This window comes from Diplotaxodon limnothrissa, linkage group LG7 (genome assembly GCF_057381915.1).
Source record: "Diplotaxodon limnothrissa isolate DT_005_m linkage group LG7, D_limnothrissa_male_GT1.1, whole genome shotgun sequence".
Classification (NCBI taxonomy): Eukaryota; Metazoa; Chordata; class Actinopteri; order Cichliformes; family Cichlidae; genus Diplotaxodon; species Diplotaxodon limnothrissa.
The window spans coordinates 46,149,767-46,275,551 of record NC_140602.1 but is presented as its reverse complement, the minus strand read 5'-3'; the positions used below and the strand labels follow the sequence as shown (position 1 = coordinate 46,275,551).

Below are 125,785 nucleotides of genomic sequence, written 5' to 3'. Positions count from 1 at the left end.
TTAACACTTAAGACATGAAAGCTAGAAAGTTAAGATCACAGGAATGCTCATTGCATTGCTTCTTGTTCTTTGCTAGCTTCAACAAAAATATTGTAGTTTTGGAACAACTTTAAATATCCTCTGAAGTATACATGTAATGTGACAAGATAATGACTTTAATGTGCACAATTTTTGTTTAACTTTATTCTTTTTTTTCTTGTGTGGGTGTGCTAGTTTAGTCTTTAATTCAGTGTTACTTGCTATAACCCCAAATCAAACAACAATCTCTTTATACTCTGGTGAACAGCAGAAAAAAAACAATTTGATTTTTAATGCATTATGGCACCAATTCAAAGCAACAGGGGTCTTAAGGTGATTTATATTACAAGCAAAAGACCTTTCAGTATTAGAGAGATGACCCCCAACAATTAGACAACCTTATTTGAGCAAGCTCCAGGTAACACTGGGAAAGAATTCCCTTTAACAGAAGAGAACATAAAGAGACAAGGACAAAGCACAGACTATGGAAGAAAGAGGAACATTTTTAATGACATGCAGATGTGGTCTATAATTCACAGGAGAAGAGGTACTCGTTGCATCATGGGGGGTAGCCAAGCCTATAACTGTTTCTTTAAAATGCCTTGTTCACTCATCAGAGACACTTACGGTGAAACACTCCTGACATTTTCCTCGCCACATTACAAAAAAGACGTGGTAATAAAAACATTTAAAATCCCTCCTTCCTGTATGTTGCAGTGAGCAGTGAAAAAGTGACACTGAGCCATGATGTGCAATTCCAAGGCCCTGAAAGTGAGACAGCTAAATAATATTAAACTCCTACTTTAATCCCTTACACATGTACATTTCCTACTATGTTATATCACTGTAAAAGGCTTATATTGTTTGACACAATCTCTAGATACTTCAAACAAGCACACTTGCATAGACACATAAAAATGCACAGGTACATTTACCTCCCCTCTATAATGCAATCACCTCATGCAGTCATGTCATTAGACTTACAGCATGTTCATTGTGGCAGCCACTGGGCACTATGATTAGATTTAGGCTGGGTGAGTAGTCAAGCATTGATTGTCATTTCTATCTGAATATGTCATATACCTCATGTCCTTAAGGGTAACAAGACACAAGGCTATTATACTGATAAATGCTCTAATTTTAAATGTGTACCTCAGGGAGCAAAATGTATAACATAAAGCAGAAACACAGTCTGGCACACACTGTTATTCCACTTCCTACAACATCTATATTTGCATTTCAAGATCTAGATTAACTGGTTTCAAATAAACTTACAGTTCTGCTGGTGTTGAATTACTGCAATAACGATGGCTCCATTCAGCGCAGTAAACTGTGTTAATCCCAGCTTTTTAAATGTAGCTATTGGCAGCATTTTAGGAGAAGAATGCACCACTCAAGTGCTACCTTTCAACGTTTCCGATCCAGCAGTCATAGCGAACTAAAATCTTCTTACACTGACAAATACAACTGGTATTAAAAAAAACAAAAACAAAACAAAAAGTAAATTCCTCCTCACTAACAGTTAAAAAAATATGAGCCATCAGTCCAGACAGTCCCAGTGAAAATGCAAAATAACTCAGCTGTGAGAGTCCAGACGCTTTTCTGTCCAAGCTCCTGAGACAACTCAGCTGTAGTTGTCTCAACCTTTGTTGTAGTAGTAGTAGCAATAGTAGTAAAATTAGTTTGCTAATGCTTCAGGTACATTAATCTGATTATTTGCATTGGAAATGTATTCCTGTGCATTTTAAATTCGCCTTCTTTGATGTGTTGTAGATTGTCATGAGCTTATGTTGAAAACAGGCTTTTATCTCTGAACTGATGAGTCCTGACTTTTTTAAAGGTTACAGTTTGTGATATTCTCCCATATTTTACAGTGTATCTGTTGTCTCTCAGTCATTACCTGACAGTGTTAAGTAAAGGGTATTTTCTGTTTACCTTAAAGTTACCGAACAGTTTCAGATGTATAAAAGATGCATTCAGATGCATTCATTAGAAAATCCCCTACACCATAAAGTAGTTTCGTCTTATTCAAATAGCCTACAATAGCTTTACAAACTAACAACAATAATGACAGCACAATGACTTTGTAATAATAAGCTCATTATACACTCACAGATACATTACAGTTGTCTTCATGTTACTTTAGCAAGGCTGAATGTGTTCTGGGTTTGTGATAGTCTAGCTGAAGAAAATAGTGTGTGTGTGTGTGTGTGTGTGTGTGTGTGTGTGTGTGTGTGTGTGTGTGTGTGTGTGTGTGTGTGAGAGAGAGAGAGGGAGACACGGAGAGAGAATGTGAGATGCTGTATTTGCTCCAGTACAACATGTTGGTAAGTACAAAATAGTGCCTACCATAGGGTTGTTTCACCTGTGACTTTTAAATGATGCCCAGATGATACCAAGGAGCATAAAGTGTGTCAGGAAAGTATCCCCCACACTATTACACCACCAACAGCAGCTTGAACTATTAATTCAAAGCAGGATGGATTCATGCTTTCATGTTGTCCACGTCAAATTCTGCCCCTTCCATCTAAATGTTACGGCAGAAATTGAGACCATGCAACATTTTACCGGTCTTCTACTGACAGGAGTGGCACCCCGTGTGGTCTTCTCCTTCAAGGTTTGATGCATTGTGATTTCAGCGCTGGTCTTTTGCATATGCCGTGGTTGTAACAAGTGGATGTTTGAGTTATTATTGCCTTCCTACCAGCTTGAATCAGTCTTTTCTTTGACTTGTAATGTCAAAAGGCATTTTCATCCAGAGAACTGCCACATAGGAATACCACAGGATAGTTTCTCTTTTTCAGACTATTCTCTGTAAACCCTAGTGATAGCTGCAGGTTGTTAGTTTCTAAACCACCACCATATAGATGACCCGTGAATAACAATCTAGGTGTATAATATATAGCTTTTGGACAGAGGACACCTACTTGCAGTTCTCCTCCTGAACACCTAATCTAATAAAGGGTTGATTAAGCACTGCTAACTGGATAAGCTGCAGAAAAAACCCGTCTGGAATCATGGTGTGTAGCTCTCTTGATCGATCAGATGTGCTTGTGTAAAGACCGAAAACTTACATTTGTTCTGGGCCAACACACGGGACGCTCTTCCCCTTTAAATCTTTCCGCTAAACGGGAACGTGCTTCCTTTGACTGGTTTGGGATCGCGACAGCGGCCGCCCTCTCTCGCGCACGATTGGCCGAGCCGTGGGAATATTCAAATGAAGCTTTGATTGATTGGCCCGGAGCCGGTTTCAACAGTGCAGAGGACTCATTTTCATTCCGACATCACTCTCCGTGGTTCACACGGCTCGGTTAGGCTTGCTGACATGATACGCAAGCGATGGCAAGGAAAACCTAATCGGTGAAATTATCTCCCACACCAGCGGCGAATATGTCGAGGAAGTGCAGTTAACGGAGCCAGCTTTATCAATGGATATTCCTCCCGGGGTTTCAGGCGCTCATCGCGAATTCTGTGGCGAGATTGCTTTTGCAGAGGAAATACGCCTTCCGAGCAGGAGAACAACCAATCAGCCGTGGCGAACCAAAGATAAACAAGCCTTATGATAAGACAAAACTCTGTAAGACATCGATCACGTTTCCCCTTTTTCCTCTATAATAATGTTTCATCTCCTCTGTGGGGACTCCTGTAAAATGTTTGTTTTTTAGTTTTTTTCAGTAATTTAGTTTGCCATGCATTTGTGCCAGTCAGACTGCCTCTACTCTAATCATGTCTCTGTGTGTGTGTGTGTGTGTGTGTGTGTGTGTGTGTGTGTGTGTAGTATTTAACAATAACGGAGTGAGAAAGGAAATAAGGTTCGTACGGGCGCTTCAGCGTGTAATGCCAGCATTGATTTTAGGTTGACAGCGCTGAATTGGTGAAAGATGCCCAGTGCGCACTAATAGGATAGGAGCGTCTCGCCCTTACTGTATATCATTATAGCTGTGTATCATATCTATTGGCCAGTGTGCATTCATCAGAGCGGAGGTCGCTCATTTGTTTTCGTCTTAAACAATAATATATAGTATTTACTAGCTCCAACATGTATTTAACGAGTAATTGTAGAAAATATAGGAGGCACGTGATTTTTATTTTATTTCAAGACACAAAACATTTTTAAATTTTTAGTCTTTTTTTCCTATAGAGGCGTTATGGTGTAAGTAAATATCAGTCGGCACATCCATGAATGGGATGAAGGCTTTGAAAGGCGCTTTATATGTCAGCATCTCAGTGGATATGGGAAGTGCTTTGAAGTATATTATCGGTCATTCATGGCTGCCTCAGAAGGTTTCCATTTCTATTGTCTAGAAGCCGGAGGTGGGATCATCGCACCTCACTGCACCGGTGGCAGCCGAGGTTGAAGGTTAGCCGCAGCGGAGTTCCTAAAGATTATTGGCCAGGTGTGAAATTCTACCCTGCATGCTTTTCCTGCTTGGGCCAGATCCTTTATTACCCAGAGAGATGGGATGTCACAGCTTAGCACCAGAGGCAGAGAAGAAAAGCCAGCAATTTGGTGTTTTATTATCATCTTCTTTTTCTTCTGGCTGTTTCCAGAGCAAAAGAGAAATATATGCCAACTCCCCTGGGTTTAGTTTAATAGGCTTTTCTGGGTCGTTTTTCTTCCTTATGGCTTTCCTATAAACATATTTAAATTATGACTTTCTGGCCTTTGATTTATTATAATGTCAGAGTGTATTGAAAATATTGCCGCCTGCTCATTTCCATCGCTTTTCTTTTCTCTCTGAAAGCTTCAGTTTGAAAATCTTACTTTCAGCTAACTAGCTGTAATTACGTGTTCACATGGTGTTTGCGTGTTTGAAGTATGTGTTGACCGAGTCCGAACTTGCTCGAGAGGCTTTTAATTTGCATTGTATCAGGAGCAGTCAGTGTGCAGGTAACCCCCATGGGGGTTTCCCTCTGATCTCACATCTCACACCCCAGCAGTAATTCCAGCTCTGTGAGGGAAAAGGGATTTGTCATTTGGCTGCCTGCTTCCCTTTGCTTTCTCAGGAGCGAAGCTGAGCTCTGATTTATTGTGAAATTTCCTCAGGCTGGCTCAATCTCCAGGCCTACCGAATTACTGAATGGAAGGAGCTGCTCGCTAGGAGAATGACCTTTTCTTGAAAGATTATTACTCAGGCAAGTGCAAGGACTAATTAAGGTCATGTCCTTTTTTTCTGCTATGTCATCCATTGACTGACTTTTCAGGGTACAGCGAATTTTCTGTGGTGTATCAGTCCATGGATGTGGAATGATAACATGAAGCAGATGACTTGGAAAATATATGGATGGGTGACAAACAAAACCTGATCCCTTCTCCTCTACAGTAAAGGGATCCAGTGGCCCCGTTGTGATGTGGATGGGATTTTTGTCCTCTTCTTTGTGTTTCCAGTAAAAAGTAGCCACACCCTACAATGCCCTGTCTTTATTGTCTTTTCTACTCAAAATAAGCCCATGCTTTACAAATTGAACACTGTGTTGTATCCAGTAAGACTTAAAGTAATGGCTGGGGTGATAAACGCATAAGAAAAGTGCTTACTGAAGCCATAAATGAAGTGAAAATTGGGGCGATTTTTTTGTAGGCTGCGCATTAATTGCTGTCTACTATCAGAAGAGTCGCCCCCTGCTGGTTATTAGAAGGAGTTCAGATTTAACCAATTTCCAGACTGGCTTCTGATCCAGAAACTATTTTACAGCCTTACCAGTCGCCTGACTTCAAAGCACTGAAATACCTGTGGGACGTTATGGACTGTAAGTACTTTGCACAACCATCAGACTTGGAAGAATAGGAAGAATCAATGCCAAAGTGCACCGAGGCTGTTTGGTGGCACATGCTGGTCCGGCACTTTACTCGGTGCTATTTCATTTTTTTTCATTTGGTTTGTCATCTGTCTTCTGTGCACTCAACTTGTCCATTTCACTGGGATAATGTCAGTGGTTTTGTTGCTTAGCAATTTCTCCTGTGCACCCTTTGTAATCAGCTCTTTATCTGCTAGGAGATGTCAGGTGTAATTATGAGCAGCCTGTCATCTTTTGAAATTTGTCTAATTGGTCTTTTAATTCTAACAGGATGAAGGCTTAGTGAGACGTGGGCTGTGGGTTGAAGGTTAAGGACTGGGCCTCCTGAGGTTAGGGAGGAGGGAACCAGCCCTCCTAAGGTTGTTATTGTTTTGTCTACATACTGCTACTTGGTAATTATTTTTGATTAATGTAAAGCCAAATTTGAACTGATGCGTCATCATTTAGTCTGAAAAGAAAGGCTAAAGAAAGGCGGTGAGATGATGTCTTTATAAGCTGAACCAAAGATCAAAGACTCTTTTCTCATAGAGCATTTTAATGTTTCTGTGATGCTCATTAGGTTCATCTCCCGCATAAGAACCATACAGGCAGCATTTTCTCCACAGTTTTTAATGAGTTGTTTGTTTGCCCCGAAATTTTAATGGCTTGAAGGAATCAGTGACCCTTTACAATTTAGCAGTAAACTAAGAAGCCAGGAGACAGGACTTGGGAGAAGATTGTTTGTCTAACATAAACTCATTTTTATCTTTTTTGTTATGGAATTGGAAGACTAAAAACAATCCTGCCTGTCCACGGTTTGGCAAACAGATGTCATGTTAAAATAATAGTCTTCATCTACTGACAAAATAGCTTATCTCTCCACAAAACCTACAGCTCACTCTCATTCACGATCTGTTATCTTTGAAGTCAGGGTTTTCTAAAGGCCAGGCTGCATACCCATAGCTCTTTGACAGTGTGTCTCAAGTGTGCATACTGGGATAAAGATAAGATAAAGCTCTGTTTAGCCTCTAATGCTGCTTTGGCATTGGCCAGTCTTTACCCAGTGTGCAGTGTGTTTCTTTTACCTTGGCACTGTGTGCACATAGACCATTTTGGGTCAGCCCAAGGCTTCCTGCTCAAAAAAAAAAGGCTGTTTAAAAAGGTTTAGATTCGTGGCTGAATTTGTGCTTCACATCTTTATGTATAAAATGTCAGAATTACTGTTTTCCAAATAGTTAATTTAGTATTTAGACTTCTTTTTTTTCTTTTTACCTTTTTTCCCTAATACTAGCATTTCATGCTTGCACAAATGAAAGCTGAGCATAAAAGCAAAATTCTACATGTGTATAGGTTGTGTCGTGTAGATTAAATGCAGACAGAAATGACCTATATTAACAGAAAAGTAAATGATTAATTGTTTGAGAAAAACGGTGACCCTCACAGATCGTCTGTTTCTATATCAAAGTCCTTCAAGAACCTCGAGCCTACCGTGGACTAGGTCTGGTCATTTGTTGACCAGCAGTTTCACTGGTCCCAGGACATAAATACAAACTACACATAAAAATCACCCAGTGAAATCTGAAAAACAAAGCTTGAAAAGTTTGATTGCTTTTCCCTGAAATGTAGTTTTAAAAAGTTGAATTAACTGTTTGTTTTTTTTACCCTGTAAATTATACTTCTACCACCATCTTTGCTGTTGCAGAACTCTTCCATAGATTTCAATTCAGGATTCTGCAATTTGGCCGTGGGCCAGTGTTAGCTATTTAATATTAGCTGGTCAATCTATTGGTATTGTCATGCCTGTTATATAAAATATTTTAAAAGTAAAGAAGAGACATATCAGTATTTGGTATCTATCTTAAAAATCTTGTATCAGTCAGACACATCTCTGGAAGTTAGAAATGTCAACTTGTGCTCAAAAAATGTTGTCGCTATTAGATAAAGGGAGGGTTAAAATTTGGTCATTTGAATTGTATGATTGTGGGATTTGCAAAAAAAAAGTCTGTGTTTAGAAGGAAAAAGTGATTTACATAAGAAAGTAGAGGGCACACAGCAACCTCCAGGACTGGAAAAATAACTGCAGATACGTGAATGGGTAAAGGCTGTAAACATCTTTATAGCTCACATTTTAATATTAATCATATTTTCCCAGTGACTTATTGACCTGGCTAATAATGCTGCATAAGTTACATCCAACCGAATGCTCATCTGCCGCAATATTATACATGATAAATTGCATAAAGTTTGTGCTTGCATAAATAAGTTGTAGGAAATGCGTTCTTACACTGTTGTAAAGCCTTTTACAGGAACTAATCTTGGTGCTAATGAGGCTCATTGTTATCAGCCGCAGGCCCAAAGTGTTCTTGCTACTAAAGCAGAGTGACTTCGGGTTGTTTGGCTATCCCGCGCATGAACCTTTGTTTCCTTTCTCCTTTATTTATTTATTTTTTGCTTTCTCTACACTAAATGTGAAAAGAGAAGTATGGCTCTCTTTTGTATGCTATTCTGATACCAATTATGTAAACTATTATAGAATTTAACCAGGCCAGCTCTTATCGGTTAATCCAGAAGTAATAGATTCTATTAAAAATGTATGAAGGGATTGGGGACGGATGATCTGTGTGTGTGTGTGTGTGTGTGTGTGTGTGTGTGTGCGTGTGTGTGCGTGTGTGTGTGTGTGTGTGCGTGTGTGTGTGTGTGTGTGCGTGTGTGCGTGAATTCAGCAGCTGCAGCAACACTGCTGTCTAATTCTGTCTCTATGTGAGGTTTGTCTGGTCTCCATTACTTAGACAGGTTCCTGCAGTGCCTCTGAAAGCCATACATAATATACAATTAATTATACAATAAGTGGATTGTTATTCATGGACCTTGTCATTTTTATTCAAAGTGAGACACTGCTTTTTCTCTTTTGTAATAACTAATTGCTCTTTGTTAGTCATTTATTGATTCTCATTTAACCTTCTTTTCTGGGTTTTTGTTCTCTCTCTTTGCCTTTTGCTTGCCTGCAGTTTCTGAGTAGAAGGAAAGGTATTAGCATAGCACCCGTGCTAATCCACTGGCAGAGTGAAAAGGGTGCTCGTCTTTTTCATTATCATCTAATTATTTACAGAAGATCCTGAGAACTGCTAACGGTAGCTGAGATGGTTCGGTTAGGGAGGTGTGAGTGTAAATGTGGCAGCGTGAGTGTGTGCGTGGAGCCAGCGTGCATGGTGTATTTGTGCATTTGACATTAGTTGAGAAGGAGGCTCTTTGTGCAATTTGCCTCTATCTCAGCTCTGACCCTTAATGCTGTGCAAAGTCATAAAAGACTCCAGAAGGTCAGGCAGATGCTCTTGTCTGAGCCTGTGTATAATTTAGGGCTTTTTCCTCCGTTGATGGATGTTCTTGTGCAGCTGCTTTATACATCCAAACAGGTAAAGCAAGAACACAAGCCTTTTTATGTGTTTTATAATGCAGTAGCATTGTCTAGGTTATCATGCATACGAAACCTTATTATCTCAGGGAATGAATTTATAATCGGTGAATTGTCAGGATATAAATGGTGCTGCTTTGGTGTAGTCATCTCAAGAATAACAAGATGCCTGAATAATTCAGTTTGAATCATCTGCAAACTGTCTGTTAAATTAAACAACCATACTGAAGTTCACCTCACCTCATCATCTCCCAAAATGCCTTGTGCTGACAGACGTCACATTATAATATGAAGCATTTTACAGTATGACAGGGACAAAGGGGAAAGGCTTGAAAAACAACTTTGTCCGCCAACATATCCTTATCAGAGCACCATGGGGGACAATTAGATGGGCTGCAAAAACAAGGCCTTTATCTCCCTGTCAGGTCCTCAGTGGGCCACACGACATTGCTTATCACTTGCATGGATGTCGCCTGAGAGTCAGAAGACCTAAACGCTCGAGTAGCTTATATCTGAATGCATAAATACTGTAGATTATGGAGCAGACAGTCGCACATATTGCTTAATTCACACCTCATTTCTTTATATTTTTCTAGGAAAATGGGAAATACGTGCAGGAAAAAACAGCTTAAAAGTCAATATAATAGTATGTATGTAATAGTACGACCTCCTTTATTCTTCACACAGCCTGAACTCTCTTAGGCAAGCTTTCTTGTCATTTCTTTGAGGAATAGTTCTCCAGGCTTCTTGAAGCACATTCATATCTCTTGTTGGCTGTTGGCTGCCTTTTGTTGCGTTCAGTGTAAAGATGATTTCACACTGCTTTTTTCTATGCAGTGGCAGTGTTTGAGATCATTGTCATTGCTTAAAAATGAAGCTGCTGCCAATCAGATGCTTTCTAAATGGTACTGCATGTTGGAATTATATTTGAAAGTAATTTTCTTTGTTCATAATTCCATCAGTTTTGACACGAGCTCTGGCCGTGAGTGGCTGAATTGCAGCCTGAACCATGATAGAGCCTCCACCTTGTTTTGCAGAGGGCTGTAGATTTCTTCTGGCATCCCCAGTGTCAGTTTGAACTAAAAATTAAAAATTTGGACAGATCAGTCTATAAGATCTGATGTCACTGATTTTCACTCCACGCTTTGTGTAATTTGGCATACTTCAGCTGTTTCTCCCTGTTTCCCTTTAAGAATGGCTTCTTGACAGCCATCCTTCCACTGAGAACGTTTCTGATGAGGCTTTGGTGAACAGTAGCTGGATCAACTGTCGGGTCAGATGTATCTCTCAGGTCCTGTGTCAGGTCTTTGCAGGATCTTTTACCTATTTCTTAATGACTTTCAGATGCTGTTCATCTGCTGTAGATATGCAAAAATACTATTTATTTTATGTGTTATCATTTTTGTAGATTCAACTAACAGGCTGCTAATAAGAAAGCACCTAACAAAAGAGTTTAAAATTGGTTCTTTGCTAAGTTGCCTGTGAAGTGTAAAAACAACACTGGTTCATCCTTTGAGTTAAGTGCCTTTTTTTGTGCTCGAATAATTCAAAGGTCATTCTGAAGTGGCTTAATGAACAAGAAAGCAATGTTACTCTGCAGATGGTCAGAAGCAAAGACTAAAAAGCAGACAGTGTCCAAAGAACAAGTCCTAAAGACTTCTTAAATAAAAAATACCAGACTCGCTCATTGGAAGCAAAATACAAAGGAAGGATATATCATAAGAAAGTGCAAAGCATAAAAAAGATTCATCGAGCAAAACTGTGTCTGTATAAAAAGGATGAAATTGCTTGAGGGCTTGAGATAATATCATGCATTCTGACATTACTTTCATTTCTCTTCTATTTCGTGGATAATCAGACTATTTTTAAGATTTAAGTTTGTGCTCTCAGTGACTTTTTTTGTCAAGTCCTTGCTGCCCTCTCTTTGAAATATAGCGCCCTGCTTGATGCATTTTCTTCCAGCTGCAAATTATGGGAGTAATGGAAGGTATTCCAAATTCATGTCTCATTTTCTGCTTGTGAAGGGATTTCTCCAGACGTGCATTTTCTCTCTTGTGTTCCTTCTGCCTTTTCAGTATTTCCCTCTTGACAAATGTGTAGTAATGGAGGGGTTGTTGTGAAATTGCTATTATTTTCAAAATGGAATCCAGGCATACCGAGGCTTTTAGCTCTTCAGATGTGTGTGTTCAGATGAGGCAGGTTGCGCTGAGCAGTTTGAAGTGAGCTTGTCACCGAGGGACAGATGTTGGGTGGAGGAAGGGAGTGGGGGAATCTTTTTTTCTTTTTGGCACCTGAGTAACACAAGATCCACTCCGTCTTCTTCCTTTTGAGGCGAAGGTAATCATGTTTCTGCAGCCCATTGCTGAACATGCTGTTATGTGGTTGACTTGCTTTAGCTGCCCTCCAGACCCTGAGGCAGAAATCAAAACAAAAATCCAGAAGAACCTTAAAAGTAAAAAAAAAAAAGGGCAATCTGAAAGCTACATGCTGCAGGCTCGTAAGTAGCCATTTTGGGGACTACTGCACATCTAAGAAAAATACAGTGTTTCAATTTGTAATCACCAGATTGATTAACTAGTATACCAATAGTTCTGCGGCATTTTGAACTGACAGCAGTTGTCTGTCTTCGAGATGGGCTACCTGATACAAATACAGCACGATAGCCTGAGGTTTCTTTTTTCTTAGTTTTGCAACGCTGGCATTCAGAGTTGCTGACTCTTTCAGATAATCAAACAGAATGTCAAATGCGATTATCGCTGAAATATTTCCTCAAAGCGCAGCTCGCTCTTTTTAGAGTGATTGCTTCAATCAGCACAGCTGTGGCTGTGGCTTTGGCGAGTCTTGTTTAGACACAGGCTCTCATTTCCTCTGACAGTACTTAACACTGCAAACAGCGCAGCCTATTTTAGGGAGCGAGCTGCTTTTGGCTTTTTCTGCTGATCAATACGGTCATAAATTTATAGAACAAGAAACCAAGGTCTCAGAGCCGGTTAGAAATTGAAACACGCGGCCCGAGGCTACAGGAGGGGTTGTAAATGATCTGTGATCACAACAGGCAGAAAGCAAGGTTGATAACGGGAAGGAGCCATCATAACAACTAAGCAGAGGAAGGAGATGGAGTCATCATTAAATTATATTACTTTCTTAAATTTACAGTCTCTGCATTTCATCGAGGGGCAGCTGAATTTTAATATGGTAAAAGGATCTGAGTGGTTGCAGAAATTTAGATCTGCGCTTTACAAAGAACACGTCTATTGGATTTTAATGTCCACGAGGAAGCTTTGCAGTTTGCTTCCATCAGCAGTGCCTGATGCTTTTAATTTGAAGTTAAAAAAATCACTGTGGATAATCGAAGGAATAATTAGCCCATCTATTTGATAGATGGGATGCCACAAAACTACACACAACTGTTCATCTTCCCTAGAGAAGGAAACCCAGTGATTACATTTAGCTCCGCAGGCACAAATAAGGCAGCCACCTGCTTTAAAAAATACATATATCTATTTTGAAGATTAGCTTGAATTTTGGAACAGATAGCTGTTGGTGGTCAGAGGCTAAATCTTTATGTTGAGCAGGTGTGATTTTTCAGTAACTACGGATATTTCTCAACATCTTCTGGGTGAATGTGATTTTAACCCTCTAGAGCAGTGGTTCTCAAACTTTTTCTGGTATGCCTTGCTTCAGATGTTGAAAAAAAGGGTCACATGCCGCACTTTTTATCAATCAGCAAAGAATCCAAGTAGAATTTTAGTTAAATAAAGATGTTTTGTTATTTGTCTTTACAATTTACCCCTGGACTTCAAGGCTCTGGCAGCAGTGGCTCTGTGCTCCACAGTTTGAGAACCAGTGCTCTAAAGCAGGGACGTCAAACTTATTTTACATCGCGGGCCACATAGAGCTACTTTGATCTTCTGTTGGCCCGACCGGTGAAACTCCCTCGTCTGCCGGTGTACAGAAATGTAACTAGACATTTAATCCCTGAGATATTTTAATATAAGAAAAATTAGTGCAATTTCAACAGCGCGTGTCAGTTCTTCTGCATGCTGGTGGAGTAAATGAAAGATATCTGTCAGCACAACTCTTTAGTCTTAAATTGTATGTAATAAATGTGTAAAATTACAGAAATCTAATACTTATGAATGACCATTGGGAAGGTTTGTATTAGTAGGAAAAGCTGTAAAACTTATGAAAATATAGTTAAAAGTTAAAAATTGATGCCACCCTTCACATTTTCCAGAGTCATCCAATTGGCTGATTCAGTCTCCTGTAAAGTCTAAAGGGACTGTGAAGTTAACAGTGGTTATTCAAAGAAATATTGATGGTAGATGGTTATTTTAATGACATTCCTTCTGATCTTGACTGTACTTTGATGCCTTAATTAGCAGATGTTAGTATACCTGCTAAACATCCCCACATTAACATTTTCATTGTGGACAGAGGCGAGTTAGCGTTTAGTTAACTGTACAGTCTCTAAAACTTACTGATATGTCTGTGTGGTTTTGTCTATCAGGTGTTAAGTGTTAACCAAAGTGTAAAATCATGTGATTTCTTTTTGTTGTTGTCTTGTTCTAGCAGGTTTACCCAGGCTGTGCGCAGCCCTAGTGAACTATCATGCTGGCCTGTATCCAGAGACGGCAAAACTTCTCGTCGCAGCATTTGGCCTGCACACCCAAAAGCCTCGATGTTCCGCCGCCGCCATTGCTGCTGCCGGTACCACCGCTGCAGTCATGCACCCACAAAGGTGAGTCCTATCGAACACATTTAAGACATTTTGTCATAAAGTATCTGTTTTTCACGACACACTGGGAGTAAAAAAAAAAAAAAAAGTCACGTTCTACTTGACCTTGTTGGCTCAAAGTGCTCGTAAAGATCACACGTGGTTGTTTTCAGCAGCGCTCGCTGAGATTCCAGGTACTGTGGAGCATTTTGAATTAAAGTAATGGGCTACTTGATGATAATGTCTGCTAATTGTAAAAGCTTGTAATCAGCGTGCTCATGCAGTGCAAATGCATGCAGGTCAGAGTGGACAAAGTGAAATTACAGAGTGACTCAAATCGCCCATACAGGGTTACTAATGATGCTCACACTGTGCAGAAGGTGCTTCGTGTGTGGGTGTTGTTTGACCTTCATTTTGAATGATTGCATGGCATGTGCTGTAAGGTTGAGTGTTGAATCTATGGGAGTGGAATTTATGATTAGATTTCTTTCAATTAACTGATTGAATGAGATGATTATTATTTTCTTTATGTAGTTTACTCTGCTTTCATGCTCTTTGTGTAGTTGTCCAACTCGCTTCCACTGGTTCATCCTACCTGCAAAGCCTACTTCTGCTCTGTTGTCTGTTTCTCATCACCCACCCACTTTCTTAGATACACCTGTTCAACTGCAAATATCAAATCAGGTAATCGCATCGCAGCAACGTGGTCAAGATGACCTGCTGAAGTTCAAACCGAGCATCAGAATAGGTAGAAAGGTGATTTAAGTGACTTTTAATATATAGTTGTTGGTCTGATGTATTTCAGAAACTGCTGATCTGCTGGGATTTTCCCACACAGCCATCTCTGGGGTTTACAGAGGATGGTCCAGAAGAGGAAATTAAATGGTGTGCTGCAGTTTTCTGGGTGAAAATATATTTTGTTGATCTTAGAGGTTAGAAGAGAACAGCCAGGCTGCTTCGAGCTGACAGGAGGGTAACCATAAATAAAATAGCCAAGGTTTACAGAAGAGCATCTCTGAATGCACAACACATGAAAGTTTGAAGCAGATGGGCTACAGCAGCTAAACACCACTTCATGGTGTTGATGAGTCTTGATTTTGCTGTGACATTCAGATGGTAAGGTCAGAGTCTAATGTAAATAACATGAAAGGATGGATGGCTTGTATCAGTGGTTCGGGCTGCTGGTGGTGCTGTAATGTTGTAGGCGGTAATTTCTTGGCACACTGATTGGAGTGAAGTTGCCCCCCCTCCCTGTTTGACACCACTTTTGTTTGATTTAAGGTGGGGGGGGGACTTCACTCTGATTACCAACTGAGCATTGTTTAAGCATCACACCGTAGCTGAATATCGTTGCTGACCGTCAAACCCTTTATAACACAGTTTGCCCATTTTCTGATGGTTGCTTCCAGCAGGATAACCCATCAAATCATCTCAGACTGGTTTCTTGAACTGACACTAAGCTGACAGTCCTCAAATGGTCTCCGCAGTCACCAGATCCGAATCCAGTAGAGCACATTTGCATGTGGCTGAATGGGAGATTTGCGCCATGGACGTGCAGCCAGACACTTCTGCAGAAACTGTGTGATGCTGTCATGTCAATATGGACCAAAATCTCTGGGAATGTTTCCAGCACCTTCTTAAACCCATGCCTTGAAGAGTTAAGGCATTTCTGGGTCCAACACAGTACTAGCAAGTGTACCTAATTAAATGGCCAGTGAGTGTTTCCCAGTTGTTTCTTAGCTTATCTGACTGATTATGTTCCCGGTTTTCTTTGTTTGCATGATCTTGTGCACTCTCGTGCGTCTCGTTCTCATTTATTTCTGATAATTAGATTTCCTCAGGTTGACCTTCTATAGAGTCATGCTGTGAGTCTAATGAGGTCACCAAACTCCAGGCAGTTAAAAGTACCATAAAAAGTGAAACGAGACTAACAGCATGGGGGGGGGGGGCATTTCAATTAAGTGCATTGTATACAGTTACAATACAAGCTCCAATCAGCCAAAATAAGTGAAATCTGTGGTGTCGCAGACTGCGCAGTTAATTATTATGTCTTCCTTATTTACTTGTAGCCAAGCAGTGTGTATCCAACCATATTCAAATTTGAAATGCTAAAAATTCATTCCCTCTTAAGCTCCATCTACTCATCCCTCATTTCCCCAGGTGAAATACCCCTTTGTCTTTTCTGTTATTAAATATTAATTGGGAATCAGTGGAGCGCTTGTCTGCTAAATGTTGGAACAGAAGAGCCTGGTTTGCCTCAGGCAGAAACAGGGATGCATTTTCTCATCCTGTTTACCTGCAGGGCCTCCACCCACCCCCCTCTACCCCCCTTCAGTTTTATGCACTGCACTGTGCGTGGTGCAGCACCCTCCAGCTGTAGCCTGACATTTCAAGCGCAGCCACAGGGAATAAACTACTGATGGGAGCTCAGTCTGTGTGGTCTGGGCTTCTTCCTTAAATGAGTCGTTGGATCAAGTTAAAAGGGGGCAGTATTAAGCCACTGCTGTGCTTTTGAAAGCCATTTTCATTTTTAGCCATCGATAAATGGAAGGTGTGGGGCCATTAGAGCTCCCGGCCACGCAAACCAACACGAAAGATTTCTGAGAAACGACTGTTAGGAATTATGTGATGAGAGTAATTGAGAGCTGTGATGTTCGCTGTTATCTCAGCTTGAAAGCCGGGGCTGGAAATGCTTTTTTTCCCACGCTGCCGGCCTGCACTCGGCCCGCCTTTGAGAGGGGGAAACTTTGCCCAAGCGGCATAGAAACAAATGAGGAATGACACTGGTGCAAGGAAGTATTTGGCCAGAGCCTCCTCGAGCACACATAACCAAGTGTTAAACCCTGAGGTTACTCTGTTCTTTGAGTACCTAGCCTTCATCCAGGGAGCACTGACGTGGAAAGAGCGAGGCTCGTGAAAATGAGGCGAATGAGTGTCTGAGTGTTTTTATTTTTGTGTTTACCAAAGAAGCCTGTGAATAGAGAGGTTAGTGTGAGTGAGATTTAAGAGCATACGGTGTCAGCGTTTTCCTGTGCCTCGCTGCGATGTGAAGCGCAGAGAATTAGCACTCAAATCTGAAGCTCTGTTGGGCATGGCGAGTGGCTTTAAACACTACAATAAAAGCTTTAGCCGCTACCGCTGTGAAGAAGAAGAAGCAAATCACAGGCAGCGTTTTCTCTTTCGCCATTGCAGTTGGAGTTAAAACGTCTCTGCACTGTTGTTAGTTTTTGAGACAGTGAATCAACTCTAACTACAGTAGAGGTGAGCCAGCTTTGAGTCCCCAAAGATTATCTGTAGGGAAAATGAATGGGATGTCTTTTCTTGAACTGGGGGCACCTGAAATAACTCTGCCGGTGACTTTAGAACAGCTTTAAAACTTTATTGTGAATCTTTTTAATGCCCTCTTTATTAATCATTCCAACTTTAAACTGAGTTCAGTCAGTGTGTGTAAAGCTGAGCCGTTATGCATTTCCTTATGTATGCTTTGATTATTCACAGTTTCAAAAAATAAAGTACACATAATCACTATGAACCTAAAGCTAAGACTTCAGGCTGCTCTAAATGCTTAATTTCAAATGTTTTTTTTTTCTATTCTTGTGTTGACTTGATGTCGACTCTGTACATATGTCTTTATATGCTCATCTCAAGCACAGCAAGAGCCTGAGATTGAAAAGTATAGGGTTCTATTTGCAAAAGCCAATAAGTAGGAAATGGGCTTTTAGAGAGGGGATCCTTAAAGAGATACAGTAGTGTGCAAAAGTCTTTAGCCTGTGAAGGTTCTCAGTCATCCAGGTCATCGTAGTCAAAGGAGCTTGCAAAGAAAAGCGTCTGGACTTCTTTAAGTTACTTGAAGACGTTTCACCTCTCATCCGAGAAGCTTCTTCAGTTCTAAGGTCAAATAGTGGAAAGTCCCAGATATAAACCTAGTGGGAGTTTCCCCCCACAGAGGGACAAAAGGACCTCCTGAGGATCCTCTAATCCTCTAAATGAGAATCGGCTAAAAGTCTTTAGCCGATTCTCATTTCTTTATATTTTCCTGAAGTGGCGTTCAGCAATAGTTCTCCAGGCTTTCTGAAGGTCTTTTAAAATTTTTACTTTAGACATTGGCTGCTTTCTCAGTTGTTTTGAGTCCAGTATTTGTATCTGATCATTTTCAGTTTTTATATGCTGTTAAGCCACTTAACAGTTACCTATGAATCATTTAAGCATAAAAAGGAGCCTAAATCAAAGGAAAAACCAGTGTTGCGTGTACAAAAAAACCCCAGCTTGGCAAAGAACCAGTTTTAAATTGTATCTTAAGGCACTTTGCTACTAAAAGCATGTCAGGATAGGGGGAAAAAAGCAGTGTAGGATCATCTTGACAGAGAACAGAACAAAAGGAAACTAACATCCAAAGATAAGCTTTGATTGTCCTTCAACTGAGCCCGGAGAACTATTCCCGAAGACGGCTTAAAGAAATGACAAGAAAGCCGAATAAGAGAGTTCAGGCTGTGCCGAAGAATAAAGGTGGTCATTCCGAGTATTACTGACCGTCAAGCATGTTTGAATGTATTTCAATAAACTGTTGCACTTATTTCACATTTCCCTTGAAAAATTACACTTTTATGAAATATAAAGACATGAGGGATGAATCACGACTTCTGTACAGTACTATATTGCTGATATTATTACTGCTTATACACAGAAGATGAATGGAGCTACAAGACAAATGAGTTTTCTTGAACTTTGAATCACGCAGCTACTCTGAGTCACAATAAAAGCATGGCGTAGGTCTGCTTTATAATAAAATTGGAAGCTGGGAATTAACTGAAATAATCAATCACACCAGGATATAATTGGGTTCTAATCATGTAAATAATGTAAAATAAAATACCAAAAAGATAAATAAAAGCCATAAAGTTATCTTCCGTTTGCTCTAACAGGCAGATAGTCGATTGCAGAGGCTCGTCTTAAACAGATGAATGAAGGCAGGAGCAATTAATTACATGGTTCTAATGACTGGACTTACTGGGCCAAGTGAGTGCACGGAGGAGGTTGTCATGGTAACAGAGGGATGGCTTTTAAAAGCGTTCTTGAATTTCTGAGCTTCGTCCCTAGTTATTAAGGTATTTTAAATATCAGGATTATTGGTGTGGTAAACAAGTATTTATGCCTGCTGAGAAGTGCTGTTCTGTAATTAACTGCCAGTTCTCAGTGCCATGTTCCTGCTGAGGATTTGACACTCGTAAACATGTTATCACACAAAAGTGTTCAAGATAAGTCTTTAGCCTAACATCAAAGGCCTGTGGGGGTTTTTTTGTTTAGTTTTTTTGGTCTGGCAGTTCTGCCAACATGTATGGATAATAACAATGAAATGGAATTTTTTTATTTATTTTAGTTTTATCTCATTTGGGAATCGTATCTAGCAACCATTGTAATTGTTTCCTTATGTTCTCCCTCTGGGCATGAAATGGTTGGAAGCCGTGGTTTTGGAAACTCAATGAGCCTGTCCAACTCCTGTTTCAGCCCTGCCTCTGGGGCTTGTTTTGCCCATAAATTAGTGATTAACTCAAAGTGCTCCAAAACAATGAGGTCCCTGCTCTAATCTGGGGGAAATGGCTTCAAGTGTGACCACAGGAAAAAGATTAGCCCGTTTTAAAGTGGCAGAAAGCGTCGAGTGGGATTGCGTGTGGGTGGAAAAAGGTTATGAAAGACCCATACGTATGTATACATCGACATAACACTGTATGATTAAAAATGGTTTATCCCTCCAGATTATTTTTATGCTAATATTAATGAAATCTCTGTCCTGAAGCTACACACACACACACACACACCCGCACAATCAGGCGTAGTGGTGATTGAGCGTTTATGATTGCCCCTCACCCTGAGCTCTTTCTTTCCAAGCATGTCCCCTGCGTGGAAGCAGGAAATCAGGATTAGTTGTTTCCTGTGAAAGTGTGCCAGTTTCAGTGGGTGCCATAACAGCACCCATTGAAACTGGCGTGTTAAATGTGCCGAACCCCTTTCAACCAAAAGAAAACGCCAAATCCCGACCGGAGGAGCCACTAAATGTATCATCATGGTTTTTAGCAGCACCGCACATCACAGTCCAGCGTGCCTCACATAAACAAGCTCGATTCAATCAGTCCCGTCTAAAAAGCAAGCGGTGGAAATGCTAAAAGGTCAAAGCTTGTTTAAGCACTGCGTGATGGCTTTGGTCAAGACTGCTTGCAGAAAAGTGGCTGATGGTATTTTCTGAGCTGCTTCTACTTCTGCTGCTGCTCGCTGTCAGGGCTGAGGAGAGAAACAGCGTGCTGTCTGCAGGTTCAGGGTGATTAAGTGCTTAAGGTCAGACTGCTAATTATCTCTCTGCCATGTCTTACCTCACAGCACATAGCTGCCATTTCCTTGTTGTCATGCGAACAGCCTCGTATTTGTTTTCACTTCTTCACTTCTGTCTTTATTTTATACCACTGTGCCTTTTCACAGTAAAGCAATGTACACTTTGGAGAAAAAAGGTAAAAAGATGGTTTTAAAAATCTGGTTTCAAGTTAAATAGACAAGCGATCCCCCCCCCCGGCCTCATTTTGAATCCTCTTTTGCTCATAATCCTTCACAGCTGAGCAGTGGTTGTCACCCTCACTGAGCGCCCACTTCAAGGGAAAACTGTTTTCTTCTCAGATGCTTCTGCTTCATATCCTTTTCAGTGCTATCTGATCTCTTCCTATCTTAAAAGCCTTGTGACCTATGAGATTGACGTCTTGAGAAATTAACCCCACCCCTCCGCACTGGATCCACTCAAATAAGCTGTGAACGACAATGTACGCTTTACTTTCAAGCTGTTTATCGACATGATCTGGACTCATGGCATTATCTGTTGGAGTTTTAGAGCGTTAGACGCCCTTTAATCTGTGAAAAGTGCATGTAGCTGTCCACTGAACTCACAGCAAGAGAGCGGTCATTATGTGTGTCACTCTCACTTAATCCAAGCTGAGAATTTCCAGTACTGAGCCTGTCTGAAGGAGACTGTCCCCTGCTGTGTGCTAAATGTGATAAAGGGCAGTGGCACACAGTGTACCGACTTGACCCTAGCGACACTCAGAGTTCATGTGGGAAAATGGCTCCAGTCTTCCTACAGTACACGCCTGTATAATATTGCTTATAGCGTAAAAACTGACAATGAATGTGCTAAAAATATAAGCCTGCATTAATACAAACTTACTGTAAGATCAGCGTGCATGATCCCATAATTGCAGCAGGGAAAGATTAGAGTAGATGAACTCATTGTTGGGTTAAAAGTGTGCAGCAGTTTTATCTCACGCATTCTTATCTGCAGAATGAAAATAATGAGGTTTTCCTGCCTCGTATGCTCATGTGCTGCAGTTGAAATGCTCTGAATACAATCCCTGTGGCTTAACACTGGATGCAAATGAATCGGAATTAAAAGCTGGCTTCGTTTTTATTGTATTTTATTTACTTTTTGTTTGCTTGTTTTCAAACTAAAGGAGGAAAGGAGCACGTACTGCGAGGTACACAGTCTGCTTTGCCTTGTAACTTTTCACAGTAAAGTTCAAACCTAATCTCGGAGTGTGCAAATGACCTTTTCCTATCTGCGGATCGCAGTGGAGGCAGCGCTTTCTGCAGGCCGACGGTTTTCACTCTAATAATATGCATATGTTGAGTATTTGGATAAGGTGGCAGCCGGCACAGTAGGCTATTGTCTAATTGGCAACTGGAGAGAAAACGTCAGCTTTCACACTGCAACTGATGAACTGCACTTTTTAATTTGGTTGGGGTGTGCTCGCAGGAAAGCTTATGTGTTTTGCAAGGAAAGAGTTACTGCGTTACTTTCATTACAGCTAACACACACTTTGGGGGAAGCCAACCCGCGTGGCGCTCACTTCACTGCCATCAAACGCTGCCGACTGGAGGTAAAGCCTTCAAGATTGAAACAAGTACCTGTGGTTGCAATTTCGAGCAAATGTAATGCCGCTCATGCTGTTTTTGATCACACTTGTAACTTCACATTATCCAGCGGTTGGGGGTTTTTTTGTTTCGTTTTTTGAAGTCTAAACTGATCCTTTTTTATGCCTGTGTCACACAGTAGTGGTCCTCAGATGATAAATATGTGAATGCAGAGTGCCTATTTGCAAATGAGGCTTTCCATAGTGGCAACATTAAGGCAGCCGCAGTGGGAAGTGCAGCTGTGTTGTGTCTCCATAGCTCTGACAGGGCTGTAATCTCTGGACTAACAAAATCAGACACCCCGTGAAGACGTGTTAGCATTCAGAGTGTTTGAAGTGTTTGTGGAACAGCAAGCCAATCACAGCATGCTGGGGCTTAGCACTGACATTTTACTCAACCAGAAACGGCTAAAATGTCTGTCTTTGATTTGTTTTGCTAAATCATCCATCTTTGCTTAACTGAGCGCCGTTATCAAAGGCAGGGAACAAAAAAAAGAGGGGGGGGGGGATTTTTGTGCTGTGGTGATGCAAGCGGTTATTACGCTTTTAAATGTGTCATCGCATCTAATCATCTAAAGCTCCTTTCAGGTGGACGTGATCCTCTTCTTCTTATGCTTTGTAGTCATGAATATTTATCTTATTTTTTTTATACATTTGCCAGAAATTGTTATTGCAGCTGCTTTTTCCTCGATACCCCCCCCCCGGTGGGTAGTATTATGGGAAACCAGAGAAGAGATAGCTCCCATCTTGATGTTGTATACAATACAAACACCTCTCCAACATCCCAGCTGTCATTGTTTTCTATAGCAGCGCTGCACCGCGATACATAATAAGCAGTGTTTTTGCTTTTGTTTTATTTCTCCCCAGAATTCATTCATGCTCCTGGCACTGTGGTGCCTGCTCCTTCTGCTCCGCTGGGAGATTGTTGGATGGATTGAACACTCCACCTTGCCTCTTTCCTCCATTTTAAACACCCAATTTATTTCTTTCATGAGATGGATCTTGTAGATTGACTCATTTTCACAGTCGGGAGGCTCACTGTAGGCCTGAAATGAAATGAACTCCCAAATCAATTTCAAATGGGAACGACGAGCGAGCGCTCCCCTGCATAGCTGGAATTGGATTTGTTATTGAAAATGAAATGAAGTGTTTTGTTTTTTTGGTTTTTTTTTTGTTGAGGGTTTTTTTGGGGGGCTTTTTCCCTTTTCACTCTTTATTGCAGATTACAGCTTTGTTCTTTTGCCTGCTGTGATTTCCTCCGACTTACGCTGCGATCTGGGTTAATTTCAGCAGCTTTTCTTTTTATGTCAGAAATTCCATAAAAGTGTCACTCCGAAAGGTGGTGGTAATTTCTACACGGTGATTTATTGTTTTTAAATGGGGTGCCTTTTCCCCACCTTAGTCACTAGGAGTTAAGCAGCCATGAAATTGCCTGAATAATAGTGTTTAAATCCAATCTTAGTTTGTCCCGTCTGCTTTCTCGCACACAATTCAATCATCTGTGCCCTCGACGATTTTTTTCTTTGTCCATCTGCGTCAAGTTTTCCTTCACAGTTTAGGCTGCAGGCTTTTGCATAGATTAGGTCCAAGTTTACGAAGGCATAAAGTGGAACGGCATTGCACAGGCAGGACGTGGTGATACTTGAGTAATTATGTTGGCAAATTGCTTAGGTACTCCTTATTAGATGAGGCTTCTGCTTCTGCTAAGGTGTGCTCCAATAACCAAGATTCCTTTTGATCACATTTTTAAAAAGCAAAAATTAAAAAAAGGTATGCTTATTTGTCAGAGTTTCCTGTATCAGGATCATCCTGCATTTAGTGCTAGCTGCTGTTTTTATAGATTTTGTACTACTTTGAAATTAGACCCTTTGCTTTTTCCTGTTTCTTCTTTTCCCAGAATGAACTAATTGTGAGTTGAACTGAGCCTAAGTTTAAAAAAAATCCTGGAGGTGTGTAATAAAACCGGTTTGAGATTTTAAGAGGGAAAAAGAAGAAAAAAGAAAGACACAAGGGGCTCATTTGCTGAGCTAATCACCGTTTCTGTCTTCTGCTTTCTTCTCAGGGGAGCCGTCCTCCATGATTTCTCGGTACCCCTCTCCTGCAGAGTTGGATGCTTTTGCGCAGAAAACTGCCAACAGCCCACTGTCCATCAAAATCTTCCCGTCGGATGTGCGGGTGCCGCAACACAAACAGCTCAGCAAAACAGTAAACGGCTTGGACACCACTGGTCAACGCTACAGCCCCTATTCGCATCCGTACTCGGGAGGCTACCAAGGCTTGTTGGCCATTGTCAAAGCCTCTGTGGTGGTCAAAGGTGTGGTGAAAACCTCAGAGGGCAGAAGGACTAAACATGTAAACAGCCAGGCTTCTGTGGCACCATATAATAATCCTTTGAATAATGTCTACACCGTCAGAAACGGGCATAAAGCCTATCGCGTAAACTCATGCAAGCCGCCCGATGCACCGATCGAGACACTTTGTTCTAGCGTTGGAATAGCCTCTGGAGATCAGAGCCTGCCCCCCCAGTCTGAGCTGGCAGAGGTTCAAAGCTTGATGAGGCAGATGAGCAGAGTTCCTCACAGCCAGGCGCCGCAGCTGGGGGGAGAGGCCCGAGCCAGCCCCTCGCTGCAGGCCGTGGCTGCGGTGGCGCATTCAGACTCAGACTTTGTCCTGGGAGTGCCTCCCCAGAGCAGTCTGGCTTTCGCGGGAGCGGTGCTACCGACACAGAGCGCAGACAGAGCCAAAGCTGGATACTTGGACAAAGGAGACTACACTGTGTGGCAGCACAAAGCTCAAATGCAACAGCAGCAGCCCTATCAGCAGGGAGCAGTGAGGATGTACGGTGTGAGTAGCAGTGCTCAGGGCCACAGAGCAGCAGAAGCTGGGGTTGGCCTTTCTCCTGAAACTTGCCTCCCTTTGGCCCGCTCCTCACAGCTGCCGTATAGGCCGCATCCTGGCAGAGTGGGCGTCGGGCAGGAGCGAGTCAGCGCCAGCGTACAGGGGGAGGTGTCTGTCGGACAGTACTTCGCTCCTCTGTGGGACAGCGTCATGGCTACCCCTAACAGTGACTGTTATCCCTATCAGGTGCTGACAACGGGTACATGTGCAGCCAGGCCTAGAGATGTGGGTCTCTCCCATCCCCATCCCCATCTTCACAACCACCACAACCCACAACATCACCAGGCACAGCTTCACCCTCCTCTTCCTCTTCCCCCTCCCCCTCCTCATACCCAGGCCTACAGCACAGACCAAAACCTCTGTTGTGGGCTGTCTAGTTCTAGCCTGTGCCACGCTGCAGTGCTTAGCAGCAGCCTGCAGTCTCTGGAGTGCCTCATCAGTGAGATCCACCCTCCCTGCATCAAAGAGCGCATGCTGGGCCGTGGGTACGAAGCCATGGGGATGCCTCCGCTCATGGAGCACCAACAGCAAGCCCACATCCAGCTCCCAGTCTACAGATAAGATGGCAGGACAGGGAAGCGACACATCTTTTATAGACCGCAGAGGTGTCTGTGAGCGAGAGACATGCCTTTTTGTTTGTGCATGTACTTTATTTGTAGAAGGCTTTGTCTCACAAGCCTGGAAAAGAAAAAAGGGTAAAATGATAATCATGACTTTAAAATACAGGTTTATTCTATGGACTTTCCACGTTGTATTTTTATATCTTTAAATGGCCATTGGACATGATTACTGTCGTTCACGTGATGCCGAGCACTTATTTGCATTTTTACATCACAAAATCATCGGTAACCTTCTGAAAACTTTTACTTGAATCCGGTTAATGATCTCTGGTAAGCCTTTTTGTGAATATACTGTATTTGTTTTATGGGGTTTTTTCTTATTAGTTATTTGAGAGCAAGAATTCTCCTCAAAAATCACTTTTAACCAATCTTCTTGGTTGTCTGTTGATTTCTTGTGGATTTGTGTTTTGGTTTCCTTCTCCTGGCTTTCCTTTATCGGACATACGCACTGCCCCAGCTTTCTCAGTACGATGCAACTCTCCTAGATGCTGCATGGGGAAATACTTTCACCATTCAAATGTGAATATATATACATCTAACCAACATACTTTTTTGTTACAGTCACAGAGAAACTTGTGTAATTTAAACACCTATACTGATTTAACCTAGTCACGCTCAGCTCGGCTTTTAAGGACTGTTGCATGTCCAAATCAACACTGTGGCATTCAGGCCAAGCAAGATATGCCCTTGGTTGTATTTTTTTAAACTGTTTTTGAATTTCAGAAGCTTGTGTGAACATTTTTCCTTGAATGACATAAAGTCCCGACACTGTTCTCACGACGCCGTGTGTATAACGGAAGTGCTACGTAGAAGAGCAGGCCGCCTGAATCATTTACAGTGTCTTCTTTGTAGGGCTATATTATCTGCGATGGTTTGAGATGTGTGACTGAGTAGTTCTTTGTGTGTCTGCACTGGTTCTGTAATCCAATTTATTTATGTCCCCACCCCCCTCTCCCTTGATTTATATGGCAAACTGTCTCTCTTATAAAGTGCAATTATTATATATGAATATGTGAGCGCTCTCCATGAATTATGTTGATGAAATAACTACATTTTGCAATGTACGACCCTAATCCCTCACCCTTTTTTGCTTCTTCTTAATAAGGATTGTCAAGTAAATTAAATTTTCTAAACCCAGCGAGTACTGTCTTATTACCTATTAATAGCCATTATCTGGCAAACTTGCAGTCTTTATTATATTCACGAATGATAAAGCAGTTGTAGGAAGACAAGATTTTTTTTCTGGCTTTATTGCAAAGGGATTTAAAGCTTAAGCACAAGGCGAGTCGCTCTCTTCTTATTTTATTTTATTTATTTTTTTACCTCGTTCCATTAAGATCCATCTTTTCACCCAAAGATTTCAGTTTTATTATATGATGTAAGTCAATCCTTAGCTGGAAAAGATTGGACTGGCTCCTTTATAAATGATGCAAGCCGAAAGCGCTAATTTTGTTATCACTGAATGATGTTAGTCCAGATGGATGGCTCATGCTTGAGGCAGAAGCCAATGAATACTTCAAAATACGTAAGTGAAAATGTGCAGGCCTGTTCCTGCAGATATTACATTTTGATATGAAAAATACATGCTTCCTTGAAGACATATTCACGTGAATATTGTTGTTCACATTATTGAGAAATAGGCTGGCCGTTCCCCCAGCTATTGGATTGCTAATGTCCGATGATGTGCCTGCCTGCGCTCCTTATTTTGGTTCATTTGTCCTCCTAAATTGGACGCTTCTAGCTGCGATCCAGACACGAAATGCACAGCCACTTTAAGCAGGCCATTATAAAACAAATAACCTAGATGGTGTGAATAATGACATTAGGCGCCCTGTTAGGAATAAAACTGCAGTATTCAAATGATGACCTCATTGCGCATAACAAATATGTCAGCGGTAAAAGGTCAGTGGCTTTGTCATTGAATCGCTGTCATAAATTATTTCCGGTCTTTAGTCTGTTGTGTCCTGTCTTTACTTGGAGCTTTTCCATCCTATCAGGCAGTGCTGCTGATAAACCGACAGGATTACAGACGTGCTTCTCTCGCTCGGAGACGATTAACTCAGGCTGGGCTCCTCTGGGAGAGGAACCAGAGCCACTCTGGCCTCTGGGAAACACTTCAGATAAGTTAGACTAAGGAGAGGAAGAGGATGGTTGATTTGGAGGATTAGGATGCACGAGGAAGTGAATCCTCTCTGATTTACTTCTGTATAAAAATAAATAAATAAATAAACTGACTAAAAGTCAACTTTAAAGCCACTAAGAGCTCTTTCACAAAGCCGTTTTCCCAAACTACGGCTTTATTTATTACATGCAGCATTTAACCATTTTTTAATCAGTTTTGCTTGCTGTAGTTGTACACAGCCACGCTCAAGAAGGAGATGGGGGAAAGCAAGCAGATATCGCCACCTAGTGTAAGATTCTTGAACTGAATTTAATTTTGAGTCAGTTTTAAGAAATATGATCACAGATGATTCTTCTAAAACAAACACCATATAAAGTATTCAGTTAGAAAACACGCCTCTGATGAATAAATGAGTCAACACATGAACATGACTTGGCTGTATGACATAATGAAAAACAGCTTCAGACAAAAAAAAAAAAAAAGTTTTAAAGCAGTTGACACGTAATTAGAACTACAGGTTCACACAACAGGTAACACAACAATGCAAACAAAGCTTACACATGTCACACCCTACTGCTGAACAATAACAGCACAAACTCCAAGCCCTTAGAGGGATTTAAAAAGAAAAAAAATCTTCTACTAGCTTTTCTTTACAGTTGAACTTATAGATGAGAATATATATATTTAATATTCTATTATATTTAATATTTTCAAAACATTCGTTCAGTGACACCAAGGCACTCTGAAATCCCTAAATTTAAAAACCTAATAATATGGGATGGTAAAACATAATTTCCCAGGCTCATGGATGGAGGTGGAGAACATTTGAATGTAAGACATGGACGGGAACTAAAGTTAAAGGTGAAGAAGTCTGTTAAAGGAGTAACCCACCCAAAAATTAAAATAAAAAGCTGCAGTAGTAAGTTGAAATAAAATAACAACAACAAACAAAAAAAAGACTTTAAACTGCATTTTATTAAGGCATCATCTTGAGAGCAAATTCACAGTGCTAGTAATGATTACTGCATCATCAAAGTAATAAATACCACCCAAGAAGGGACACACAAAAAAAACAAAAAAAAAACCAAAAAAACCCCAGTCCTAATAAAAACAACTGGACGTCTGCGAAACCTGAGAGTGATGCAGGATACTCCTGCGCGTCCGGTCCAGCCATGTGCCGGGACATCAAACGGTGTAGTCCAGCTCGGCATTTAGATTTGTGTACATCTCGTAGATGGCATCTATAGTGGCTGTGTAATTAACCAGGAACTGACGCATGTTTGCCAGACAGTCCTCCTCTTTCACTTCCTCTCCTTTCGACAGAGCCTTCAGAAAGTTTGATCTGTAGGGAGCTGCAAGTAACGCAGCCTATGAAACAAAAACGAAAAAAGATGGAGAAGCTGGTTTTACTGAAAGGTTAAATGGATTTTAATGAAAACTATGAAGATGGGTGTATGTATGCAACATTATATAGCATGTAATGAAAGTGCTTTGCTGTGGATTGTCTTTTGATGTAATCTATTAACCCAGGACCAAAAGCCTTATCAGCTCAGGAGACAATATTGATAAGATTATGTTGGCACAAATGCCATTATTGAGCCTGCTTATGAGTCTCATTGTTTATCCTTTATTGATCCCTAATCAATTTTCTGTGTAGAAGAATAGACCCATGCACCCATTTTATCTGAATCTCCACACAATGTCAGAACAGCATGGAGGGGGGGGCTGCAAGTAAGGTGACCACAGTGTAACAACAACTTGTGGGGCAAAGAGTGTTTGTGTGGGACACATTACACACATTTTGACATTGCCAAACTAAATAAACACTCAAAGGTTTGTAGGTTACGGGTTTGGCAACAGCTGTATTTTATTTGAATGCCACTTTCTTAACTACCTTGCAAAGTACATGCAATAAAAAGCCAAAGGAGGTTAGAGGAAGTGGAAAGTTGATCTAATATTTGTATACTTCTGTGTTCCCTGTACTTCTACTGTATCACCTATACCAGGGGTGTCAAACATAAGGCATGGAGGTCAGAAATTACCTAAAGTTGTTTTTTTTGTTTTTTTAAATTGCAGTGCAAAGTCCAATTCACCACCTGTCAGTGCTTTTTTTAAAATTATGCATTTATTTCTTTCAGTGTACGCCCCAAAAGCTTTGCAGACGGATTTTTCAATTCTTTATCATTTAAAAAACTGAGGCATTTTGTTAAAACATACGTACGATCCCACCCAGTTTAGAGACCGCTTGTGAACAAGGGCACATTGGACGGCTTTGGAAATGTAAATGAGGGCGTGGATTTTAAACTTTAACTCAGTTTGACAGATTTTCCTAATGATAAAGACCTCTACCATGGCCATTCATGTTATGCAAAAGTAATTAAGTAATAGATACAATGAAATGACAGAAGGTTACACTATCTACTATGGAAATGTATGATTTTACTGTGGGTCTACAATAAAAACAAAACAAGGTAATTTTCTGTCGATTCTCAGGTTTATAATTACAGAGCAGTCTGGGCAATGAGCTAACTGAACTTTTTCTGTAATTCTACACATTTATTTATTAAAATTTGAGCCCAGGGTGTCATGCTGACAGACGTCTGTCATGTACTACAGCAGCAATTCTCCATCACGTAGAAAAATTGAGACTTCCTATTGAAATTGTTCTTCTTTTCCCTCATATCAAAACATCTCATGGATTAAGCATGTAAATCACAAAGGGCTGTATGTGGCCCACAATGTAGACTGAATTTGACATCCCTTCTTATACCAATAAGTTAAAAATGTTACATGAGACTTCAGCCATATTCTCATAGTTGCTAACATCCTCTGTTAGACGTAGTTTCCCCAACTGCATTTCCTTTTTTTTGTGGTAGGTTCCATCACCTCCACAGCTTAACTGCAATTTTTCCCTCTTGATGTCGTGCTGGCGACAAGATTTGGGACACTTGCAAAATGTGGGACTACAACATAGGGATGGGCTCAAGAGACAAAAATGCTGTGCAGCCTCATAAAGGTGAGGCACCTAAGGTTACAACGCTTCAAAGTGAAACGCAGTTGTAATGAATCTGAAAGCATTTTTATGCAGTGTAGAGAAAAACACGCCAGCATGAGGCGATTGCAGTGGACTGCACAATCTGAAACCAGTTCTCGATTCTTATCAGTCTGGGTGCGGTTGGGGTGGTCTGTGTTGTGTCACAACAAGAAACAATGAATTTCTTCCACATGTTACTCACATTAAAAATCTTTTGAACAATCCAGCCGTGGTATCGCTTCAGTGCCTGCTCATAGGCTTTTGTGATATTAACCCGAATGAGGTTGGGGTTGTTCTCATCTCTGTCCCCGTCTGCCAAACTCTGGAGCAGAATCTGGATGAAACGGAGACCCCTGCAGGAGAAACGGAGTACATAAAGGCTTTCATTTCACTAGACGAAAGTTGAACAGACAGTATGACACAACTTTGAGTTCAGGAGGTCCTTACCTCTTCAGCCACATCAGAGCTAACGTTGCTCCAATTTTAGGCCACTCTGCTCCATGAGCCTCTCGCTCTGCCACCACAATGTCCTCCAGGGTGGTGTACTTTGCGGGATTAGTGACATATACCGCTCTAATTTTCTGAAAATGCACATTTGAGTTCAGTTTGCATGTCGGAGCTGAACCTCTCTAATTTAAATCGCTTACAGTAACACAAATAGATATGCCCGCCTGCATCTTACCGTTATATTGCCGTTAATGTCTGATTTGATGATTGAAAACACTTTTGATCCTAAGCAGTCTGGAAAAGAAACGAGACATTTGAGAGCAGGGCCAATAAAATATGAATGAGTTGACATGTCCCCGGCTCAGAGGAGGGGATGAATGCCAATCAGCTGTTTACAAAGAGAGAGCTAAAAAAAAAAAAAAAAAAAAAATGCCGTGAATGCACAGTTTCAGTTAAGTCACAATGAGGGCAATGTGTGCTCTGTTCACAGAGTCAACAAAGAGTTTCTCTATAGGCCAAACGGCCGCAGCTGGTTGACATGGTCCCCGTGACCCGACACCTCAATTTCTGAAGTGAAATAACCACGTCCCGACGTGAAAACCAAGCTCAGGTGGTCAGACGACGTAAAATAAAAAAAAAAATAATAATAATTCAGCCAAGTACGAAGGCTGACACCGTAGCGACGCGAGGGAACTCGCAAAGTCACCTTACGTGTTTTTGTATGACTTCAGATGGAGTTGCACTCACCAAAAAACGCAGGGATATGAGAGACGGTGTCCAGGAATGTCTTCGTGTCGATCGCCTTGTCAGGGGGCAGTTCACAGAACTGATTTTCCATTAAAAGCGACATGATCCTTCCTTATGAGCTTGGCGAGCTTGGAGAAGAGCAACGGCAGCGAGCAGCTCTCGGCTGAGAAAAACCCGGAACTATGTTCTTATGATGGGTGGGGAAGCGCAACCGGCCACTTTCGCTCTTCACCAACAGGTGGGAAATAATTCACGAGCCTGGTGAAAACACGCGGTATGTCCACAACACACACACAAATAAGACGAGGAGAAAAGATGAGGTATGAATGACTTTATTATACCTAAGGCAGGGATTGATTTGAACCACAGATAGGGCAGGCTCCAAGTTACAGGGAGTTAAATGACGGTTTTGACTCCAGGGTGGAAGTAACTGAATACGTGCATTATAACATTATAAAGTCAGTAGTTTATGTGCTTTTAAAAAAATGGCAGTCTAAAAAGTATTTATATGCTACTTAAATTGCTTTGCGTTACATTTTGTTCACAGAGGTACTATGGCTGGTTTTTAGGAGATGAATGGCAGTGGTATTTATTTTCTAAAAGACAGCCTTCGTAGGTTTGCTGTAACCACCTTTACATAATGCTCTACTACCAGACCAGGTAAGATCAGACCATGCTATTCAGTAAAACCTAGCCTTCCTTTAAGACAAAGGTGTAAAACATAGGGTACAGAGGCCAGACCAGCCCACCAAAGGGTCCAATTGAGTCCAGGAAGGCAAAAAAATTCAAACTTTTAACAGTATTTTTTATACGTTTTAAAGCTTTATTTCTAACACTGATATCATTCGTGGCCTGCCAAGCTACACTAAGTAATACGAAAACTTTTTTTTTTTAAATATTTAGTATCCCATTAAATAACAGTTTAATGGAATAACATTCCCCACTTTTACAGTCCTTACTAAAACTGGCACATTTTCTGGAAATGAGTCTGGATAATGAGCCGTCAGTGCTTCTTTAATTATGCATTTATTTCTTAAAGTGTAAGACCAGAGAACAGTTTTGCTGATGGGTTTCAGTTCTTTATAATGTAGAAAAACGGACACGTACTGTTAAAACAAAAAAAACAAAACAAAAAACCAGTATGCAGACTTAGACAAATAGTTTAATATTCTGTCAAAAACACACCTAAGAAGACTTAAGCAACTAACCAGAAGTGAACAGTATACTCATGTGCACTGAAGACGTTTTAAGGATACTTCTAAATGTCTTTTTAATCCTCACCCAGCCACCTAAGAAAGCAGTTTTAGATAGAAATGAACGTGCATGTTCATACTGCTGTGGTTACAGTTAAACAGGCGCTTTAGATTTTCTTTAACGCATTCTAACAGGTAGTCCTCTTTAAGGAAATTGAGCAGTGATAAATTAATCTGCTTTTTTCTTTATCTAGCACCAATTACATTACACTTTAAATTGCACAGTAAGGACCCTGCAATAAGAGCACAACCCTGCCGTCCACTTGTCGTGCAGCGTATTCCAGTTTTCCTTCCACCCCTGGTTCAAACACATCTGGCTCACAGTGAGTGTCACATTAGACCCGTGTTCTACAACAACTATTCTAGAACTGAGGGTACAATTACATTATCATTGGCTCTAAGCCGTAGGCGGTACATACTCGACCACATGAAGCGTCTAAAATACTGGAGTTAAAACACCACACTAAAATAAACAGACCACACGTTTCCTATAACTAACTGCCGGCTGAGACGTCCCAGACCTCAGAACAAAAACGTTAGCCTGCGCCGAGCATCGTGTTAAACCAAAGCTTATGAAAATAAACATTGATATTTTCTTAGAGGTATGACATACAGTTTATAAATAGAATAGCATTTGGATTATTCTGATAAAGAATTACATGGATACATACATCTCACATATTTGCATAACGCTAGTAAAATTGATTCAAAATGGATTTCACACAGGCCACTGAGGCCAACGCTCACACACGCTCACGCACGCACGCTCACACACGCTCACACACACGCACACACACGCACACACACACACACACACACACACACACACACAGAACATCTTAAGTATGGCTGTAACATTATAACTCAAAAAAGAAAAAGAAAAAACCCCAAAAAACTATTGATACTTTACTTATAAACATTGTTTCAACCCGCAGATGGACTGAAACTGCTGGAGTTGCTGGATGGGGTGAAAGTCTGGACACTCACACGGTGCTCGATACACTGAAGCTGCTTTTATAATCACAGTTGGCTTACTGAACAAACAATTGAACTTTAAGCAAGCAACACCACAATGATTCAAGAACAATGAACACTGTAACTGCCTCTTAAAGAAAAACAAACATTGTGATTGGAGTAGCTCATCTGTTCTGATCATTGCTGCTAGGTAAGACATGATCGTCTATGAGTACCAGAAAGCGGACCTCAGTGAGCACAGCTAATGACTGATGGTGTCCTCTAGAAGGAAACGGATAATGCAAAACTGTTTGTTCTAATTGCTTTTATATACACAGGCAACACTGCACTTCTGGAAACTGAATAGATTCAATCTGTGAGGTAAAGAACAAGTATTTCCCCCCCCCCCTGTATATATACACACTTTTTATTACCATGGTATAAAAACAAAATAAATAAAGCTTTTGATTGAGCTATGATTTTGCATGTTATATTTTTTTCTCCACCTCTAGGAATGTACACAAAAGCTTACACTGATTAATATGGGGGGGAAGGGAAACCATTGATTAACATCATTTATATGCTGTATGTTTGGCGCATTGGGAGTGTCTTTGGAGTTTAATTAGTTGTTGTTTTCTTTGGTTGTCACAGTAACAAGTTGTTTGGCAGCTTTGGCTATGTCATAGGCGCACTGAATGACCTGCTGAGTGACCAGCTGGATGTCTGACGGGCTGAGGTTGTGTTCTGCAGCCTTCTGGCACTCTCTGTGGAGCCGGCTAGCGCTTGAAGTCAGCAGACACAGAGACCCTCGCACTGTCTCTGAGGACGGCCTCTGAAGGGAGGAGGGAAGGAGATTTGATAAGGCGAGGACATGAAAGCGTTCGTAATCACTTTATGTGCTAGGCAGGCACTGGATTTCTATGAGACTACAACAAGGTAAATATTGAGATGGTAAAACAAGATCCAATACAAGCTATGTAACAAGCAGGTGCCACCTATCTGGACAAATAATTTTAAGCTGCTTTCACACATCCAGCCAAGCTATGAGAACAAAATGTCAGATCTGGTTCGATCAGACATTAAGCACTCTTTACTCTGTTGGGTCTCTATTACAAAGTCCGTCTGATGTGAGAATATAGCGAGTTTCACTCAAGCAACACCCTCAAAGAGTATTTGGCTTAATAAAGATTATATCCTGTTGCGTGCTACGTGTGATAAAGTGCCGCTTCTGACAATGTCCCAACCTTATTCTCCTGACATTTTCAGGAGTTCATGTGTGGAAACAACTGCCTTCAGCTGTTGTCAGACAAAGCAAATTGTTCCATTGGACACTGAGCTGCTCATCTTACCTTGGGAAACAGGGCAGCCATCTCTGTCACAGCCATGCAGATTTTTTCAGAGCAAGGCAGAAAGCTGCAGTAGGAGGAGACAAGAAGGATGAATGGGTGAAATTTTTTTCCACAAACCTTTCTCAAAACGATCAAAAAGAGCAACGGGGTGTAATAGTGTTTGGCTATTTAGGATTTCATTCAACTGTTTTCAAAGTTGTACAGTAAATAAATAAAGAATAAGCGATCATTTAAAAACAATACTTGGCACCTTTCTGTTCTATGAAAGCAGTGAATGGCATTTCTGGGCAGGGCCACACCACGAAGGACATTTATTTAACACTATTTTAAAATCTGCTGCCTTGATCAGCAGCACGTCTTAAAAATGTGAACAGACCGAAACAGTCGATGTATGTAATTTATCTTTTAAAGCCATTTGAATGAAACGCATTTTTCAATAATCGAATCAAATTTTTTTATGTCACTCAAATGTGTACACACATATACAGTCTGATTGTTGTGCACCCACATGACTAACGTAGGCAGTGCTAACATGCTAGCACCAGCAGCCTGTCCTTGTTTGTTTACACACTGCTTCAGTTGAGAGGTTGTATGCCAGTTTAGTCGAGCAGAATCGTGCTGGTTCACACGGCTGTTGTGCGTTATACTTTCCACCGTTCTTATTTACAACTTCCCATCCCAGAGAGACAATGGCTCTAGTTCATTAATAAAATATGAACTATTATTTTAGTACCAGCTAGTGTTTCTAGAAGCGACACGGAAGTTCAGCAGCATTTAACCATGTAGCTGCTCATATCCCTGGAGCTAGATGGGAAACATTGTTAATCTCAAGATATTTACACAAAAGAAAAAGGGGGACAATGTAAGCAATAACCTACAAAAAGGAAAACGGGTAGCAGTGTGGAACAGTTTAAAAAAAAAAAAAAAAAAACCTACAGTAAAAATAATAAAGAAATTATTAATAAACAAGTAACTACTGTGGACTTGGCAAACCACAGGGGAAAATAAGATCATGTGCTGTTTGTTTCCTGTTAGGTGCATTGACAGACCTAAGACCCACACTCCTTAGACTCACACAGAGGGATCCTAAACAGGGCTGGAAATCAGAGTGCTGCTTGGTTATCACCAATATGTGAGTAACTGTATTCACTCTGCAACTCAGGTGAAAATAAGGAGACTTTTAGTTCCTTAGGATGCAAGCTGGCATCATCCAGGCCAAGGCCCTATACACAACTTTTAAAAAAACCACTGACCTAAAAGCACCTGGGCAAAGTCAGCTCTTAAACATATCAGGCAGAATGACAGAAATACAAGCACGGAATCTGAGCCAGACGGTGGAAAAACTGAGGTTCACAGTGCATCGGGTGAAAAGATTTTATTTTGAATAGCTAGAAATTTCAGATGTTTTTGAAATATAACTTGGCTCATTTTGTATAAATATCACATTACATGTTATTCATATAACTGCTCAATACCTTTCATGTTTGGTCTCCTGGGCAGCTCTCAGAAGCTCCTGGATGTTCTTAGTGATCTGCTCCGTCTTACAGATGACGTCCTCTGTGCAAGGCAGGGTGGCATCCTCCTCGCCCTCCTCCTGCTGGTGGGCTGCTTCAGAGGCAGCAAGAGGGCTGCTACAAATAAAAACAGAGAACTGACAACTGATCTTCTTACAAGAGTGTTACTTAAAGAACCCACCAAACAATGAATTATACAACAAAGGTGGATCTTTTGAAGAGGATAATGAAATCAAGATGAAAACAAAAAGTATCACACAGAGAGTTGACCTCAAAAGTACCTGTTGGGTGGAGTTTGGATAAAAGAAAAACTCTACTTTGAAAGAAACAGCTTTTTACAGAAACTGGTTGACTTCAGGCTAAAGTCAGGGTCAGGCTTCTAAAAGCTAAAGGACGATAAATTACAGAGGACAATATTCTAAATAACTGATCTGTAGTGAAGCCAGTAGGTGGGTGCAGTGTTTCCCGACAGACTTCGCTTGAACGGTGAAGCTTTTGACTGGTACTACACATCCTGCAATTTAATGCCATTTTTTCATAATTGGTGGGAATAATGCAGTGGCTTTATTAGTGGAAAATCCCCTTGCTCTTATTTTGAAAGTTCAGTTGCTCCTAATCTCCCATTTTCCATTGGGCAGGCTGACCGGGTCGCTGTTGTGGCGGTCCTCAGCTGCCTCTCAAGAGACTAGAACATTTCTTAACAAGTAGTATACCCTTACTTAATTAGATTCACTCCTATTTTTTCTTTAAAATAAGGTTAATCTTATCTAAATTCATAAATGTTAGAATTTGGTTTATATGTCAAAATATTTTTGGGAACTGTATATTATTTCATTGAACCGTGCAGGCAGGCTGAATGGCTCAAAGCCGTTTTTTTTCCTAAACACCTGTCAAAACTAATCCACATCTGGCTTCCCGTTCTCCATTCCTGTGACCTTTAACTTTGTAAGCTTTGGCTCCATCAATACTGTCATGTCTCGAGACAAGAAACAGGGGGAAAGGCTTATACTTTTTTTTTTCCATAACTTGTTCCTTTTGCTTTGAACATCCATCCATCCATTCGCTTCCGCTTTTCCTTTTCAGGGTCGCGGGGGGCGCTGGAGCCTATCCCAGCTTTCATAGGGCGAGAGGCAGGGTACACCCTGGACAGGTCGCCAGTCTGTCGCAGGGCCAACACACAGGGACAGACAACCAGTCGCACTCACATTCATTCGCACATTCACACCTAGTGGCAATTTGGATTATCCAATTAACCTATCCCCACAAGCTGCATGTCTTTGGACGGTGGGAGGAAGCCGGAGTACCCGGAGGGAACCCACGCAAACACGGGGAGAACATGCAAACTCCACACAGAAAGACCCCGGCCTGATGTTGGAATTGAACTCAGGACCTTCTTGCTGTGCGGCAACAGTGCTAACCACTGTGCCACCGTGCTTGCTTTGAACAGTTGGTATATTAAAAAAAATGTGATGCGTGCACTTCTTTCAGGAGAGAGTAAGCAAATCTTGCAAAGGGGCTTCTTTGATGTTTTATACAGGGAGTGCAGAATTATTAGGCAAATGAGTATTTTGTCCACATCATCCTCTTCATGCATGTTGTCTTACTCCAAGCTATATAGGCTTGAAAGCCTACTACCAATTAAGCATATTAGGTGATGTGCATCTCTGTAATGAGAAGGGGTGTGGTCTAATGACATCAACACCCTATATCAGGTGTGCATAATTATTAGGCAACGTTCTTTCCTTTGGCAAAATGGGTCAAAAGAAGGACTTGACAGGCTCAGAAAAGTCAAAAATAGTGAGATATCTTGCAGAGGGATGCAGCAGTCTCAAAATTGCAAAGCTTCTGAAGCGTGATCATCGAACAATCAAGCGTTTCATTCAAAATAGTCAACAGGGTCGCAAGAAGAGTGTGGAAAAACCAAGGCGCAAAATAACTGCCCATGAACTGAGAAAAGTCAAGCGTGCAGCTGCCAAGATGCCACTTGCCACCAGTTTGGCCATATTTCAGAGCTGCAACATCACTGGAGTGCCCAAAAGCACAAGGTGTGCAATACTCAGAGACATGGCCAAGGTAAGAAAGGCTGAAAGACGACCACCACTGAACAAGACACACAAGCTGAAACGTCAAGACTGGGCCAAGAAATATCTCAAGACTGGTTTTTCTAAGGTTTTATGGACTGATGAAATGAGAGTGAGTCTTGATGGGCCAGTTGGATGGGCCCGTGGCTGGATTGGTAAAGGGCAGAGAGCTCCAGTCCGACTCAGACGCCAGCAAGGTGGAGGTGGAGTACTGGTTTGGGCTGGTATCATCAAAGATGAGCTTGTGGGGCCTTTTCGGGTTGAGGATGGAGACAAGCTCAACTCCCAGTCCTACTGCCAGTTTCTGGAAGACACCTTCTTCAAGCAGTGGTACAGGAAGAAGTCTGCATCCTTCAAGAAAAACATGATTTTCATGCAGGACAATGCTCCATCACACGCGTCCAAGTACTCCACAGTGTGGCTGGCAAGAAAGGGTATAAAAGAAGAAAAACTAATGACATGGCCTCCTTGTTCACCTGATCTGAACCCCATTGAGAACCTGTGGTCCATCATCAAATGTGAGATTTACAAGGAGGGAAAACAGTACACCTCTCTGAACAGTGTCTGGGAGGCTGTGGTTGCTGCTGCACGCAATGTTGACGGTGAACAGATCAAAACACTGACAGAATCCATGGATGGCAGGCTTTTGAGTGTCCTTGCAAAGAAAGGTGGCTATATTGGTCGCTGATTTGTTTTTGTTTTGTTTTTGAATGTCAGAAATGTATATTTGTGAATGTGGAGATGTTATATTGGTTTCACTGGTAAAAATAAATAATTGAAATGGGTATATATTTGTTTTTTGTTAAGTTGCCTAATAATTATGCACAGTAATAGTCACCTGCACACACAGATATCCCCCTAAAATAGCTCAAACTAAAAACAAACTAAAATCTACTTCCAAAAACATTTAGCTTTGATATTAATGAGTTTTTTGGGTTCATTGAGAACATGGTTGTTGTTCAATAATAAAATTAGTCCTCAAAAATACAACTTGCCTAATAATTCTGCACTCCCTGTATTTGTGATCAAAGTGGCCTTCATTTTAAACCTATACAGAGAAAATGGTGTTTTAGTCTTTAAAATCAACAGTTAACAGAAGAAGATCTTACCCACTCTCCTCCATTTCAGAGTGATTGGGTGTAGTGTCATAGTCATTCTCCAGCACTGTACTCTGTCCTTCCAGACTACAGCCCTGTAGGAATGTCAGAGGACAACAGTCAATCAAACACAGTATATACTGTATGTGATTAGTTAGATAAGTTATCACAGCAGCAAATGTGGCCGCACAGAAATTAGAAACATGCAATTCTAAAATCAAACCTGTGATCTCATTATTATTAAGACATCTCACTGTGAAGAGAAAAAAAGGCAGAAACGATACAATCAGTTCATGTGGCGGAGCACAGCTGCACTGCCCAGGATGCGATTAGTAGACGCGAAGATGTCAACTGTCCTCTGTTTTATCAGAAAGTTATCCCTAAAAAGCACAATGTGGTGATCCGTTATACATCTTTCACATATACTGGATTCAGCTGTCGGATTATTCAAGCAGCCATCTCTGATGCAACACGTCAGCACTTTTGACAATGAGAAGCTGGGGTGCTCAGAAACTGAACTGTAGCAGAGGCACTGCAGTGCATGCATGCAGGCAGGAGATGCTGAGAAAAGGCAGTTTATAGACACAGGTCAGGAGAGAAGACTGTGGGGTCAAAGAGGACAGTTTTCACCGTCCCCTGGGGCTGCCTCTGAGCCGCGGGAATTTTCAGTACTTAACCCTTCGAGATCTCTCATCCCACGACCAGGAGAGGGAAGAGGGGAAGGTAGGAAGGGAGGAAGCAGCCGTCCCCAAAGGACCCCTACCAATCTAGAAAGGGGTCAAACCAAGTTGAGCATACTCTATTGAGATGCAATGAATGAATGAATGAATGAATGAATATAAAAAAAAAACAACAACACCAGCCCCAAGCCAGGCATCACCACTTTGGTAAATTAAGAATGAAAACAGTGGTACTCCTGTGCTTACATTGGTAGGGAAGGGTTGTAAAATGACTCCATCGTCATGCCGAGCTGTGTCAACTCGGTGGGGGTACTGCCTTGGAGTAGAGCCCGTCTCATACATGGACCTGGCGCGGCCTCCGCGAGGTTGCTGTCGACCAAAGAGGCCCTGGGGTTGTTGCTGTCCGCTGGGGGTTTGCCATCGCAGTGTTGTGTTTTCAGTCTGCAGGGAATTCAGCTGTAGAGAACAAAAACATCTTTCAATTTGACTCTTAACTGTGAGCTGATCTCCACACAAAAGCCGGGCGCGGCACCAATAATAGAGTAGATTACAGCTAGGCCTCCAGGTGGGAAGCTATTCGGATAAGGTTCAACTTATCTTCATCTCTGTTTTGTTCTTGTTTCTGCTCAAGGTCCTTCAAACAACAAAAGGCTTGCTTCCTTGACAAATGAAATGCTGACAATGTATGTTGAAAAAACAAACAAACAAGAAAAAAAAAACAAAAAAACACCACAGATCTTGAAGTGCAACACCCCCTGATAAAGTGCCACAGAGGGGGTTGCCCTTATTTACACAAACAGTGCTTACACTCTGAAAAAACAACAGCTTCAAGAAACAAAAAGTAGGTATTACTATGCAAAAGTAAGCACATCAAGTCAATATTTAAAACTATGAGACATACCCAAGGTAAAGTTGAGAGGCATCAATAAAATAAACCTGGGATTCTGATGAAGCACAAGGGGTACAGACCGCACAAAAACTGGGTTGTCTACAATTTTGTCCTTTGCTTTAGTTTATGTTTCTGAGTGCAACAATGACTGATGTAACATATAACACAAATTACATTAGAAAATGCAGTTATAGAGAAACAGTTTTTCCCTATTATCATCAGTATTGTAAGAACTTGAATGTATATATTTTCTCTAACAACAACAACAAAAAAAAAAAAAGCCTTTGTTGACTGATTTTGTTGCACTTCAGTCTCTACATCCACAGGCTTTTTGTTCGGCTCTGCTACTTTTCTACCAGAGAGAAGGGAAGGGAATAGTAAACACGATTATTTCCCAAAAACACGTAGAACTGTAAAAATGTGCATGTTTGAATACCACCGGGGAAAAGAGGGACTTTCAAAATACCAAGATATGAGGAAGTGAGTGATGTGGCATGCCTGAAATAAATAGTATAAATAGGAACCCAACTTGCTGACATTTGTGTAATGGAAAAAGCTAACTCCAGTTATTTTTCTGCATTTAGGTGGTTCCTAAATAATCATTGCAGATTTATGCTATGGAGCAAAATGTCCTCTGTGGGTTGCCTTTTAAGATCTGACATAGGATTTGAGTTTACATCACAAACATCTATAACATAAAATACTGCTTTGCAATTTGAAATCTGCTATCCTTGTCACAGGAATCTTAATGCATCCAGACACATTGTAGCCATTTTCTCTGTTCACAAAAAAACAACAGCATGACTTCCTTAAATGATTTTCAGTTACATCTAACTGCTTATTAACACAAAATATCTAATCAGCCAGCCTAACAGGAAGTCAACATTAACTCAAAGAACCACTTATTATAACCAGCGTGTGCAGAAGAAGAACAACAGGTGGAATCTTGAAGCAGATGGGCTACAGCAGCAGAAGACCACACCATACATAACTCCTGTGAGCTTAGAGCAGGTAACTTGCACAGGCTCACCTAAACTGGACAAGAGAAAATTGACCTGTGACGAGTCTCAATTTCTGCTGTGACATTTGGATGATAGGGTCAGAATTTGGTATGAACGATTCGAAGAACAACTGTTCAGGCAGGTGGTGGTGGTGAAATGTTGTGGGAGCTATTTTCTCTGCACACTTCGGACCCTTTAGTACCAAATGACCATCATTTAAACACCATAGCTACCTGAGTATCGTTGTTAACCATGTCCATGACTTTATGACCACGGTGTACCCATGTTCTGATGGCTGCTATGATAACATGCCAAGTCACAAAGCTCAAATTTACAAAATTTACAGTTACCTCAGTCTTGAAGACAAAATAAAAAACAAAACAAAAAAACCCAGCATTTCTTTTGTTTTTCATTTTGAATAATGTATGATTCTATCTATACATACACACACACACACACAAACCATTTAAGACTGTGTAGAGTTAAGAAAGCATTTTAGGGTAAAGACAGTGATACATCTCATCTATAAACCCTGAGTTGGGTTATACTAACATTACATGTTAAACACAATTTCAGGATGTTATGTTTAAATAGCAACATTATTATGCAATTTATAACCAGAACAAGAAACACCAGAGACAATGTGATACATAAAGTGACCTCGACTTTTGCGTCTTAACTAACCTTGCTCTGCATCAAACGTAGCTCTTCACTAAGGTGACAGTTGACTTTCAGAAGCTGTTGTATTTTGGCTTCTGATGCAGTGAGGGCGCTCTTCACCTCCATAAATTCTTGCACTGTGATTGGTCCATCAGACAGATCAGAAGACTCTGAGCTCTGCAGTGAAACATGCATACGGACATAAGATGGGATTCATTTGATCTGTATTACAAGTAAAGCCTACAGTAAGCAATGGAATAACAGGCTTCAAGAGACATTAACCTTGGTCCTTCCATCATTGCAGCTGTCTCCACATGTTGCCTCTTGGACCGGATCTTCATCTGATGCCACACTGTCGTAATCTGGCTGGTCATTATCTTGGCCCTCACTGTTGTGGTGACCGTCTATTCCCTGAAGGATCAGCTCCACATTATCTGAAAGCAGAGCCAAAGATCAAAGGACTAGGGATCAAACAGCAGTGCTGGCTACGGGCAGCTGTTTCAATCCCTTTTTATTGATTGAATCCAACACCCAGCATTCTTTATAGTGACCTCCTACAATTTTTCTTGGTTGTCTGTGAGTTGCAGCATGCAGGACATTATTAAGCCCCTTTTCACACATGGTTGAAACTTTAATTGTTGCCTGTGTACCGTAGCGTTGTCTATATTTCGCTCCACATTGAACTACAAAGAAAACACTTTCTGCATCTTATTATAGGCCAACAAATTTAGGTTCCCCCCCACTGCTTGCGGTTTTTGAAAATGTTCTTCTGTTCATATGCTAAGCAGGACATTTACAAACTTAATATAGCCCAAAAAACAAAAGCAGATTAGCAGGGGAATTTAACATGTGCTACAAGTGGAAAATAATCATGTCCTACCTTTGGGACTTTCACAGGAATTACCCCACTGCCGTCGCTTAGCATCTGTTAGAATATCGATGACCAGTGTGGCAAATTCGTGAGCACTAAACCTTGCCAATTTCTGACGACCCTGAGAAAGCAAATAGATTAAAACCAAACCAATTACCAAATCTACTAGTCACACACAAAGAAGTGAAGTTATAACATGAGGACATAAGGTGACAGCACTTGCCTGGTTTCTGGTAGATGAGTACTCAGGATTGACAGGCAGAAAAGGCACAACTGTGGTGTCTGTTACCAGCGTGCTGTGGTTCTGAGTGGCCAGCCACACTGAAAAAAGCAAGACGCACATAATGTTTAAATAAAATGTAAAAGAGGTTTATAGACGGTGTGATTTTTAAAAAATTATTTTTTTTAAAACAGTTCTTGTAATTCAACCTGCATCCGTTTCTCTTCTGTCGACTTCATCATAAACATCCATGGCCAGCTCTTCAAACTGATGGTTGCTTAGCTACGGCAAAGTAAGCAGAATTAGCACTTCTGTTTCCTAAAGAATAAACAGCAGATGAAGAAGAGGCTACACTGTAAATGTCACGGGAAACAAATCCCATGTAAAAACGTCTTACCGACTGCAGCTTCTTCTTTGCAGCTTTTGCAAACTCTGACAAATCCAGGCTGCTTTAAATGGAGAAATTAACAAAGTTTATTTATCCTGCAGGAAACGGCTCCACACTCACAAGAACAGTGGCTCGTGGCAAAAATGAGAAACTTACTTATTTCTTATCCATCCAATGCAGCACAAGAAAATAAGATGGTTAACGTATATCAACGGAAACTCACATTAACTCATTACCAGATCAAGTTTTTCAAATTAAAAGCTTTAACATTTACCTGTCTGCCATCTGAGGAATGATGAAGTGTTGCCCATTTCTGTGATCTGTAGCACAACAATGAAGAGATAACGTTTCAAATATTTTCACAATCAAAAGTTCTTGGGGGTTTTTTTGGCAGGGACTGACCCACTAGTGTGGTGAGGATAGCACAAAGTTGGAAGTGGTGATTTATAAAGTTGGTGATATGTATGTAATCTGTTTTATTTTTTAAATCATATATGATTTAATCTTATTGTCATTTGTTTTATCTTTCCAATTTTGTATCGAGTACTTAAATATTAAGTACTGTGTTTGCACAAAATATTTTAAATATAGGACTCCAGAAAACACTTTTTTTTCAGTTATTTTTTAACAGTTTGTGTTGTTGAACTCATTTTTTTGCATAAAAATGATTGAAAGCCATTTTAAAGCTATTGAATACATTCCTCTAATGCAAAGCTGCAGCTGTGGTTGACTGATTTACTGCATTTACCTGGTCTTCGTCCACAAAGGTAAAATGTTAGCCGGTCAGTGAGTTCATACTGGATCTCCACTAGTCTCTCTGCCAGCTCCTGATGCCCAGCTTGTCTGCAGAGGTACGGAACAAAAAGGTCAAGTTTCAGAAATATGCTAAAGAACTACAGCTAAAAATATCTCAGGTACCTTACAATGCCAGCATCATATTTTAAATAATGTACTCCCATACTATTCCACTATTTGGAGTGATTTTCAAAATAATTTTGTTTCACAACAAAAAAATATTTATTACAGCACTACAACATTCAATTTGATGAAAACCATCACAAATAACAGGTTCTGCTTGTTGGTTTCTCATCTATGCGTTATCTTGTCTTCTTACACTATGTAAACGTAACTGTTATGCTAATCAGTCATCAGTGTAATAGTAGAGTCATTGATAAATCTCCTTCAACTAAAACCTGTAAGCTCTTTGACAGCCATCAGATTGTCTGCCAGTTAGTCTGCACTGAACTATTAAGGCAGTGTTACTGTAGTAATCATTGATCAGGGAATAACAACAACATGTTGTAATCTGTTAAACTAATGTAAAAATGCCTCACACCACACTATTATGTTGGAGTTAGTGTGAGTATTTCTGAGTGAAGATGAGTCTTAAAAAGTGAGATTTTCTCAATATGTGCTGACTGCATTCCATTTTAATGCACCCTGACACTTTTAATCTTGCTGAGGACCATTTGTAAATAGAAGTCTAAAACCTTGCACTGCAAATGACTAAAGTCCCCTTTAAGTCCCAACTTAAATGACCCTGTCTTTTATGGAAGCCTCTTTCTGCCACTTTTTTTTTTGCCGTCTGAAAGTCAAAATTACAGGTTATTATTTGATAGCTTCAAGTTAATAAATAATAATAAATTTTATTTTTTATTCCTATTTATCCCCTTTGTATATTTTATTTATATTTGTCTCTGTATGTATGTGTATATATATATATATATATATATATAAATAAAACAATTCTGTAACTGTAACTTCGGTCGTTGCTGTGCTTTTTTTGGAAATCGAATTTCCCAGAGGAACCCACCCGAGGGATTAATAAAGTTCTATCTTATCTCTTAAATCCTAAATATTTTTTTCCCCAGTGGTGGAAACAAGCTTCCATAGTCTTATCTGTTGTCTTCGCTTTCAGTTTACACATCAATAATTATATTTAAAAATCAAATGTAGATTTTGGTTAGATTCCAGTTTGATCTGGCTGAGGAAATGATAACAGAGTGGATGAGACTGAAGACAAATATCAAGGTCCACACGGACAAGTTTTTTTTTTTTTTTACTTGAGCTCAATTGAAACTTACTATAAACTAACCAAGCTGAGTCATCAGCTCCCTGCACAACTGAATTCCTCCTTTCTCTTCTGCCTTGCTCGTTTCATTGAATTAGTCAAACTCGGACATAAAGCCACTTTTTGTCTAGCATTGTAAAAGGCATGTTAAATATTTTAGCCAGTTCAGCGGGTGACAATATTTCCCCCTCCCCTCCATTTCCAGCTTAGCTGTTTTTGTCCTTTTCTGCTGTGTATTGCTGGCTACTTCCTGTCACTTGCTGTTTTTAGTATCCGGCTAACATTTCCACAAGATACAACATGTAAAGCAAGAGCACAGCTATTTTTTTTTTCCTGTGTATTTTTACATCTGCATCTTGTGCATCATTTCCTGTATCACAGCCACTAATGAGCTGGACTGCATCTCTTAAGGTGATGCTTGCAGCTGCACTACCATTGCACATAGGAATTCCAACTTTACAGCGTCAAATACTGTTTCGCAGCTTGCTGCGTTTTCTATACAAGACATATGCCTGAAGTCATTTTCCCAACATACAGAAAATGAACAAGGCTCCTGAATTCGCTTGACTACAACATATGATCCACTTAAATGCGTGAAAGCAGAATGCCACTTAAAAGTGAAACTTCTAAATTTATCTTGTGGTATTAACATCATCAAGTGTCAATATAACATTTCGACTGCTCTCACCTAAAAAAAAACAAACAAAACAAAACCCCAAACCTTTTATCAGAACATTTGAAGGTGTTAAAATAAAAATACAGGCTATACATTACCTTGCATAATCAATGGGGGTCTTCCCACTCGAGTCCAGCGCTCCAGGATCAGCTCCATAAACTGCCAATAGCTCCGCTTGTAATATTTGACCTGCTTTTGCTGCTATGTGTAGTGGGGTGTTTCCCTTCTCCTAAAATTTGAAGGGGAAAAAAAACAGTGGTTAATCATTAGTATTATCACGCCCACTTCCAAATCAACTTTCTGCTTATTCCCCCAAACTTACTGGATGAAAGAAGTTAGCCTGAGCTCCTAAAGATAAGAGTCTAAGGCAGGTCTCCAGGTTCCCAGTACGGACACTGGAATGAAGTTGCTGAAAGACATTTAACAAGAACCTTGTTTAAAATCCGTTACAGCTGATTATGAAGACACTGTGTCGGCTTTAGGCCTTCTTATAACTTTGGTGACAGGTTATTTCTTTTTAATGCAGTACTCTGTTGAGATATACATATACACATAACGACCAGCCGCATTGCCATACAAGGTGCCTCCACGACAGCACAACAGTCCCTGCACACTATAAAAAATTTCAGGAACAGCCCAAGGACAGCAGCAACCCAAGACATTTAACGAACGCCATTCTACAAAGAAAGTTCAACACAGCCAGACTTTTTTTGGCTGAGCGTCTGAAAAACCATTCAAACCCCAGTTGAAGATAACGGCTATCACAGTGGTGGTTACCAGCTTCCTCTTTTAAGCAGAGTGTCTGCTTCAGGTTCTGTTCACGGTCACATAAAAAGTGGCTTTTAAAGGTCATATAAAAAGGGTAATTAAAAGTCTATAAAGGACATAAAAACTGCAAAAGTAAAATGCAACACTATTGCAAATTAATGCAGGAAAAAAAGTATTAATCTAGCAATTTAGTACAGAGTGATAATATAAACATTTTAATTCAATTTAATGTTTTGTTTTTTTATTGCCGAGTACGCTCTGTGCTTTAATCTGGATACATTTTAACAAGAAATCTTACCATCCCACAGCCTAGTAAAGGCGACATGGACAAGTGAAATTTATTTTATCAACTGAACAGGTGTTCTTGGTGTGTGTTCTGTGTTCTAGTTGCTGAATTCCCGCAGATTACAATCAAGTAGAACAACATTAAAACATTTTCTGCATCAACAAATCAATACATGCACATTCCCAGGACAATGTGACGCACAGTCAGAGTTAGCACTTCATTCAGTAAGTTATGGCTTAACAAGCTGCACATATAAAAAGTATGCCACCAGCACAGAATCTACATAAGACTTAAAACATACTGTAAATAAAAGAATCACTGAAAATGTGGCACTTTCAGATGATTTTAAATTAAGACTCAGAACATACCTTGTTCCCGACCAGGTTAGGTGTTCAGCATAAGTTACCATGGTTAATAATCCAGGTAAAAAACATGGACACAGAAAACTCTGATTTTAATCACATAGTCCCCTAAGCCATTAATGTTGCTTTATAGTCCACTCATTTGCCTTCTGCCTGCCATTCCCCAGAACCTAATCCAATCAATCATCCACAGGATGCACTAGAATAGGTTTGACCTACACAGACCCCACCCGACAATCCCTCACAATCCACAGGAGGACAACTTCCTCCACAGGATACCCCCATGTCCATGCCCTGTTTGGTGACATTGGGGAGGGGCTACGTAATATTAGTAGCCCAGGTTAAGTTTGAGGAAACTCATCACTGGATTTTGCAGGAACTGGTCAGATATCAACATTAAAATCAAACACTTGCTGTATTACAATAAAGTCTCAAAGATCCTCTTTTTTTTGAACGTCTAATAGTGTTACAAGAGGAACGTTTAAATGAAACAACAGAGTAAATTGTCACCTTGCTGAGGTCTTTTGCAGTCACACTGTCATCCTCCCGACAAGGCATCCGATGTACATACGCCAGCATCTGATATTTTGCCTTGATGAACTCTGTCTTATTAGGACTGGAAACAACAATAGACTCTCACAATCTCAAAATGAAAACTTGTGCTCACTTGTGGACATTAATTACATCACTGTTTATCTTTGTTTATGATTAAGACAAACACTGACGAGAAGCGAACACTTAAACTGGACATTAAACAATGGACTGCAGATTTGTATGTGCAGCATTACATTAATGGCAGAGAAACGTATCGGTCATGTAAACCACCATACCGCCACAACGCTAGATTCGTCTGGCTTTCACGTAAGCCAAGAATCTTAGGGGTGCAATTTAGGTCACATCCAAACTCTGTCGTTGCTCGTTTTAATACAAAATATTTACGCAAATAGAAAAGAATAGTTATAGTAAAAATACCCTAAATTTATTAATCCCAAAAACAACGTCCAGCAATCAGAATAAATCCATATGGTGTGAATGAAGTTGAACAGAATTTAAAGCAGTTGAATTGTCTGTAATTAACCACTAAGCAGCATTGGTCCCAGCAGAATTCCCCCACAGTTCCAGTGGTTTTAAAACACCTGGAACTAAACATTTCAAACTACACCTTAAGGAACTAAATTTAGCCTGTTTCCAGTTTAAACTGCTGAGCACCCAAGATCCTTAAAATGTTTCTCGGGGAAAGTGCTTGTGGTGGAAACCTTATAAGATAGCGTCCATCTCAGAAATTGCATTTGGGAAGAAGTTATGAAAGTGCTTGCTCCAAGTGTGCGGGTCAGACACAGCACTGCTGTGATTACATGTGGCTGACTGTTTATCTTTACTCCCCAAGCTACACAGCAGACTGACATGGTGTTTATAACAGGCTTTAGTACATCAAATCTCTTTGCTTCGCAGATTTTGTTTTTGTTGTACTATGACTTCTAAAGGATGGGAAAAACTCCTCACAAAAAGCATTACCTTTAAAGGAGGTACTCTTCTAAAATTCAGTTTCTTGCATGATCATGTAGCTGATCAGCTAGACCGCACTGCAGATATATTTATTTTCAAACGTGCTTGTCAGCTGATCAAGCAAGTTCTCCAAGTAAGTTAAGACTGACTATCTGTGAGTGACGTTCATGGTAGAGCGGGCTGATTAGGCATGTTTACTGACCTTAGCAAAGAAAATCAATTTTGTCAATACAATTTAATATCAAAGTGCAATCAAGTGTACCAAAAACCAGCAATGACATATTTTTAAAAATAAAACTTACTGCACTCTGTCCTGTGGGTTGGCTTTGCGTTTCCCACTCACTGAAGAGGAAGGATCCAGAAGACTGTGCTCCCATATGGAATTAGCTCCATTGCCATACAGTGTTTGAACCATCTGAAACAAGAAAGCACATTAACATTTTTAGAACAGGCAGAAAATACTTTGGGGATTCCTAGTCATACATGGTCCTCTTATATATTTACATATTGCATTATGGAGAACAGACTGTACTCATTTGCATCTTTGCGTTTGATTTATGGAGATCGTGTCCCCGCTTCCCCACCTGCAGCTGTGAGTGTGGCCACGGAGAATGAGTCAGATGTCGGACTTGAGAGCTGTGTCTCCCAAGACCTCGATGGATGCTGCAGCACTCATCGCAGATCAGCACACCCCTGTTAACAGAGGCCCAGCGAGGTTCTACGATACAGATACAGTGCTTTTTATCCCATGAGTCTAATATTTGATGAACAACGTAACAGACAGCCTTAACCCAGAGCAGTAACTCCCTCTAACCAGACGAAGATATTCGCTGACTTGCAGTAAGACATGACTGCTTTAGGTAAGGTGTATCCCACCCTCAAATCTTTGACATAATCAAGAAACGTTTTCACAAGCATTAACACCCACTGTGCGGCATTACTGATTATCAGCAAGTTAGCGCTGTCTTCTGAGCAGTCTTATTTAAGAAATTAAATAATACTGCCTTTAACGCACCACTAACCTTACTGTAACCCGACAACCAATACAGTCAAGCAACTAGTTCAGAATAAGACAGGTTAATGTGATTACACAGGCACGCCTTCAAAAAAAGGGGGAAAAAAGAGGAAGAAAAAAAACACCTAACGTTTCCACAAGAAAAAATACAACCGCTACAATTAGTAATTCAGCTAATTGCTAATTGTTAGTACAGTCGCAGTAACTAGCCAGGCTAACAAGACGCTCCGATAACTTATAGTGGGGGCTAGCTGGTTAGCTGGATAGCTAACGTTACAGCTAGCTTGTCTGGCATCGTACCCGGAGCACTGCAATCAGCGCAGACCTCTCTGCTTCGCACTCGCTTTGACATCCCTTAGACGAAATCCTTCGAGTCCAGGAGAAACAAATATCTGGAAGTTACGTTGCAACACAGCTACACAGAGATATGACAGGATAGTTCGCCCGGCTGATTGTATTTTACACTTTTAGCGACTGTAGCCGTCAGCCCTCCCCTCCTACTGTTGAACAAAGCCGTGACCCATTCCAACACTCACACAGCCTCCTCCGCGCCTCATAGGCTGCTTCCTTCCTTGTTTCCTTCAGTGGCTTCTAAAGGCCCTACAGAGTACAGAAAGCACCACCATCAGGAGACTAACGCGATAAAGGAAAATTGTCACACTGGACACAATAAAAGCCACCCTGGCCTGCCACTGAAATTAACAAAAGTGGAAATTCACTGTTCGGTATGAATAAAATAAATACAATGTACAGTGCAGATTTGTTTAATTGATTAATTGTATTTATTTATTTACTTGCATTCTTGTCACGTATACATCTTTCAGATCATCAAGACACAAAATCCACTTTTGGTGGTGGTGGTTTTATTTAAGAGGAAAAAAAATATCCAAATATAGGTGGACTTTTTTCTTCTTCTTTTTTTTTTTAAAGAAACCAATCAGGCACCCAGGTCTGATTACTGCCAGACCTGCTGAATCAAGAACTCAATTAATTAGAAACTGTCTGGCAAAGTAGGCTAAAAGATCTCAAAAGTAACAAATTGAGATGCTTTGGCATAACACCAAACAGGCCATTTATCCTAGAAAAATCTTCAGTGTGGCTCCATTAAAGCAATTCTGCAAAGAAGAGTGAGACACAATTCCTCCTCAGTGATGTGAAAGTCTAATTACCTTTGCACATGTTTGACTGCTAGTTATTAGGTTTGGTGGCAACTGCTTTTACACATAGGGTCGGGTTGTTTTGAAAACCCTTTTCCCTTAATAAATGAAATAAGCATTTGAAAATTGGATTTTATACTGTATTTATTGAGAGAACTTTATGTCACTTTTAATTGTTTGTTTACTTCTGGCATCTCCTTTTAGATTAAACTTTTTTTTTACTCCAGTACATAGATCTGGCACCCTCAAAGCCACTACATTTTGCATATCATCAAAAAAGATTATAGAATAAAATGCATTCATTCTCTAAAACTTCAAACTAAAACATCTGTTGCAGAGGATTACATTAGAGCACAGTAAACAGAAGAGAAATGGCTTTCCTCTGCTCAGAGCCCACAGCCCACTTTATTTCAAATAGCCACAATAGGCACATCTCAACATCATTTTGAGGAAGTATAGGGCTTGGTTGAATGCTAAAGAAATCACTATTGAGAGTTCTTCACCTCTTCACCTCACTGTGCAATACCGTTTGTGCAATACTTTTGTTAATAGTCAATGGTACAATAGACCTCAATACTTGAAATGTGCAATTCACTTGTATTTTTATTTTATTCCTATTTATTCTATTTATCCCCTTCGTATATTTTATTTATATATGTCTCTGTATTTATATATATATGTGTGTGTGTGTGTGTGTGTGTGTGTGTATATATATATATATAATATTCTGTAACTGTAACTTCTGTCGGTGCTGTGCTTTTGGAAACCGAATTTCCCAGAGGAACCCACCCGAGGGATTAACAAAGTTTTATCTTATCTTATCTCTTATCTTATCTTCTTCAACCTGACACAAGGAATGGACATCAGACCAGCTAGAATCTGTGCTTTGTCCTGATGAGTCCAAATGTGACATTGTATGTATACTGTGCTGTTCTGTTCTTGTGCTGCCTAAGATGTTTCCAAATCAGAAGCAGTACATGGCTGCTTGGTTTGTGTTTTTTTTTGTTGTTTTTTTTGCCTGTCCCATTTGGTTCTTTAGCCGTCAGAATTGCGCACAATGTGCTTTGAAGTAGCAGCCAAGAAAGGTGTAATTTACGATCTACGAACAGTGAACACCCGTGTGCACACCTGTGTGGATCAGCGCACTTGTATTCAAATGGTTTCCCCATGTAATGGTCTGCAAGAGGATGTAGAGAGCCATAGCCCTGTCCCCCAGGGCATGAAGCAGGCATGGAGGAGATCCAGGCCCCAGACATCCAGAGGCTCCAGAGTGCGAGAGCCCAAGGAGGACCACCGGAGGGGCATCCGTGCCACCCTCATGGGAAGGGCTGAGGATCCCCAGACGAGGGGTCACCCAGTAGCCACCGAGCAGAAGCTAGAGGGGGCTGCACCGGCGTGCCCGCCGGCTCTGCCGGCAGCCAGCTGTGCCAGAGTGAGCCGAGCCGCAGGCCCAGAGGCCGGAGGCCCAAGGGCCCCCCGCGCCCCGGAAGAGGCCTGACCGAGCAACAGGCACCAGGCCCCGCCAATTAGCCACCGGGAGTGAGCTGGTACATACCTGAGTGCCCAGCCCCGGACACCAAGAACCACCAATGCACCGACCCCTGAGGGCATCAGTCACCGGCAGGGAGTGTGGTGAGGGGAGATAGGCCTCCACACTTTGGAGGGCCTGGGAGTTCCCAGAGAGGTGGAGTCTAAGACCCGACCTGACATATAGACACAGACAAACAGGCACACGCAGACACAAACATGCATTCCCACCCTCATGCACACATATACAAACACTCAGCACTCACCCAACGTAAGGATTGACATAAATGGACATGTACACATAATCACACTCCCCAAACATACTCTATACCCCGGGTCCAGGTACCCTCGCCCCCAGAGGGGGAAACGGCACTCAGACCCAAGAGATGTTACCCTTTCCCCGGGGTGGAGGCAAGCACACCGTCCCAGGCTCCGCAGCAGCAGGGAGGCCAATCGGACAGCCAACATCTCCTCCTAGCCCCCCCGCCCCGATGGCTAGTAGAGAACGGGGGTGTGTGAAGACCCCATACCTCCCTCCTCCCGCTCATGTGTAGTGTTGCTGCGTGTTGCTCTAAAGTGCATTTAAAACAAGGGAGAGCATGGTGCTGCTGCCAGAGAGCAGCAGGTGTTAGCACGGCCCCTCCCAAGAACCCTCAATGTCTACATGGATTTAAAATTGAGAGGTGGGCACCGGCGCCAGAGGTAGGTTTGAATACACAGACCGTGCCCACCCTCAAGGCCCTATATATATGTGTGTGTTATGAGAGTGTAAGTAATGTGGATGTCTAAGTTGTGAGATAAAATTGAGGCACAGGTGGCCAGAAGGGGACGGGGGGGGGGGGGGGGGGGGGACACGACGGGGAGGGACGGGGGGGGGGGGGGGGGGGGGGGATGTCTCCCCTGCACCCTGGTGACACACCTGCACCCCAAGGCCCTACCTGTGTGGGTGGGTGTGGTGGAGCGGGAAGAAGGAGGTAGCTGGGGATGGGGGTGCCTACTGGGGTCAGCTCCCCCACTGACCCCAGTAGGCACCCCCGTCCTCTGGTACCCACCAAGGCAAGGGAGCCCAGGCCCATCCAGACCAGGGCCTATGGCAGCATGCTTGGTTTGTGTTTAGTGAGATCATGGTGTTGGTGGTGTGAACAATCACATGACTTAAGCCCCTTTGAGATAGGATGAGCTAGACTACAGAGTGAAAAAAAAAAGAAGTCAGCTGGAACTCAACATATGTGAGAACTCCCAAAACTGCTGGGAAAACTCCACCTGACAGGCCAGTGGACGAATGCCAACAGTGTGCACAGCTGTTATCAAAGCAAAAGGTACAAGCACCAAGATCCAAAAGTGGCCATCCACAAGCAGCATACTTGGCCTTTTCATCTATCTATCTATCTATCTATCTATCTATCTATCTATCTATCTATCTATCTATCTATCCATCCATACATACATACATACATACATACATACATACATACATACATAACTCTGGTGCTCAACCCAAAAATGCATTTACCTTTACAGTTATGGCACCATTTAAGCGGACAAAGTCAGGCTTTCCATCCAAGAAATAAAAAAAACAAACAAACACAAATTTCCTTAATTTCCGTACTTTTTGTGCCATATATGTATTCTGTATTTACATTTCTGTATGTCTATATTATTCTCTAGAAAATGTTAACAACTCTGGGAGGTGTGATTTGTACTGCAAACCTAGGCAGTACAAATCACAAATCAAACGTCATCAAGAAATGATATGTAAGAACAAATAACGTTTAGCAAGTAAATATAATTAACACTGGAAACATGGTATTGCATATCATGGGATGGCACATTCTTATTGATCATTTCCTTGATCATTATGTACAATGCAAGGGGAAAGAAAAGATTGAAAAGATACATTTCCCCACAACCCATTCATTACCTGAATGAATAATAATCGGCCAATGAACATTCTAGGAAAAGTTTCTTATTGTATTTTTTTACAGATACATTTTTGACTGTGAGTGCACCTTGCATTTTTTTCCCTCGGGGGGGGGGGGGGGGGGGGGGGGGGGGGGCGAGAGGAGACTGTCGTTGTGTACATTAAACGCACAGGGTACTGTGACTTTAAAGGGGTGGTGGTTCACGGTGAGGTAGCAGATAGGTTTGATGTAGTCGTTAAGAACACCTCGTACATCCCGGACTGACTCTCCCTGTAAAGCAGCCTTGCCTAAATCACCGTCAAGACCGTCCAGAAAGCTGTGCGTGTCAGCCGCTGCACCCTGTCAGGAGCGATGGGAGGTACCGACGCCGCTATTTCCCTCTTTCGTGAGCGCATCACCATCAATTTCCAAAACAGCATCTGATCAGCATAACTCATTATGTTTTCTCCCGTGGCAGAGGCCGAGACGCGCCAGAAACTGCTGCGCAATGTGAAGAAGGAGGTTGGTGCATTTTATTTCATTTGCGCGCATCACATTTTATGTTTACGGGCGCTATATGCTCAGTGTGTGTGTGTGTGTGTGTGTGTGTGTGTGTGTGTGTGTGTGTGGTTATCGTTCATCAGGGCTGACTCCACCGTAGGCCTGTTTATGATAAAACTGACGGTTTATTTTACATAATGTGATTAGACGCAATTAGGCTGCCGGTGGGGCTGTGCAGGATACCGGTCTGCTGGTGGACTGGCGTAAGATGGTGATGACGACGGTGGTGATGGTAATGATGACGATAATACTGATGATGTTGATGGTTTTATATTGTGGAAGAAACCCACCACAATCAGGAAGCCACGCACAGATTGTTTAAGCCTGTTTTCTGGCATATTCTTTTCAACCCACCGCCCTGTTAGTCAGAATTTAAAGGTGTGACCCAACCATCTGCTTAATTTGGCGTTTTTAATAGGTGCTTTTGCAGTAGCTTCTCTTGCTGCCATAATATAGGTTATGACAGCATAAATATGTTTAAATGTATTTGCAAATCAGTCAGAGAAAGCGGCACAATGCACCACCCTTATAAACTGGACAGTGACTCCACGATTCCTCATGCAGGCAAAGAAATATGAAGCTTTTACTCAAGCAGGGTACTTCTAGACCCACTCTGTGTGTGTTCTCCCCCTCACCTGTGACTCATTGCCTCTCAAAAACCTAAGGCACTGATACAGGATCCTGCAGTAAGGAGTGGCTTAGCTGTGATATATAAATCTAAGAAAAACAAAAGCAAAACTGCATTTTAATGTTTCACTTTGCTTTATATAGATGGGTAATTAATACAAAGCGTGCCTTTCATGTTGTTTACTCATGTGAAGGAGAAGGACAGGACAGTCGTGAGGTCTGGTTGCAGCAGCAATAAATAACCCCTGAATTGTGAACATTCAGCAGAATTCCAGCACAATCATATTTAAGCATGGAAGTGATTTTCATCTAATTTCATGGGAGAATGTGTCTAGGGCACTGAGCATCAGTTTAAATTTAGTGCATTTTATTGCTTAATGATACGTTTCTTAGCAGCAGACGTGACTACTTTGTGGATCACGACCAAACAATAAACATTCAGAGAAAATGCCGCGCTCAAAAAGTGTAGTCATGATCATGCTCATCTCAGTTTCTTTCTTCTTTTTTTTTAACCTGATCATAATTGCAGCTATGACAACAAGCTTGTTCAAAAATATGACATTTATTAAAGTGAAATGGAGAGCAACATTGATTTTTTTTTTCAAGGACAGTATATAAGTGTTATTTGAACTGAAAACACAGTTTTACAGTAATGTCTGTGGCTTTGTCGAGCTTGACCGAATAACCCCAGATGATGTCACTGAAGCTTTTCTCTCATTTTGCTTGTAGATCACTGTTTATGACACAAACATAGCTTTAAGGTGTGGGTGTTTACTTTATACAGTGCTATTACTAGGTTGATTATTGGAAACATATAATACAGGGAAGTTGGAAATTGACTCATACAATGGGGTAAAAATGTAAATTTTTTTATCTGCTGCTTTGATTGTAGCTATATTGTAAAAGTGTGCTTATTGCAAACTTTGCAGTTTGGTATAGTGTGTTAATAAATTGTTAGTGAATTTATTTACATATTTACGTATTATTTAGATATATTTAGATTATTTAGACCGATTGGCGACCTGTCCAGGGTGTACAGGGTGCACAGAGCCTCTCAACCTACAACACATGAGACAGGCTACTTGCAACCCTTAATTGGATAAGCTAAAAAAAAAAGTAGATGGATGGATGAATGTGTTTAGGAATGCAAGTAGAAAACCTCAAGAAACAATTCCTTTTGGAATCACTAGAAAATGTAAACAAAAACTTGAAGGTTTGCTTTTACTGCTTACAATAAATCAGACAAATTGAGGAGATCAGAAATTGCATGTGCTTTACATGCAAAATCATTTGAAGTGTGAAGTGCACGTTGGATGTAGTACAGCACTTGCAATGGCTTTGTAAACTGCAGAAGATGAGGCTATAGTTTTGGTAGTTTTGGCAGCGTACATCAGCAGGATGCTATAACCTGCTTGTAGGAAATGTCTTATGTTGCCATACTGCTGCTTCATCATTACTTTTTCTAACATCACTCGCTTCTGTGCTTCTTGTTTTGTCTTTATCACCTTATGTAACTGTGTCAGACTGATTAAGACGTATCTGACGGTGAACTTCTCTCCTTTAGGTGAAACAAATTATGGAGGAGGCAGTAACGAGGAAATTTGTGCATGCAGACAGCAGCCATATTATATCCTTCTGTGGTAAATGTTTTTCTACTGCCTGCTTTTATTAGATATTTTATTACAATCCATTACTCAGTTAATATTGCAGATGACATGAACAATGTCTTTTCTTTTAGCTATAATCTTTACCTCCAACTAAAAAAGGTATTATAGGTTTTCTGTATTGTATCTAATCTAATAAAAGACATTCAGTTTTAAATAGTACAGTACCGTCCGCCACATCCATACTGACATTTACAGTACAGAATGACGGCTGACTTCACTTTGTGTCAAGCCATATCACCTCCTACGAGTTCATTCTCACAGTGCCCAAAGGTCCTGTGCAGTCTGTTCCTAATGATTTCTTTTCATTAGTCGCATCTATTTATAATCAATAAAGTAAAAGGATGAACCTTCAAAGGTGTTGATACTAACAAGGAGTGAGGCGTATATGATTCTCAACACTTATATCCTAGCAACTGTAGGCAGTGTTGACTTCAGCCTATTTCTCCTTGAGCTACCTGTGCTTGCTTTCGCCTGTTTCTGTAAAAGAAACATGAGACTGAGGCCTTTAACAAAAGGGAGTTGTACTGTGCTTTTTAGAGAAAAATAAAGCTTTAGGCCAAATACAAACATGTCCGCTTCAAATCCATAAAAGATGGATTAGATTAAGTTGAAATAAACAATGTATATATTGATATACCTATATGTTTTATATAAATACAAATCAAATATTTGCTAAGTCTCTGCATGTTTATGTGTGTTTGTACAGCTGTAGTGGAGGCGTGTGTGCTTCATGGATTGAAACGTAGGATTGCAGGCCTGCTGTGCAGTAATAAGGTTGCGGCACTCTTTATGAAGGTGGCAAAAAGCTTTTCCCCTGCTGCGGAGCTCTGTCACAAGGTCCAGGAGCTGGAACAGCTCATTGAAAACAGGTGAAACTTTTATCTGTGGGAGACCACAGACTCTTTCTTATAGTTATTTTCATATATATCGATATATAAACTCTTTTGTGCTATTTTTCATTCCTGTTTCATCCTGTTACATTTTAAGAGACTATGCAGACATCGTCTGTAAATTTCTTCTTTTGCTTTAGCAAGCAGAACAATTCCTCACTGAGTACTGACCGCAGTCGGCAGTCCAAGTTGGCTAACCTTCCTCCTCAAGCGCTGAAACACCTGTGGATTCGAACTGCCCTGATGGAAAAGCTCCTAGATAAGATTGTCCTGTACTTAGTAGAAAACAGCAGGTAGGATTATCTATATATTTTTTAATCCTTTTGAGGCTTTGGAATGTCTTTTCTTTTCAATGCCACAATTTTTTTAATTTTTTTATTTTTTGCCATAGGCAGCTGATTTCTATGTATTGTAACTACCAAAGTTTTTAGGCTTCTTTCTCTCATGTGTTCTAATTTGTACCCTCTCTATGGTAATATTAATACATTATCTGTTTGCACAGAAGTCATCAAGAGCTGTGGTATGCAATGAGTAACATGGGGCTGAATTAAAAAACAGTCTTGGTGTTAACGCTATTGTCTTTCCACATGTATACTTGTGTGTTATTATTGTGTGCTTCAGTTCATTCTATGACAAAGAAGCCATGCTGATGGATCCTGTGGATGGACCGATTCTTGCATCCCTATTGGGTACTTTTTTTTAAAACTGTGCTGTCAGTTTATATAGCTACTTATTCGGATGTTTACTTTAAGCCCATTAACCTTGTTTTACAGTTGGCCCCTGTGCTTTGGAGTACACCAAGGTTAAGACTGCAGACCATTTCTGGACTGATCCATCTGCAGATGAGCTTGTACAGAGGCATCGTATTCACAGCGGTCACTGTCGGCAGGATTCCCCCTCCAGAAGACCGGCCTTGGTTAGACAGTCAATAAATTGAATGCTTCCTTGTAAAAACAACCAGCAATAGGCTGTATGCAATTGTGTTTTCTTCTTCTCTTAATCCCTAACAGATCCAAAAGAGACAGTCCAGTGGTAGCATGGATGATCGCCCTCTTATGTGGGTGAGGGAATATGTTGAATCACTTCACCAAAACTCCAGAGCCACACTTCTGTTTGGGAAGAACAATGTCCTGGTCCAGCCGGTATGGATTTTCCTGTCCTTTTCAAAACAACCATACAAAACTAGTTTTATTTATTCATTTTAAGAGAGAGAAAATATTAAGAAAAGCTTGCTTACTCTGTGGGAAATGTGATGCCTCCTGTTAATTTGTTTATATGTAACTGATCTGAATACTACAGCACTAACATTTTGTTTTGTGTGTACAGAGAGATGACATGGAGGCCATTCCAGGCTACCTTTCTCTACATCAAACTGCAGACCTCATGACCCTGAAGTGGACACCAAATCAACTGATGAATGGCAATGTTGGGGAGCTGGACTCTGAAAAAAGGTCAGAAAAAAAAGAGCCCAATCTACTGAGACTTAAATATTGTGTTTACAATGTTTATTCACTGACCAATATCCATTTGTGTTTCTCTCAGTGTTTACTGGGATTATGCTATGACAATTCGTTTGGAGGAGATTGTGTATCTCCACTGTCATCAGCAAGGTAACTCACCTATTAAAGTACTGGATGCAATGCCATTTAAAAATTAAATTTAGCCTGTTTCCCCTTCAAAGTTGTCACCTTATGCAGCATTGCAGTGCAGCCCCTTGTTTTAGATTATTCCCTGGAAGCCATATTTGTTCTTTTCCAGTGTGTCAAAATATAATTTGAATTTAATTTAGGGGGAAAGCACAAAGTTGCAGGGAATTCAGGGAGAAACCCAGTTAGAAGGGCATGTAGTAGGTGACATTTGTGTTGCAAAAAAACTTTGCGCAAGATGCGCTATGGTATGCTGGCAGGCTGAATGTTGTCCTTCAGATTGTACGATAAAACTGCAATGACAGTATGATCCTCAGGGAGGAGATTGTTATGGTTCACAACCCTGGGAATGTCTAAAAAAATACCAAGCATGCTCGCGGTCACACTTCTGACCTAATGTACCGCTGATGGGGCTTAAACACTGTGGGCTCTTCAAGCAAAAGCTGCTGGTTTGTATTTGGAGACTCATATCTCCTCTTCAGTGATCAGTAATACATAAATGGCTGATGAGTTTGTCACAGAAGGGGATTTTGTTTTCGTTTTGCTCACATTTGAGGCCCAGAGTAAATTAGGAGATGCATAAATGCACACAATCAGAACAAGACCATATCGTGTCATATCACCTCAATAGAGCAGTAGAGCTCTACTTATAGTTGAATAGGAGGCAGAGCCTTCAGCTTTCAGGATGCTCTTCTTTGGAACCAACTCCCAGTTTGGATTCAGGAGACAGACACCCTCTCTAATTTTTAGATTAGGTTTAAACCTGATGCTTTTTGATAAAGCATGTAGTGAAGGCTGGATCAGGTGACTCTAAATCCTCCCTTAGTTGCACTCCAATGAGTCTGGGCTGCTGAGAATTCCCATGATGCACTCATTTTATTTGACTCAGTGTGTGTTTATACAATATTCTGAGTTTAATCATTAGTTATTATTCACCTCTGGCTCTCTTTCACGGTGTTTTTTGTCCTGTCTTTCTCCCATCACCCCCACAGCAGATGGCTTTCCTCTCCCTGAGTCTGGTTCTGCCTGAGCTTTCTTCCTGTTGAAAGGGAGTTGTTCCTTGCCACTGTTGCTCAAAAGGGGTTGGCTGATTGTTAGGGCTTTCTCTGTCATATTGTATGGTCTCTACCGTACAATAATGTGCCTTGAGGTGACTGCTGTAGTGATTTGTTGCTATATAAATAAAATAGAATACAATTCAAAGACTTGGAGCGCTCTAAAAAAACCCCAGCTGTGCTAGCACTGGTCCAGAGGCGCATCGAGTGAAAATCGGCAAAAATTAAAATCAGATATGGTTTTTAATTTCCCAAATAAAGTCACATGAGTTTCACGAGTTATTTATTTTTTCTCCCACGTGTGGGTACCTCCAGTGAACAGTGGAGGCACAATCGTTTTGGTGAGCCAGGATGGGATCCAGAGGCCTCCTCTACACTTTCCTAAAGGAGGCCATTTGCTCCAGTTTCTCACATGCTTAGAGACTGGCCTGCTACCTCATGGGCAGCTAGACCCGCCACTCTGGAATCAGAGAGGGAAGGTAAACGGGACACCTCTGCTCAAATAATTTTTCAACATTTCATGCAACAATATTTACTTTACCAATATTTATGATATATTTTCTTCACATACTATTTCCATTTGTAGGGAAAGGTTTTCCCCAAACTGCGAAAGAGAAGTCCACATGATTCATGTGATTCTGTATCAGATAAGGAAGACGATGAAGCAACCGATTATGTGTTTCGGATCCTCTTTCCTGGCAATCAGATGGAGTTCAGTTAGTGCCTTTAATCTTTCTATTCTGCCTCCCTGAGATAATGCAATACAGAATCATCAAAGATTATATCTATAACTGTTCTAATTACTTTATATGTCTTTTGACTTCAAACAGTTCACTTTAGATGAATCTGATGTTTCATCCAGGCATATATTCAGTGTTTGTCTTTGTAATTAAGTCCTTTCTAATGTGAAACTGTTACAGCCATAATATTTTTCCTCCTTGTTTAGTGTCCATGTCTCCATTTCACATTAAAGTCCCATTGACAATAAGGAGTCTTTGCAATTTGTATGCCACATCTGCATCTCCATCCTCTCTCTTGTTTGTTTGTTTTTTTTCACCATGTATTATCAGTTCTTATCATTTTCAGAAATTCATTTTAATATCCAAATCAGTTAGGGCTGCTCCTGGTTTTGCTTGCTTAATTGATTGTGATAATAGGAACAGTAGTAGTAAGGGACACTTTGCTGTGCAGTGGCCCCAGAGCTGATGGATCAGGGTGTTAATATGTGGCAACCAGCCCCCAGGAAGTCCTCCTGCTCCTCCTGCTCACAGAATGGCTCATCTGATGGCTCTCTGCCTAATGGCTGTAACCAAGAAAGGTAAGTATTTCCTATGGTCAGGCTGCAATCACCGTTCTGATTATTCCACCTGACAAAGTCTGAAATATTCTCACTTTACCAGGGCTCCCTTAAAGCTCCTTTGCGACACCATGAAATACCAGATAATCTCCCGTGCGTTCTATGGCTGTGAGTATAATCACATCTTCTTTGTGTTTGCAATTTAGGAATCACTCTGGTTGGGTTGTTCAGCAGATCAATAATTCATTACAGTGGTTGAAAATGAGAAGCCTTATCTCTCCTCTCTAGGGCTTGCATACTGTCGTCATCTGTCCACGGTCCGCACCCACCTCTCCGCATTGGTCAACACCACGATTGTTGACCCCAGCGTACCCTGTGATGCTCGAGGAGGCCTCTCTGTGGAGGTCTGGGGCAACTTCCTCAAAGACAGCTCTGTAAGATTTATACATGAACACCAAGCCATCACACAACGCCTAGTTGTCATTCGTTCCTGTGTGAAATGCCTCCTTTCATTAGTGAGCAATTTCAGTCTGACACAAAAGTAAAAATACTTCTCCTTTCAGGCCTATGAGGAAAAGGAGATACACAGACTGGTGTATTTTGGTGGGGTGGCCCCTTCACTCCGTAAAGAAGTCTGGCCCTTCCTGTTAGGACATTATAAGTTCAGCATGAGTGAGAAATGCCGGCGGGAGGTATTACTCATGTGCTTTCAAAGTATAAAGATATATTCTCATGCCTATCTATTCTTTGCCAGTTATTTACACATGCTTATTGCTTCAGATTGATGAGCAAATGCGGTGCATGTACGAGCAGACTATGAAGGAGTGGCAGGGTTGCGAGGCCATTGTCCGTCAGAGGGAGAGAGAGAAACATGCCGAGGCACTCGCCCGATGCTCATCCGGAGCCAGCGTGGAAAGGGGACCCGTGCAGCGGGACTCCACCATCAGTACAGATGCAAGTTTGAACAAACAAAAAAATCCACATTATGTAACACCTACCACCTACTATTTCAAGAGTTGTGAGAAAATAACTTGGCTAACAGTTCTGCTGTTTTTGTCTCATGTGATACTCTGTCTCACTCCAGTCTTCTCTAAGTAGCAACTCAGATCAACAAAATACTCACTCACAGAGCGACTCCAGCAGCAACGTACAGGTAGTCCCTCTCTCATCATCATCTCCATAGCAATGATTTCTGATACGACACCATACCGGGTTTCATTTTTTTCCCAAGCATTAGCCCACTTACTACAACTTATATATGGTTTGCTGTTGTATTCTTGCTTTCCAAAGCATACCTTGTGAATCGCTGAAAGTAACGGCAGCGAAGCTGTTTTTGAGCAGGATTGCGATTTGGTTTAAGGTATTTTGTGGATAAATTGAAGTAAAAGGAATTAAGTTTTACAAAAGATAATAAGCTAATGGCTCTACATTAAAGGCATGGATGTCTGTATCAAGTTTCATGGCAGTCCATCAGACGGTTGCTAAAACAATGCCACAGTAACAAGAAAAAACTGGGGGGATAAGTCATTAGGTTTCATCATGTAGGCGATAGTGTTAGTAAGATATTTCAGTCAGGGATAAAATAGTTAACCATCTGGCAGACTGACTTAGTGCCACTGTGCTATGTAGAAAAAAGCTTGCTATTTTATCATCAGTGTTTTTATCATGAGTGTCCTTCATTTTATTTAAAGGAGGCAGGAATTCAAGTTTATAATGCAACAAAAAAAAAGTTTATTGTGATTGCTGCACGTATGTAAGGATGCTCAAAGGATTAGAAATCACTACATGTCGTTGTGGTGTAATAAAACATTGTTAGCAATAATGTCAAGTGTTTGTAATTTGCATACTACTTTATAAAAAGCCTTTATTGATAATTTAGAAATCACTTACCACTCGTTTAAAGGATAAAGACTAGTCAAAGGGATTTCCTACAGCCTGAGAGCCCATAATTTGTTACCATTAGTGGTTTATAATGGATCTATAATGCATTAGAGATTTATTGACCATTAATGAAGCTTTCAGTTCATGCTTTTTAAAGTGTGCCTTATCATAGAGTGGGATTTTTATTTACAGTTTATAAACTAACACATGGGAAACCACTGTTGTGCTTTTAAAAACACTCAATCTCAGTAGTACTCGCTTACAATTTATCACATGTTCACTACTTTGGCTTCCAGGTATTTGAATCGGTCGACACAGTGGATCAGGCTGAGAGTGAGTCCAGAGCTGACAAAGAAGCACAGCACAGAGGTGCAGGCAAGGCCATCGGAAATGGAACCACAGACAAGCCACAACTTCCCTCCACCGACCCTGCCTCCAACGATCTGTCAAACCAACGTCCAGATTCAGACAGCTGTCATCCTGTAACTGAGTCTGCTGTTTCTCAGCAAACAGCAGAAAACTTAGAAGTCTGCAGTGAGGAACCTACAGCTGAGTCACAGCCTGTAAAGATTCAGCTCACAACATGTGAATCAGGAGGGGAGGATGTAAAGGACCCTGCAGCCGAGAGTGAGGCTGATGCACAAAAGAGGGAGACGATTTTAGAAAGCATAGTGGTTCAGGAGACAAAGAAATGTGAAGCTGAGCAAAAAGCTGAAGTAGAGGAAAAAGATCAAACGAAGCACGGGCTGTCAGGAGCTTCAAAAGCCACTGACACAGATATTAATTTGAAAGAGAATACTAATGTTCTAAAGCTGGAAACAGAGATTCATAATGAATATTTCCAAGCACCTCCGCTTGGGCAGACTTTAAGTCTTCAGCCACACAAGAGCAAAAGTCTGGAAGTTGAGTCATCTTGTCCGCCTGCAGCAGAAAAAGATGCAAATCCGCTAAATGAAAAAAAGCCAGAGATTTCTAAGAAAAACGAAATCCCATTAAAAGTGATCAAGGCCTCAAACACAGACGCAGAAACAAAGGATGTCGAAGCAGCTGTCTGCGACTTTGTTGAAACCAAAAAAGCTACAGAGATTTCATTCGAGAAACCTGGTTCAAATTCTCCAGTCAGACAAGTGCTGAATGCTCTTCAATCAGCATCGCTTTCGTTGTCGTCTCAGTCCCGGCAGTCTCCAGACACAGCCGATTCGGATGACTCTCCTTCTGCGCTGGAAATGGAGGACATTCCTGCAGGGATAACATACGTGACCTCAGAGGACATCAAAACCAGGCCTTTGGCAGGGCTTGCTGCGCCCCCTGTCTCCCTGGCACAAAGAGAGAAAATGGCATCTGAGGATCTTGCCCTAGATCACCATCTGGACACAGCTTGTAATACCAGTCCTGAGGGCACAGATCTGGGCCTTTCAGAAGAGGAGCCCGAGATAGACAATGTGCTCACTGAACCAGAATCTGCAGAGGTGGGAGGAGTCACCAAATATGATGAGTCCTCAGAGGAGCAAACCTATTCTGTAAGTGTTACACACGGCAAACAGAACTTCAAAGGAAGTCTTTTAATCGTTATCATACAGTAACTGACTTCAGCATTGTTATTATTCATGCAGCAAGAAACAATGGATATGTACTTGATCAATTTGCATCGTATTGACAAAGATGTCAGACGTTGTGATAGAACGTATTGGTACTTCACCACTGAGAATCTGGAGAAGCTGCGTAACATAATGTGCAGGTAAATGAATAATCTATATCCAATAATCTATATATGAGGTTTATTTTAATGCACAAGGTTGAAACGCAAAAATAAACATCTATTTCTATTTGCAGTTACGTCTGGCAGCATCTGGATGTCGGTTATGTGCAGGGCATGTGTGATCTGCTCGCTCCTCTGTTAGTTATCCTGGATGATGGTTGGTAAAACCGTTTAAGTACAATGTGTTTTTTACAGATGTGGGTTTTGCAGAGCTTCACATAATTTACTAGAGGAACAACTCGTAAATGTGTTTGGGGCTTTCCAGAGATCATGGCGTTCAGCTGCTTCACTGAACTGATGAAGAGAATGAACCAGAATTTTCCTCACGGGGGTGCCATGGACTCTCACTTTGCCAATATGCGCTCACTTATCCAGGTAAGTGGACATTTTTCCACACATACAATCATATAAACATTTTATAAACAGTGTAATTTTGCTGAATGGTTAAGCCTACTAAGATTGTTACAGCTTGCTGCTGATACTTAAATGTAGGCACACAAGAAGAGGTTTTCCTCACTGTCAGAGAGTAGAATAATTCTGTATACATCCTACATACGTACTTTAAGGTTATAACATCTACATCGGTCCACCTACGTCTACAAGCAAGCCAACAGATTTTATACAGTACACAATCACTGTTGATTTTTCAAATCAATTGGCTAAATCTGATCACAGAGTGTGGCCGTGTAGTGCTACTTCTATCAGCAGTCACATTATCAGTAAACACTAGTAAAGACTTTTTAGTGTAACCAGCGGTTTGCACCTTGATTTAAAGCCTCTGTATTTACATTCAGTGTATTTTGATTGCAAAGTGTTTTTGTCTCATGCTTTCAGTCATATGTTTTTGTTTAACTTCAAATACTTTGCTGTAAGATGAATAGGTTAAATTATAAGTTGTACCATTGTCCATATACTCATTGACACTGTGTGTTTTAATTTAATTATGTTATAGTTTTGGAACCTTGGATCACAGCATTTGCAGATATGAAAAAGACTTGTTTGATTTCTAACCTATTGTACCTGTTATGAGCTATGGTGAAAATACCAATATGCTTAAAACACATTTTCCATATTAATGAATTTACCAAATATGTTTATTTCATACAGTATAGTAAAATAGAAATTAATACACATGATATATGGGTTGTAATAGTGTCTTATTATGAAGTAAAAATGTTTGTGTTCCCTTGTCTGTAGTGAATATAAGTTGTATTTATTTCTACCACTTAGTTAGACTACCCACAATATAAGTGATTTCTCTGTTCCCCTTTATTACCCAGTTATTTCTTTGTTCCTTATTGCTGTATTTTCTTCCAGCAGCAGGGATCCAGTAGTGTAGTATGGGCTGAATTATAACAAAAATGCATGCATACAGGCGTAGGATAATGATAACATTATATTGTTCTTACATATCACAGATCCTGGACTCTGAGCTGTTTGAACTGATGCAACAGAATGGAGACTATACCCACTTCTACTTCTGTTATCGCTGGTTTCTTCTTGACTTCAAGAGAGGTGATGCGAAACGCAGGCCTCATATTGTTTGCTTGAATCGACCGTGACTTTCTCGTGACAGCGAATATAATCTGATTTGTCGGTCTTTTCTGAACAGAAATGGTCTACGATGATGTGTTCTCTGTGTGGGAAACCATCTGGGCAGCCAAGCACACCTCCTCTGAGCACTTTGTGCTCTTCATTGCTCTGGCACTTGTGGAGATGTATCGAGACATCATCCTGGAAAATAACATGGACTTTACAGACATCATCAAGTTCTTTAATGGTAAGAAAAGCGAGTGAAGCAATGCTAAAGGAAAAACAATCAAGTTTACCAGTATTCACTTGTAATCAATGTTACATTAAAATAACTAAGCAGCTGGTTAAAGCGAAGTGCAGAGATTTCTATAAAAATCTGTTTTTTATTTTGTGACTTTTATTGTGAAATATCAGTATTTACTGAATATTAAAGGAACGCTAAATCTTTAAATATTATCAGTGTTCATAATTGTATCTGTAATTTTTTTCTAAATATACTTTTTCTTCTCAGAAATGGCCGAGAGACACAACGTCCCCCAGGTCTTGATGATGGCCCGAGACTTGGTCCACAAAGTGCAGACGCTCATAGAAAACAAGTGATGCAGGATGCTGCTGGTTAACACCCACAATTCTTTTGTGCTAACCTGTCTCAGAGATAACAACCGAACCACGTTATTGTCGTATATTCCACAGAAAAGGAAATGATGTAAATGAAAAGCGCCGACAAGATAACCGATCATTAAAGCTGCTTGTTATTCAAAGGTAGTTGTAAAACAACTTCTCACCACTTGCTCCTCTCTGTTTTTGGGAGATGCAGTTATTGCCAGTAAAGTTATTTTTAAAAGTGTTTTTGGTCACTTAGTGAATGTACCCTTGTTGAAACTGCTTCAGGATGTTGTTTATTTTGCCTTAAAATTTGCTATTTTTTCAGGGATACAGCAACCAAATTCTTCACTGCATTGATATTCTCCCTAATGCGTTCGGTTAAGTTATGCATCTTGTATACACTTAAATATATTTTCAGTATTGTCATTTACTTAGCTGAAATTGTAGCTGCCATGGTTAAACATTTTGTGATACACTTGAATAGTTTTTTTTCAGTGATGTACCTGGTGTCACGGGATAATTTGCAAACGTTGCAGGGTTCTACCGGCTGGCTTATCTGATGTTAAATAGGTGTTTGCCTCTGATGCACACAAGATTGCAGGATATGCAGACCTGGATTCTGTGTAGCACCTCGTAATTGCACATAGTTTCCATATACTGTATCACAATTTCCTCTTTCAGCTGGTCACGCTCTCATAGTCTCCTCTCCTGTCTCCCACCTCCTCTATGCATTAGTTAAGATGATTTAACTGTTGTCTCTTATCCCAGTTAGTATTCCTCCTGCATGCTGTCATTGAAAACCTCCTTCTTCTTCCCTTAAACTACACAGTGCTGCTCAGGCTGAACACGTCAGCTATCGTTTTCATAAAATCAAAGGATAAAGACTGGTTAAAGGGATTTCCCACAGTCAGAGGTTTCTTCCTGTTAAAAGGGAGTTTTTCCCTCTCACTGTCTTTCTTTAATTTACAATGTAAAGTACGTTGAGGCAACTGGTGTTGTGGTTTGGCGCTACAGTATATGAATTGGATTGAATTGAAAGCAGCACAGCTTTACCAGATTTAGCTTCCATGCGATATAGAGAGTCGTGGTCGTAATTTTTCTGCTGGTGGTTATTTCAAAGAGGTAGTTAGCTGGTGGCAGTTTGTGCTTCCTTCACATGCTCCACTTCCCTTTTTCACTTTCACTCTTAAACTCTGTCTCGCCCTGATGAACTTGGTTGTCATGGCTTTAAAGCGCGTCAAATTGTTTCTGTATGCCAAAAACCCCCAAAGGCAGCGAATAGTTTAATATTTCCCGGACATTTCTCTTCATTATTATCACTATTTCACTGCTGCTCAGAATGTCAGAGCTCTAACTTCAGCTATGAGGAAAGTGCGATCTTGATGATAAGCTTTTTACTTTTAAATGAATGGTAGCTGGTCAGTGGTATGTAGCCATGTAGATAATGATGATTTTGTCAGTTCATTTTTTTGCTGCAGTCATAGTGGATTTCATTTGTTTAGCCTTAAGACGAGAAATGATTAAGAGCTCGGGAGTATACGTGTAAAGGTGAATATCTTAAGATCTCGGCAGATAAACACAAGATACTCTATATAGCTCGATACCGAGAGAGGCAAGTCAGAAAATATGATTTATTGGTGCCACTTACAGTTACAAAATAGCCAAAACACACATGTCTGTTTCACTGTGGCTTAAATTCCAGTGTTTTAATATCACTGCTAATGTGTCTACATATGATCTTGCCTGAGTATTGCTGTTTGTGTATTGCTGTTTGTTGTCAGAAGATTTACAGTATACAATGTGTTAAGAAGAAACTGACTTACTTTACAAAAAAAAACAACCCCTAAGCTAGTACTTATTTATTAAATGCAATACAATGTCTGTATATGGGCCTGGTCTGATTATAATGAAGCAAAAGCTAAAAGTATGCCAATGGAAATAAATATATTTTTATTTTTTCTGTCTTCTAAAATGGTCACTGAGTATACTTAATTTATTGTGTATTAAAAATCTTATATTTTGCATTTAAGGTGCCCTGCGTGTTCTTTCTGGTTAAAAGAGCTTTGATCAAATCAAATCAAATCACTTTTATTGTCACATCACATGTGCAGGTACATTGGTACAGCACATGTGAGTGAAATTCTTGTGTGCGAGCTTCACAAGCAACAGAGTTGTGCAAAATACAATAATGTAAACTTCAGATCTTCAGATTATCTTGTGTAAAATTGTTTGTAATAATAACCACTTTAGATCGTATTTTTGATCCTGATTCTTTGTTCTGGTGCCTTATTTGCGTGTCTGAAATAGGGTCAGTTTGTTTCAAGTCTGCCTAAAAACAACACCCAGATGCTTACAGGTAGTAGGCATACCTTCAGGGGTCTAGTGGAGTACATGACTCAAACTCAGCCGTCAGCAAAAGGGGGGCCGACATGACTGATCAGTGTATCTATTGATTGTAGATCTTGACAATGCCACGCCTGCCTTGCCACGAATTTTCTTGACTTATTTAAATGTTGTTTTTCTCATCTAGGGAAATAATTCTATCATCATGTGCTTCTGTTGGCTTCTTGCTGAGCTAGTCAGCACATTCCTTCTTTATAAGAGTGTACCGGATGGTTTGGCCAGTCCTAATGCTTTTGCTATCTCTCTGATAAATTTGTTTGAGTTAAAAATCAGATAATTGGATGGAACCGTAGTTTGCTCACCTCAATGGACCCAGCACTGACGTCCTGGATGGAGGAAGGTAATAAAGCTCTTTAGGTAAAGTCAGATCAGCTGCGCAACTACCCAACTTAAAACTGTCACGTAATCCTTGGAGAAGAAAAGATGGTACTGGGATTTTTTTTTTATATGTATGTTAAGGCAAGGCAAGGCAAGTTTATTTGTATAGCACAATTCAACAACAAGGTGATTCAAAGTGCTTTACAGAGACATTAGAAACAAGAACAAATAAAAAGCATGATTTAAAATTGATTAAAACAAGCAAATAAACTAACTAACTAATTAACAAACAAACAAACAGCAGTATATAAAATCAAAACAGATAAAATCAGAACAGTAGATAAAATCAGTAGTTAAATGTAAGTTTTGAAATTTAAGCTTAAAGTGTGGATTTGGTGCTTTATTCAAATGCAGCTGAGAACAGGTGAGTCTTCAACCTGGATTTAAATAAACTGAGTGTTTCAGCTGATCTGAGGCTTTCTGGGAGTTTGTTCCAGATATAAGGAGCATAAAAGCTGAATGCAGCTTCTCCGTGTCTGGTTCTGACTCTGGGAACTGATAAAAGACCGGATCCAGATGACCTGAAGGATCTGGATGGTTCATACTGGGTCAGGAGGTCATTGATGTATTTTGGTCCTAAACCATTCAGAGCTTTATAGGCCAGCATCAGAACTTTAAAGTCTATCCTCTGACGGACAGGCAGCCAGTGTAAGGACCTCAGAGCTGGACTGATGTGGTCCACTTTTTTGGTCTTAGTGAGGACTCGAGCAGCAGAGTTCTGAATGAGCTGTAGTTGTCTGACTGATTTTTTAGGTAGACCTGTAAAGATGCTGTTACAGTAATCAAGCCTACTAAAGATGAATGCATGGACTAGTTTTTCCAGGTCCTGTTGAGACATCAGATCTTTTATCCTTGATATATTCTTGAGGTGATAGTAAGCTGACTTTGTTATTGTCTTAATGTGTTTTTCTAAGTTTAGGTCTGCATCCATCACTACACCCAAATTTCTCGCCTGGTTTGTGATTTTTAGATGTATAGATTGAAGTTCTCTGGTGACCTGTAATCGTTTTTCTTTGGCGCCAAAGACTATTACCTCAGTTTTGTTTTTGTTTAGCTGGAGAAAATTGTGGCACAACCAGTCATTGATTTCCTCAATGCATTTACCAAGAGCCTGTACAGGGCCTCGGTCTCCTGGTGACATTGTGATATATATTTGTGTGTCATCTGCATAGCTGTGATAGTTTATTTTGTTGTTGTTTATAATCTGTGCCAGTGGGAGCATGTAGATGTTAAACAGAAGGGGTCCCAAGATGGAACCTTGGGGAACTCCACATGTGATACTTGTCTGCTCAGATGTGAAGTTACCTATTGATACAAAGTATTTCCTGTTTTCTACGTATGTTTTGAACCAGTTTAGTACAGTTCCTGAAAGACCTGTCCAGTTCTCCAGTTGTTTGAGTAATATGTTGTGGTCAACTGTATCAAATGCTGCACTGAGATCCAGTAAAACTAAGACTGACATTTTTCCACTGTCTGTATTCAGACATATGTCACTAAACACTTTGGTCAGAGCGGTTTCAGTGCTGTGGTTCTGTCTAAAACCTGACTGGAAGGCATCGTAGCAATTATTCTGTTTTAAGAAGTAACTGAGCTGTTGAGAAACTGCTTTTTCAATGATCTTACTTAAAAACGGGAGATTTGAGATCGGCCTGTAGTTGTTCATTTGTGTCTTGTCAAGATTGTCCTTTTTCAGTATAGGTTTGATTACAGCAGTTTTTAGTGATTCTGGAAACACACCTGATAATAAAGAAAAGTTGACGATCTGTAACAGGTCTGACTCTAAAGTCTTTGAGACCTTTTTGAAAAAACTTGTTGGCAGGACATCTAAACAGCAGGAGGAGTTGTTCAGTTGACCTAAGATGTCCTCCAGGTCTTTGCTGTTAATAGGTTGAAACTGTTTCATGGTGTTTAAACAGTTTTTTGGTGGACACAGTACATATCCTGGATCTGCTGTTGATGTACCAGTTGCTTGTCTAATTTTTTGGATTTTTTCAGTGAAGAATTTGGCAAAGTCATTGCAGGCCATGGTCGAATGAAGTTCAGCTGCCACTGACACAGGAGGGTTTGTTAGCCTGTCAACTGTAGAAAATAAGACCCGAGCATTATGACTGTTTTTAGTGATGATGTCAGAGAAGTAGGACCTCCTTGCATTCCTCAGTTGTAAATTATAATTGTGAAGTTTCTCTTTATAAATGTCATAATGAACCTGGAGGTTTGTTTTTCTCCATCTGCGCTCAGCTTTCCTACACTCTCTTTTTTCATTTTTCACCAGTGTGGAGTTTCTCCATGGAGACTTTTTCCTTCCAGAGATAACCTTCACCTTAATGGGAGCAATAGTGTCCATTACATTTAACATGTTAGCATTGAAGCTATTGACGAGTTCATTGACTGACCCTCTGGACAGGTCAGGTGTTAATGGGAAGACCTGGTTAAAAATTGCACTACTGTGTTCAGTTATACACCGTTTTGTGATCACTGTTGTTGATATATTTGTGTGGGCTGAGATTTTACTTTCAAAGAAAACACAGTAATGATCAGACAGGCCCACATCAGACACAGTAACCTTTGAAATGCTCAGGCCTTTGGAGATCAGTAGGTCAAGAGTGTGTCCTCTATTATGTGTGGCCTCTGTTACATGCTGAGTCAGCCCAAAGTTGCCCAGAGTGTTACTCAGGTCTTTAGTCCCTTTGTCCTGAGGGTTGTCCACATGAATGTTAAAATCCCCAGCAATAATTACACAGTCAAAATCAACACAGATCACAGACAGCAGTTCACTAAGGTCATTAAAAAAGTCTGTGCAGTATTTGGGAGGCCTGTAAACATTAAGAAACACAACTTTGGATGGGGCCTTCAGCTGTAAAGCCACATATTCAAAAGACTGAAAACTTCCAGGAGATAGCTGCTTACATTGAAATGATTCATTAAATAAGACAGCAACCCCTCCTCCTCTCCTGCTCGCCCTGACCTCACTGATAAAACTGTAGTTAGGAGGGGTCGTCTCGATGAGAACAGCTCCACTGTTACTTTGGTCCAACCAAGTTTCAGTTAAAAACATAAAATCAAGGCTGTGCTCAGTGATTAAATCATTAATTAAAAATGTTTTCCCAGCTAGAGATCTAATGTTTAATAAAGCCAACTTAAGTGTTTTAGAGGTATTACTTGTCCCCTCGTGTTTGGGAGCAGTCTGTGGCACACAAGGTATGTTTACTATGTTTAAAGATCTTTTAGAGTGCAGCTCTCTGTGTTTTGACCAGGCCACATGTCTCCTGTCACCTAAAAGTACAGAAATTTTAAAACCTTCTAGTAAACAGGGTCCCAGCTTCTCCTGGGAAAAGTCATCACTGCCATAATCCTCACAGCCCGGACCCTTCACACATCACGCATCAGACTGCGGAGACAGGGCATGAAGAGGAACTAAGGGGGGCGAGGCTGGGCAATGTGACTTCGATTGCTCTGTTGAGGGTGGGGCTCGATGGCGAACCTTTGGCCGCTCTGGTGGGGGGTTTATGGGGGACAAAAAGGGATTGGGACGGGGGGGTAGATCTGAGCCCAGCATTGACCCGCTCCATCATCTCCTCAGTGAATTTCAGGTGTGGGGAGGAGGGAGAAAGGGAGGGGGAGGAGGGTGATGGCCTGTCAGGGGTTTGGGGGACTGGGGAAGGTCGTGGTCCCTGGTCCTGGTCGTTGGTGTTGTTGAGAGAGTTGGAGGCAAATAGGGACCCCTCTTCTTGCCTTAGATGTCTCTCCTTTCTGAGGCTCTTCCTCAGATGCCATGGATGTCTCTCCTTTCTGAGGCTCTTCCCGGGTGGGGGCAAATGGAGCTCCTCCTCAAGGTTTCTGCTGGGCTTTGTCTGTTCTTGGAGTACTGTTTGTTCCTCTTTATGAGATAACTCCTCGTTTATCTCAGCCTTGGCACCAAGCACGGATGGATGACGTATGGAATAAAACAAGTTGGAGGTGAACAGTTTCACCCCTGACTTGTTAAAATTAAATCCATTTGCTTTGAACAGATGCCTGCGTTCCCAAAAAATATTAAAGTTGTCGATAAAATGCACTGAGTGGTCAGCACATGCTGATATAAGCCATTTATTCAGTGTAAACAACCTGCTGAATCTCTCGTCTCCTCCTCTGACCGGCGGTACAGGTCCACTGATGAATACAGCTGCATTCAGAGAGTTTACAGTATTTAATAATCCAGTAAAGTCCCGTTTCAGAACCTCCGACTGTTGTTTGGACACATCGTTTGACCCTGTATGCAGAACAATGTTTGTCACAGTTGGATATTCATCTGCAATTTGAAGAATTCTCTCCTTCAGGTTGTTGACCATATCGTTAGGAAAGCAGAGGACTTTAGTGTTCTTACCGCACATCCTTTGTACATCCTTTACGGCAGAGTCACCCACAATCAGAGTTTCAGGCCTAGCCTTTAGCTTTCCCTGTGGCCTTTCACTTTTCAACAGATTTTCAGACCTTATTTCGCTGCTTTTAGATGGATGGTTGTCCGATATAGATCCAGGGTCCTTTGATAGTGGAGCAAATCTGTTCTGCAGTTTCACATTCAGTTGTTTTGGAGGTTTGTTGTTAACCTTCCTATTCACGGTTGTCCAGTCCTGTTTCCTCCCGTATACAGGGGTAGAAGAGCTTCTCTGTCTCGTAGGAAGTGAAGGCCAGTCGGTTTCAGAGATTTCAGCTCGCTGTGCCCTGCCTGTGATACGTCCTCCCCCTTCCAGGAGACATGATTTATGTCTTGGTTTTGCACCAAGACAGTCTAAGGGGGGATTATCACTTGAGGATTTATAATAATGCACAGAGTCTACTTTCTTGGTCATGTTATCTGTGCTCCTTAGCTGTGTACTAGCTTGCTCATCGCCATTGTTTTGAATCAAAGGCAAGGTTGTTTCATTTCCACACAGTCCATTTACCTCCACGTTTACTTCTAAGCGATGAATTTTTGTCTCCAGTACTGCAATCTTCTGCAGGAGGCTGTGGTAGTCATCTGTGGAGAGGGAAGGCATCTTGTTGCTAGTTAGCCTAGCGGTTAGCACCTTTCCAGGCTATTGAGGCTGCTCGGTGCCCAGACGCTGTAATCAGGCTTCAGCTGTGTCTAGGCCACAGACACACGGAGCGCTGAGGACAAGGTAACCATAAAATGTTGCTGTTTCTGTTAAGAACACTCTAGTCCTAATGATCTACAAGTGTCCAGAAGTTATCGCAGGTAAGCTCACACGGAAAAAAGGGAAAAAATCAGCATAAAAATCAATATAAGAAGCAAAGCATTCAAGAGCAAGCTGCGTTAGAGGTCCAGCGTGCTCCATTAAACCAAACTATTTCAATATCAGCATTGATTTAGTCATTGGAAGCACAGGTCTAATAAAGTAACCTCAGGAATAATCATATTATTGCATACGTTTTCTTTATTTAAAGGTTATTCAAAGGTTATCACCCTAACTAATCGACTAAGCAAATAGACTACTGGCATAGATGTGACTGGGAATAAAACCGCAAGAAAAAAGGAATAGTTGTCCTTTGTGTCTTTTTCATGTTATCCAGTTCATTATTCTAGTTTGGGCAGAAGCTGAATAGACAATTTTTCAACTTTGAACTGTTGATTTCTTGGAATCTACTCCACATTTTTTTTTTCTATATAAATTATTACTGCAGATTAAAGAAGGGAAATGTCTTCACTTTAAGTACAGAAAAAAAATGGAAAAGAAACTGTCACAGTAAAAGTTTGCATTTTATTGGTAAAGAAAAAAAACCCAAAAACGATAGAGATGCATACAAATTATAATCTACATTTAGACCACCTCGGTCAGCGGCCTACACGTACAAAGAAAAACCCGAAAACAAACCCAAAGGACAATTAAGTCTCACAGTCAACGTGTTACACTAAAAGGGTTCACTAATTTTACTATACTGATTAGTTTTATGGGTTCTTGGTTTGGCCAAACAGAAAACGCACCCTTTCATACTTAAAGCTACTAAGATGTGACACATGAAAAATAAAATTACGTCAATTCAAGAAGCAGGACTGCAGAAATGTGTACTTTGTTTTAAATGTTTGACATCGCACTCCCGAATTTCTTTATAAAAGAAACCTCCAATATGTTACATAATGGTCAAATGGTTATCTCACAAAAAGTTAACACATAATTCTGTTTCCGGATAACGTATGGGTGTTTAACAAACAAAAAAACTCCCCCTAAAAACAAGACTGTGGGGAGGAGCAGGTTGTTCAGGGGTTCCTGACCATGGAATGTTTTTAATCAAGAAATAAAAATGGTGTGTGCTATGAGGAGGCCTGAGGTTTTTAAAAAACAAAACAAAAACAAAAAAAAATAAAATGTAGAATTACAAAAACAAACCACAAAAAATAATCATCCAATTCCTCTAAATGATGCGACTTTCTACCGATAATGACGAGGTGGTGGGCTGTGGTGTGGCGGAAGGTGTCTTCTCGGAGGTGGGCTATGCCGTGACATAGCATGGCGTGGGGGCGACTGGTAGCGCGCAGGGGGAGATCTTCTGTTATAGTAAGGAGAATAGCGACCTCTGGATCTGGAACGGGATCGTGATCGATCCCAGTTGGGAGTACCTCTTTCCTCATACACACGGATATAAGCAGTCTCCCCCTAACAAGAAATAACGAAAGAATTACACGACATCAGCTGCAGTTTATCATCAGAGGAACGATTAAATCTCACCATCACTAACACTAACCTGATGTGAACGGAACTCTGTCCCATCCAATCTACGCAGTGCATACTCCATGTCCTCTCTACGGAGAAATTCCACTACACCCTCTCCGTCACGCTGCACATCTGCAAAACAGACATCTCCTGCTTCCCGCATGTGATCCTTCAGATCCTGCCAGCTTCCAGATGGTGGCAGTCCTGGAACAGGAAAAGACTAAATGATGGTGTGGACAAAATATACTTCCCTGCTTAAATTTACCTGACACTTTAAACCTAAAATCTTAGCAGGAAAGGGTTTCATTATTTCTCCAAAGTGCAACTCTTTCTTTAATTCATTATTTTTATACAGTCTGACCTTTACACCTCTTGAAACCTAAAGAAGATGGAGAAGTGGAAGACTTTGCATTTCCCCTGCCTTTAAATTGCTAAAAATGCCAGGAATGACACAACCTGGTTAATGTTAAAACACTATAAAGCTAAGACCTGGATTTGTGGTCTGCCTAAGGTGTTACCTATTCAGCACCAAGTGTTAATTTACACTGTCTTTAATCATTAACACTTTCCATGCACAGCAGTTACTTATTAATGCCAAACCCACAGTTGAAAATACTGAGATGGTCAATCATCCTTATAACCAGTAGGAAAAAACTAATTGACTTTTTCAAGTCTCCTGACTGATAAGTCCACCCACTTCTCCACCCAGTGTTTTAGGTGAACTACAGAAACATTTGACAAAGCACATAACATAATTAATGATACACAATGACAAAATGACACCTACCATCACTATAGCCGGTGTTTGGGGTTACTCAGCCAACATGACCGGTTTCACTTTACTCTTTTGATTTTCATGACCTCATCCACTTAGTCCCTTTGACTTCCAATCCGCCATGAGAGAGAGAAACATATCTGCCTATGACTCATGACGTCCTCAACTAGTCCCCTTGTCCTCCAGTCCGCCATGAGAAAGAGAGAATGATCTGCCTACGACTCATGACGTCCAGCTACCAGTCCCCTTGTTCTCCAGTCCGGCATGCGAATGGGAGAAAGTTATCTGCCTAAGACTCCTATGTCCACTTTCCTACCAGTCCCCTTGATTTCCAGGCCGTACCGAATGAGAGAGTAATATTAATTGGCTACGACTCATGGCGTCCACCTACCAGACACTATGACCCGGAATTCAGATCTTCGAGTTGGGGGTCCAAATCTTCCTCTAGGTGCTCCTCCACCACCTCCCATTGGGCCAGGTTTAGAACGGGGATACTCCACACGCAGCTTGGAGTCCCCATATCCATATCCATTCCTTCCATAGACCGCATCATCTGCATCCCTAAGAGAAGAGAGCAAAGAACTCCTTACCAAAGTACGCCTAGCGGACAAAGGTTGGATATCTTGTCTCCATCCATTCCCTGCCGGCAGTCACTGGAGACGATATACCACAAAATTTATGGTGTCCAACAAGGAGGAGTGTGATTCGAGTTGCCAAAAACCATCCGCAAAACTCACCGTGGGTCTTCAAATCGGACGAAGGCAAAAGGGATAGTGCCTCTATTGTTCTTCAATTCTATTTCACGAATTTTTCCATATTTGTAGAAGAGATCCTCAATGTCTCTCTCCTGGACATCCATGGGAAGATTCCCCACATAGATCCGGCCATCAGACATGTTGGCTGAGTAGGCGACACTGCTGACACAAAAGAAGGGGGGCACCTGCAGACTTTTAGAGATCACTTCTTGCTTTCACAAATAGCTGTGGAAGTGGTCCTTAATCATATTCCTAGTCCCAATCCAAAACTTAGTCCATCCGCAGACAATTCCTTAATTTACACAAGAATAAAGCTTTAAAGAAGGGATGAAGCCGTGATAGAAGTAAATGATGGGCTCAAGGAAAAAAAAAAATGGCACAGGACTTCGGATCCAAGCCTGAAAACTTTAAAAACACAGTGTAATGAATGTCCAACCATTTCAGTGATTACAGATCTGTTCTCTTTAAAGTGAGATTATAAGCATACTGTGGGAAAAAATGTAAAAAGGTACTAACAATTACCTGTGTGTAAACGGTAAATGAACTGATGCTTACGTGTTTTTCTACTCTGCTTTTTACTGCAAAAACAATATTTTCTATGCCTTTAACCTTTTTGTTTTGTTTTATGTGGATTAAGCTAGCATGCAATTCTGTGTGTACTAAAAAAATGTATTTTGCAAAACCTTTTAAAAAATGTCTTTATATTTTTCCTTGGAAAATAGGAAATATGTGCCAACCTAAATGGAAATTTAAAAACCGTATACAAGGCAAAAATGTCTGTAGAATTCTAATGACCTTGAAAGTCAATATTTGTTATGACCAACTTGATCCTTGAACACAGCCTGAACTCTCTGAGGGATGTTTTCTTAAAGTAGTCTTCAGGAATAGTTCTCTAGGCTTCTTGAAGGACATTCAAAGCTCTTCTTTGGATGTTGGCTGCTATTTATTCCATTCTCTGTGAAGATGATCCCATACTTCTTCAATAATGTTGAAGTCCAGGCTCTGGAGAGGCCACTGTGTTTTTCTGTCCAGGTATGTTTTTACTGCATTGGCAGTGTGTTTGTTATCAGTGTCATGCTCAAAAATGAAGCCGCTAACAATCAGCTGTTTTCTGATTTTACGTTATTTTCTGTGTTTATCATTTCACAAATTTTTCAAAGAACTCCAGCCAACACCACTGGCTGAAATACAGCTGCAAACCATGACAGAGCCTCCACTATGTTTTACAGATGGCTACAGACACTTACTGTTGATGTACTGTGACATCCTCCTTTCAACCAAAAACTTCAAATTTGGATTCCTCGCTCCAGAAGACCTGTTGCTACTGATTTTTAATCCAGTCCTTGTGTAATTTGACATACCTCAAACTCTTTCTCCCCTTTCTCTTTCCCCCTGTATAAGAATGGCTTCTTACAGCCATCCTTCCACTGAGACCATTTCTGTTGAACCTTCAGTGAACAGTACATAGATCACCTGAAGGTCCAGATGTATCTTTCAGGTCTGACACAGTTCTTTGGTGGATGGATTTCTTCAAGACATGACCTTCAGATCCTGTAGATATATATATATACATATTTGGTGGGGGTAAGATTTGCCACTTCTTTGGCCCTCCAGTTTCCTCTCTTTTTTAAATGGACTATTTCATGTCTGTCAAACTGTGTTATTGTTGGTGTTTTTCATGAATTCAACAAAAGAAATAGGAACACCTGTGTTTTAATGACATGCTGATATAATACAGTGTCAAAAATACAATTTTAAACTGCTTCTTTGTTAAGTGTATTGTTATCCATAGACATAACACTATTCAAAGAAAAACACTGACTTTCAGAAAACCTGGAGGACTATTTCTCAAGACCACTTTAAAAATTACAAGGAAGTCTAGCTCAAAGCAAAATATAAAGAAATGATGGGCAGCGCAACACTTTCTTATATTTCTACTTGTAAAAAAAGGGAGCCAATAATATGAAAATTGTTTGACGCTTAGTTGGGAGGGCAGACCTCCAAAGCAGCACAACAATATGGAAAACGCATAAGAAAACTGTTCCAGCTTAATGCAGCTCAGCGACTACAACCATGCTATGAAGGTAGGTGATAAAGACACATATAGAGCACTCACTAGTTGCACTCCATATGACATGCAAAATAAATGGTGGATGAAACTAGTTAAAAAGCTCCGTTTCTATTTTATTAGGTTACAACACTCCAAAGGGTCCTGATGAGCAGTTATGCTATCTTTTCACTTCAACTTTCTCAGGAAAGCACCACGCCACCGGCTGTTGGTCTTACATTTGACATATACTGTGTAACAACTAGTCTATTGCAGTGCTGCTGCTGGCACCTTGTGGCAATAGACACACAGTTTGAATCATGTAGTCCGCGATCTATGACGGCAGCTCACTGGAAAAAGGCTAAAAATTCAGATTGTTGCTTTTACACCAATAAGTGCTGTATTTTTGCCCATACTATCACAAACATAATTATTACAAAATTACTTTGAAAAATCGCAATATTATCATGAGACTGTCGCCGTCCAATGTGCATTATTCCAGACTGACACTACTATTACATTTTTCTGTAAACTCAGGCTGGTGATTTTAAAAGCTGCCGCATAAAATTTATATACAAACCCAGCATATTGAAACAAAATGTAATATTCATAAGAACGGTGTTTTGGTGGCTGTCATACAGCTGCTAACAGGTGTTTTCCGTACCCTATACCTTTACCTGGACTTGAAGGCGTTTCCGGGGCCTTGAAAACCCCGTTTAATCGAGCAGTTGCTGAACCTACCAAACCTGTTTAACGTCCCATAGCTGAACAACTGCGATCTGACCTCAATTTAATCTAAAATTCGAGAGCTCCTGGTTAGCATTACCGCTTAGACACTACAGTCCAGATTCGTTCCAGCCATTCAAATTTGGCTTTGCCCTAAAATATCACAGTGGCTACTGCTAAAGTAGTCATAGCTATTGTTAGCAACAGGCGGCTGTAAACGAGGGGTTGCTTACATTAAAAGCAGTTCAGGTATTTTCCTTTCTTTCTTTTGTTTTTTTTTTTTTAAGTCTTGTAACACGGCCTCTGGAGTCGACCCATTCAACTTGACCTTTATATCTAGAAACTAACCCCTAGCTTATAATTTGCACACCAGCAATTGCGAAACCAGCGCAGTCCCTTTGTTGGTAACGTAAGGTCGATCAGCGAGTCAGGCTAAAAAGACTCTGGGTCGGCTACAATTTGCTAATATTTATCGCTTTCAGAGAGCGCATAATAAATGCATATGGTAAAAAAAACAAACTTAAATTAATAAATGTCTCTGATTACCTTTTAGAGCAGGTAAATGTGCCTGTTTGTAGAATTAATGCAACCAGTTAGCACACTCTGCTGCTTCCGCGTAAGTTAGCACATTTACGGGAGATGGCTGCGTTCTTCTTCTACAGCTTTTCATTTCCGGCAGACAGTAGCCACTGTTACATCATTGCTGCCCCCTGCTGCTGGGAGAAGTTGTGGTGACGATCAGTGAGCAGCAGCCGAGCGTTACAATAATGTTTGCTTTGAGAGGGTTGTTGGAGCAGTAGAGAGAAGATTAGAAGAACACGTGCGCGGTGTCTTTGTGGACCTAGAGGAAATATATGATAGAGTGCCAAGACAGGAGTTGTGGTAGTACACAGGAAGTCAAGAGTGGCAGAAAAAAAATATATATGTGAATATGCACTTGACTTTATAGTTGGTCTGAGACTTACTAAAACAAACAAACAAACAAACAAACAAGAAAAGGAAAATAAAATAATCAATTTTTCCCCTAACCTTAATTTTGAGTTATAAAGTCAAGTTTTGAGATGACCAAAAAAAACAAAAAACAAATAAGCTTTTATACGAAACTGAGAGGGACTAAAATTGAGAACACTGACTGCTTTATTTTGTAACACAAACTAGTTCTCATTTCTATCCTCTGAATTAAAAGTTCATTATTAATTTAATTTTAATAGAGAGAGCGAGAATATCAACTTAAAATCTAGAAAAATTTTCACATTACATAAAAGCTATAAACTGATTTGCACATCATAGAGTGAAATAAGTATTTGATCTTCAAGAAAACACAAGTACCTGGTGGTGTTGCTAAGCAAGGAGATAAAGCGTTTCTTATAGCTGGTCACCACATCTGCACACATCTCAGGAGGGATTTTGGTTGACTTCTCTTTACAGAAACATTTAGGTTTCTTGGCAGGTGTTTGCAACTTGAAGCTTCAGCGTCAAAGATTTTCTACAGGATTTAGGCTGGCTACCCCCCCCCCCCCCCTTTCTTTTCATGTAAGATTTTATGGTACATGCCCGCCCCTCCAGTGGCCCCCTCCATGCAGCAAAGTCATCCTGTAATCCTTAGCAGAAAAACAGTATGTTTCCACCTCGATCCTTGATTGTGGGTCATACTTTCTCTTCCTCCACACACAGTGGGCTGAGTTAAGTTCGGTTTCATCTGACCGCAGCACTTTCTCCCAAGCCTTCTCTGACTCCTTAAGATGTTCACTAGCCTGCACATGTGCCTTGTTCTGCAGGGGGACCTTGCTGGTACCATACAGCGTAGAGTGTTATCAGTATTACCATGGTCACAACTGCTTTCAGATGATTAACAAGCTCCTCCCATGTAAATGGCCTGCATTTGTATAGCGCTTTACACTACATTCAGTCATCCACCCATTCACACACAGGCAATGGCAAGCTACATTGTAGTCACACAGCTGCCCTGGGGCGCACTGACAGAGGCCGGACACTGGCGCCACCGGGCCCTCTGACCACCACCAGTAGGCAAACATGGGGTTAGTATCTTGCCCAAGGAGAGCCAGGAGGCAGCCTGGGATCGAACCACCGACCTTCTGATTAATGGCTGACCTGCTCTGCCACCTGAGCTACAGCCACCCCCATGTAGTTTTGGTCTGATCCCCCATCATAATCATACTCACCCAATGAAGCAAGATCTTGCATCGAACTCCATCGAATGAGGGTGACTGGTGACCATTTCATATCATTGCCATTTCCAAATAATTGCACCAACAGATGTCACCTTCTCACTAAACATCTTGCTAATGGTCTTATAGCCCACTCCAGCCTAGTGCAGGTCTACAATCTTGCCCTGACATCCTTTGACAGCTCTGACAGCTTATCGTTGAGAGGTTGTAATGGAAGAAACAGAGTTTTTTGGCTTTATGCACATTACAGGTTTATGCACATTACAGGTTCTCCAGTAGTAAATAAATAGTAAGTAAATAAATGAATAAAATAAATTGAATTGAGTAGCTACAATTGATTGACTGACTGTAATCTCGGCCCCATTGGACACACAAACAATCTGTGGGAACCAAAATCCTGACTGGGTTGTAGGCGATCAAATACTTCTTCGCTGAATGACATGCAAATCAACTTTTATGTAATGTCTTTTTTTTCTGGATTTTTGCTTTATATTCTGTCTCTCTGCATTAAAATCAAATGGCCAAATAATGAGGGACTGTTCACAAACTGGATCAAATAACTATTACCCTCAGTATAAGGCCTCCTGCTTCTCTTAAACCATCTGCTTCTCCTACTACACGACGGGGGAGTTTTTCAGGTTTTTCACTGGAATGAGGCCCGTGGTTCTTGCGTGATGCCTATCGGGGACGTGATGTAACAAGTGAGGCAGGGCGCCACCTCCCGATTCTGACATACCAGAGCGCGCTCATTACGCAACACTCCAAATATCCAATCGGCAAAGAAGTCTGCCGGTCTCAGTCTGCGTGCAGCTGCCGCTCAGAAAGGCGAAGAAGGCATGTCGTACACTAAGTTTGTAGCACCCTTGGTCAGGGCAAACTCCGGCAGCATCCGAAAACTGCGGATTTCGCCTGCGAGATGCCGCTCAACAGTCGCATCCACCGAAACTCGAGAAGAGAAGGAGCAGCAGCAGCAGCAGAAGACGAATGGCTGCACCGTGGTAGAGGCTGCGCCGGTTGAACTCATCAGCCAGTCTAGAAAAGCTACCAAAGCTCCGCTGAGTAAAACCCACATCGACTTCGAAAACACACAGGAAGCCTATAAGAGCAAAGGTAATATTGAGCTGCTCCGGAGTCTGTTGGTCTTCAAGCTGTGTACGTTTGACATCCTGGTTGACAAGAACAAAGAGGTGAGTTGACGGGACTGATCGGCCCGATAACGCATCCTCTGTTAACCCTACACACACGTGCGTTCAGATCAGCACCAAACCGGTGCACCGCTTTACCAAAGCTCAATGAACTCTCCGCGTTGGCGCGCTATGAATGTGTTTCCGCTTTTGACTCGCCGAGGTGAAAATGAAAAAGGGGCTGTAAACCACTCAGGCAGAGTAACCTGTTGTTTTTCTTGTCCCTGTCATGTTTTCAGCTGATGGATCTGAGCAGGAAGCTGCTTGGACAGTGGATGTTTGAGAAGCTGATGAAGATGACCTTCTATGGGCAGTTTGTGGCAGGGGAAGACCACAACTCCATCAAACCGTTAATTCGGAAAAATGAGGCCTTTGGTGTGGGGGCAGTTTTGGACTACAGCGTGGAAGAAGACCTGACACAAGAGGAAGCGGAGAAGAAGGAGATGGAGTGAGTAGCAAATACACACGTAGGCTGATTTCTCCTTAAGGACTGTGGTGCGCACAACTTTGCAAATGCCATATAAGATAAGAGATAAGATAAACCTTGATATATGTGTGTGTCAGATGAGATTTAGTGAGCTGCATACCCAGGATTGTTCAGCTCACTAAATCCATAAAAGCCAGCTGAGTCAAGTTTATTTTGTATGGCACAACATCACATGGTGTCATCACAAGTGTGTAACTGCACCACATCATAAAAACCCAGAGAAATCAGAAAACTGTGGAAGAGAGGTCCTCTCCATTACTTGTCTCCATGTGTGGCTGTAATAGGAGCCGCACACTAGAAGAGCAGCTCCAGGACTGAAAAAAAATCACAGTAATGGATATTTTAGCAGTGTTAGTACAACAAGTTCATTAAAAGACTGAGAAACTGTAGTACGTGTATTACCTGATTTGTATTGATATCTTTAATAGTGAATTAAATGAGTAATTTGACTGTTAGTTTCCACAGAAGTATTTAGGTCTATGTCTCCATGCATATAGCTCATGTTTTAGAGCCTCTCCTCTCATTTTGCCTCTTCTCTTCGGCACATTAACTAACCATATGCACATATGAAAAAATGTAGTTGTGATATTTGAAATGCTCTTGGTTAACCATTGCCTGTGTCTCTGTACTAAGTTGTCCCTCTGGAAATTATCACTTAAGTTCAAGTTATGTGTCCTACTTGAGTGTCAAAACTATTCCTCTGGGCTGCACTTTGATATCAGTGTCCTCTTATCTTATCACCTCACAGACGGCTTCTGTTAGGCTTTTTATCAAAGCAGTGCCAGTCATAACATGTAATGCTTTATAATCAAAACCTAATTTGTTTGTGTTATTCTCAGGCAGTTCAACAGTGCTTGTCCTCTATTGGCTCGCTAAGACAGGCCTCCCTGCTCTGATTGGTTGAGCCAGTTTTTCAGAGATGGGATGGGCATCATTGAAAGGCCTCATGGGTTGCCATGAGAGTTGCTTTCAGGAGGCACATTGAGGCACACTAGCAAGTGTTACACAATATTCTGTGATTTAAAATACCCACAGTGCTCTACTTAGGACTATCCCAACACACACAAACAGACACAGGAGGAACTAAACTGCTTTTTCTGATAAAGACCAATGATGCCTCATCATGCTAACTAACAGATGCTAACACTAAGGATATTTCCTCTGTACTTTTTTTTTTTTTTACAAGTTCTAAAAAAAAATCTGTTAGTTAATTTAAAAAATCAATCAAAAATCTAAAATGTTCTTTCAAATCAAGTTTTAGTTTTTAGTTTAGTTTTAGTTCACCTTGGCTATTTGCCTTTGTTCCCCAATGCGTCTCTCACGTCGCAACATAACTTGAAAAGCAGGTCATTGTCACGGTTGCATAAGATTTCATTGTGACTGTTAAAAGAACGAAACAGTGCTTTTTATCATCATGTCATCTGTCTTTTTGAAACTTTTCAGACTTTCCGCTATTCATTGTCTTATTACTGTTAGTATGCTGTGTTATAAAAGTTGCTATTGATCTGACTGAAAGAAACAAAGATGAGACAAATTTTCTGTTGCCTTATTTTTTTTTTACTGTTCTAATGACAATTTTTTTTTTTACAGTTCATGTGTTTCTGAGGCAGAGAAAGAAAGTCCAGGTATGTGTGTCAGTAAAAAACAAAACTAACAAACTTTATTTTATTTTTTATTTTATTTTGCATACATCTCTGACTAAAGAACTGCCGTGGAGTAAGCTGACAAGGCTGAGCTGCTGACTAGTCAGCTGCTTCAGCTGTTCGGTGGTTTAGTATGCATAGTTATGCATCCACGTAGTCTAGTCAGGATGTTACTGGTTATAACTGGATCTTGTGGGGGCTGAAATGTCAAGTTCAACAGACACTGCGGGGTGAAGCTGGGTAGTGTTTAAGGGGTTGATATTTAATGTGTTTGTGTATCATTTACCTGTTGGCAATCACTCTGAGACAAACTTATTTTATACTTACTTCAAATCAGTCTTTGTGGGAGCTGAATTAAAAGTGCTAATGTGTTACATGCACATTGATTTGCAACCAGAGTGGCTAGTTTTAAATGAATAAAGTAAAGCTTGTTTTTGATATCTATTGTGCTCTCAGTAATTGTAACAAACTAAAAAAAATGCCCCCCTTTAGGATGGAATTCCTTCTGATGAAAATCCATTCACGTTGTAGGATAAATGATAGCAGTAAAACTGCTCCTCTTAAATCAAATGCAATCAGTTAAGGCAGCATTATAGCCATCGTGTTACTTCAGGGCTCTCGGATTCGTCGGAGCTCTCCAATGACCATCCCGGATTTTCCACTGCCTCCTTTTCCTCCCTCGGTTTTCACAAACACATTTGTCTCTATTACAGTTACATCATCTGCAAAGCTTAAAAATAAAACACATGCACCTCCAGGATTTTATGCAAGAGGTATCTTGCATGCTATCTAGGTCCCGAATAAAGCTGACTTCTTTGGGGGCAGTCACTGATGCAAGAGTAAAGAAATCATGATTTCTAATTTCTAATCTTCTGGTCAATATTATTTTTATATGTAAGTATGTGTGTGTGTTAGAATTACATTGTCTAGCCCTATGAGTAGTTCAAATTCCTAATTAAATATTTATTGGTAACTTGAACAAATTTATCATTTTATTAAGGCATTTTTTAAAATACATATAGTTGTTATTAATTGTTGCATTTGTGACGATGTTCATGCAAACTTTCGTTCAGATTGGGCCACCTGTTAAGGAAGAGCTTGGGTACATACAGGCATTATGAGCAAGGGAAATGGTTATTGGTTATTGGTCAGCCAGGTTTTCAGAATCTATTTCACAAATTTTTTAGCAAGTTATCAAGAAGACACCACTTTTCTCTGCACTGCATTCTCTATATCTGTGATGCTCCACTGCTACATGTGCTCCACACATGAGCTATATAATAATAACAACAATCCTAAATTCCCTCAAAAATCTTGTTCTTATTTGCACATATAGGACAAAATATGCACTGGATACCTTTGATAGACCATTATAGTTGCATAGTAATGATGTGTTGTTTAGGCTCTAAATCTCCTTTGTATGTGAATTGATTATTAATCGTCGGGATATCAAAATCTTGGTGAACTTGAGGGTTTTTTTTCATGCAACAAGCCACTAAAGTTGCGTCTCACTTCAGGTGCGGATCATCGTGAGAAGAAGTACAAGGCCCATCGTCAGTTTGGAGACAGGCGCGGGGGAGTTATCAGTGCACGAACTTACTTCTATGCAGATGAGGCCAAATGTGATATGCAAATGGAGACATTCATAAACTGCATTAAAGCTTCTGGTAAGTAGTACAACTGCTGGTCAAGCACAGTTTGGGTTCATTTTAATAGTGTAAAACATAAATACTTAAAAAGTAATTTAACGAAGTAGATTATTTATTTAAAGAAAAAAATCTAATAAAAAAAAAGTGACATGAGGTTTGTTGTTTCCTCTCAGGTGGAGCTTCTAATGATGGATTTTCTGCTATCAAAATGACTGCACTGGGTCGTCCACAGTTCCTTGTAAGATTAACGTTTTTCATTCATTCATTGTTAACTGAAACGTAGTGTCGCAGGGTTTAGACTTAAGTCTTAAATGACCTTAATTTAGCAAAGAAATGTAGCAGAAGAACTAGTCTGACTACAGGAGGAAATCGTTTTCTTTTTACTTGATCACTTCAAAGTTTTGATCAGTAAAAAAAGTAGTTTTTACATCTCAGTGTCAAAGATTAAAAGATAGTTAAACTGTTTGATTTTTGTCTGTAAACAAACTACTCTTGTGGTCAGTTAACCCCATTACAAACCCTCGGATAAAACTACTGCTGTTACTTGATAATTAATATGTTGCCCTCTGTTCAAACAGCTCCAGTTTTCCGAAGTCCTGGTTAAATGGAGACGGTTTTTTAACTTCCTGTCGGCGCAACAGGGAAAATCTCAAATGACGGTTTTAGAACAGAAACTGGAGCTGGAGCAGCTCAAGGTGATATGCAAGTTTATGCTCAAATGATGTCTTCATGTCATTTTTTTTTTAGTTATTTTTAAGGTGTTCCAACCTTTATGGTTCTCAATAATGAACTGAGGTGTACTCTCATTGTAGGAAAGTTTGACTGAGCTGGGTGTTGGAGCCAAAGATGACATAGAGAATTGGTTTACTGGAGAGAAGCTGGGCCTGTCTGGGTAGGACAGTCACTCATTTGTTTACAATTAATCTCCTTTAACTGCACCTTACTAATTCTTCATCCAAGTTATTTCTAGTTTTACCTTTATTCAGCTTTTTCTCTTTTGGCTTTATATTCTCATGTCTTACTTCTAGAACAATTGATCTGTTGGACTGGAACAGTTTAATAAACGACACAACAAAGATTTCAAATCTGCTTATGGTGCCAAACCTTCAGGTGAGTCATCATCACATGACGTTTTAGTGGTTTGGAGGTGGGAGAAAAAACGACTGGATTTCAGCTGTTTGGTTTGAATGATCACAGGTATTGCTTCATCTCTTCGCTGTTTCTTATTCCCTGTGCAATACACAGATAAGCTGTTACCAGGCACTCCATGTTTGTTCAGCCATTTCCACTGAAGTGGAAAAGATTATCATGCTTGACTGAACGCAAACATAAAACACCCTTTGCCTTAATGCCTTCCCTACTACCTTTTGTTCAAAACCTTTACTGGCCTTACTAAAAAGAGAATCGGCTGTTTAATTCAGGCCAACTGCAAAGAATCTGCGGTGGGATTTTAGGAGAGCATCAAGTTAGTTACAGTTAAGATAATATGAACTTAGTAAAGGTAATCTATGCTATTTTATGTCTACTGTTGATAACAGAAATACAACTGTGTTCGACAATCAAATGTCTCTCCCTTTTTTGTACTTGTTCTGCTATTAATCTTGTTATTTCTTCTCATTTGTGGCCTCCTTTGGTCACTTGTTGTCTTATCTCTCCATTTTCACTGTGTCACAGCATTACCTTCCACATTTTAGAAGCTTATAAAGCCAACAAATCCAAACTTTGGAGGCTTTTAAAGGCCAATGAAAAAGATGACTACCTTTTTCTGTTAATTATTATGAACTTTTAAAGTAGATAAAATGCTTCTTGTACATGGCTTTTCTAATTTATGATTTATCTATAGCTATGTTATTAAATTTATGGTGTAATAAACGATTTAAAATGAGGAATAAAACTAGAAAAATGAAGTGCCAACAACAGCAACAGCTGTGTTTCTCACCTTGTCATAAAGTCTTTATTGCTTTGTGGCAACAAGTTAAATTGCCAACCTGGGGGAACATTATGCCTTCCCACCACAAGCAAAAACATTTTAATGCATTAGAATAGCATGTTTTGGGACTTGTTTTGGGAAGTGCTCATTTCGCATTGGCCATGTAGCCAGTATAATTGAGGGCAGCTGACAAATATAGGAAACGTTTCTGGCACCGATGTTGAACTCTTTCCTGCCAGTCACATGGAGATAAAATTTACGGCTTTATATTAATCATAAAGTCGATTAATATCTTTTTGTTTTGGTTGCATAGACCGGCCATCTGGAGCCTTTGCTGAATATATTTACCGAAGAAGAAGAGAGGCAGATGAAGAGAATGCTGCAGAGAGTGGATATTCTGGCCAAGGTGAGGACACTAAGCAACCTGTACCTGCAAATAGTGTGGGCAACAATATAGGGATAGGACACGGTTTTATATGGTGCTTCATATTTTACTCTCTAATTGTTTTTGTGCACTCCAGCATGCTGTAGAGAACGGGGTGAGGCTAATGGTGGATGCCGAGCAGACGTACTTCCAACCAGCTATCAGTCGCCTGACCCTGGAAATGCAGAGGAAATTCAACAGAGAAAAGCCAGTCATTTTCAACACCTACCAGTGTTACCTCAAGGTGAAACTGCAGTTTTCTCAATGAAGCTGAACTCGACTGATAAACTAGTGTGTGTCGTGATGATTGTTGCTACTTACTAACCTATCGAAGCACACAGAGTATACCGATAGTGTTTTTATTTTGCAGTATTTCTTTAAATATGCTTTAACAATGCTTTATTAGTTAAAGCAATGTTTTATAAGAAACAGGAAGTTTCTTTGCCAGAGTGCTTTCCAAACTGTGGCACATCAGTTTGTTTATTACACAAAAATTAGTCCCAAATCTGCCAATACTACTGCCAGTTTCTCCCTCAATAATCTGTCCATAAGTAAGGAGGTGAAATGTATTTATATCTCAGCATCCAAAATCAAAATCTGTAAACTGGGTCTTAAGCAGTGTCCACAGATCTTAAGTCCAGTGGGAACAACTTCAACAGCTCCACAACCTCAGAAATACATAATTTCCTTGAGTCCTTAGCCTGGACCGAGGTACCACCAGAAAAATGTTTGTACTTCATGAAAATGTTTTATCTCTCATCCAAGCGGCTTCTTCATTCCTAAAACCAAATGGTGGAGAGTGCCAGTTGTATAATCCCTAGTGTGGGTTGTCGTTTAAGATTATTAATCATGTGCCTCATCACATGAAACAAGGTCTGAGAAATACTTTTCTTTCCAAGCTTATTGCACTACCGTGACCTGGATGACTGAGAACCTACACAGATAGTGGCACCTGACCACAGAGAGTGCTGAAAGTGATCACCACAATCTTCATCTGAACTCTAAACTTTATGTGCAGTGTAAAGAGAACAAACAGGATCTGATAATTATGACACTTTTCTTGTGATTGTAGTGATGAGGAAGATATAACTACAAGTTAAGAGCTCTCCACATTTTTTCCTTAAATGATATGGCTTTTTATATATATTAAAAAAACAAAAGATATTTTGTGCACATTAATCATGCAATTTTGCATCTACCGATGTTACAATTAGCATAATTGTGGTTATTTTATGCTAGGTTTGGATGCCCTTTTAAGTTTGTGTTGTTAACGGCATTTAGGAAGCCTACGACAACGTGACCTTGGATGTTGAGCTGTCTCGGCGGGAGGGTTGGTACTTTGGTGCCAAACTCGTTCGCGGAGCCTACATGTACCAAGAGAGAGCCAGGGCGAAGGAAATTGGATATGAGGATCCAATAAACCCAGACTATGAGGCCACTAACAGGATGTATCATAAGTAAGTCTTGAATTTTTATCAAGCCGCTTGGTGATTCTGCTAGAAATTGCATAAATCCTAACCATCTGTTCCACTGTTTGTTTAGGTGTTTGGAGTATGTGCTGGAGGAGATTGAACACAGCAGGAAAGCAAATGTCATGGTTGCAACTCACAATGAGGACACAGTGAAGTTCACCCTCGATAAGTACGTTTTGTCCTTGAGCACTTTACATGTGCAGAGACAAAACTCAGATTTAGTTTGACCATGTACAAATACCCTAAAGCTTTCATTTCTGAAGGATTAACCCTAACAGTCTGAACTCATACTTGTATAACTGCTCAAAGTGAAATATTCCTTGTAAAGCCTCCAAAGCAGCTGTAGGGTTAACAGAGAGTGGTGGGATAGTATGTTCCACATCTGATTATGTAACAGTCCTTTAAAATGTGTTTCTCTGTTTTTTTTTTTTGTTTTTTTTCCAGGATGAATGAAATGGGCCTGTCACCCACTGAGAATAAAGTTTACTTTGGACAGCTGCTGGGGATGTGTGACCAGATCAGCTTCCCACTAGGTATGTTACACTCAGCACTAAAGTAAACTGCATGCTGCGAAATCACCGAGGCACATGTCATGTAGGCGTGTGGTCATGTGGTCAAAGACGTACCACTGAAGTGTTGTTCCCAGTGATGTCAATGCTACGATATCCAGGCAGTCACTGACCTTGTCTGAGGTCATGTTGACAGCAAACACTTTGTGTTGCCAGTGCCCTTCACTTAGTGTTAGAAAATGTCACGCTTGTCCTGTCATAGTAGTCTGAGGAGAAGTTTAATGCTACTCTTATTCCTGTGAATGATATTAATCATTGTACAAACACAACATAACATTTATCATCCAGGTTCTTTAACAGCTGCTTCAACTTTATATTTTTAGACTGTTGCTGTTTAAGTCATTTGTTTGATTTTGCAGATGATTAATCCCTCAATACAAAGGAGATATCTATATCTGAGAAACTCACTAAAAGAGGAGTCTGACCTCGGTGTCACTTAACACTCTCAGGCTCAAATTAAACTGCTTGTTGCTCATGCACTGGGTAAAACTGGTTGCAAAAAAAAGGTGCTGCACTAAAAAGCTTCCACTAATTGCTTGGATTGCCTGTGGTTTTTATTTATGTCTACTAAAACTCTCCAACTAGTAGCCGAGTGGTAGTTAAAAGCCTAGCAAAAATGTAAAAGGTTCGCCTTCAAAGTAAAAGTTTTCAAAAGGTAAAGCTTTTATTTTACTTTACGATGGTTTCACTTCAGCTCGGAAAACAGCTGGCCAGTATTTTTAGACAAGTCCTTCACTTTCAGGCAAATAACGAATGTCACTGACTGCACTCTAGACCTGTGTGGCTCGGCTTGTAGCATTTATTTTCCTCCAGCCTCCAGCTTTCACTCACAATCAGTCGGGGGGATGGTCTCTAAGCCAGTGTGACTAGGGCCTTATTCACTTGATCCTACATTGTCCCATGATTGTTAGTGGTCAAGTGTCTGCAGAACCTCAATTTATTAGTTTTATTGCAATTTAAAAGTGATTTATTAGGAATTTGATTTATAGTTTCTTCCGCACCATTCGTTACTTCACCTTTTTTCACTGAACATTAACACTCCCCATACCTCCCCCTACGTTGGTTAGCGGAACAGTCGAGCACACAACAGGACTTTGGCTCATCTGTGTGCTCACAACTTGAAATATTCTGGTTTAAACTGGGGTCTTGCATGATTTCACAGGACTCTTACTTCAACTATTGTGAAACAGGCACAGTTGGACATCACGTAGATTGTGAACTTAAAGACCGTTTAATGTCCAGTCTGACTACACGAGTCATTTGTGTTCCCACATGCACCTCTGTCAGGTGTTGTCTGGAAAGCTCAGGACTTCAGTGCATGTGTGAATACAACTTGGTACCCTCTGTTTGTTCACTTCATTCGCGATTGTTAACTTAATGTATTCTTGTATTATAAGCAGAATGTATCGACTGCATGCTGTTATACACCATATTCACACATGGTGGTGACTGTGAACACTGAATCTCCTTCTCTTATCTGAAAACAGGCCAAGCAGGTTTTCCAGTCTACAAATACGTTCCATACGGCCCTGTCAATGAAGTAATCCCCTACCTGTCCCGCCGTGCTCAAGAGAACCGCGGGATCATGAAGAGATCCCAGAGAGAGAGGAGCCTGCTGTGGAAGGAGCTGAGGCGCAGACTGCTGGCTGGTCAGATTATCTACAAGCCTGTTTACTAAATCACATTTGCAGACAATATGCAAAATATTTCTGGGCATTCCACCCTTCTTGGTGTACCTCTGTGTTAGCTGCTCTTTGTAGCTGGGACTTGTCTTTCCTGGTTCACTAGAGGACAGAGCAAAGACTGTTTTTCAGCTTTACTGACAAATATTTTAAATATTTAAGTATTCATGCAATACAGTAGTGCTGAAATATTGCAGCAGAAGATGTTAGGTCACATTAAAATGTGATTTTAGTATTTGTTTAACTTTTAAACTGGCCTTGATAATTCTTAAAATCAGCATACATCTAAAAACTTTTTAAAAATAACTTAATGTGTGTGTATTTCTAAATGGTGGTCTTCCCTGATAGACTACATTGAATTATTCAGTGGAAGATAAGAAATTAGGTTTGAATGCCAAAGTTGGCCTACTTGTGTGCATAAAAGCCATCCTGTGCTTTTAAAAATTGTACTCTTTGCATGTTGTGGTAAGTATTGTGTTGAGTTAAAAGATACAAGTGCCTTATGGTTATTTTTTTCTTACTGTACACCACTCCAAAGGGTAAACCTTTTTAATTAGGGATTATGTGTGAAAACATAATTACTTTGCATTATAGCAACTTTAATTGTATTAAAACTGCATACATCTGTAGTCACGTTTGTGGTTTTTAATCATAATCAGTTCTATAAAATTGTAAACAATAGATTTTGCATCCCGGGAAAGATGATCCCTGTTTCAGTCTCTCATGTCCACTCCACAAAAGAGGAACGGCAGATCAAATGGAATTATTGCTGCAGATGCCTGCAGGCGAGATAACTACCTAGTCTTTTGAAGCACATGTTTGCAGGAGCAAACCTTCATTTCGCCTCTGATAAAACAAACAGCAAACAGAGAGACTCGGTGTGATCCATTTGAGGAGTTATTAATGTTTTGATGCTTCAGTTGTTGACATCTGCCAGATGGCCTAAATTTCACAATCGGTGAAATCGACGGCATGCTCTGATCCATGAACGGTGACAGATGTTCAAAGCAGAAACACGGGGACTGTTGTGACCTATGTTTCAAAATGTTAAAAAAAATCATGCCGTAGATAATTTAGCAGTTTTTAGGTAGCTTTCATTCAAGTACTACAAGAACAATTGCACTATTATATAATATAAGCTGTGGGCGAGGTGAAATGGCATGTGGCTTTTGTGATCATGGAGAAGAATTTTACAAAGAGGTGTTGTTGTGAGCATCTTTGAATGATTTGTGTTACCTTTAATTTGTCACCCATACAGTTTATTGTATATGTAGATGTCAATTTCTGATGAGAGATGTTGTCTTGTGTCTTCTCTTTTATTTTCTTGTTTTATTTCGTCATCACTGCTGTATCAAGATATTATGTACTTGTGTAAATATATGTAAATAAATAAAATAGTTAATTTTAAAGAAAAAGAACAAGAAATGTTTGTTTGTTTTTTCTTATTCAGACTGCAAATGTTTATGGTGGTCCCAAAGACTGACATAATTCAGTTCAATTCTCAAATCACTTTTTTTCTATAACACCAATTCACAGCAGTTTGCTTAAGGTGCTTTATACTATAAGGTAAAGACCCTACAAATTTAGAAAGAAACTCCAACATTCAGATAACCCCCTACGAACAAGCACTTTGTGACACTGGGAGGGAAAACCTCATTTTTTGCAGGAACAAACCTCTGGGAGAACCATGCTTAAGGAGGGGCAGCCATGTGCCATGATCGTTGGGATTGAGGAGAAAGGGAAGAGAGCAGAGAGAGAGACAGGACAAAAGACAATGGGAGACAGAGCTTTTAATAAATACTGCTGATTAAATACAATAGCGGTGTGTAAACGGAGAGTGGAAAGAGATGGGTAAAGAAAATGCTTGGTGCATCATGGTAAGCTCCTGAGCAGCCTAGGCCTATTGCAGTGTAATTAAGGAAGGGTTTATGGTCACCTGATCCAGTCCTAACTATAACCTTTATCAAAAAGGAAAGCTTAATGCCTAATTTTAAAGTGGGTTACACGACATATTTATTAGATATTTCAGATTTTACATAAAGATCTTTTTTAGAACCATGAGCAATAACCTTTATGTCTTAAAGATATACCTGTGTTCATCTGGGTTCGTGGGCAGATAAAGCTGTGTGTCATCTGCATAGCAATGAAATGTCTTCTAAAAATACTTCCTAAGGGAAGCATGTATAAAGTGAAGACCAAAAAAAGTACTGGTCCCAGCACAGAACTCAGAACTAAATTTTGTGTGGGAGGAAGATTCTCCATTTACATGAACAAATTTGAATCTATCAGACATGTGATTCAAATCACTGCATGGTAATTCTAATCTCTGTAGTTAAATACCGTGGACAACAGTAGCTGCACTAAGGTCTAACAGGACAAACAGTGATGAGTCTACAGCCAGAGACTATAAGAAAACTATTTGTAACGTTCGCACCTTCTGCACTGCGATGTAGTCTAAATCCTGACTGAAACTGTTCAAATAAACCGCTGCTATGCAAATGATCAGTTAACTGTTTGATAATTACTCTTAGAAATCAGTCTATAATTAGCTAAGACAGCTGGATCTAATAACAGCTTTTTACTAAGTAATGTTTTAAAATCTGTCACCTTAAAAACTTGTGGAAATAAAAGAAGAATGACTATTTTAAGCTCCTGCCTCAGGCATTCCTACGTTTATCCAGTCTAAGCTGGTATAGGTTCAACCCTGCTCTTATTTTTTAGTGAAATACTCTGGATCACCCTCTGACGTATTCTGATGTCAGTGACATCAGCCGTAGCTGTTGCCACATAGGAGTGGGCTCCCTCTGCTAAGTTGATGTGACCTACTGGAACAGATAATTCAGTAAACTGCAACAGCAGCTGAGCCAACACCTGTGCCCAAGTATCTAGGGACAGAAGAAAAACAGTCAGTAAGCACAGCACACACGGCTATATCCAAACTGTACCATGTCTAACCTGAGCACCAACATTCTATATTGTAAGTGTAAAGATAATGAATGATAGTAAGATTTGTGTTCTCAGGAGTCCAAACTGCATCCATGAACATTTGTGCAAGCTTTGAAACAGTATATCCTAGCTACATATATTCTAAACTGTGGATAGTAAATAACATGTGTACTAATAAAGTGTGTATGTGGTCACAGAGAACTGACTTGACATAAAAATCTTAATATATAGCTTAGTATAAAAAGAAAATGCTTTGTGACTTAACCAGTGCTCGTGTGACTGGACCAACAAGTTCTCTTAAACAGCATTAAGGTGTTTACTTTTTACTTTACCAGCTACTGCCTTTGGTTGGATACGATGGTTAAATGCAGGAAATTTACTTAAACTGGTTAGTACTAATTACTGCATTTACTTATTATAAACTGCTAAATAATATTTGGCTAATACAGTCTGTTTCAGACTTTAAAAAATAATTTGAGAAAACCTGGCAAAGAGGTAATAATGTGACTGGAGCTAGCACAGAGTTTAGTACACTTCTATAATACAGTTATAGTTATGCACCTCCTCTTATATTTGGAAGTTTCATCAATGCACTATCATCAAAGCCATAACATATTTACCATAACATATACTTGTACATATACACATGAATTGAACACATTTTAGAGCAACGTCTTTTTAGCTTGATAGGTTATTTATGACAACAGTTATACAGAGGTGTGTCCTTCAGGTCCAGGCTACTTTGCATACCTGCCCCTGTGGGAGGAGAATTCCTCTTCCTCTTTATCCAGCAGCCAATAAGATACCACTTCTAGGATGGACAAATGCGATTTCAAGGTCTAGAAGGGAGCCTAACCTCACCCTAACACCTCTAATGCTGTCATCTTCAGGTAAGTCAGACTCTCACTCTCTGTTTTGCTAGAAAAACTCCAACACCATTTACACGCAGGCTGAAAGTCTTAACTCGACTTACTTATTCGCTACTTGGTGACACACACTCAGCAAATACTCTCATACCTGGGTTGCTATCACAAGCAATATTTAGTCAGTACAAAAGAGCCAGAGTCACATGACACCACTTCTGCCTTTATCTGGAATGTTTATCTGGCCAATCAGAGGTGTCGATAACAGAAGTGCAGTAGAAACGTGATGTCCAGTCATTTTTCACTTCACATGAGATGTTTTCTTCGAGCACGATGCTGTTACAGCAAAGACTGATCTGTTTCTCTTCTCTGCTGTTTGTTGAAGAGGAAATTATAAAACCATAAACATGTGTTTAGTGTCAACATAGGGGCTGTATGTTTCATTTGAACGATGCAGCAATTTTCTCTCTTATCTCCTTAGTCTGTACCTCCCTCCTTGTTTATCATATGGACATTGTTTTAACCTTTTCCCCTTGACAGATTAAAACATAGGAATTGCATGTATGTTTATAAGTCGTTATTCATTACTGTTGCCATAAAAAATGAAAATGGAGGTAATTAGTAGGGTTTTGTGCAAGATGTTCCTGCCACAAATGCATACTTGGGCTGTTCATTGATTTGTCTGGCGCTTGTGAGAGCAGCAGTTAAACAGTAAAATCAAATGAAGTATGTAAATTCAGAGCCGTGTTTGCCTTTCGCCTCTATACTCGCCTCTATACTCGTGTAACCTCTGATTTCATTTTCAGGTTTCTTCTCGGTTCACATAATGTCAGGCATCAAAGCAACTAAATGCAAGGCTCTGTTACGAGTTCTGATTCCATGGGTTTTATTGACCAACGTCATGGTGGTGCTGTACTGCTTAAGAAACCCAAACCAAGTGAAACTCAGGTAAATATTTCAAAGGAAATCATTATTTTGTTCACAAAAGATAAGAGATATGATAAGATAAACTCGGTAAACTGACTTATTGGATATATTTACAGCGACTCCCAAGAAGACACGTGTCCCCTCGGTGTGGCAAAATTACAAAACAAAAGTTTGATCAAGCAGACTCACTCAGAAGAGTGCTCACCCAAAGTGAATGTCATGTTTATGAAGACGCATAAAACAGCTAGCAGCACCATCCTCAATGTCCTCTTCAGGTTTGGAGAAAAGCACAAGCTCAGGTTTGCATTTCCTGATGGGCGCAATGACTTCTTCTACCCATCGCCGTTCCTGTGCTCCCAGGTGAAGGACTACAAACCTGGAGAATGTTTCAACATCGTTTGCAACCACATGCGCTTTGATCATCAAGAAGTGTCCAAGCTCCTGCCTCCAGACAGTGTGTACGTCACCATCTTGCGTGACCCGGTGGATCTTTTTGAATCTTCCTTCCATTACTACCACAAAGTAGTTCCCCTTACGTGGAGGATCAGAGGTGAAAACAAGCTGGCAGAGTTTCTGAACAACCCTTGGGCCTTTTACAGTCCAGAGGCTTTCAACTCATTCTATCTAAAAAATCTGCTCTTTTTTGACTTTGGTTTGGATAACAACCTCAAGGCTGATGATCCTCGCGTCATGACAGAAATTAAGAACTTATCAAGACGTTTTCATCTGGTCCTCATTGCAGAATATTTCGAGGAGTCTCTTATTCTGCTGAAGGATTTGCTCTGTTGGACAATGGAGGACATCCTGTACTTTAAGCTTAATGCTCGCAAGAGCTCATCCGTGTCTCATTTGGATGCTGAGATGAGAGCCAAAGCTCTACAGTGGAATGGGGCAGACTGGAAACTCTATCAGTATTTTAATGGTACCTTCTGGGCCAGAGTCGAGGCATATGGGAGAGAAAGAATGAAGCAGGAAGTAGAGGAGCTGAGGCGAAGAAATGCTGAGATGAAGGACATCTGTATTGAAGGCGGAGGTGCGGTTGAAGCGCAGAAGATTCAGAACAGGCGTTTCCTGCCCTGGCAGCCGGTTGGAGAGAGTTCCATCCTGGGTTACAACATTAAGAAAGATGTTGATCCGAGATTCAGGACAGTCTGTGAAAAAATGCTCACACCTGAAATACAATACTTATCCGAGCTGGGTGTAAGCCTGTGGCTCACAAGACTGTGGGGTTGGTTAAAAGATGCTATCTACTGACAGCTGAGCCATAGCCTACTGGTTTTAACAAGCGAATTGAGTAAAAATACTAATGTAGTGAATGTTCGTGTGTTATGCTCATCTCCTAACAAATGTTTTCACCTTATTTATTTTTAAACATTTTCAGGTTTTAATAATAAATTCTTACTGGCAGTTCATTGTCACGTGAAAATATGCCTATTTGAACTGTAAACACAGTAATGTCACATTTTGTGCACGTGTTATGGAATATATTCAGAGAAAGGCCAAAACATTGGTTATGTGTATCTCAAATAATACTCAACAAATACTGTGCTAGTGTGTTAGTGGCAATGTGTTTATGTTTTCTTTTTAACATTAGGTTTAGGCTTAAACAGGCTGGCTACTTACAAAACCAGCATTCCTGTTATAATGTGTTTATATGTTTGTTTTCTAATACATTTGTTTCAAGCTATGTAACAGCTCACCTACCCCTGGTATTGGTGTTTTGTTAAGCACATGGTAATCGAGCCATTAGTGAGTCATGAGCGATACCTGGATTCTTGCAGGTGGAAGTATGAGGCAGTGATAGTGTGCCCTCCACTGGCCTGGGACTCAAATGCAGCTGTGTGGAATGTATTTGAATGGCTGAGGCCTTTCTCCAACCCTCTCAATAGTTTACACCAGTTGTCTTCATCAATAACATGGTTGGACACGCGCACCTATCTATTAATCTTCAGTTCAGGCAGATGAAGTCATTGGTGACTCAGCTGATTAATGTGTTTAAATAAAGAGCTGTTGTATTTTGCCAAAATTTGCCTCTTTGGCATTTCAAGACTGAGAAGGTTTTAGTTAGTGACTTTTAATTTCTTCACTTGGTAGCTGCTGGCAGATGCACTGACACTTGGAGAGTACACAAACTCCAGTGATACATGGACCTCCTTGCACTGGATAAATTTAAGAGCATAATCACTTTTTATGTCCATGGAGAAGTTCTGCACAGGTTTGGCTCCCTGAGAATGATAGTGATATGGAGAGCATGTTGTCAGAATCTGGAGCTTAGATGCACCTCCCCTGCATTGTGAAAATATGAATCACGTTTTTGCTTAAGGATGATTTCTTATACATGTGCTTGCAGCAGAGCTAAGACAGTGTTTTTGCAACTGTTTTTGTATTTTGTTTTAGTTTAGTTTCCATTTGTTGTGATAGTGGGTGCTTGTTTAGTTATTGAGTTTGATAAGATTAAGTGTTACTTCTAATTATTACAACTGATAAGTTTAAGTTTTACAGTACAAATAACACTAACATCCCATCACTTACTGTCACTTGTTGACTTGGCAAGGTTGTTTGAACTGCCGAGGTTTGAAACAAAAATACATGTTTATGTTATTTAGTTAGCGCAAAATCTTGTGTGTGTATAAATTTTCCAGAACTAAAACATTTTTTACACCTGCTTATAGTTTGTAGTCAGGCAAACTGTAAAAAGCAACAGCAGAAAGCTTGTGACAGGTGTGTTTGAGTATCAGTCATTACCTACTGTGTATCAGCCAATGAATGTAACTGATACAATCTAGCAGCCTGAAAATCATTTACCTTTTGGTGATGTGAATGTTATTTTTGTTACATGAACTTGACCCAGTTTTACTGTAATGCAGTGAGTGTGGCCATAGTGGTCAATTGGTCCAAATATTTTTGTGGTTATGTGGCAGTTTGCCTCATTTAACTGGGTGCCTTTTCTGCTTGTGTGTTTCCCTCTGCAATTTCCTTCCCTGCTTAACAATATAATAAAGTAGAAGTGCTTCAAATTGCTGAAAGACAGAATCCTGCTCTTGTATAACTTCCACAAGAAAATTATGGAATTAATAGTTTTTCTTTCGGTGATCAGTCTTTTAATGCAGGTTTAACAGAGTGCATGAATAGGGGTTCATTCACATTCACCCATAAAAGCACAAGATCCAAGACCAGGAAGACACACACATTGACCTTTTGAGGGGCCTAGTGCTGGTCCTAAGCCTGGAACAGTGGGAGGGTTGGAACAGGAAGGGTTTCCAGTATAAAATCTATGCCACCCTCCATTAAGATATTAAGACTTGTACATTCATTGAAGGGGATATTACAAAATTGTTAAGCATTGACAAATGACTTCAGAACTCTTAGCTGAAAACCCCATAGCAACTCAACTTCTGCAAATATATACTAGACAACGTCTTTTCCCCATTAAACAGACACCTTGTGTGTGCTTCTGTGTAGATTTTCTTCAAGACCTTCAGTTTTTCTTGTCATCAAATAATGTCAGATTAATGCTGCCTCTGTAACCCCACACAAGAGAGACTGCCTCAACAATACACTTTGCTGGTTAAATACAGGTTGAAAAAAAATGTTTTCTTCAAGAACTGATGCCAACAAAAGTAGAAATCACTTGCTTAAAAGTTTGCAAACATGCAGTTGACACGAGTTCTCTCCTAGATACTAGAAATAACTACATGGTGAAAGGACATAGAAACTTTTTAAAGATATTCAACGTGATAAACCAAGACGCTTAAGTATGTTAGACAAATACATGTTTAATTTAACAATTTACAATCAGTGAGGAAAACAAAGGCGTTACAATTAACATCAAGGAAGGAGACGAAGCGACAGGAACCACTGCTCCATCTTCACGGGGTCTGGACCGTCTGTCGGCTCTCGTAGGTCCCTTGGCAGCCGCCGATAGCCTGGGCATGACTTTGAGCACATTGTCCATGTTGAATTGATTCAGGTGTGGAGCCCATGAAGAATGGATAATGGAAATGTGACAACATATGCCATCGAGCCTTATAGAACCCCAGCCAGTGTCCCATTATTCTTCTTTGTTTTCATAGTTGTGCTTAATATGTTTCCACAGTTTCTGCAATAAAACACATGCAATGTAACGTTAGAGTTTTCAGACAACTGATGGGCATTGCTAAACGAAGAAGTTGTCAAAAGACCAGAACGCTCGACTTAGCGGGCAAGTTAGCTCGGCTAACGCTAGCGCCGCTTCGCCCTCTGCGTACAAGGTCAGGTGCTTTAAAAGCTCAAAACACGCACTCACCCCGCGATTCATTTGCTCAAAGATCGCATCTCCACCTTGGTCAAATACTCGTTCAAAGAGGACAGCTCCAACCATGATGGTTACAGCGAACGTAGATGTCCTCCTGAAGAGAAGATTGTAGACAGACTTAGCCAACGCCATGTCGACGGTTCAGTACTCACTGCGCAGGAACGGATGTGCTAGCGCGAAACTTCCGCTTTAGCTTGGTGGCTGGATGCTAATAAACAGATACCCGGTACCTTTTGTTAGGACAACGCCTTTGCCACCTAGATTGTAGCCAGCATGCTATAATCTCGTCGGGGATAAATATTTGAGGTATGGTTTGCTGTGCGGTTTTGGGCTTGAGAGTGTGATTAGTATGCACGTGTTTCGTCTCAGTGCTTCTTCAATTATGCTTCGTAGTTTCAGACTTAAAAAACAAACAAAAACAAAACAGATAGCAACTAAATAAATGGTCGCGGGCGTTTGTGTCAGTAGATGTGCTGTTGGTCCCAGTTTGTCGTGTAAGGACTTTTATTCCCAAGCATTTTTAACCCTGGCTTGCACACGTGAACGTATATGAACATTTTGCTGTAAACGTCTTCTTATTCTTCCGGCTGCTCTCTTTAGTGGTGGGCCACCGCTCCTTCAAGACACCCATGAATCTTTTCTTTGGTTTCCTCTTTTCCTTATGCCTGCGAGCTACATATTCAACATCTTTTGTCCATAATATCCACTATCCCCCATTTGCAATTATCCAAAACATCTCAGCCTTGCCTCTCTAACTTTGTCTCCAAACTGAGCTGTCCCGCTGATGTACTCATTTCTAATCCTGTCTATTCTGGTCACTCCCAGTCAAGATTTTCAGCATCTCCAGCTCCACCTCCTGTTTTTCTTTCTTTTTACCATCTCCAAACCATAGATCTCACTGCAATCTTGTAAACCTTCTCTTTCACTCTTTCACCCTGAAACTCATCTCCGTTCACTCCAACCTGCCTGCACTCTCTTCTTCACCTCTCTTGTGCACTGTCTGTTGCTTTGGATGATTGACCCTGGGTCATCTGCCTCCACTACCTCTACTATTTGCATCTTCACTGTTACGCCTGTCTCCCTTTTCACTCACACACCTCTTCAGGGTTTCTTACATATGTACTTGCTCATATTTTTGTTATAATCTAATAGATGTGGGCACAGTGGTCAGTTGTTCCTTACTGATGTAGGTTTTCTTAGTTAAAGTCACCCTAACCATGGTATAGAAACTATTCACATATTCTTTTACTCTATATTTTCAGAACAGTTTTGATTTTGTTTACTATTTACTGTCTTTCAGGTGTTTAAAGGTGATATTGCAATACTCTGAACACAACTTTGACCATGGGGAAGAGGTACTACTGTGACTACTGCGACCGGTCCTTTCAGGACAACATGCATAACAGAAAAAAGCATCTGAATGGTGTTCAGCATCACCGAGCAAAAAAAGCTTGGTTTGACAATTTTAGAGGTGAGAGTAGCAGTTATTTCTGAGACCAGGGTTTTCATATCCATGAAAATCTGTAGTTGAAAAATGATGCATTGCTTTTTCATAATATGTGATTAACTGTGTATGATAACCAGCATTTTCTCTTCACAGACTCTGCAGCTATTCTGAATGATGAGCAAGAAAAGAAGCCCTGCAGGAAGTTTCTCCAAAAAGGTATCAGAATGACCTGTAATTCTCTACTGACAAATACAAGCAATAGCAAAGTTGCTTTATTTAGTGCTACTTATACTAACTCTAGATTACAACACCATGGCCAGCAGTAACGGTGTGAGGAATGTTGGAGCCACTTTGACCAGTGTTTATCTTTTCTCTAGCATATTCTAGGATGTCCTTCTTTCTTCTGAAATACTGAAATAAATTGTTACTTCTAGGCAGGACTATTTGAATTCCTTATTATTCGAAAGGATCCCTGAAAAGTCTTCCAAAAAGTTTCAGTGAGCGTACTAACAGTGCTGTCATCTTCCTCCCACCCTCGACCTGTTGCAGGAGATAGCTTCCCTTCCAATATCTTGGGTGTGACTGTGAAAAAATGGAAGCCAAGATCGTGTTTAAACCTGATAACAAGGCTGTCGGGGGTTTCTCCCAATTATTATATTGTTTTTACTCTACAAAGTAAAGCACTTTGATCATATTTTTGTGAATTGATTTAGTATCAGTAAAAATGAATTTAAATTTGGAATTTCTTTCTCTCTGTTTTTTAGGAATTTGTGATTTTGGCTCCAACTGCAGGTTTTCTCATATGACAGAAGAAGAGCTATTTAACTTACAAAGACAGGTGGAAGGTAAGCTGTGAACAGAAGATGGTGCTGTTTACCTTGTGATACGCTTTACAGGACCCTGAAGCAAAGCAAGCATCATATACAGATCATTTCAAATGGAAAGATATTTTTCTAATCAAAGTAAAAACATTTACTTGAACTTTTAGCTTTGTATTACAATTGTTAAATATATAATACTGGAGAATACTGTGTTCTCTTTTCAACCTCACTCCCTATAGCAGTGGAAAGCATCTTCTTGTGTGCCCACTAATACCCCGTCTAAGACACATAAATCACTTCAAGAAAACGGTGTCTGTCCCCTGGCTCTATACCAGCGTCCTTGTTTTCTTCCACGTGAAGATCATTAGAGCTCCTTAGCGGTCCTCAAACGCTTAACTGTTTACAGATGCAGCCATCAGGGTAGCCACCAAACTTGGGTTTTTGTAGTTTCAGGATTAATTGTCATTTTGTTGCAATTATGTTTTCATTACAAAAATAAAAGCTTGTGTTTGTGCAGCTATTTGTTAGCTGTAAAGCTGAGCTTTGGTGGTTATGGCTACGACTTGAACCCATTAGTGAAATGCTGGTGGTGACAAGGTTTGGGATGTGGCGTCCTGGTTTTGCCTAGCTGCTTGTAGCTACACCATGTCAGGGAAAGACCCATCATATGTGTCAGAGATTTACAGTTAACAAACAGTCAGGTGAATAAACAACAATGAGACACTTGTGTAGGTTAACGTGCTGCACGGGTGAAAAGCTCAGAGCAAATCACACCGAACTGCAGTATTCGTTTATTTTTATAGGTTACATCGTCAATATGCAAATATAATCACATTTCCTGTTAGATAAGATAGAACTTTATTAATCCCTCGGGTGGGTTCCTCTGGGAAATTCGACTTCCAAAAAAAGCACAGCAACGACCAAAGTTACAGTTACAGAACTGTTATATATACACACACACACACACACACACACACACATATATATATATATATATATATATATATATATATATATATATATATATATATATATAAATACAGAGACAAATATAAAGGGGATAAATAGAATAAATAGGAATAAAAAATAAAAATACAAGTGAATTGCACATTTCAAGTATTGAGTCTATTGCACTGTTGACTATTTACAAAAAGTATTGCACAAGGTATTGTACAGTGAGGTGAAGAGGCACTACAGCTTAGTTGTTCCCCCCTCCTTTGTCCTCTTGTTTCCCCTCCCTCTCCCCTCCAGAGAGGAGTTAAACAGTCTGATGGCGTGTGGGACAAAGGAGTTTTTAAGTCTGTTAGTTCTTGTCTTGGGGAGAAGCAACCTGTCACTGAACAGACTCTTCTGGTTGTTTATGGCCGTGTGCAGAGGATGCCCAGCATTGTCCATAATGTCCATCAGTTTCTTTAATGTCCTTTTCTCTGCCACTGTCACCAGAGTGTCCAGCTTCATGCCGACCACAGAGCTAGCCCTCCTGATCAGTTTCTCCAGCCTGGATGAGTCCCTCTTTGCTGTGCTGCTCCCCCAGCACACCACAGCATAGAAAAGTACTCCAGCAACCACCGACTGGTAAAACATCCTCAGGAGCTTCCTGCAGATGTTAAAAGACCTCAGCCTCCTGAGGAAGTACAGTCGGCTTTGGGCTTTTTTATACAGGTGCTCTGTGTTGCATGACCAGTCCAGTTTATTGTCCACCCACAGCCCGAGGTACTTGTACTTGTCGACCACCTCCACCTCCTCCCCCTCTATCTGAACTGGCAGTGGACCTTCTCTGGACCTCCCGAAGTCCACAACCAGTTCCTTAGTCTTTGAGGTGTTGAGTTGCAGGTGGTTTGTGTGACTCCATGCGACAAAGTTCCTCACCAGACTTCTGTACTCCTCTTCTTGATCATCCCAGATACACCCCATGATGGCCGTGTCATCTGCAAACTTCTGAATATGGCATAATTCAGAGTTGTAGCAGAAGTCAGAGGTGTACAGGGTGAAGAGAAGAGGGGACAGCACAGTTCCCTGTGGTGCTCCTGTGCTGCTGACCACTGTGTCAGACGTGATGTCCTTCAGCCTGACGTACTGTGGTCTGTCGGTGAGGTAGTCGGAGATCCAAGCCACCAGGCAGGGGTCCACCTCCATCCTGTTCAGTTTTTCCTGAAGCATACAGGGCCGGATGGTATTAAAGGCACTGGAAAAGTCAAGAAACAGGATCCTGACCGTGCCTTTTCCCCCATCCAGGTGTGAGTGGGCTCTGTGTAGGAGGTACAGGATGGCATCCTCCACTCCGACACCCACCTTGTATGCAAACTGTAGTGGGTCCTGGGCATGTTGTACCTGTGGTCGGAGGAGGTTGAGGAAGAGCCGCTCTAGAGTCTTCATAAGATGTGACGTCAGTGCCACCGGTCGGAAGTCATTCAGCTCATTGGGCCGGTTCTTTTTGGGGACCGGGACGATGCAGGATGTCTTCCATAGGGCGGGCACTCTCCCCAGTCGCAGACTGAGGTTGAAGACTCGTTGTAGCGGCTCCCCAAGTTCAGCAGCACACGCCTTAAGCATCCTAGGACACACCTTGTCTGGGCCTGCTGCCTTTCTGGGGCGAAGCTTCCTCAGTTGTCTCCTGACCTGATCCACTGTGACACTGGGAGATGTTTGGGAGGAGGGGAGGGGGGGAGATGTCTTGCTGCTGAGAGAGGGATTGGAGGAGGGGGGTGTCATGGTGTCAGGAAGGGGGGGAAGCGAGGGAGGCGGATGAGTGGGGAGAGGACTCTGTAGTGAAGGTGAGGGTGAGGGTGGGGGGGTTGTGGGCTGGTCAAACCTGTTGAAGAAGTTGTTGAGTTCGTTTGCCTTCTCCACAGTCCCCCCCACTGTGCTTTTCTTGGTGTTGTGGCCTGTGATGGTTTTCACACCATTCCAGACCTCCCTCATATTGTTCCTCTCCAACTTCTGCTCCACCTTCCTCCTGTAGGTGTCCTTTGCTTCCCTCAGGCAGCGTTTCACCTCCCGCTGTGCTGCTTTCATCTCCTCCTTCACTTTGCTCCTGAAAGCCTTCTTCTTCATGTTGAGGACAGCTTTGACTTCCTGTGTTACCCACGGTTTGTTATTAGGATAACACCGTACCGTCTTAGCAGGGGCGACTGTGTCCACACAAAAGTTGAGGTAGTCTGTAAGACAGTGTGTCGCCCCCTCTATGTCCTCACCATGTGGGCTCAGGAGCACATCCCAGTCTGTGGTGTCATAGCAGTCTCTCAGAGCATCCTCCTTTTCTGGGGTCCATCTCCGGATGGAGCGCGTTGTGACAGGCTGCCTTTGGACGAGGGGTGTGTATTGTGGCTGTAGGTAAACCAGGTTGTGGTCTGACTTCCCTAGTGGGGGGAGGGGGGTGGCTCTGTATGCATCTCTCACATTAGCATACAGCATACAGTAGCATACCTGTTACGCAGGTCCTGATGCTGTCTGTGTGTGTGTGTGTGTGTGTGTGTGTGTGTGTGTGTGTGTGTGTGTGTCACAAAGTATGTGTGTTGCAAGTCAATTTCTAAGAATAATATACTGCGAGTCAACTTCTGCAGATGTGTATTTCTGTACTGATCTCTTGTCAGTGTCACAGGGTCAGCTTCCTGTTTCAACAGAAAGCTGTGTCTGGTGAAATATGTATAACATAACATTTGAAGCATAATCAAATAAAACAATAAAAATTCCTTAACAATATGTATGCATGTTAAACATGCTTCTCCCGAGCACTGCAGCGCAATGCTAGGCAGAATCCTGGAGTGGCATTTGCGAGGGTCAGCGGCCTCAAAAGCCGGTCCCTAATAATCCGACACTGTGGTGAAGTCCAGTGACAAACCCAGCTTAGCTGGCACTTGCTGGGAGGCATATTCAAGACGCAAGAGACTGAATTTCCTACGTTCTTCAACCAGCTCCTCAATTCTGAAGAGGAACTTGAAGAAGATAAGGACGATGTTACATCGATTTCCACAGAGATGATAATGAGGAGGATGCTGTTCTCCCTCCTGCCCAGACATGGTGGAATTTGAGCTTCACTATCGGGGAAACTCAGCTCTCTCCATCTCCCTCCTAGATTGATCTTTGTAAAAGTTGAAAGCTTGTGGCAGCAAGATGGTGCATTAGATGTCCTGCAGCAAGAAGGTGGAGTAAAGGAATCTTTATGATGGAAAAATATTTGCGTGAGCTTCTTGTCAGCAGCTCATGCCTGCTGTTCCGGCATGTATGTAGTAGATGAGGCATTAGATGAAAGTAGATGGCACAGTCATTCATGTATCATCTCCACTAGGGCTGGGCGATATATCGAGTTTTTAAAAAATATCGATATATTTTTATACGAGATATAAGGTGTGAGGTGTGACAATGTCCTTTATATCGATATAGTCTACGTTATAATTATACTTGTGGAGCCGCAAGTTTGCCTCTCTTTCGTCCACTTTTGTCTTTACGCAACGTTACTCGGCCTCGCCCCTCCTTCACTGAACACAACTCCTCCTCCTCCCCCATCGCTTCACCTGCAGGAAGCGACAAGATGTTAACGGAGATTTGCCGTGTCCGAGTTACTGCACATCGCCCCGTGCGTGGTGCTGGACGCCGTCAACGTGTTAGCTAGCTAACCACGCTAACGTACTAACCACGCTAACGCCATGCAGCCCAGAGGCGCTGCACAGCCTAAAATCCTTGCATTTTCTCAAAAGTTGACAGCGCGCCTTATGTATGAATTCTGTTTGTGCTTGATGGCCGCGAACCGATTTTATGTGGAACACGGCGCTCAGCAATCTGTCAAAAAATGTTTTAGTACGACGTTGGTAAGCTACGGTGCTGCACCGCTTGATGGATTGTCAGAGCATTACGGCTACCGAGGAGCCTTCGTGGAGTGATACGTACTGTGCTTCAACGTAATATTACCCTACTGTGTATAGGGACTATAAATGGCACCTGTTAAGAGACGTGGTTACGAAGAGGATTTCAAACTCAATGCTGTCAGTCACACAGTAAAACTTGGGAACAGAGCAGCTGTGAAATCTGTCTTTGTTATTATGCTCAGCGTCTTTTAGTTTACATTTTGACTGCACAATTGTGAGCTTTTTGTTATGCACAAAAACAACATTGTTGTCTTTTATTTATGGAGCATTATTATTTAATAAATGCTCATAATTTATTTTTGAGTAAATCTTATGTACATCTATGCTCTATGTTAATAGAAATGCCTGTGTGACATCTGGGACACAGCTTGGACTAAGAACTCTCTTTTTGTTCTTACTTTAATCTAATCAAATCAAATCACTTTTATTGTCACATCACATGTGCAGGTACATTGGTACAGCACATGTGAGTGAAATTCTTGTGTGCGAGCTTCACAAGCAACAGAGTTGTGCAAAATACAATAATGTAAACAAGCAAAATACAAGAATGGCTACATCTGAAACTAATAAATATATGTACAATATATAATAGTATATGCATTTCTGGATGTGTATACTAAATATTTTTCTACGTGTGTGTGTGTGTGTGTGTGTGTGTGTGTGTGTGTGTACACATATTTTACAAATTAAATAGAGTAAACAATAAATAAAATATATAAAATATACAGAGTGAGACATGTGAGACATTTATGGCTTTTAAAAAAAATGAAATATCGAGATATATATCTTATATCGCCGTCCAGGTAAAAAATATCGAGATATGAATTTTGGGTCATATCGCCGAGCCCTAATCTCCACCAAAACAAGCATTCCACACTCTTTCCATACGTTCACTTTATGATGACAATTGATATATTTGAGAAACTGTCCTATTGCTTGCTCTCTATTGTGATGGCACAGAAGTCCCAGATACTGAAGCTTCCTGAGTATCTGTGTGCTCATTTCACCTGAGGAATGGCTATCTCATCAGCTATCTCATTTTAATGGTATTTATGTGTGGGGCGTCTGTGCAGCTGTTAGTTGTGCAATGATACTTAGTGTGTGCTCTTAGCTAACCACTCCAAAGGTTAGCTGTAGCTGACCTTTGGAGTGGGTGTGAGTTATCCACCTGCCTGGGGTATGGTGTTATAGACTGTTAGGGAAAATATTATAAAACACTTCTTCAGTAAAGACTTCAGAGAAGAGAAACACAGACAGTTTTACTTGTTGCTTAGCAAGGGCAGCTCTGAGCTCTCGCACGAGAGTGAGGGCTCAGGGACTCACGCTCAGAGACTGCCCCGGTCTTTATTTTATAGTTCCAGTGTGTGTGTGTGTGTGTGTGTGTGTGTGTGTTGCTGATCAAAGGGTCATAAAGCACAAAAGGTACATCCTTGGTCAGGAGAAGGGTGACCCCCCCCTCACCCTGGATAACACAGTGAGGAAGTCCTGCAGTTCATCTAAATGTAAAGAAGCACTTAAACTAAAACAGACATAGCTACGTTAATCCTACCGTAAAACAATAAAACAAGGTACGAGCTCTTTCCCATGCTCCCAGGATGTGGGGGTGAACCAAGCCTGCTGAAAATCACACATCCTGTCACTACACAATTGATTATATGCCTCTAAGCATACATGGTTAAACATTTCCTAATACAAATAACTACATGCAGTATTCTACCATATGCAAACTTATATCACTAAAAGATTATACTGACTACTAAATACAATTTTCCATTGACATTCCCTCCTGTTGTCAGTAAAACTTAAAGTGAGATACCAGTTTGTAACATCTTGTTGTACATTTTCTGTCACATCATCATTAATCACACAAAGTCTTCATGTTCCAACAGGTCGGGGTCATCATCATCACTTGTCATGGCTATGTATACAGCAACAGTAGAAAAATATTATGCGGTTAATCATGAGTCTTAGGCATGGCAATATACACGTTACAAAGACACAACATAAAAATAAAAACTCCGATGAGTAGTCTTTTTAGCACCTGTAACCAGGAGCCAGTGTAAAGCCAAGAAAACCAGTCACTTGTATCACTTACATAGTCCTGATTTTGGGCCTGCTGGATCTGTCTCAAAACATTCAAGGCGTCAGTCATGTTTAATGAGTGTACATCGTCCAGTATGTAAGTGCAGCATGTGTTGTTGAAGAGGACGCAGAGTCCCCCTCTTTCTGCTAATATCATGTCCAGATTCTATTTGATGTTGCATCGCTGTAATCCGTAACGCATCGATTTCCTGGTTCTGCTGTTCGTTGATCTTACATGAAGCGTTCAGGAAAAGTCCAAACCGGTAATCCAGAGTTTCAATTCTCAGCATATTTTTTCCCAGCTCCCACCCAGGGGAACAATGAATGGAGTACTTTCTGTCCAGTAGTCCATAACTTGAATTCCTTGGGCACGTCGCCTCCCCATATCGGGTCATGTGCTTGAAGTTTAGGAATCGCTAATCTTCTTTTCCGGTGTACTGTAGAAGAGGTGTTCACTGCAGTCATTCTGAAGGTGTGGTCTGACAGGAATATAGGAGCACATGTCCCTGTCCAGTCTAGGGCAGTATGAAATATGCCCGTTGTCCACATAACCAGGCCATTCCTTGCACCCAGTACGTGCCGTTAGAGGGTCCACTCATGTTCACAGGTGCGCCCTCTCCGTGGCCTGCAGTTTGGACACAGTTTGTGGTGTCTCCAAGGGGTCTGTTACCCTTCTCTTGCTGGTAACACATGGAGTGGTTCTTTCCTGGCACTTGGTCCAGGAACACTGGGAAATGGATAGAGATATTCCGATTTGTCACATTGAAGTCGATCCAAAAGAGTTGATCACATGTTCCATTACTAAGTCCAACAGCGTGTGAGATTTTATCGTCGATGATGATTCGGCTGTGTTGGAATCCAATGCCAGCAAAGCTGGCTACACACTTTGCTTGGGTGTTGTTCATATATTCGCCATATAATGTGGGGTGTGTCGACGTGCTGGGCATATGGGAACAGACATAACAGTCTGTATTTGCCGATTCTGCCTTTGTTCTGTCGTGGATATAACGGTACCAGGCATTATTCATCCACGGATGAATATGATCTTGCGTCATATCTCTTAGGTGAGAGTTGTCATGTGTCCATCTTCTCTGCCTTCCTCCTGGTTCAGCTGTTTCCGGCACCAGCTGGGGTCCTGTAAAAGTGAGCGTCGTAGTCAAGGTAACCAAGAGGGTCCACCTTCCCATGGTTGCACACAGGTCCGTCACGCCTCGCACTTGGTTGCCCTAGAGTTGATCAGAGGCTGGAGGTTGAAGTGCGAGCTTACCCTACGGGGGCTCAATCAGCACTCCCCCCTCACCACTGAAACAACCAAGTGTGAGATTTCTCTAATGTGCTGTCTTGGGGGTGCTGGGTCCAGTTATCTTACTGCTGTTATGATCCCAGCAGTCTTCAGTGTGCCATCGTATGCTCAGTATAGTGACACAGCATTAGGTGATGTTCATAGGAAACTGCTGTCATCACCACCATAGCTTCTGGTTCCTGTGCTTTTCCCAGAATCATGATGTCATCCTTAGACTCCCTCTGCGCTGTCGATGGAGCTTGGCACGCTCCCCTCATCCTTCAGGTGCCCATCTGTTGTCCACAATCTCCTCTGTTGGCCTCTGGAAATCTCCTTTGGCACAGCTCTCATTCCAACGCAGCTTCATGGTCCTTGCTGTGGCTCCAAAGTCTGATCTCATGATGGGCCCCAACCAGCTCGACCTTTGACCTCAACCACTGCCTGGTCTGTCAGTTATGCCTGGAATGGTTCTCACTTCTCATTGGGCCTCTGAAGATTTCCCAGGAGATTACTGCTGCACCTGTATTTCCTTGCTAGGAGGAAAAACTTCTATTTGGAGAGCATGTCAACAATCATCAAACTACATTTTGTGTTCAGTGAACTTCACTTATAGGCCATCAAAGCCTCATCTGAACATGGATGCACTGCTTGCATAGGTTTAATACCTGTAAATGAATTGTTAATCACACAGATCGCTGCGAAAATCATATAAAACAAATTTTAATGTTAATTCATTGTTTCATATTAATCCTGGATCCCTCCTCTTGACTCATGGACACTCCCATGAGTCAACTCACCAAAACCAGATTCCTGTCTTAAAGAAAAAGTTAAATAGATCATATCCCAGGTAACATCAGGGCATCTGCTCCTCTGGAGCAGCACCACCCTGGACTTATAATCCTGCAATAAAAGATGTTAGTGTGTTTTGTATATTAAATTTGCATAATAAAAACTGGCTCCGCCAGGAGCCTACATACACACCATCATGGCCTGGTAAACAAGATCTGGAAATGAAATCAAACTTCACACCTATAAACAATTATATCATAAGAGTAACAAGCATTCAGCATCAGCAAGACAAGTGTCATGTGCAGGTTTTCTCAAATCATTAAATCACTATTATTACCATAATTCGCCTCAAACATGGATCATCCCATGTACTCAGTTAACATTAATGTAATCAGTGACTTCTCTTAAGCAAAGTCACTCCACTCATATATTACTATGAGCTCAAAAGTGGCCAGCAAATGAGCCCATAATAAACTATCCCATAAACACCGTAATCTCTTATTTGTTTTACTCATGTCACTTGTCCGCTTCAGCTGAATCTTCTAAATGCAGTCTCAGAAAAACAAACATTAGCAATACACATTGACTATTCTGGTGGGCAGGCGTTGGCCATCCACATTCCAGAGGTGCCATAAAAAGACCATAAAGTCAACCATCAAACCCTAGCTGTGGAATGAATGTCAGTCACATGTAAACCCAGAAATCCTGTAGTAGGAAAAACATTAACTAATCCTCTTATAAACCACATGATCAAACACATGAAAAACTGTAATGCTGTAGAAAAGAAAATACAAATATTAGCGCTGCGCAGTGTGTACACACTTTCTCACAGTAACTTCTGTGAGCAACACAAAATAGGGAATAGCACCCTTGGTAAATGCACAGACACAGAAAGTGGCATTTCACAGGTTAAATCATCATGCACCCTCGAATGTTGCTGTCATCTTACTGCTCCTGTAACAAAAAACACATATAGATTCATCCACCCTTTTGTCCTATCTAGGTGGAGATTAACTTTGAGTCGTGATCAAGTCTTGTCAGCTTTTACCAGTCAGTCAGTTTGTTTTTATTTTATTTCCATTCATACATTCATTCATTCTTTCTTTCTTTCTTTCTTTGCTGATAGTGGATCCTGTCGTCGCATTTAGTTTCCACTTCCAGCAAAATGACGTCATTTCAAAAAGAAAAAGAACTTGAGATAGGATTACATCGCTGAATCCTTTTTTAGGACAGGGACTCTCATTTAATATTGTCCCAATAAGTAGCTTTCTCCTGAGTCAATTTCAATGTGGAGAAAACTCACTTGACACAATTTTCTCGACGACGTGTAGCACTTTTGATTCCCGACGTGCAGATCTGCTTAAAGACAAGAAATAGACAAACAAAATCAGTGCCTGTTCAAAAGATAAAAAATGAAAAATAACAGAGATTATCAAACAAAAAACTTTCAGTGCACTGTGAAAGTATCAAAATAAAAAGGCCTTTAAGTCATGACACAAACTCCTCATCAAAAACACAACAGGAGAAGAATCATCAGCTAGATTCACTCCAAACCAACCATCAGCTGCACAACTCACAACATAACCCTAATGTCATATTAACTATAAGTTTAATCACCAGGTCTGTGCTCTTCACTCATTTAGGTCACCGATCTATTTTATTCAACTTTCCTTTTTTCCTTCATCATAAAACATGTGACATGTTGTCATGCACTTCACAAAAAAGTTTGTTCTGACGTATTCAAAGTTGTGTATCTAGATACAGGATTCACTCGCACATCAAAGCAGGAAACTCAGTGTTTTAGAGTTTCCACTCAACACACAACAAACTCCAACACATCTCATTCACTCGTGCTAGAATTCAGTCACCTTTCATTAATCTAAAACCGATCAACTAATTTGCATATCAGCTATTAACCCACTAAGTTGACAGAACAACAGAAAAGCATGTTCAAAATATTATCGCAAAAGACAATTTCCCTCATAGTAAATTACTTGTGCTGCATTAATCAAGCAGGAAGCTTCTCCCAATTTACTATATCAACAACTAAATTTATTGTCTGATCACTGGTTGGTGGTCAAACCAGAATCAAAGGTTAAACTGTTGTCCTGCAACCTGGAGAGTCAATTTTTTTGCATTGGATAAATTCAGTATTTAATAACAAGTGTCTGCTAAATTGACACTATTTTAACACTGATGAAAGATTTGATCATTTCTTAACTAATGTGCTGTGAGTCCACTGGTCTTTGCATCACACGGAGTGACTTGGACAAGATGATAAACAGACTCACGCTTAAGATGTTGTCTAATCTTCATGAGTTATTTTGTGTTTGGAAGTGTTAGTAGGGTTAATTCATGTTCTGCTTGTTTGTGTGATTTTGTATGTTTCTATTTTCGCAATATTTCAGACTCCGTCTCAATTTTCCAACTTAAGCAGTCAGTTTTCTTTTCCCCAGGTTTGCTAACCCAAATTTTGATTTCCCACATTTAATAACAGCATTCCTCTGTGTTTCCACTTACTCTCACTCTGTTGTCATCTCACTCTGTTGTCCTCTCCCACTTTCAACAGTCCACAGCCGGCAGTTCTCCTTCAGCTTTGTCCTGTGTTCCACTGTCTCTTCTTGCCATTTTACTCCAAAGGTGGCAAATGTCAAACTCCAACAGTCTCCTCAGTTCTCCTCAAAAGTTTTCTTCACATGCATAGTGAAGTTGCAGCTTGTTGGAAACACAGTGCCATTCATCCGATCAGTCAGGATGATGGGTTTGCTCTTCTCTGATGCTGTTTGTCCACATTGCTGCTGCTTTGCTGGGACTTTTTGTGCTCAGGACTTGCTGCTGTCTCTTTATCTGCCATGTTATTGCTGCATTCCTTGTCTTCAGGGAGGAGTGAGAGCTTGCTTGTGAGGTTGAGAAACACATGGCACTGTAAATAAGTCAGCCAGAAACTTGGCCTGCATGTTTCCAATGATGTTAAATTATAACTTTCTTCCGACTGCTGCATGTGGAAAATTGATTCAGGTCTGCTTTTCACCTGAAAGTGACAAACTAAGACATTTTCATTATTATCATCGCTGCTTAATCAACACACATCTCTCTCTCTCTCTCTGTGTTTGTGAGCCGTCCTTTCTTAAAAGCAGAAAATGAAATTGTAGTTGTTTTTCACTAATTAACACAAAACCTTTTTCCTATGATTTTTCTTTTCCATCTACAATATAAATTCTTTCTCTTTTACACTCTTTTTTTTTTTTTTTCTCGTTACAATAGCTGGTGACCTGCAGAATCACCGCTCTTACTCACAATCAGAGGCAATTACTTTTACACAGCGCACAAAAACACTGTGACGTCAGACACATTCACACTCACTTTGTCATCTGCATAAATAAATCATATGGCTGGTGATATGTGCCATGGTGATCCATAGGCATGATCACAAGTTTATTTAATTATTTTTAACCCAACAAAACAAATAAACAAAAGCATAATGAAACGTTGCACACTCCAGTTTTCACAGTTATCATAGTTCTGTTTGTGTGAATTATCTGCTTTCATTATTAATACCAGTTTATAGGTTGTTATCCTTTTTATTATTAGTTTGAATGCATTAAAATTAAGTTGTAATTTAGCCTTTTGTTTATTTTACTTTATTCCTCTTGCATTTATATCTATTCAGTCGGGTCTGTTTCCAACCCTTTTTTAAACTACTTCAAACTACTGTGATCTCTAATTTTCACTGGGTGAGGGATTATTATGTTCTTCCTAGTCTGAACTGCTCTCTTCACCTGAGCTGCTATCCTATTCTGAGTTACTGTCTTCTTTGTTTCTTACAGTCACGCACAAAATGTCCCTCTTTTCCACACCTCCAGCATGTAGTGTTAAAGTCACTGTTTGGTGTGTGTGTGTGTGTGTGTGTGTGTGTGTGTGTGTGTGTGTGTGTGTGTGTAGCCTCTACCTCTTGCTCTTCCACTATGCATTCCTCTCTCTTTCTTTTGGATTAGTTCTGCTCCGGCTTGCTGTTTTTCTAGACATTTCTCATCAGGTGTTAATTTTACTTGTTTATTCCCCATTTTCAAAGATTTTTTGCTGGGCCGTCACTGGCACGCTTGACTTCAGAGTGGTTTACTGATACGGCCTTCGACTTCACCCTAACGGTGAAGCGGTATCAGTTTTATGAGATGAAACTCAACCGTTCTCCTTTGTCACCAATACGTGAGCCTCAGCAAAGAAAACAAAAATAGAAGTAGTTCAGCAGCGTATTGTGCTGTAAAATCAACTTACTTCCAGACACATACACACATAGACATTTGCGCGCTAATTTGTCACGAGATAATTTCAGCTACCTCTAAAACTAGTCAAAACCCAGTTCCTTTCGGCGAACTTAAACCTAATTTATCACGTTACTTTAAATCTTTGCGGCCGTCTTATATACCAAAATAGTGTTTCTCACTCTCCGACGTCTCACTGGTGATTAAGATCATTGGACTGAATCCCACCGCCGTGGACCAGATTATAACACCGGCCCAGACCCGAATTTAACGTCCTGGGGCTCTCTCCTCGTCCAAGAGGGCTGTGCACAGGCTTCGGTGCTGGCTCCCCACGGCGTCAGGAATCAGTGCTGGATCCTGGAACAGAGTCACAGATAACAGTTCTGATATTTTCTGATCCGGCTACGAAGGACCAAATAGATGTTAGGGAAAATATTATAAAACACTTCTTCAGTAAAGACTTCAGAGAAGAGAAACACAGACAGTTTTACTTGTTGCTTAGCAAGGGCAGCTCTGAGCTCTCGCACGAGAGTGAGGGCTCAGGGACTCGCGCTCAGAGACTGCCCCGGTCTTTATTTTATAGTTCCAGTGTGTGTGTGTGTGTGTGTGTGTGTGTGTGTGTGTGTGTGTGTTGCTGATCAAAGGGTCATAAAGCACAAAAGGTACATCCTTGGTCAGGAGAAGGGTGACCCCCCCCTCACCCTGGATAACACAGTGAGGAAGTCCTGCAGTTCATCTAAATGTAAAGAAGCACTTAAACTAAAACAGACATAGCTACGTTAATCCTACCGTAAAACAATAAAACAAGGTACGAGCTCTTTCCCATGCTCCCAGGATGTGGGGGTGAACCAAGCCTGCTGAAAATCACACATCCTGTCACTACACAATTGATTATATGCCTCTAAGCATACATGGTTAAACATTTCCTAATACAAATAACTACATGCAGTATTCTACCATATGCAAACTTATATCACTAAAAGATTATACTGACTACTAAATACAATTTTCCATTGACATAGACTTTAGAGTATGCAATCTGAGAATGATCTGTAACATCCATTATGAGATACAGAGTACCGTAAGGTTCGAAAGAGAGTGTCCATTCACCAGAGTAACACCGGTTCTCTGAAAGCTGAGTGCGGTATCTCACTGCACTGCCGTATTTGCAAGGGCACGTGGAAGAAGTACCTTGAAAATGTCTGGTGGGGCTATCATAAAGGGTGTTGGGGAGCCCATGTTGGTTTGTCTTAGTTGGATGTGGTGGTGGAGGAGCTTCTATGATTGGCCATGCCAGAAAGCACTCGCCGTTGTGAGATGACTGACTGTTTTCAGAGAACCGGGGTTACTGAATTAAAACCACAAAGACCAGCAGTTAAACATTCTCTGGAAAAAAAATAGTTCAAAGAAACTGCTAGTAAAGAAAGACAAGTACTACTTGTTGAGCACATTTCCTACAGATGAGTGTGTAAACTGCTATATGCTGAGTTGAATGAGCTATTTCCTTTTCTCAGATGAAAGACAACACAGAGAGGACTCTGAGGACAGAATTATGCCTGGACGAAGTATAGAAGAATGGCTCTCGAGAAGGGAAAAGAGTGCTGCCCTCGGTAGTAAAGGGTATGTACCTTCATTTTTGTTTTAACACTCATTCTACATGGCTCGCATGACAAATTTTACTCCTGTTGATTATGAATTCACCTATTCTATTATTTATTTCTACAGAGATCTAAAAACCGAGGAAGACAGTGAGGAAAGTCAAGCAGAAAATGGCATACTTCAGCAGCTCCTCTCCATTCTTGACCTACCGCCCTCACTTCAACCCCCTCCTCCAGGCGGGTGGAAAATCAACATGAACACTGAGTGGGGTTGAGTGACATTCGCTTTGAGGGTTCAGATGACTGTTAAGCCAATACCTAACATTAATAAAAGGAGGAATAGTTCAGAAAACCAATATTATTTTAGTTTTTTAAGGATTTTCAAAATGAAAGGAAGATTTCACTTGTTGTTTGTTGCTGTTTTTCGTTTGAATAATAAATTTACTTCTCTTAGATGAGTAAAGTATTTGCATATATTTCAAAACAAAATCTGAGATGAACAGTAACTGTACAACATTGGGGTAATTGATGCAGTTTTTGCACTGATAAGTCACAGAGTGGCCTTAAAGTGAGACTCCTCTGAGGAGTTACATTTGATATGATGTGGGCCCAAAGGGAATGAATGATTGCCGAGCAGATGGAAACCTTTTTTTTTTTTTTTTTTGCATGGTTTTAATTCTGTGCTGCATCATGGGGGATTCCTTGATCTCCATCCATCCATCCATTCGCGTCCGCTTATCCTTTTCAGGGTCGCAGGGGGCGCTGGAGCCTATCCCAGCTGTCATAGGGCAAGAGGCGGGGTACACCCTGGACAGGTCACCAGTCTGTCGCAGGGCCAACACACAGAGACAGACAACCATTCGCACTCACATTCACTCGCACATTCACACCTATGATCTTGATCTCATGACTTCATTTTTATTACTAACCCAGCCACTAGAAAACACAATTTAATTTTCAAAATGATATGTGAAGTGAAACACTGGATTGAATCTTATAATGAAACTTTTATTAGTCAGAAAGTTGGTTAATTTATTTCTTAGTAAGCATCGTGCAAATCCCTTGGATTTGTGACTAATATATTTCTAATTGTCTTTGTTTTTTTTTGTTTTTTGTTTTTAAAAAACCCCTCAAGTATTTAATATTCTTTGCTCAGATTATGCTGAAATGTACAGTAGTCACTCATCCTTCACAACACCTGCCTAATATTATGTAGGTCTCCCTTGTGCTTGAAGGCTACCACTGGATGCTATTAGGGAAACGGTGGCGGTGACAAGGTTAGGGATGTGGCATCTTGCTTTTGCCTGGCTGCTTGCAGGTTGACCATCCCCTATGCATCACATGTATGCTTGTTAAACATGCACATGTGTTGTTGGCAGACTGGACTCAGAGGTGTCCAGGTCCCTAACCTTGCACAGGTCCTCTATGCAGTGTGCTGTGGTGTCTGGCACAGGGATATTGCAGATCCTTTGACTCAGTTGAGGTGTTGGGTGGGAATTCCGTGGATCAGGCTTGTTTCACCTAAAGATGCTCTATCTCATTATTGTTGTTTTTAAGGAATCCTCTTTGGTTTGTGTCATTTGTGTTATTTCAATGAAATACAGTCAATTCAAAAAACATTTTCTTTGGATTTACTTAAGGCAAGTGGTTCCATCCAAGTGAGAAATTCTTAAGAAATACAAAACAGGGTGTTGAATGGCAATGGGACAAATGACCAAAGTAAACTTAAACTGTTTCTTAGGAGTTAACACAGTTGTGTGGAAACATTTGACATAACTTTCTCAATGACATCAGATATAAGTGTAGGAGACTGAGATATACAGAGTTGACAGTCCTGGGAAATTGCCATCTGTGAAGTTGTTTTTCTTAACCATTGAACGACTTCTGTCATCATGCACTTTAGTTGTCTTTTGTGATCTTTTTATGCCTTTTGGTGCTGCTGAGCCGACCAGTCTATTTATTCTGTTTTAGAATGAATCAGATTGTAGATTTGGACACTTGTAGTTTTTGCTATATCTTTGATCAATTTATAGTGAAAACAAAATACACTGAAAACATATATTAAACACTTGGAAGAAACTTCAGATATTATGTCCATTTCATTTGTTATTAATTAACATGGGAACAGGCCTCACCTGGTCAGTCAACTGTCCAATTATTTTTAAGCATCTTAATATCAGGAACTACATGTAAATATGGCTGTAACTCCTTAACTGATGCAACAAAGCGGAAACTCTCCACTTCAATCACATCTTGATTCTTAGCTTACAATACTCAAAACTACAAAAATCGTGTCCAACAAGTTAAGAACTTGTAACTGTATGTCACTCGGTATCCTTTTCTCCCACTGGTGGTTATTTGTCTCACCTCAGATTTGGAAAAGAGTTTAACTCTCGCCCCACAGCTTCACCTCAGTAAAGGTTACCATGTCTGGATGTCATTGACATTCCAGTCCTTTTGCTATATTGCTGCTTGTCTTATCCAGTGTGGACACTCCTGTGTTGTTCTAAATCACATTATTGATAGTTGTTGGCGGGACCAAGCAACAAAACAATTTGCCAAGAAAAAAGCAGTGAAAAAGGGGCTGATTATAAGGAAACATGGCAACTGTTCTCCCTCGAATGTGAAGCGGCTGAAAACGAGATAAATTCAGAATTTTTTAGATCTGCTCTTAATTTTCTTGTTGCCCTCCAAATTATAAATAAATTCCACAATAACTCTTTCTACGTTTATGAACTATTTCTACTTTTCTTACATCTTTTAAATTGAAATTTAAAAAAACAAACAGCTTTCTTAATGCACTTGTTTTTATTGGACTACATGCATCTATAGACATCACTTACATAAGTGTATAATTGATGCAGTAACCTCTACATGTGCAGTAACAGTTACTGAAAAAACTAAATAAAAACAAAGCAGGATATTGTGTTAAGAACAGAGAAGTGATAAAGATAAAACAGAAATACTTAATATTTTATTATGACACCTATTAAAAATAAATCTTGTATCATTTTTTCCCTCAAGCCATGTATTCATGTGATTGATTTCCCATCCTTTTACATCTTTACTTCAGTTTCATGAAAGTGCAGCTTTTAAAACTCCAAGTTACAAAAGGCACAGAAC

General features: G+C 40.7%; 9 protein-coding genes across 13 annotated transcripts; 5 read left to right on the top strand and 4 right to left on the bottom strand.

Moving 5' to 3' along the window:
• Positions 1–3,568: 3,568 nt before the first annotated feature.
• Positions 3,569–25,535, top strand: LOC146628987 (protein FAM222A-like). Its single transcript, XM_085358264.1, has 3 exons — positions 3,569–3,595; positions 13,778–13,946; positions 23,931–25,535. Exons 2-3 carry the CDS (start codon positions 13,817–13,819, stop codon positions 25,325–25,327), a joined length of 1,527 nt encoding a protein of 508 aa, XP_085214390.1. The 5' UTR covers positions 3,569–3,595; positions 13,778–13,816; the 3' UTR covers positions 25,328–25,535.
• A 3,074-nt stretch (positions 25,536–28,609) lies between these two features.
• LOC146628986 (glycolipid transfer protein-like) lies at positions 28,610–31,894 on the bottom strand. Its single transcript, XM_085358262.1, has 5 exons — positions 31,737–31,894; positions 31,225–31,283; positions 30,990–31,123; positions 30,745–30,895; positions 28,610–28,876 (listed from the first exon to the last, which is right to left on the bottom strand). The coding sequence occupies exons 1-5, from the start codon at positions 31,837–31,839 to the stop codon at positions 28,694–28,696; spliced, it is 630 nt and encodes a 209-aa protein (XP_085214388.1). The 5' UTR covers positions 31,840–31,894; the 3' UTR covers positions 28,610–28,693.
• Positions 31,895–34,428: 2,534 nt separating this feature from the next.
• On the bottom strand, positions 34,429–51,886 carry git2b (G protein-coupled receptor kinase interacting ArfGAP 2b). The gene is made up of 20 exons (XM_085358261.1): positions 51,678–51,886; positions 50,947–51,080; positions 50,665–50,777; positions 49,367–49,472; positions 47,763–47,849; positions 47,539–47,669; positions 45,442–45,536; positions 44,968–45,013; positions 44,703–44,754; positions 44,515–44,587; positions 44,309–44,406; positions 44,095–44,206; positions 43,497–43,648; positions 43,239–43,391; positions 40,911–41,120; positions 40,662–40,751; positions 39,997–40,079; positions 36,768–36,923; positions 35,293–35,356; positions 34,429–34,775 (listed from the first exon to the last, which is right to left on the bottom strand). The coding sequence occupies exons 1-20, from the start codon at positions 51,727–51,729 to the stop codon at positions 34,566–34,568; spliced, it is 2,217 nt and encodes a 738-aa protein (XP_085214387.1). The 5' UTR covers positions 51,730–51,886; the 3' UTR covers positions 34,429–34,565.
• Positions 51,887–56,421: 4,535 nt separating this feature from the next.
• sgsm1b (small G protein signaling modulator 1b) lies at positions 56,422–69,478 on the top strand. 2 transcript variants are annotated; one of them, XM_085358260.1, is made up of 24 exons: positions 56,422–56,484; positions 58,715–58,790; positions 59,524–59,686; positions 59,848–60,000; positions 60,329–60,396; positions 60,481–60,623; positions 60,718–60,849; positions 61,034–61,158; positions 61,250–61,317; positions 62,724–62,887; positions 62,995–63,124; positions 63,600–63,726; positions 63,809–63,873; positions 63,994–64,139; positions 64,269–64,397; positions 64,486–64,659; positions 64,790–64,858; positions 65,883–67,106; positions 67,200–67,324; positions 67,420–67,502; positions 67,611–67,720; positions 68,764–68,860; positions 68,958–69,125; positions 69,390–69,478. In XM_085358260.1, the coding sequence occupies exons 1-24, from the start codon at positions 56,422–56,424 to the stop codon at positions 69,476–69,478; spliced, it is 3,891 nt and encodes a 1,296-aa protein (XP_085214386.1). The 2 variants fall into 2 exon arrangements, with proteins under 2 accessions (XP_085214386.1, XP_085214385.1); XM_085358259.1 differs by having other exon boundaries at positions 64,790–64,861.
• An 8,512-nt stretch (positions 69,479–77,990) lies between these two features.
• srsf9 (serine and arginine rich splicing factor 9) lies at positions 77,991–83,900 on the bottom strand. Of its 4 annotated transcripts, none has more exons than XM_085359767.1 (5): positions 83,804–83,900; positions 80,467–80,889; positions 80,121–80,290; positions 78,986–79,158; positions 77,991–78,897 (listed from the first exon to the last, which is right to left on the bottom strand). In XM_085359767.1, exons 2-5 carry the CDS (start codon positions 80,622–80,624, stop codon positions 78,673–78,675), a joined length of 726 nt encoding a protein of 241 aa, XP_085215893.1. In that variant the 5' UTR covers positions 80,625–80,889; positions 83,804–83,900; the 3' UTR covers positions 77,991–78,672. The 4 variants fall into 4 exon arrangements, with proteins under 4 accessions (XP_085215893.1, XP_085215895.1, XP_085215894.1 ...); XM_085359769.1 differs by having other exon boundaries at positions 80,467–80,646; XM_085359768.1 differs by having other exon boundaries at positions 80,467–80,643.
• A 2,321-nt stretch (positions 83,901–86,221) lies between these two features.
• prodha (proline dehydrogenase (oxidase) 1a) lies at positions 86,222–97,863 on the top strand. Its single transcript, XM_085359766.1, has 14 exons — positions 86,222–86,633; positions 86,870–87,078; positions 88,708–88,742; positions 90,278–90,427; positions 90,583–90,647; positions 90,988–91,104; positions 91,222–91,301; positions 91,438–91,519; positions 92,653–92,745; positions 92,861–93,007; positions 94,045–94,220; positions 94,306–94,404; positions 94,680–94,768; positions 96,292–97,863. Exons 1-14 carry the CDS (start codon positions 86,283–86,285, stop codon positions 96,480–96,482), a joined length of 1,884 nt encoding a protein of 627 aa, XP_085215892.1. The 5' UTR covers positions 86,222–86,282; the 3' UTR covers positions 96,483–97,863.
• Positions 97,864–101,121: 3,258 nt separating this feature from the next.
• Positions 101,122–102,476, top strand: gal3st1b (galactose-3-O-sulfotransferase 1b). The gene is made up of 2 exons (XM_085358258.1): positions 101,122–101,243; positions 101,339–102,476. Exons 1-2 carry the CDS (start codon positions 101,122–101,124, stop codon positions 102,474–102,476), a joined length of 1,260 nt encoding a protein of 419 aa, XP_085214384.1.
• Positions 102,477–104,969: 2,493 nt separating this feature from the next.
• On the bottom strand, positions 104,970–105,667 carry uqcr10 (ubiquinol-cytochrome c reductase, complex III subunit X). The gene is made up of 2 exons (XM_085358257.1): positions 105,508–105,667; positions 104,970–105,321 (listed from the first exon to the last, which is right to left on the bottom strand). The coding sequence occupies exons 1-2, from the start codon at positions 105,646–105,648 to the stop codon at positions 105,274–105,276; spliced, it is 189 nt and encodes a 62-aa protein (XP_085214383.1). The 5' UTR covers positions 105,649–105,667; the 3' UTR covers positions 104,970–105,273.
• Positions 105,668–105,726: 59 nt separating this feature from the next.
• zmat5 (zinc finger, matrin-type 5) lies at positions 105,727–123,041 on the top strand. Its single transcript, XM_085358256.1, has 6 exons — positions 105,727–105,822; positions 106,817–106,987; positions 107,117–107,179; positions 107,728–107,808; positions 122,579–122,684; positions 122,790–123,041. Exons 2-6 carry the CDS (start codon positions 106,861–106,863, stop codon positions 122,935–122,937), a joined length of 525 nt encoding a protein of 174 aa, XP_085214382.1. The 5' UTR covers positions 105,727–105,822; positions 106,817–106,860; the 3' UTR covers positions 122,938–123,041.
• Positions 123,042–125,785: the final 2,744 nt, after the last annotated feature.

Bases quoted from the DNA above. Each gene is read 5' to 3' on its own strand.
- uqcr10 (XM_085358257.1), bottom strand. From the start codon at position 105,648: ATGGCGTTGGCTAAGTCTGTCTACAATCTTCTCTTCAGGAGGACATCT. The intron at 105,322-105,507 runs GTGAGTGCGTGT...GTTTTATTGCAG, and splicing joins TTGAGCAAATGAATCGCGGG to AAACTGTGGAAACATATTAA.
- sgsm1b (XM_085358259.1), top strand. From the start codon at position 56,422: ATGTTTTCTCCCGTGGCAGAGGCCGAGACGCGCCAGAAACTGCTGCGC. The intron at 59,687-59,847 runs GTGAAACTTTTA...CTTTTGCTTTAG, and splicing joins GAACAGCTCATTGAAAACAG to CAAGCAGAACAATTCCTCAC. The intron at 67,503-67,610 runs GTTGGTAAAACC...GGGGCTTTCCAG, and splicing joins GTTAGTTATCCTGGATGATG to AGATCATGGCGTTCAGCTGC.
- LOC146628987 (XM_085358264.1), top strand. From the start codon at position 13,817: ATGCTGGCCTGTATCCAGAGACGGCAAAACTTCTCGTCGCAGCATTTG. The intron at 13,947-23,930 runs GTGAGTCCTATC...CTTTCTTCTCAG, and splicing joins GCAGTCATGCACCCACAAAG to GGGAGCCGTCCTCCATGATT.
- zmat5 (XM_085358256.1), top strand. From the start codon at position 106,861: ATGGGGAAGAGGTACTACTGTGACTACTGCGACCGGTCCTTTCAGGAC. The intron at 107,180-107,727 runs GTATCAGAATGA...TCTGTTTTTTAG, and splicing joins CAGGAAGTTTCTCCAAAAAG to GAATTTGTGATTTTGGCTCC. The intron at 107,809-122,578 runs GTAAGCTGTGAA...TCCTTTTCTCAG, and splicing joins CTTACAAAGACAGGTGGAAG to ATGAAAGACAACACAGAGAG.
- gal3st1b (XM_085358258.1), top strand. From the start codon at position 101,122: ATGTCAGGCATCAAAGCAACTAAATGCAAGGCTCTGTTACGAGTTCTG. The intron at 101,244-101,338 runs GTAAATATTTCA...ATATATTTACAG, and splicing joins CCAAACCAAGTGAAACTCAG to CGACTCCCAAGAAGACACGT.
- LOC146628986 (XM_085358262.1), bottom strand. From the start codon at position 31,839: ATGTCGCTTTTAATGGAAAATCAGTTCTGTGAACTGCCCCCTGACAAG. The intron at 31,284-31,736 runs GTGAGTGCAACT...TTTCTTTTCCAG, and splicing joins TCATATCCCTGCGTTTTTTG to ACTGCTTAGGATCAAAAGTG. The intron at 28,877-30,744 runs GTGAGTAACATG...TTTGTTTCATAG, and splicing joins TTGTTCAAAAGATTTTTAAT to GCTGCGTTACTTGCAGCTCC.
- srsf9 (XM_085359767.1), bottom strand. From the start codon at position 80,624: ATGTCTGATGGCCGGATCTATGTGGGGAATCTTCCCATGGATGTCCAG. The intron at 80,291-80,466 runs GTGAGTTTTGCG...CTCTTCTCTTAG, and splicing joins GTCCGATTTGAAGACCCACG to GGATGCAGATGATGCGGTCT. The intron at 79,159-80,120 runs GTAGGTGGACGC...TTCCTGTTCCAG, and splicing joins ATTCCGGGTCATAGTGTCTG to GACTGCCACCATCTGGAAGC.
- git2b (XM_085358261.1), bottom strand. From the start codon at position 51,729: ATGTCAAAGCGAGTGCGAAGCAGAGAGGTCTGCGCTGATTGCAGTGCT. The intron at 45,537-47,538 runs GTAATGTATAGC...GTACCTCTGCAG, and splicing joins ACCCCCATTGATTATGCAAG to ACAAGCTGGGCATCAGGAGC. The intron at 45,014-45,441 runs GTAAATGCAGTA...GTTGTGCTACAG, and splicing joins CCTTTGTGGACGAAGACCAG to ATCACAGAAATGGGCAACAC.
- prodha (XM_085359766.1), top strand. From the start codon at position 86,283: ATGTCGTACACTAAGTTTGTAGCACCCTTGGTCAGGGCAAACTCCGGC. The intron at 90,648-90,987 runs GTAAGATTAACG...CTGTTCAAACAG, and splicing joins TGGGTCGTCCACAGTTCCTT to CTCCAGTTTTCCGAAGTCCT. The intron at 94,769-96,291 runs GTATGTTACACT...ATCTGAAAACAG, and splicing joins CCAGATCAGCTTCCCACTAG to GCCAAGCAGGTTTTCCAGTC.